The sequence below is a fragment of the Bubalus bubalis genome, chromosome 14 (assembly GCF_019923935.1).
Source record: "Bubalus bubalis isolate 160015118507 breed Murrah chromosome 14, NDDB_SH_1, whole genome shotgun sequence".
NCBI classification, from domain to species: Eukaryota; Metazoa; Chordata; class Mammalia; order Artiodactyla; family Bovidae; genus Bubalus; species Bubalus bubalis.
This window is the reverse complement of record NC_059170.1, coordinates 55,884,042-55,995,625: the sequence shown is the minus strand read 5'-3', so window position 1 is coordinate 55,995,625 and position 111,584 is coordinate 55,884,042. Positions and strand designations below refer to the sequence as shown.

Below are 111,584 nucleotides of genomic sequence, written 5' to 3'. Positions count from 1 at the left end.
CTGCCCCCAATCCCTCCCAGCATCAGAGTCTTTTCCAATGAATCAACTCTTTGCATGAGGTGGCCAAAGTACTGGAGTTTCAGCTTTAGCATCATTCCTTCCAAAGAAATCCCAGGGCTGATCTCCTTCATGAGCAAATGCAAATGTCACATGTAATAATTTTACAAAATTCGGTCTTCAGATATTACATGTAAAAGTAATTTTGATCTGGTCTGCTATGTAAGGAGTTTGAACATGATCACTCCTATCCTTACAATAAGAAGAAAAACTGAACAAACTTAAAGTCATCAATGCTTTTTAAATCCTTCAGAGATCTGAGGCCACAGGGCAAACCTATGTTCCCAAATTGGACAGACAGACAGGCATAGAGCATCACTGATTAGAGGACCAAGGTCTCAAAAGCAGAAACCACGGTAAGAGCAAGTACCTAAGCAGAAAAACTTAAAGCTATTATTGAAGAATTGCTAAAGTCTCACATGGATGAACTCAAAAGTTACAAACTCTAGAGGGAGCAGAGTCTTGGGGGGACCCCTGAACTTTTGTGAATTTTACTTCCACAAGCCCTACCAGATTCTCACAGTAAAGATTAGAAAAAAACTCCCCTATAATTGCAGCAGGGGAAGGGGAAAAGTAGACATTCAAAAAGACACCAGAACATTCTGCTCTTCTTAAGAAGGCCTGCCCTCAAGGGAAACTCTTTCACCTGAGCCTAACTTGCTGGGAAGTTATCAGAGCCTAAGAAACCCGGGTAAACAGATATACCTAACTTCTGTCCCCTCTAGCCTTATTATTCTTACCAAAGGAGGAGGGAAAATACTTGTAAAGGTCACTGCCCAGAGGCACAGTCTCACAAAAAAGAGTGATCATAGACCTATAGAATGCGTCCCCTCCCCACTACACCTCACCATCACATCAACAGGGCTCCTGTATAATAACAGTGGGTTACAACAGAAAGAATTGCACAATCTTAAATTTTATCTAAGAAGTCTGTAAGGAAACCCAGAGACAACAATGGAGACAAAAGCGAACACCAGAGGAAATTTTAACATGACACTTACAGCCGCAGCAAACAGCAAACATGGCCCAGCTCCTCACCAGAGACACAAGCCCAAACTAAAGGCCTGCTTACTGCAGTTCTTTTTTACCTAGTACATCATGTTCAGTGTTCAACAAAAAATTAAAAAGCATACTAAAGACAAAAATTGATGCTTTTGAACTGTGGTGTTGGAGAAGACTCTTGAGACTCCCTTAGACTGCAAGGAGATCAGTCCTGGGTGTTCACTGGAAGGACTGATGCTAAAGCTGAAACTCCAATACTTTGGCCACCTCATGCAAAGAGTTGACTCATTGGAAAAGACTGATGCTGGGAGGGATTGGGGACGGGAGGAGAAGGGGATGACAGAGGATGAGATGGCTGGATGGCATCACTGACTAGATGGACATGGGTGTGGGTGAACTCCGGGAGTGGGTGATGGACAGGGAGGCCTGGCATGCTGCAGTTCACGGTGTTGCAAAGAGTCGGATATGACTGAGCGACTGAACTGAACTGAACTGAAAGACAAAAAAAAAAAAAAAAAAAACCCCACAGTTTGTAAAGATAGAGAAGGCATCATAACCAAACTCAGACATAATAATATAAGAATGTGAATTTAAAGCAACTGCAATTAATATCCTATAGGCTTTAATGGAAGAAAATGACAAAATGCAGGAACAGAGGGGTAATATAAGCAGAGAGATGGAAACTCTTAAGAAAAAGTCAAAAGAAAACACTAGAAATCAAAAATCCTGTAACAGAAATGAAGAATGCCTATGATGGGCTTATCAGAAGACTGACCATGGCTGAGGAAAGACTCAGTGAACTTGAAGAAATATCATGAGAAACTTCCAAAACTGAAAAGCAAATAGAACAAGAAATTTAAAAATACAATATCCGAGAAATGTGAGATAGTTATAAAAAGCATAACAAATGTACAGTGAGAATACCTGGTAGGAGAGAAGGGGACAGAGGAATGTCTGAAGTAATAATGGCTAAAGATTTTCAAAAATTAATTACAGGCACAAACCACAGATATAGGAAACTCAGAGAACATGACTTGAGATAAATGCCCCAGAAATCTTCACTTAAGTATATCATGTGCAAAAGGCAGAAATTCAAAACCAAACAAAATTTTTTTGAAAGAAGCCAGAAGGGAAAAAATCTTACCTGTAGAGGAGCAAGGATAAGACATATATGAGACCTCTCTTCAGCAACCATACAATCAAGAAAGCTAAGAGTGAAAAACCACCAACCTGGAATTCTGTGTGTATGAAAATCATCCTTCAAAAGTGAAGGAGAAGTAGGCAGATGAAATCTGTTGCCAGTAGACCAGCTTTGCAAGAAATGTTAAAAGTTTATCAGAGAAAAGGAAAATTATATAGACCAGAAACTCCGATCTGCATAAGAAAAAAAGAGCATTAGACAATGTTGTTTTAGTCGCTAAGTTGCATCTCTTTGTGACCCTATGGACTGTAGCCCACCAGGCTCTTCTGTCCATGGAATTCCCCAGGCAAGAATACTGGAGTGGATTGCCCTTCCCTTATCCAGGGGATCTTCCCAACCTAGAGACTGAACCCATGTCTCCTGCACTGGCAGGCTGATTCTTTACCACTGACCACCTGGGAAGCCCCAAGAGAAAGAATACATGAAGATAAAGTCATTTATTTTTCTTATTCTTAATTAACAGACAATGGTTTCTTCAGAGTAACAATAGCTACATGTATTTGGTGATTATTTAATGGATAAATGAAATAAATGACAATAATATTTTAAGGGAAGGAATGAAGAATTGGGGATTCTCTGTTATAAGGTATTTTCCCTACCCATGACGTGGTATAGTATTCTTTGAAAGTGAACTTGGATTAGTAGTCAATGTATATTGCAAACTTTAGGGCACCCTCCCCCTTGCAAAAAAAAAGTTTTAAAAAAGAAGTATAATTGATATGCTAAGAGAAGAGAGGGCTTCCGTTGTGGCTCAGTTGGTAAAGAATTCGCCTGCAATGCAGGACACTTTGGTTCGATCCCTGGGTTGGGAAGATCCCCTGGAGAAGGGAAAGGCTACCCACTCCAGTATTTTGGCCTGAAGAATACCATGAACTGTCCATGGGGTTTTTCAGTTAAGTTCAGTTCAGTTCAGTCACTCAGTCGTGTCCAACTCTTTGTGACTCCATGAATCGCAGCACGCCAGGCCTCCCTGTCCATCACCAACTCCCAGAGTTCACTCAGACTTACGTCCATTGAGTCAGTGATGCCATCCAGCCATCTCATCCTCTGTCGTCCCCTTCTCCTCCTGCCCCCAATCATGAAGTCTCAAGTTGTGAAGTCAAGTGGGCCTTAGGAAGCATCACTACCAACAAAGCTAGTGGAGGTGATGGAATTCCAGTTGAGCTATTTCAGATCCTAAAAGATGATTCTGTGAAAGTGCTGCACTCAATATGCCAACAAATCTGGAAAACTCAGCAGTGGCCACAGGACTGGAAAAGGTCAGTTTTCATTCCAATCGCAAAGAAAGGTAATGCCAAAGAATGTTCAAACTACTACACAATTGCACTCATCTCACATGCTAGCAGAGTAATGCTTAAAATTCTGAAGCCAGGCTTCAACAGTACATGAACCGTGAACTTCCAGATGTTCAAGCTGGGTTTAGAAAAGGCAGAGGAACCAGAGACCAAATTGCCAACATCTGCTGGATCATCGAAAAAGCAAGAGAGTTCCAGAAAAACATCTACTTCTGCTTTATTGACTACGCCAAAGCCTTTGACTGTGTGGATCACAACAAACTGTGGAAAATTCTGAAAGAGATGGGAATACCAGACCACCTGACCTGCCTCTTGAGAAATCTGTATGCAGGTCAGGAAGCAACAGTTAGAATTGGACATGGAACAACAGACTGTTTCCAAATAGGGAAAGGAGTACATCAAGGCTGTATATTGTCATCCTGCTTATTTAACTTATATGCAGAGTACATCATGAGAAACGCTGGACTGGATGAAGCACAAGCTGGAATCAAGATTGCCGGGAGAAATATCAATAACCTCAGATATGCAGATGACACCACCCTTATGGCAGAAAGTGAAGAGGAACTAAAAAGCCTCTTGATGAAAGTGAAAGAGGAGAGGAAAAAGTTGGCTTAAAGCTCACATTCAGAAAACTAAGATCATGGCATCTGGTTCCGTCACTTCATGGCAAATAGATGGGGAAACAGTGGAAACCATCAGACTTTATTTTTTGGGGCTCCAGAATCACTGCAGATGGTGACTGCAGCTATGAAATTAAAAGACTTACTCCTTGGAAGGAAAGTTATGACCAACCTAGATAGCATATTCAAAAGCAGAGATATTACTTTGCCAACAAAGGTCCGTCTGGTCAAGGCTATGGTTTTTCCAGTGGTCATGTATGGATGTGAGAGTTGGACTGTGAAGAAAGCTGAACACAGAATTGTTGCTTTTGAACTGTGGTGTTGGAGAAGACTTGCGAGTCCCTTGGACTGCAAGGAGATCCAACCAGTCCATTCTAAAGGAGATCAGTCCTGGGTGTTCTTTGGGAGGACTGATGGTAAAGCTGAAACTCCAATACTTTGGCCACCTCATGCAAGGAGTTGACTCATTGGAAAAGACTCTGATGCTGGGAGGGATTGGGGGCAGGAGGAGAAGGGGACAACAGAGGATGAGATGGCTGGATGGCATCACCAACTCGATGCACATGAGTCTGGGTGAACCCCGGGAGTTGGTGATGGACAGGGAGGCCTGGCGTGCTGCAATTCATGGGGTCGCAAAGAGTCAGACATGACTGAGTGACTGAACTGAACTGAACTGATGCAGATGAGTTTTCTACCCTTATGGCAGAAAGTGAAGAACTACTAAAGAGCCTCTTGATAAAAGCGAAAGAGGAGAGTGAAAAAGTTGGCTCAAAACTCAACATTCAGAAAACTAAGATCATGGCATCTGGTCCCATCACTTCATGGGAAATAGATGGATAAACAATGGAAATTGAAAGACTTTATTTTGGGGACTCCAAAATGACTGCAGATGGTGACTGCAGCCATGAAATTAAAATGCTTGCTCCTTGGAAGAAAAGTTATGGCCAACCTAGCATATTAAAAAGCAGAGACATTACTTTGCCAACAAAGGTCTGTCTAGTCAAGGCTATGGTTTTTCTAGTAGTCATGTATGGATGTGAGAGTTGGACTATAAAGAAAGCTGAGCACCAAAGTATTGATGCTTTTGAACTGTGGTGTTGGAGAAGACTCTTGAGAGTCCCTTGGATAGCAAGGAGATCCAACCAATCCATCCTAAAGGAAATCAGTCCTGAATATTCATTGGAAGGACTGATGCTGAATCTGAAACTCCAATCCTTTGGCCACCTGATGGGAAGAGCTGACTCATTGGAAAAGACCCTGATGCTGGGGAAAAATTGAAGGTGGGAGAAGAAGGGGACAACAGAGGATGAGATGGTTGGATGGCATCACTGACTCTATGGACATGAGTTTGAGTAAGCTCCGGGAGTTGGTGAAGGACAGGGAAGCTTGGTGTGCTGCAGTCCATGGGATGGCAAAGAGTCAGACATGACTGTGCAACTGACCTGAACTGAAGAGAAGAGAGAAAATGGAGTAACTTAAATGCTGCATTAAAGCCAGAAAAGTCAGAATAGATTGAAAGATAACAGAAGAAACCAAGAACAAGGGCAATGAATAGAAAACAGTAAAAATGAGATAGATATTAATCCAATTACCAAGAATCAATTTAAACATCGTTGGTCTAAATACACCAGTTAAAAAACAAACTTTGAGAGTGAATAAAAAACAAGACTCACCTATATGCTGCATACAAGAAACCCACTTTGAATATAAAGACACATACACATGAAGTGTAAAAAGATGGACTGAACATATAATCAAAAAAAAGATGGCGTAGCTATATTAATTTCAGACAAAGACTCAAAGCAAGGAAAATTATCAGGGATAAAGGGCCATTATGAAATGATGAAGGAATCAATTCTCTAAGAAGATATACAATCTCTATTATATATGTACCTAAAGACAGCATCAAAATACATAAAGCCAAAAGCTGATAAAACTGTAAGGGGAAAAACATGAATCCACTAGTGTAGTTGGAGACTTCAAAATCCTTCTATCGGTGATTAACAGACCTAACAGGCCAAAAAATCATTAACATAGTTGACTTGAAGAGCATCAGTCAACTAGATCTAACTTCATATTCTATATATGACAGAATACACATTCTTCTTAGGCTCACATCTAAGCCATAAAACAGCTTAAAAAGTTTAAAACAACAGAAATCATACACAGTGTATTCTCATGCCACAATGGAACTAAACTAGAAATCAGTAACAAAGATACCTAGAAACTCTCAAAACACTTGGAGATTAAATACATTCTGTAAATACATGCCTAACAAAGTCTCAAGAAAAGTTTAAATATAAACTAAATGGAATAAAATATAGCATCAAAATTTGGGAATGAAATGAAAGCACTGGAAATGTGTAGCACTGAATGCATAAGTGGAAAAGATGATCAATCTAACGTCAGTAACTAAAGCTTTTTTGAAAATAAAACTGTAAAAAGAATGGCAAGTTAAACACAAAATAAGCAGAAGAAAATAATGGAATAAAAATGAGACCAGAAATCAGTGAAATTTAAACCAAGAAATCAATAGAGAAAATCGATGAAACCAAAGCTGGTTCTTTGAAACAATCAATAAAACTGATAAACCTCTAGTCATGTTAATTAAGAAGAGACACATATTACCAATATCAATACACTATGAACAAGTGGAACTTGAAATTAAAACACTATTAGCATCTACATTAATATCCCAAAATGAAATGCTTAGTTATAAATCTAGTAAAATATGTATAAGATCTGATGAAAGACAAAGAACTAAATAAATGGAGAGATACTCCATGTTCTTGTACAGGAGACTCAATATTGTGAAGACTGTCCCAACCTGATCTACAGATTCAAAGTAATTCCAATTAAAATCCCAAATTATTTTGTGGCTATTAACAAAGCAAAAGATCCAGAATAGCCAACACAGTATTGAGTGAGAACAGCTGGACGATGACAGCAACTTCAAGACTTACTATAAAACTACAGTAAAAACCAGTGTGGTACTGGTGAAAGAGTAGATAAATACATGAATGAAACAGAGTAGAAAGCCCAGAAATAGACCCAGAGAGTCCACTAGTCTTTGACAAAGAAGCAAAAGCAATTCCATGGAGAAAAGACAGTATTTTCAACAAATATGTTGGCACAATATCCAAATGCGAGAAAAAGATTCTAGACACAGACCTTACACCTTTCACAAAAACTAACTCAAGCCACAGACCAGGAATAAATCTTTACAAAACATATATCTGAAAAAGGACTGGTATGAAAATATCCAAAGAATTCTTAAAATGCAACAATAAGGAAACAGCCCAATTTTTTAAAGGGAAGAAAGATAATACATACCTCACCAAAGATGTACAGTTGGCAAATACTGAAAGGATGCTAAACATCTTATGTCATTGAAAGTGAAAGTGTTAGTAGCTCAGTTGTGTCCGACTCTTTGCAACCCCATAGACTGTAGCCCCCCAGGCGTCTCTGTCCATGGGATTTCCCAGGCATGAATACTGGAGTGGGTTGCTGTGCCCTTCCCCAGGGGATCTTCCAGACCCAGGGATTGAACCCGGGTCTCCTGCATTGCAAGCAGATTCTTTACCACTGAGAAGCCCATATGTCATTAGGGGATTGGAAATTCCAGCAAGATACCATCACATACTTATTAGAATGGCTACTAATTCAAAACAATACCACCACCAAATTCACCTGGGGAGTATGTGGAACAACAGGAATTCATTGCTGGTGGAACTGCCGAATGGTACTTTGGAAGACAGTTCAGCAATTTGTTGCAAAACTAAGCACACAGTCTTTGCTATTTACCCAGATGAACTGAAAAGTTACATCCACACAAAACTTGCACCTGAATGTTCGTAATAGTTTTACTCATAACTGCCAAAACTTGGAAGAAACCAGTCAAACTATGGATATCATATCCACATGACAGAATATTATTCAGTGGTATTAATAAAAAGAAATAAGCTAGTATCTAACCACAAAAAGACATGGAGGAACCTTAATTGCATATTGTCAAGTGAAAGAAACTAATCTGAAAAGACTACATACTGTATGCTTTGAGCTGTGTAACACTGGAAAAAGCAAAACTTTAAGGATAGTGAAAAAAAAAAAAATCAGTGGTTACCAGGGGTTAGATGGAAGGAGGAATGAATAGTAAGAGCACAGATGATGTTTAGGGCAATAAAACTATTCTGGATAATACTAATGGTGGATACCTCTGTCAAAACCTATCAAATGTATAACATAAAGAGGGAATCTTAATGTAAACTATGTCATCATTGTTCATTTGCTAAGTCATGTCCGGCTCTTTGCAATCCCATGGACTGTAGCACACCAGGCTTCTCTGTCCTCCATTATCTCCCAGAATTTGCTCAAGTTCATGTCCATCAAGTTGGTGATGGTATCTAACCATCTTATCCTCTGCTGCCCCCTCCTCCTTCTGCCTTCAATCTTTCCCAGCATCAGGGTCTTTTCCAGTGAGTCAGCTCTTCACATCAGGTGGCCAAAGTATTGGAGCTTCAGCATCAGTCCTTCCAATGAATATTCAGGGTAACTATAGACTTTAGTTAATAATAATAATGTGCCAATATTGGCTCATTGGTTGTAACAAAAAGTCTGATACTAAGGCAGGATGTTAATAATAAAATTGTGGAAGGGGCTATGTGGGAACTCTATTCTTTCCACTCAATTTTTCTGTAATCCTAAAGTTACTCTAAAAAATAAGTATTTTCTTAAAAAATGAAAAAACCTTTGAACTATATATGATTAATATGAATACACATATATTGTGTACATCATACAATCAAGATTCTAGTAAAAACTGCCTAACAATTTCATCTGACCCATAATGAACGGACTCTGTTGGAATTGGTTTTAATGAGATATCAGATTCAGATATTATGAGATATCAGATTTAATGAGATATCAGATATCAGATATTATGCTATCATTAGTTCAATGGAAGAAAGCTGACGTAACAGCCAGTTGCAGCATTTAAGTGTAACAGGAATCAAGTATATGAACCAATATTCAAATGTTTCCATGAAAGAAGGAAAGGTACCAAAACTGCTTTGGTATGAAGGGCAAAAAGTAGAAATAATTTTATATCCTTTTTGGTATCTTTTGACTTCCAGAGTTTGTCATTTTAAAAATTACTGAAGGAACATTATGTTCTCATTGTGAAGATACTAGTCATCACTCAATACCATAGGTGTTCTTCTTTTCTAGCCAAATAATTACAAAGATATGAAGTATAATACAAAAAAAAAAAAATACTGGCTCAGGAACTCTCACTGTTTATGTAGCAATTTTGTCCTTTAAATATATGGATCCATAGTCATGGGTAACATTTATTCCACATACATAAAGTATATATTGTAGTTAACTCAGCAAAAACCAAGGAAGAAATGTGTTGAATGTTCTTATGAATTAATTAAAACCAGCAAGGCTAGAGAGTTTATTAGCTTCTCTTGTAAAACATCAGTAGAGATGGAGAACATACCCTGTTGCTTAAAGTAACCTCTAGATAGTTTGAAAAGCAACAGACATTTATTTGGGCAACAGAGACAATATTCTATTAGGAAAACTAGAGGTTGGGTTTTCCTCTTTCTCAGAGGGGTCGTTCATCTCTCAGTAGAGTGTTGCCTCTGAGGAAGGATAATATTTTTTTCAGTAAAGAGTTTTGTCTAGATAGCTGGACAAATTCAAGTTTGGGATAAGACTCTAGAGTATTCTGTACCATTAAGCATGAGACATGAAGGCATATGTAAACAGATGCCTACAGGCAGGTGATAGGGGTGCTATGGAAACTGGCCATTACTCCTAGAATATCTGATTTTGAATAGCATTGCTTTCTGCTGGGCCTATCATCTGGCAGGTTAACCCCCAGAAACATACTCTAAGATACTCTGCTTCTAAAATCTCTAGAGAACTCAATAAACCTACACTTGAAGCCCTGATATGTCCCCTTGGCTTGGGTCACAAACCTAAAGGTAGTGCTGAAATCTCCACGCCATCACCTCAGGCTGAACTCACCATGTCTACGCTGTGCAAACCAATTTCTGCCTCTATAATTCTGCTGGTCTTCCAGCTATTGCCAATGTGGCGATCATCCTCTCTTCTTCCTGCCAAAGACAACTTTCCTTTGGTTAGTTACCAAAGCAGGTAAATTTCCTTCATAACACGTTTCCCATTCTTCTCTTCCCTTCAGCTCGCACAGTCTGAGACTCTCACGATCTCCTATGGAGTTTCTTTGCCTCCAGTTTCTGGTACATCCAATTCCTGAGCACCTATCTTTGTTAGCTTAATCATCCTAAGCATTGCCTGATAAAGGAGTAAGAATAAAAGTTAATACACATTTAATGCTTACTTACATGTGCTGGGCACACTCTGCATATTTTTAAGTTTTTGTCATGAATTCCCTGTGAAATAACTATGACTGTTCTTGTTTTGTAGGTGGGTAAGTTGGCGCTCAGAGAGGTTAACTAATTTAGCTAAGGTTGCATAGTTAGTATGTGGCAGTTAAAAATCACACCGTCTTAACTCCAGAGCCTAAGCATTTAGCCACAACCTTCCCCTATCTAGCTCTTGTACCTTCCTCCCCGACCTGCTCAAACATGGTCCTTTTAACACTTACAGAATGAAGTTCTTGACTTGGTATTTCTCATCTGCCACACACTTTATCAACTTTTTAAAAAAATGTTTTGACCTCACCTACTCTTTCACCTCTTCATCAAAATTGGTGCCCCCTAGTCACCTTATGTAATTTGTCTTTTATGCATAGATCACATCTCCCAAATTAGACGTCTTTGCCCACCTTTGCACAACAGAAGCACTAAGTGATTATGACTGATAACCAGTGTGTAAAAATGTACTGGAAATTCTCATTTGATCCTTGCTGAAACCCTCTAACCCAGGTATTGCTTTCATCAGCACTCTAGAGACGAAAAAAAATGAGCCCTCCAAAGCCAAGTGATTTGCTAAGGAGGCAATGCTCTCGCTAAGTGATTTGCTAAGGAGGCAATGCTCTCGACATTTTCTCTCTGTAAACATTTCGTGTGTGCCAGGCCAGGTACAAGCAAGAGGAGAGAGCGGGAGATAGGACCATGAAGAAGATACAGTCCCTTGTCTTAAGATGCTGACATTTTGATGGGAAGAAGCAGAAAACATTTACTCCCATCTCTGACGCAATTCCCAAAGTCTAAGGACCACGCACTCCTCTAGAAACAGTGGTTTCTACTGTGTTAAAGAATGTGACCTAGTCTTTCCTTCTCATTTTACAGACGATGATGATATTACTTCCCCAAGATAAGACAGAGGTAAAAGTGGACCAGACTTTTTAGTCCAATTATCTCAACACAAGATTGTAAAATAATCAACTAAAAGAAATAATCAGCCACATCTGTATACAGGCAACGCAGCCACCGGCAATCGGTGAGGGCAGGGGGAAAGTTTGCAATGGGTTCCGCGGTCTGAGCCTCAATGTAGGCTTGTCGGCATCAAGAGTTACCCTCCACCTCACAGGAAGAGAAAACGAGGCTCAGAATCGGATGACACAGTCAGTCCCGGAAAGTGTCAGGACACAAAAAGACACATCTACTTCCCGACGCTAAAACACTCAACCGGAGAAGCCTAGGTCTTCACCGACCGGAAGTTCTCCTGCCCCCCCAACCAAGAGGGCGCCGGTCACGTGAGCCAATCCGATTGCTAAACGCAGCGGTCACCTTCTCCCCGCCCCCTTGAGGTCGTTTCCGCCCAGAGCTCTGAAGTAGCCAATCAGTACAGGCGCGAGAAGGCGTGCGTCTGACATCAGAAGCAGGGGCGGAGAGGAGTTGGAATTTTGGCGGGTCCGGCTGTGCAGAGTAAAGGGGTGAGTGAGGAGCTGGGTAAGAAGCGGGTCTGCGAGTATTGAGGGGTAGGTTGAGGGGCCGCCGAAGGCGTCTGTGTGAGTTTAACGAGCTCCTAGGGCGGGAGGCGCGGAGCTCGGGGGCGCTTAGGTGGGTGAGACTGGAACTACGCGAAGGCGGAGGTGGCTTGGGCCGAGCGCTGGGCTGATGCGGGGCCGGGCGGGCGGGAGGGCCTTGTGTACCGAGCCGTGGACGGTTCCGGAGCTGGGAAAGGCGGGTCGTTCCGAGAGGTGCCAGGCGTTCGGCCGTCCAAGCTGTGTAAGGGTCCATTTTTTTCTCTTTAAAGGTAACCGTTTAAAACGTTTTCTAAATACATGCCGTTTGGACTCTCTCTTTTATAAATTTATGCTTTGCTAATAGGGCTGCAAGGCTCCCATCACATTTACTTTCGTGTTATCCAGTTTAAAGTGGGTGAAAAAGTGAAGGTGAAGTCGCTCAGTCGTGTCCGATTCTTTGCGACCCCATGGACTGTAGCCTACCAGGCTCCTCCGTCCATGGAATTGTCCAGGCAAGAACACTGGAGTGGGTTGCCGTTTCCTTCTTCAAGAGATCATCCCGAGCCAGGGATTGAACCCTGGTCTTCCGCATTGTAGGCGGGCGCTTTACCGTCTGAGCCACCAGGGAACAGATAACAAACAGGTACACCGTAGTGGAATTGGCGATAAAGTCGTGAAAGCCATGAGGTGAGAGGGTTCCAGGGGCCTGGTCAGATAGAGTGGTCTGGAAAGGATTAGAAAAACTGGTAGTTAAGCAGAGACTGAAAAATGAGAAGGAGATAGGGGAGAGCTTTCCAAAGAGGCCTGAAAGCACTTGCGTGTTCAAGAAGTTCAAAGCAGGCTAGCAGGATGAAGCATTATTGCGGGGTTGGGTTTGGGTGGAGTGGTTGTAGAAAAAAGGAGGAAGTGAAAGTAGATAGGAGAGCGAGTACGCTTTGTAAATTTTGTTCTAAGGGCAATGGAAAACTAATTCGAATTTTATTAAGGGAATACTGCGATCTGACTTATGTTCTTAAAAGATTGCAGATATTGCTGAGGAAAGAAAAGATTATTGTCGTGTTTACACAGAAGATAAATTTCAGAGGGACAGAGAGTCTAATACAGTATTCCAGGCAAAAGATTGATGGTGACTCGGACTAGGTTTTTGGATGAAACTGGGGAGAAGTAGAAGATTTTCGACTGAAAGAGTTGAAAACCAGAGTGACTGAGCAGGAGGTCTGTACTGGCACTCAGGGAACGGTGTTGTAATTAATCTTTCCCCAGTAGGGGGCTCTGAGGTATACACTGAGTTCCAGATACTGAACAAGGCTCAGTACCCAGATGCTCTCCTTAAGACATCAGTACTCTCATGATTTGCCCACCTGACTCCTTAGGTCAGAGTCTTCCCAGATGGCTCACTGGTAACAGAATCCTCCTGCCGGTGCTGGAGACGTGGGTTTGATCCCTGGGTGGGGAAGATCCCCTGGAGAAGGTCATGGCAACCCATTCCAGTATTCTTGCCTGGAGAATCCATGGATTGAGGAGCCTGGTGGGCTACAGTCCATGGGGTCACAAGAAGTCAGACACGACTGAGCAACTGAGCACAGCACAGAAGATTTTAGCAATATATTGAAGAAAGAACCCTTAGCATTTGTCAGATGGTCCTAGATGATGGGGCTGGGGGTAGGGTGGGAGGTGGGTTGGTTATAGAAATGACCAAGACAGTTTGCCCCTATCCAACCCTCAGGAACCTTACAGTCTTGCAGATTCCCCAGTTGACAGCACAGTGCCAGACACATGATGGATTGTGGGAATGTCTGGTGAATAAATGAAAAGAAAGCACAGTAATTAATCCTTGACATCGAACTTATCAAGATCATATATATTACAGAGCACTTATAAGTTAAACAATAGCCTAGAAAATTTACACTTTTTTCTTGTAGTTTTAAAAATAATCTTAAATGAAAAGAGGAAAGTGCACAGGATAATATAAAGTTATCCTACTTAGCTATGCCAGCTATTCCTCTGAGCATCATAATACCTGTTCAAAGTTTGTCTCATCCATATAATCTAGTATCACACAAAACAACTCTGTACCTCAACGAAGTTTGCATAACAGTAGCTTGCAGACAAGACACATCCATACAAGGGATTGCATCCATACAAGGAGGGAGAGAAAGTTGGTGGTGGGGTGAGAAATGGCCAGAGCCTGGATTAATTCTGAGCTTAAGCTCCTACAATTTGTAGGATGCTGGATTGGTTGGATATGTAATGTGAGAGAGAACAGTTGAGAGTGATTTCTTCCTCCGTTGATTCCGCACAGCCAAGGTTCTGCACTGCTGCCATCTCCTGGGCACCTGATACTCCTTCAGTTTTCCATCACCACTGTTCACTTGACAGCATGGATGGTGAGTCCTGGCAGTTTTCTCAATTTCCCTTTGTTTCATGAGAATTCAATCTTTGGTCCATGGGCTTGCTGTTACTTATCTCTCTCTCTGTCTCTTAGTCACTAAGTCATGTTCAGCTCTTTTTGCTGCCCCATGGACTGTAGCCTGCCAAGCTCCTCTTTCCATGGGATTTCTGAGGCAAGAATACTGGAGTGGGTTGCCATTTCCTTCTTTAGTTGTTACTTAAATCACTTATAAAATAGTGACAATAACTACCTTACCCTCAAGCATTGTCTGAGTAGTTCAATAGAAATCTCACTTCAGTCAGTGAATGTTATTGGTTTTAACCAGGTGCACTTTCTGTTCCTAACATTGGTTGTCGTTCATAATAATGATGGTTGGCATATACTTACTATGTGCCAGGCACTGCTCTAAGATCTTATGCATACAGTTGGCCTTCCATATCTGACGGTTGCCCATCTGCAGATTCAACCAACTGCTTGCATATAGAGAATATTTGAGGGGAAAAAAAATTCCAGAAAGTTCCAAAAAGCTAAACTTGAGTCTGCTAAGCTCTGGCAACCATTTACATTGCACTGGGTGTTATAAGTCTTCTAAAGGTTATTTAAAGTGTACAGGAGGATATGCATAGCTTGTATGCAAAAAATACATAAGCCATTTTATTAATATATCAGGGATTTGAGCATCTGTGGGTTTTGGTATCCATGTTACTTTAAAATATTTATATAAATTATTTCACACTGTATGTATTACTCCTCTCTTGCTTTCATTCAACATTGCATGTAAGACTGATCCAAATCAAAATACAGTTTAATTTTATTTTTCAATTGCTACATTTCCTTCCATTACAATCCATGGTAAGATTGAATCACATTTTAGTAATCCATTTTCCAGTAAAAGGCATATGGGTTAGTTCCAGTCTTTTCCCTCTATAAACTGTGCTGCAATTATGTTGTCTTGTTTTGTTTTGTTTGGCACATGTGTGAGCGTTTCTCTACCACCTCACCAGCATCTGAGACATCATCCAAGATTTTTTAACTAATCTTATGGATGATTTTAAAAGGTAGCTCCCTATTTTAATTGCATTTCCAGGATTACTAGTGAGATAGAGAACTGTTGGTTTATTTATTGGCCAGTTGGATTTCTTCCTTCTTGATTTACCTGTTTCTTTTATTTGCTCATTCCTACCTCCCCACAATTTGGGCATGATTCCTTTATAAAATCAGAGGCATTTAAAGCACAGGCATTAAGGATACATAATACAGTCCCTCACTGAAAAGACAGGGACTGAAATCTAGAGAAGTTAAGGGCCTGTTCAGGATCACATGATGAAACAGGTCAGCACAGGAGCCTGGGTTAGGAGACCTCTAGATCAGCAAACCAATACCCTTTCTACCACTCTATGCTGCTTGACCTCAGGAGGAAATGAGCCAGTGGCCAACTCAGGGTCTAGAATCTGATGAAAGAACCTAAAGCTTAAAGTCAGAGATTGCATAATGATTAATCTGAATTGCTTAATCAGCAATGACTCCAAGACTGCAGGGTGTAGCAAGAGAGAAGAGGCTACTTGGCTACCCAGGCTCCAAGTGAGATAACCGCATACCCAAAACAGAGCCAAGAAGCCCACCTCTCTCTCCCATTCCAAGCTGTTATAGAGAGCCCATCCTGGAAGAGGCCTGTGCCCACACCACTGGGAACCTTGGATGAGAAAGGCTGCCTAGTGGCTCCACACTCTTGACCTTGAATCCATCTTTTCATGAGAGAACCAGGGCTGATCCCTCTCTCACTATGTACTAATAAATATTTTGCACATATCCCTGCAAAATGAACAAAATTTACAAGTAGTATAAAAATTTGTCAGAGCTAGACTAAAACCACTTCAACAGTGTTGATTTCAGTATCAAAGGTGAACTCTGAAGTGAGGCTGCCTGGGTTTAAATTCCTGCTCTTGACAGTTTCACCTGTAACAAGTCACCAAACATCTGTCTTCTTGTCTATTTTGCTCTGAGGATAAAATCAGTTAATACAGTCATCCCTGGTATCCACAGGGCATATATTCCAGGACCCTGCATGGATACCAAAATCCAAATGCTCAAGTCCATGATGTATTAATAAAATGGCATATATTTTTTGCTTACAAGCTACACATATCATCCTGTACACTTTAATCTCTAGATGACTTATAATACCCAGTGCAATGTAAATGCTGTGTAAATAGTTGCCAGATATGTTAATGAATATGTATTTATGTTAAAGTATGGAGAATGGCCTTAAGTGATACATCAAAATTATGACAGTGATTACACTGGGACCTGGTGGCTACAGTAAGGAGTTGGGATAAGATTTGACATAATAAACTTCTAACGTAAAAGCCAAAAGCAAACATGATAAAAGGTTGTGTGTGTGTTAAGTTACTTCAGCCATGTCTGACTCTCTGTGACCCTATGGACTGTAGCCCACCAGGCTTCTCTGTCCGTGGGATTCTCCAGGCAAGAATGCTGGCATGGTTGCCCATTCCTTCTCTAATAAAAAGTTAATTATGGCTAATTCTGGTTGATGGGATATGAGTACATTTAATGTAATGCTTTGTAACTTTCTGTAGTTTTTAAAAATTGCTCAAACAATTAAAAAGTGGGGGAATGTATACATCTAGGAACTAAATGTATACTTAGCATGATTTTCAATTATTCCATTGTGGATTGAATTGCATATGCAGGAAGTCATCTGATTAGCTTAAGTAGTGTAGATAAAGAGATCTAGCCCAGTGGCTGGCCCACTGAGATAACTAAGTAGATACTGGCCCCTACTTTCTTAGCCTAGTGCCTTCCAAGAAGCACTTGGGGAGAAGAAAGGTAGAAACAAGAACAATAGTTACATGTACCAGGCAAAATGGTGAATCTGCAGTCATTTTAACTGCATTATGAATGTGGAATGTTTTAACTCTGCTTGTCAATGGCTGTTTTTCACAGATAGGCTTCCTTTCTTTCCTTTTTCTTCTTTTTCCCATAGGGGAGGAAGATGATTTGTCTCTGCTGACTGCATTGCTGGAGGAGAATGAGTCGGCCTTGGGTTGTAATTCAGAAGAGAGTCAGCCCTTGACCCAGGAAGATGGTGAACCTGACTCATTTGATGAGCTCTTTGATGCTGATGGTGATGGTGAATCTTACACAGAGGAGACTGATGAGGGAGAAGTGGAAAAGGCTGAAAACCAAAAGGAGAATTTGGCCACTCTCTTTGGAGACATGGGAGACTTAACAGATGAGGAAGAAGCTCCTACATCACAATCAACTAAAGAGAGGGTCGTCCCTGCTCCTGCTCCCAGTCAAGGGAAAACTAATCAGGAGTTGCAAGGTGCCCTAACCACTTGCTTTCTCTAATTTCTTTATGATAGACCAGATGAAGACTACCCATCTGACAGCTTTCTTCAAAATATCTGCTGAGTCAGGGGTAGAGATAAATGACTTTGCAAAAAAAAATTGTAGAAGTTAGTGGAGCAAGCATTTAAAGCCAGCATTTGAGGGCACAGCGGTCGGTCCCTGATATTAAGAGTCAGCCAGCTATAATTGAGCCTTTGCAAAATGGCTCTAACATTTCTCACACTTACTACAGAAAAATAATACTTTGGAATTTAGCAAAGGGAGCCAGGGACAAGACTACAAAGCCACCACATATTGTGTTTGAACAGAAGACCTTTTCTGAACAGATCCATCTAGGAGTGGCTTTTTCTTTCTTACTTTTTTTTTTTTTTTAGTGTTACAGATTTTTTTTTTTTCCTATTTTTATCATCTCACAAAAAGCAGCACGGCAGGTTTTTTAGTTCATTGTTTCAGGAGCATTGGCGCATGTAAGTGACTTGTCCCAGGTCACTCATCCTAATCTGTATGATTAGGATTCCAGGTGGATTTTGGCTACAGAATTTCTATTTTAATCCCAACAGGAGATTCAAATACTTATAAACATCAACTAGAAAAGATTTATACATATTAGTTAGTTTTATGAAGTTGTTGTTTAGTCACTATAGTGTCCAATTCTTTTGAGACCCCGTGGACTGAGTAGAGCCCACCAGGCTCCTATGTCCATGGGATTTCCCAAGCAGGAATACTGGAATAAGTTGCCATTTCCTTCTCTAGGGAGGAGTGCCATTTTCTTATTCCTGACATCTTCTCTGATATGTATTTTTTTAATTTACATATATATTTTTAATTGAAATATAGTTCATTTACAGTGTTATTAGTTTGAGGTGTATAGCATAATGATTTGGAGAAGGAAATGGCAACCCACTCTGGTGTTCTTGCCTGGACAATCCCAGGGACGGGGGAACCTGGTGGGCTTCCATCTATGGGGTCGCACAGTCGGACACAACTGAAGCGACTTAGCAGCAGCAGCAGCAGCAGCATAATGATTTGACATTTTTATAGATTATACTCCATTTAAAGTTATTACTGAATATTGGCTTATTCTCTGTGCTGTACATTATATCCTTGTATCTTATTTGTTTTATGTTTTAAATATGGAAAGATTCACAAATTTGTATGTCATCCTTGCTTAGGGGCCATAATCATTTCTTGACTCTTAAGAACTTGTCAACCATGGACATGTATCTAACTGTCAGTAGTACAAATTCATAATCAGCTTTGGTATTAGAGATTTGTTTACTGGACATACCATGTTTACTTCTCTAAGGGGAACTATTTAAGGTGCAAAAGTTAATTGTGAGTTCTCAGTATGTGATTCTGTTGTGGGTCTCAAGTTTGGGAGGTGATGGGTAGACATCAAAAATAATTTCAGCACTTTCATTATGTATGATATTTCACCTGGTCTGGTTTTTAAATCAGTATATTTTTTTCCCCTAGATGAATTAAGGAAGTTGCAAGAGCAAATGAAGTCCTTACAAGAACAGCTGAAACTAGCGACAATTAAACAGCCTGCAAGTCCAGCCCTTTCACATAAAACCCCAGGTAATCAAACTAATTCTAGGGATAGTATGCATTTCTATTACAAAGAAATCATAACATTACTTTTGCATCCAACTCCTGGTAAAACAGTTTTTGAACCCCTTTCTAAATTTTCTTTACTAATTTCTTTTAATCAAGTAGATAAGTCTCCACGTCCCCCTCTTAAGGAGAAGAAAGTTCAGAAAATTCAGGAGTCATCGTGCTTTTCTGCGGAACTTGACATCCCTACTCTACCAAAACCCAAGCGAGTGGCTCGGACACCAAAGGTCTCACCTACAGGTGTAGTACTCATGGCCCCTAGTTTCTCACTGCTTGGGCTCTGTTTACAATATATTTTGGTACTATTATGTATGGGGGTGTGTGTTGGTCTTCTTACCTGCCCATTGAGAAAAGTAAGTTTCCTGGAAATGGGAACCACGTTCTATATTTCATAATCTTTTCACATAATCTTTTCACATCTCAAAGTGCTTAGAAAATACTTGGGTAGAGAATAAGTATTTAAATGCTTAGTGGATTCAATTTTTCTTCGTTCTATAGTCCTGTAGTTGAATTATAGTGAAGTATAACCACTGGGTTGAGTTCTTTTGCTAGAAAGCTAGAGATTTAATCTTCAGGCTGTGAGACTGAGGCGCAGTGATCTCTTTAATAAAATGGTCAAGTTTTATTTGAAGCCAGAGGGTTCATTCTTATGAAAAGTCATCTTTGCCAGGAGGATAGAGTGGTACTCAAATAAAATCCTATTTCAGCACATAACGTGTATATGCACAAAATAAAATGCAAAGGATTTGTAAGCTCTGTATTGGTTTTGTTGTACTGTCTTTTTGCCCAAAGCAATTACTCTTTGGAAGATCTAAGAGAAAATGACCTGAAGATAACTTGGCTTAGAGTAAGCAGCATTTTATTGATCACACATGTTCAAAAAGGCCCTTTTGACTACCATTGGCTTATGACACAGCAATACAGAATGGCTGTAGGCTCTGTGTGTTCATATTTATTTGACAACAGATGATATATTCCATGCATCCAGTTATTATAGTGTTCATTCCCTTAGGACCTCTGATATTACTAAGGTATTTTATTAGGCAGTGTTCAAAGTTGGGTTTTGGGGCATTGAGATAAGGGCATGGTTTCTGGCGATTTAAAAAGTTCCAGGGTTACCCTGGCCTCTGCCTTGGGGTCAGTGATCCAAAGTCACTTTGAAAGTAAATACCAATCTTATTTGAGAGAGAGTTATACTTATTAAGGAGAATACCCAAACTTTCCGACCCTCAGGAACATTATCAAATGCTTGTAAAATATGAAAAGAACCATATCAGAATATCCTGCATCCCCTAACATTCCTGCCGCACCCCACCCCCCAATCCCCACTCCTGCTGCTGCTCCTAAGTCACTTCATTCGTGTCCGACTCTGTGTGACCCCATAAACGGCAGCCCACTAGGCTCCTCTGTCCCCGGGATTCTCCAGGCAAGAATACTGGAGTGGGTTGCCATTCCCTTTTCCAATGCGTGAAAGTGAAGTCGCTCAGTCGTGCCCAACTCTTAGCGACTCCATGGACTGCAGCCTACCAGACTCTTCAGTCAGTGGGATTTTCCAGGCAAGAGTACTGGAGTGGGTTGCCATTGCCTTCTCACACAAGTGAAATGAATTGAAACGAAACAAGAAAACAAAGGGAAGCTAACTTTGAACGTCTTTCAGGTAGAATGTGACCTGTGCACAAATCTCCACTAATTACTGATTTCAGAAAGAGGGCTGTTACTCCCTTATGAAACTTACCACAGTGCTCTGTATATGGTGAATATTCAAGAAATGGCATTGCACAGAGAAACAGTGTTTTAGAGTAGAACTGATGGAGTCACTAGCCACTTGTGACTAATTAGTTTACAAATTAAGGCATTAATTTCCTTAGACACACTGGTCAGTTTCAGGTGGTCAGTGTCCACCTGTGGCTGGTGGCCGCCACATGGACAGCAGTGGTATAAAACATTTCCATACACAGGAAGTTCTGGACTACACTGTAGAGGTTTGGGGGTAGTACAGAAATGATCCTGTGGGTTTCCGTTATTCTCTCAAGATTTGACATGTGTTGATTAAAAAAGAAACAATTCTAATAATGTTTAATTATCAGTGTGGTTTTTATATTTTCTAGAGCCCCAATGCTCACCTTTGAAGATGACAAGTGTACCCTCCCAACCACTCCGAACAACTCCTGGGAACAAGCCTGGTGGGGTGACTAGGGATCAGAGTGCAGGGACACCCAGGAGCTCTGGGGAGATGGCTCAGGAAGTCTCCGTGGAAGCCTTCTCCGGCCTGAGGCTCAGGTCAGTAATTGTGACAGCCCTCTCTTTCACTCTGCTCGTAGGCCCCACAAGATTCCTCTTCTTCCTAGGGACTGAGCCTTCCAGAATTAGTGTGTTTGTACCGCTGAGTCACATGAGACGTATAGCTCTTGTACTTGACCATACTAGGCCTTTGGCACTGAGTTTGACTCAGTGTATTTACATATGAATAAGGAAAGTTTTCTCTTGTTTGTGTAGAGAATAAAAGATATATGTTCTTTAAAATGAAATCAATAAATAATAAGTACTCTATTTAACCAGAAACTAGTAGGAACAATGGTAGAGACTATTCTTAAGTAGTATTCTCGTAAAGGAATATACAGTTTAACTAAGAGAGTAGTATCTTCTTATAATTAATGTTAATAGAAATAACTGTGCTCTTTTGTATTGTTATGTGGAGAAATTAAGATATTCAGGCAAAATACAAATGGGGAGTGGGAGAGAGGCTCAAAAGAGGATGTATATACACTTACAGCTGATTCACATTATACAGCAGAAACTAACACAACATTATAAAATAATTATCCTCCAATTTGAAAAAAATAAAAATAGAAATACATCCCAGGATCAGTTCAGAAAAACCTGGACTTATAAGTCTTCTGTGTCTACTGCTTTGCACCTTTGTTATTACTGCTCTTGAAGCCCTGGGCTTCGTGTCTCTACAACATCCTTACTCTGAAACCAGATTGCCTTTAGTACTGTCTGAGTAGCCAAGTGCAACCCCTCTAGAACACCTGAACCTTGTCAACCTAAACTAAAACTGCTAAGTTTTTAAATTATATGTTATTGACCAAGGGGAGAACAAGTGACTGCTGACATGCAGTAGAACTTTATTGTAGTAACTCCATACTCTTCAAAACTGGGGGGGGGGGGGGGCGGGATCAATATTTTAATTACATTTGAGACAGAATCTGAGGAATGGAATATAGTAAAAACTCACTGACGGAACTTCAGGCTTCTTTTTCAAGGTAAATGTGGCCCTTCTGAGATAATACTGCCTTTCCCAGTGGAAACACCCTAGAGATAATAAAGATGTTGCTGATGCGAGTATTGCTATACATTTGAACTGAATGGAAGTAGACGAAGTTGAAACTAGTCAGCCAAAGCTTCTGTGGGGCCTACAAATTTAGGGGGTTGCAGAGTTGTTTGAGTCTTTCTTATGATTGTTCTACCTGAACCTCAGAACCTGAAGATGCTCTGTAGGATTGTAGCTTCATAGTAACCTGTTAACTCAGAAATTAAACAAGGAAAGGATTTCTCCACTTATGTCAGTGTTTCCCTCCTGAATATTCTTTATTGTTGAGTTAGCCCTTAGAGTTTCTATTCTAGAAAACTTCTGAAAGAGTCAAAAAGCTTGTTTTCTCCTGACTGCTTTCTCTTGTCCTAGAATATGTTATATGATCCAACATTAAACAGATTTTAATATTCAACTAGAGAAAAACAATTTGCAAATTTTATGAGTTTTAACCAGTCATTAGAAACGAGAGTATATTAATTGAAGCTCGAGTCAGTTTTTTTTATTATGTGAAAATGTTGGCTTTTGAAAAATCTAATTAGAAATAGTAGAACTTATGAAATTCTCACAGAATTGATGGAATTGAAATATCTTAATTTACCTAAGCAATTCATGATTTTGTATATTATATTAGAATTCATAAGAACTTAAATAATTTGTGGTCTTTACTTTCTACATAAGTCCCAGTTCTATATCCGTGGAAAAGCAAACCTGATCTTTAAAATTATCTCCTTTTGGGGAGAAGGCCATGCTGTATAGCATGGGGATCTTAGTCCCCCAATAAGGGTGGAACTCGTGCCTCCTGCAGTGAAAGCACAAAGTTTTAACCACTGAACAACCAGGTAAGTTTTACCTACTGAAAAAATATGTGCTTTATACTAAGCCTCCCTGAGAACAGGTGCTTTAGAGATTTCTGTCCATAATATCTCTTCTAATGAATTTGCTACAGTGCCCGGTTATCTCTTAGAGTAATAATCTACAAATCGCTGGTGTCTTGACCCAGAAAGCCTCGAGTATCCTCCACAGAAATGAACAAGAAAATGATCGGCCGAAAACTTATCAGACTGTCTCAGCTCAAGGAAAAGATGGCAAGTGAGAAGCTGGAAGAAATAGACTGGGTGACGTTTGGGGTTATATTGAAGAAAATCACTCCACAGAGTTCTAACAGTGTAAGCTATTTTATTAATCAGCTGTTTCATCACAGATTGGCAGTGGAGACTCATGTTCTTGATTTGTTACCCAGAGCCTATCAGTGTTTCATTTTGTAGTCATTGCTAGTAAGTTCTTAAATTGCCACACCATCACCTGGTTGGTACCAAAGGGGGACATATGTAAGGAAGGCCCTACTTAAAGAAGGTCTGGTTGGATAGGTTTCTTGAGCTTTTTATTGTCCACATCATTCTTACTCATTTTACTTGTTGTTTGGTGATGCCTGTGGATGCCCTACGGCTCTGAATAATCCCCCTTGTGGAAGGGGAGTACATCCTCAAAGACCATTTGAAGAGCCTTACTAGATGTAAGATGTCAGTCACTGAAGTCCTGATATTGCTGACCTGTGCCAGTACAGGATGGTACATTTCATTTGAAAAATATTACAAGAGGTCTGATAAATTTTAAAATCACAGTTGACTGAGGAATAACAAAAATTATTCTGTGGCCAAGTCAGAAAAGCTGAATTCTAAGCCTCATTCTCCATTTATCAGGAGCCTTCTGGTATTACGTGGCCCTTACTCTTTCTTTAAGGACGTCCATTTCCTTATCTGTAAAATGAAGGAATTGTCTTTTGATTACCTGAAAGGCTGTCTCTAAAATACTGCAGATTATCTTGTTCAAAACTAATTTCATTCTCCAGTTTTGATCTTGGCCAACCTTAAATTTTTTTATGAGCTCTGACACTAGGAGTTGAGTTTCAGATTCTGAGTCCTGCTCTATATCTGGTCTGTTTCAGTAAATGTGAACAAGTCTGGTTTTCATTTGATTAAGTTCATAATTGCATCATCACTGGCTATAATGACATTGAAATAATAGGTGTGAAATTCATCTGAACTTCTCTAAGAATGGCGTTGTATAAATCCTGGGAAGAATAATTATAATACTGGAGTTTAGGCAATAATTCACTACAACCTGTAGCCATACCCACTCTGGGCTGCCTCTGTGAAAATAGCTTGATTCAGTATTGTGTGAATTGCTTTTTTAAAAAATCTATAAACATGGAAGTTGTTCATATTATATGTGGCTAGCATTTTGAGTTTCTTGATATGTGATAGTATTTCCAAAATTTTAGAGTTAAATACAACCAGTTTTCTTTAAATGATGCTGTTTTTCTTCTAAGCTAAAGAAAGATTTAGAAGCATTGAACTGAAACTTCCTTATTAATATTAACATAATGGTAAATAATATTTATTAAATATATATCAGTAAATTTTTTATTGAAGTATAGTTGATTTACAATGTTGTGTTTTAGGTGTACAGCAAAGTGATTGTTATACATATGTAGATATGTTTCATGTTCTTTTCCATTATGGTTTATTACAGGATATTGAATATAGTTCCCTATGCTTTACAGTACTAGTCTTTATCGTCTAAATATTTTATATAGTAGTTTGTGTCTGCTAATAACACATTTGAAGAAACAAAGTTAACAAGCTAACAAGAAAGCTATTTCTTTCTGAGGCTTGCCTTTCTTCACCTTCATTTCTAAAATGAGAAGAAGCATACCAAAGCCTGGAGAAAGGATTAATTTATAATTAACAGACATTCTGATGATAACCTATTCAGACTGGGTCATGCTTAGATATTTTCCACAGTAGAACACTTGAACTGTAAATGAAGACATTGTAACCCATTGTATAAGATTTATTAAAGATAAGCATAAATGATTTGCTCCAGGGGAAAACATTTAGCATCTGGCGACTGAATGATCTTCGTGACCTGACGCGATGTGTGTCACTGTTCTTGTTTGGAGAGGTTCACAAAGAACTCTGGAAGACTGAGCAGGGTTCTGTCATAGGGCTGCTCAATGCAAACCCCATGAAGCCCAAGGATGGTTCAGAGGAGGTAAGACTCTGTTTCCATGGGTTTGTTTGGGTTTTTTTTTTTTGTGGTCTTTATAACTTAACTGAGTTCTATCAAAAACCTTTATGCTGGTCTACCTCCAGGTAATAAGTCAAGCTTTTGTATTATTTTGACTCCATTTTACTGGCTTTTTGTTTGTCGTTCATTTCTTACCTGCCAGTAATCTGAATTTCAGACTACGCTAGAATATTTTATGAGAACTTATTTCATTATATTTTTTCAAATTCGTTCCAAGCTTCCTGGAATTTATTTTTCAGTTCTTGGGCTCAGGTTCCCTTCCATCTCCTATGAATATCCTTGATAGCATCAGGAAGGAAGGGTTTATAGTTGAGGAGGGTTTGTTCCGTTTGTTGGTACAATCATAGCTGCAACTTAGGAATTTTCATTTTTAAAGTGACTTTTCACTGTCTTAAGCAGCATTAGAATTTGGGTTTACTACCTACTGATTCTCTAGTAAACTGCAAACCTAGGTACAGTGTGAACACTAACAGTTTCTCCACAGGAGTCAACAAGAGCCTACTGCTTCTGTTATAGACACATTATATCCGGAGGAGTAAGAGACAAAGTTGTTGCATTCATTGCTTTCACAAGAGAATAGCAACAAATCTTCATTTATTGGTTTGGAAGGTGTTTGGCCACAAGTAACAGAAAAGCTGCGCTACAGTTCTTTGTAATGGTAGACACTGAAGTTTTTGTTTTTCTTGGATAGTAAAAAAATCCAGACATAGGCAGTGTCAGTTCAGTTCAGTGTAGTTGCTCAGTCATGTCCGACTCTGCAACCCTATGAATTGCAGCATACCAGGCCTCCCTGTCCATCACCAACTCCTGGAGTTCACCCAAACCCACGTCCATCGAGTTGTAATGCCCTAATGCCAGGGCTGGTGCCCATGAGTCTCTCAGATTTCCTCTTGGTCACAAGATGGCTTTGAAACCCTAGCCATCACATCTCCACTGAAGCCAGCAAGTCAGCCAGCCTCTTCACTCTGCTTTTATAGAAAAGCAGAAGCTTTCCTGGCTACCTTCCCTGCAGACTCCTACTTCAGTCTCATTGGCCAGAGTGGAGTTACATGACAATCACTAGCTGCAAAGAATGCTGGGAAAACAGGGAACCTGCTCTATCACTCGAGGCTGAGCATTAGGATTCTGATAGTAAAGACACAGGAGGAAACAGAGAACTAAATGTCTTCTCTCTCTCCCATTTCTACAACTGTTTTACAGAGCACTGGCTTCAAATCCCAGGGCACTGATGAAAAGGATAAAAAGCCTAACTCGTGCCAACCGTTATTATATCCATTCTTGCTGGTGAGGGGCCATACCTTTGTTTGCTTTTAATTCCCACTACCTCTTTTTCTACAGATGTGCTTATCTATTGATCATCCTCAAAAGATCTTAATTATGGGGGAAGCTCTTGACCTGGGAACCTGTAAAGCAAAGAAAAAGAATGGAGAACCATGTACACAGATTGTGAATTTGGTAGGTTTAAGCTTTGTTGGGGTGGTTTTTGCTAAAGAAAGAAACTAATAGGAATAAATTTTAGGCACTTTACCTGTAATGACCTATTTGGAACTGAGTTTCCTACATAATAGGAAGCTTCAAAGTGAGAAAGTAAAATGTGTGGTTAATAATGGCCAGTTTAAAAAGCTGAGGGCGGGGGAAGGATTTAACCTCTTAGGAAACTGATCTTTTATTACCAGCTGATTGGGAACTTTAAGAAAGACAGAATTTTAATTTGCCCTCAATTCTTTCTAGTGCTGAAGATCAAACACTAATGATGAAATACACTGCAACCTTATTTTAGCCAGTACATAACCGTATTCTACCTTTTATTAGGACTCTCTTTTTTGAAAAGTAAATAAACATAGTACTGAGATAGAATGCATATACCAGACAATTCAGTTTTGAAGTGCACAATCTAGTGATTTTTAATGTATTCACAGGGTTGTGAAATCATCTCCACCAGGTAATTTCAGAACATTTTCAGTCCCCTTCTAAAAACCCATACCCACTAACAGTAATTCTCCATTCCCCTTCTCCTCCAGTCCTGGCAACTACTCATCTACTTTCTGTCTATAGATTTGCCTATTCTAGACGTTTCATACAGTGGAATTGTATAATGTACAGCCTTTTGTATCTAGCTTCTTTGGACTTAGAATAATGTTTTTAAGATTCATCTGTGCTATGCTTATGCTACAAAGCCTTTTATCAGCACTTCATTCCTTTTGGTATTTGAATAACACTCCATTGTATGGATAGACTACACTCAGTTTATCCATTGGTTGATAGACACTTAGGTGGTTTCCATATCTGACTGTTATGGATAATGGTGCTGTCAACATGCATATACAGGTTTTTATGTGGATGTCCATTTCAGTTGCCTCAGCTATAAACCTGGAGCGGAATTGCTGGATCTGTATTTAGGTTTTTGAGGAACCACCAAACTGGTTTCCCAGGTGGCTTTTACAATCTCCCTAGCAGTATGTGAGGGTTCTAGTTTCTCTAACACTTTGTTACTGTCTGTCTTTGATTACAACCAACCAAGTGCATGTGAAGTAGTACTTGTTAGAGCTCTTTGAAAGGACTGGATAATAGGTTCTGGTTTCATCTCTTTTTATTTCTCTCATTGCTGTCTAACAGATGAACTAGTGAGCAGGAAACAGGGAGGAAGGAGACAGTTGGAAAGAGGTCTCAGGGGAAGTGCACCTGTCAGATCACAAGAGCTGGACCATTAAACCTCCATTGCCAGCATCTGTTAAGTTTCACCCAGTTCGGCAATACTTCATAGTTTCTCTTTGCTCCTTTCACTGTAAGGGTAACATTTGTCTGAGAGTCAACCAGAGAAACAGAAAGGAAATTGATTTTGTTTTATTTTGTAACTTCTGTTGAGGTAAAATTCACATTATGTACAGTTAACCATTTACGTCAGTAATATTTAGTGTATTCACTTTATTTTGCAACCGCCAGCTTCAGGTTTCAAAATCTTTTCATCACCCCATTAAAAAACACCCCCTAGCAATTAAGTAACCATTTCCCTGATGACCTGTAATCTGTTTTCTGTCTCTGTGGATATATGCCATAAAAGGAATCATACAACATGGGACCTTTGTGTCTGACTTATTTTATTTGGCATAACATTTTCAAGATTCATCCTAGAAACTGACTTTATTTCCACTGTAGAAGGAGGACAAAGGCAGTGAAAAGTACCACTTTTTCTTGTACCTGAATAGTGTGTTCAGAGTTTAGTCCCCTTAACTTTTTTTTCCTTAATTTCTAATGAGTATAGTTGGTTTATAATGTTGTGTTCGTTTCAGGTATACAACTGAAGGTATATAACAGGTATATAACTAAAGTGAATTAGTTATATATATACTTATACCTGCTCTTAGATTCCTTTCCCATATAGGCCATTACAGAGTACTGACTAGAGTTCCCTGTACTATAGAGTAGGTCCTTATTAGTTATGTATTTTATATAAAATAGTTTGTGTGTATGAATCCCAATCTTCCAATTTATCACCCCTACTCCACCCCATTACCTAGAGGATGAACTTCTAAGTTGCTTCTTAGCTGTGGATAGAGAATGATCTCAGAAGTTAGCCGAGAGGGTTTTGCCCACAGACTAGCTCTCTGTGAGGCTGGGAGAAAGGAGTTGTGTCCATTAACATTGTCCCCGGCCTGTTGCTCTAATGTTCATACAGCTGCTCTTTCTCTTCACAGAACGACTGTGAATACTGTCACTATCACATCCAGGCCCAGTACAAGAGGCTTAGCGCCAGGCGAGCTGACTTGCAGTCCACCTTCTCTGGAGGCCGCATTCCAAAGAAGTTTGCTCGCAAAGGCATCAGCCTCAAAGAACGGCTGTGTCAGGATGGTTTTTACTACGGAGGCGTTTCTTCAGCCTCATATGCAGCCTCAATGTAAGACATTCTCAGAGCTTCTTTGAGGGCTGGGGTCTTCATTTAAGAGTAAACCCAGGACTTCTCTGGTGGTTCAGTGGTTAGGACTCCATGCTTCCACTGCGGAGGGCGTGAGTTGCATCCCTGATTGGGGAAGTTCTGCATGCTGTGCTGTGTGGCCAAAAAGGAAAAAACAAAAAGTAAACCCAGTGGTTGTACATTTTTGTCCCAGTTCTAGAAGGTTTGTACAGGTTTTATCTTTTATAACAAGCTGCCTAAAACAATGTAGCAGAGGAGAAGAGACCCAAAACAAGGTTACTTCATTCCTGGGAAGAGAGGAAAACACTTAGAAGGAGGAGAAACTGAGTCGGGCTATCCTGGTCTTTTAACAGGGAGCCCACACTTCCTCTTTGGCTTCTAATGTGAATAGTCCAGCTTTGTCAGGACTGATTGGCCACTGAAAGTGTTCATCATAGTGTTGACATCCTTGAAGTCATTTCCATCGTGACTGTGAGTGTGAGTTTGTAGATCTCAGGCAACCCACAATGAATTTAGTGAATGAATATGCAGAGAAACCTCATAGGGGAGGGGGGTACTGCTGAAGCTGGCATTCCTGGGAAATCTCAGCCTCTCCCTAGAGTCCCTGAGTAGGTGACTGATCGCCTGTCACCTGACTATAAAATAAATTTGAGGCAGGGATTTGGCTCAAGGGAGCTACAGTTGGTCCAAGAATAAAACAGATTTTGTCCTCAATCCAAGAGACATTGCGCTAGAGGACTCTGACCTCCTGTCTATTTTGTAATATCAAGAACATTTTTAAGATTTAAAATAATGTCTGTATTTTAGCAAATTGCAAAATGCAATGCACATAACATTATTTTTTTTAAAACATATGTACAATTTAGCCAAAAGGAAACAATAAAAACCATATATAATCCCACCATCTACATAACTGTTAGTTTTGGTAAATATGGTTTGGGGGAGACATTTCCCATAAGTATAAATTTTTAAGAGTATAAAATAAGATCATAGTATGCCTATAATTTCCAATGTTCTTCTTTCCCATAAAAATAATGAATTTTTCTTTGTGGAATATTCACTTAACAGCATTATTTTTAGTGGCTTATTACATGGCTCTGATAATTTAAATAATTCCCTATGGATAAACATTTATAGTATTTCTAACTTTTACCAATACAAACCTTCCATTAATATCCTAAATTTTTGCATAGATCTTAACGTAAATCCTAGACTTCTTGATAAGTCCTAGTCTTGATCAAAGTGTTGGCATATTTTTATTACTTTTGCCAATTTACTTTTCCAGAATGGCCTTCAAGCAAGTTTGTAGGTTGCCTGTCTTAGGTCTGTGACATAATGCACACACCAGTTACGGGTAGGACCATGGTATTAACTACAGCCTACTTAAAAGGAGCTTTGAGAAACATTGACACTTTGTAACTACTACTTTTCTGCCTTCTTTACCTCATAGAGCGTTGACTTTCAGTGGTTTTCATTTTCCTTTTCAGTGCAGCTGCTGTTGCTCCTAAAAAGAAGATTCAAACCACTCTGAGTAACCTAGTGGTTAAGGGCACAGACTTGATTCTTCAGGAAACTCAACAAAAACTAGGTAACTTTGTTTCTTTGTTTCTTTCTCCATCTTAAATTTGTAGTCTTCAGGATTGAAAACAGTTCGTTCCTAACTCTAAATTATACTGAGTGACGTCACCCAAACTATGAGACCCAAGCTTCGTTGGCAGCATCTTAAGCATCAGCATATTGATATTAGCTGTGTCTTAGGTTTTTAAAACGTCTTAATGTATCTGGGTCTAACTCTTAGTGTCCGGCACTAGCATCAGTATTGTCAACTTCTTGTCTTTCACTAAAACAGGTCCAGGTCAGAGAATGCCACCTGTCCTTGGGGCTCTGTTTATAACAGCCGTCAAAGTCTAGCATGGACCCTTTCCCATAGTGCATAATCCAGAAATAGTGTGTGACATGACCCCTCAGATAATAGTATTTTAATCATTTTTCAAAGTAAGATATTTGTCTTACCTTTGCAGTCCTACTGGTCTGATATTAGAGGTTAAGGATTCTCTTTTCTCTTGATATTCCATCTACTTCATTTTACAAATGAAAAAATTATGAAAGCAGAGTTTAAAAAAGAATAAGACACATGACAGAAAATAGACTGAATTTTGAATCCTCTAAATCGGATGTATATTTCAGGAATACCCCAGAAGAGCTTGTCTTGTTCTGAGGAATTCAGGGAATTGATGGACTTGCCTACATCTGGAGCCAGAAACCTGAAACATCATTTAGCCAAAGCCAAGTCATCAGGTAGAGCCAGCCTGCACCTGCTCTAGTGTCCACACCTGAGACCCTGCCCCCTCTCAGAACTTCCTCAGCCTGTGGTGTGTGTTTTAGGGATCGTGGGGAGCCTGAAACCTGCTTTCCAGTCTATCTCAGCATCAGCCCTCTTGAAGCAACAGAAGCAGCATATGTTAGAGATGCGGAAAAAGAAGTCAGAAGAAATACAGAAACGGTAGGAGTCACAGGTTTAATATTCCCTGTTTAGATTGCTCATCTCGTGAATTCTGGGGCTGTCCTAATAGATTTCAGAAATGTGACTGGATTTGAGGTGGTTGGCCACCTTTTCAACTTTGAAAGTTTTTTAAGAATAATTTTAACATAACTTTTAAAGTTATAAAGCATTTAAAGGTAAGTATTTCTGACTGATGCTAGTGAATCCTTAGACCAGGTACTACAGGCTGTAGTAATTAATGTCACTGTAGAAAAGAGAAAGTAATGACATACAAAGACAGTTTTGTGAAAAAGGAAAGTAGACTGTGGCCAGTTTGCCACCTGTTTCTCAGTTTTGCCAGTTAGGTTTTTTTTGTTTGTTTGTTTGTTTGTTTTTAATTTTATTTTATTTTTAAACTTTACAATATTGTATTAGTTTTGCCATATATCGAAATGAATCCGCCACAGGTATACATGTGGCCAGTTAGGTTTTTTAATTACAGTCTGAGCCAGTGCATGGCTTCTGCATTTGTTCAGGTCAGTGATAAAATTGAGACACTGAGAATGGAGAGTCATTTGAGAGGCAAAATCAAGTGAAAATGGGTGTGGAAAATGAATCAAAGACTCTTGAACTGAAGTTATTTGAATGGTAGTAAAAGCTACTGTCTACAGGCATCCAGTGTACACTGACCACCATGCTGTACACTGTACACACGTCACATTGGTCCTTACCATAATCTGTGAAGTGTTATTATCCTTGTTTTGTGACTAATGTAACTTAAGACCAGAGAGCTAGTAGATGGTGGAGCCAAGTTTAAACTCACACCTACCTGTTCTACTCCAGTGTTGAACCATTGCTGTCCCAGACCTGGGCTCTTAATGTGGTTCCATGGAGGGGAAAAGTCTATTACAAGTCAGGAAGAGATGCTTTGGAAAAATAGGGGAACAGATTTGGCTTCAGGTGGGTTAGTTTGAGGTCCTGGTAGGCTATCTATAGCAGTATTCATCAGGGGCCTACAGATGACGTGAATGTATATGTATATACATGGACATATGTGGACCTTGTGGGGAGTGGAAAGTACCTGTCAGTTTAAAGGCGTTACGGTTTAAAGTTTTTCAAAGTTTTCCTGGCCAAACATAACTTATCTTTGGGCAGCATCTGGTAGGCCGTTTGCAGACTCAGCCTGGAACTTATAGGAGTGGGGATAATATGGTAGTGAAAAGAAGACTGGCTCAGGATTACCTGGTACTAGTCCTCAGCCTGTCACTTAATGGGCAGTGGGGTCTTGGGCCTCAGTTTCTTCATCTCTACAATGAGAGGTTTGGACAAGTGATTTCTGACCTTTGTTGTTTTTACATAGCCCTTGAAGCCACATATGAAGGAATAGGAGATTCAAGAAGGAGGAGGTATATTCTACAGCAAAAATTAACACAATATTGTAAAACAACTCTACTAGAAAAATAAAATATCATCTTAAAACTAAAAAAAAGCCCATATATAAAATAATCAGTGTGAATTATATTAATAGCACCCTTCTTCTACGACTTCCAAATGTATCGTATGTGTTACCTCATCCTAGTAGAATAAACAAAATACACAGATTCAGTGAGTTCCTGAAGCATCTCAGCTAACCAGAGGGCACAGCAAACCTTCAGAGCTGAAGATGCTCCATATACTGACCCCACTAGAAAGCCAATTGATAAAATTAGTACTCAGTTCTAAATTGGTGAAACAATTAGCATTTATTCAGTGAAAAATCAGTTAACTGAAGAATTAGTGAGGTTAGTTTTGTTTTTACTGTGCGCTAATCTGAATAACCAAGGATGGAAAATTATTTTACTGATGACTACTTATCAGCTGGTGGCCTGCCTGTGATCTCCCAGTCTGTGTGTTTTGTGCTTGTGTGCGTAGTTTGTGACTGCCTTTTTCTTTATAAAGCTTTTTGCAAAGCTCCAGTGAAATCAAGAGCCCAGCTGTGCCATCCTCTTCTCAGCAGCCCCCTTGTCGATCTCCACCAATGGGGGCTGAATTCCCCAAGGTGAAAGGAACCCCAACCACGCAGATGCCCAAGCTTGGAAGAGGCATCTCAGAAGGAGATGATGTCCTCTTTTTTGATGAGTCACCACCACCAAGACCAAAACTGAATGCCTTAGCAGAAGCCAAAAAGGTAACTGGCATCTGTTTTCTTCACCACTTGGATTTGTATTCTGTGAGACATAGCTGGTGCTTCAAACTTAATATACCCGTAACCAGAAAAGACAGTTACCTCATACCTATTTATTGATCATGATAATTAGAGTCAAAGGAATTTTAAATGATAATTGGTATCAACAATGCCATTAATTTAATTCAAGAAAACTAGCCACTGTCTCCACCTTGTTTCTTTTCAGGCTGCAGGAGATAACATGGAAGAAACAAACTTCTAAAATGTTTATGTAGTTCCTTTGTGGATCTAAAAGCTTATAGACTATCTGAAGTTAAAAAATAAACTGAGATTTGGTTTGCTAACTTAGAGACCTGTTTTCCCTTCTTTGAAGTTTTAATGATTATGTTAATAACGCTAAGTAAAATGAAGATTATTTTACTAATGTATGTTTGAGAACTGCCAGAATTCACTGGTTAATTCATTGGAAAGGGATACAGAGCTACAGATGCCTATCTTATTGTTTAGATTTTTATCTCCCTCTCTTTTCTGTTTTCCTAGTTAGCTGCTATAACCAAATTAAGGTCAAAAGGCCAGATTCTTACAAAAACAGACCCAAATAGCATTAAGAAGCTAAAGGAACCCCAGGATGTCCTGGAAGTGAAGGAACGTGTAGAAAAGAACAGCACATTTCCTCCTCAAGGTACTCCAAATGGGAAGCTGTCCAGTGGGAAAGAGACAGTACTTACAGAGGAAATGGTCCAAAACATAACCAGCCTGAAGGCTGAAAGACTGAAAGTGAAAGTTGCTCAGTCGTGTCCGACTGTTTGCACTCCCGTGGACTATATAGTCCATGAAATTCTCCAGGCCAGAATACTGGAGTGGGTAGCCTTTCCCTTCTTTAGGAGATCTTCCCAACCCAGGGATCAAACCCACGTCTCCCGCATTGCAGGCAGATTCTTTACCAGCTGAGCCACAAGGGAAGCCCAGTACTGGAGTGGGTAGCCTATTCCTTCAGCGGATCTTTCCAACCCAGGAATCGGATCGGGGTCTCCCGCATTGCAGGCAGGTTCTTTACCAACTGAGCTATCAGGGAAGCCCTCGACATCAAAAGTCATTATTTTTTTTCTACTTTTCCTCTATGGAGAGTACCTAAGTAGAATTTCTGCAGCTGGAACTGATTGTTTTTTATAATCTTGTTGAATTAAAATGAAATTATGTACAATTTAAAATCTTGAGATTACTCATTGAATCTTTGCACCTATATGTTAGTATAAAGATTTACTTTGTTTTAAAGGAGCAGGCCTTGTTTTAAATTGCCCTATTTTAATTTTTAAAGCTGAAGCTGACAATTATCACTTTAACCTCAATTTGTAGATAGGGGTTTTGTTGTTGTTACCTCTTTTCATAATTGGCCCTTATTTTAAGGTGAAAAAGAGATTCTAATTTAGTGATCAAACCTCCATCTCCTCCCTCCATTCTAGTTTGTACTTCTCAGTTCACTTCTTCTAAGAGCCTCCCTTTGTTGGTACTAGGGGAGGTAAATTCAGTTGAAGGGTCTTATGGCGGGGAACACAGAGCTGGGGGAAGCTGAGTTGGTGAGGCACACTGACTCTCTGCAGTTCCTCTGTGACAGCTCACACTTTTTCATTCTGCTCTAGCTGAGGATGAATTGGAGCCTGCCAAGAAAAAAAGGAGAGAGCAACTTGCCTACTTGGAATCTGAGGAATTTCAGACAATTCTAAAAGCAAAATCGAGGCACACAGGGATCTTAAAAGAGGTAAGAAAGAGCCCAGAAGGTCACAGGTAACAGAGCTATCCTCTGACTCGGGTGCTTTGTTATGGGACTCAGAATTTGTCCTGTAACCTCAGCTGAAACATTAATTGTATCTTGGTTTGTTTGAATTTATTTTTGAAGAACAGGAATATTGCTAATAGATTTTAGCTTTGCCTTTGTTGCTTTGAAGAGTATCATTCAGCATTATTTAAATTGACTTTGATATTAAAGTGATTCAGTCCATATTTTATAATAACTTTATATTGTATAAAAATATCAAGTTACTGTGTTGTACAAGATATCAAAGCACAGTTGTCCCTCCATAACCATAGGACTTGTCCGGTTGTACTTTAGGAACAGTCAGTGTATATTAAAACCATGCACAAGTGTCGTAGGGTTGTATATAAATAAAGCTGTTAGGTTCAAAAGTTATAATAGGTTTTCCATCAACATGGATGCCCTATAGAACGTTCAGAACAATCCTTTGATGTATGAGGTACTGTTCCGTGCACTGCAAAAGGTGTAGCATTTGCACTGCAAAAGGTGTAGCATTTGTGGTCCCTGTCAGCAGCAGGGGTAGTGGTCACTGAGATAACAAAAAAAGTATTACAGCAGATTTTTAAAATGTCCCTTATTTAGTGCCAGCATGCCAAATGATCTACCTTTCTTTTGGTTAATAAAGGACTAAGGAGACAATTAAATATTTTTCTACTGGACTCGGGACGAGAGGAGCTCAAGCAGACCCTGAAAGACTATAGAGCCAAGTTCCCTGGCACTTTATGCCTTGTTCAGCTGTGCTGACTTGAGCTGTGACCACATTTTGTCATGAATAGCTCTCTGCCCTCACACCTACACATTGTTCCAGACAAGCAGGGATTGCTCCTTCCAAGTGCTTGGTCTGGAGAATAGAATCAAACAGATGGGGTGCCATCACTGAGGAGGCATCCAGCACCTCCCATAAACTAGTCTGTGTTGGAACAATGGAAACATTTCCCTTCTGGGGCACACTTGAGCTCATGACACTGCTAATCACGTCAGTAGTTTTGTATTTAGTGTCTTACACATCACCAAATGCTTTCATGCCTTCTATTTGTCCATTAAGGGCTTATTTCTACTTACCATCTTTTGGGTTGCAGTTAACTGAGCCATATGTTCATACAGTTAGCTTGTTTCTTCAGGTCTGATTTGATTATTATTAAACAACTGCCTGAGTCTGTATCAGATTTGGTTCAAGGTCTTCTGGGTGTCATGTCACTCCAGGCCGAGGCTGAGGTGCAGGAACGCTATTTTGAGCCTCTGGTGAAAAAAGAACAAATGGAAGAAAAGATGAGAAACACCCGGGAAGTAAAATGTCGAGTCGTGACATGCAAGACGGTGAGTACAGGAGATGGCTGTCCCTATGGCCTATCTGTGGGCTCTGTGACCTTGCAAGGTGTGGAGACTCGGTGGGGTGTGGGGCCATGTTTTGTGACCGGAGTCCTGCCTGGGTTTAGGGTCATTTAATTAGGCAGGACCCCAGTGTTATCTCTCCTCCTCAAGTTTTTTTGGTTTGTTTTTGGCTGTGCTGGGTCTTCATTGCTGCGTGGGCTTTTCTGTAGTTGCAGCCATTGGGAGCACTGCTCTCTAGTTACAGTTTTCGCTTCACATTACAATGGCTTCTCGTTGCAGAACACAGGCCCTAGGGAGCACGGGATTCAGTAATTGCGGCTTGTGGGCTCTAGAGCACAGCCTCAATAGTTGTGGCGCATGGACTTAGTGGCTCTGTGGCATGTGGGATCTTTCTGGCCCAGGGATTGTACACGTCTCTTGCAGGTAGATTCTTTACCACTGAGCTACCAGGGAAGCCACCCTTCTCAAGTTTTAACATGTCCTCAACCCTTAGTTTCCAGTCCCTTGGGGCCTTAATTGAAAAACGTGACTTGGCATCAGATGTGATCAACCACTTTTGTTCCCTTCTCCTCAGGGCCTAACGTAAATGTCCCCTGGAAAAGTTCTTTCTGTACATGTTTCCTGGCATTACCATTCCTTTTGAGTATACCTGCATGACTAATCAGCATTGTGAGCATGTGTAAGAGGAAGAAGAGGCTTAGCTTACAACTGTCTCTGACTTTATTTTTAAAACCTTAGATTCTCCTTTATATTTGGTGGGGGCGGCACTGAACCAACTACTCCTTTGAGAAAGTACAGACCCTAGGGAGTCAGTAAAGCCTTTACCTTAGAGGACAGCTTTTCCTCTGACAAGATGGCCATATTAAGACAGAGCTGGTGTATTCCTTTCCTGTTGCTGCTTAACAAATGACCACCAACTAGGGGCACAGAACAGCACAGATATATTATCTCACAGTTCTATAGGTCAGAATTTTATGTGGGTTTTGTTGGGGTGAAATCCAGGTGTCAGTAGGGTGCATTCCTTTCTAGAGCTCTAGGGGAGAATCCGTGTCCTTGCCTTTTCCAGCTTCTAGAGCTTGCCTACATACCTTGACTCGTAGCCCCTTCCTCCATCATCAGAACCAGCAGTGGGAGGTGGGGTCCTCTCAGCGCATGGCTCCAACCTCCTTTCCTCTCTCCCACTCTTGAGGACTCTTGTGAATCCTTTGGGCCCACCTGGACAATCCAGAATAATTTCCCAATCTTAAAAACAACAGATTATCAACCTTCATTCCATCTGCAACCTGAATTCCCCTTTGCCAGTAACGTAACATACTTGTGAATTCCAAGGAATAGGGTGTGCATATCATGAGAGGATTATTTTGCCTAACACAATTGGCATACCACCATACTCTGCCCTCTTTGAGGCTGCCAAGGCCAAAAGTTGTTCATCTAGACTCAGTGTGATTACCAGAAATTACATAGCACTGTCCTGACTCTGTTTCAACCCTCACCTACCATTTCTTGTTCTCTTCAGTCCTTTTAAGGATCAAAATTAAATTACTTAAGATCTTTCTTGGTTTTACTGCTTACGAAATAGGAGTAGTAATAAGCTTATAATCCTTTTCAGAGGCCTTATAAGAGAAAGTGAAAAAGCAGCTCATCATCCTTCCTAAATAGGCCCCATGCCTATAACCTGTAGTCTTATAATCAGGGACTAGAGTGAATACAGGGTAGACCAACTAAAGCTACTAGAAATTTCCAGTCCTTTTTTTCTCCCTAGCTATTGTCTTGATGTCACAGAAGATTACTGTGAATTTTACACCTGAAGTTGGGGGCAAACATGAGAAAAAAATGGTATTAATAGGGGGAAAGTCAAGAAGTCACAAGGATCACTGCACCCGAAAGATGGTAACTCCACTAATCACTGCCTGCTAATGACAAGAGAATAGAAGTTCTGAGGAACAGGCCGCCTTCATGGCAGCTAGCTCCTCTCTCCTTCAGAGCTCTTGACCAGATCTTTGTGCTGGTTCTGTGCAGTGTGCCTACACCCACTTCAAGCCTCTGGAGACCTGCGTCAGCGAGCAGCATGACTACCACTGGCATGACGGTGTGAAGAGGTTTTTCAAGTGTCCCTGTGGAAACAGAACTATCTCCCTTGACAGACTCCCCCAGAAGCACTGCAGGTAAGAGAATTCCTGGGGTTCTTGGTCCCATAGGCTTCCTGAACCTTTTTGCAATTCCTGGGTGATGCTATTCCCTAGAAACTTTGGACAGTCCTTGACCCTGAGAGGGTCAGCCTTGTTCTGTGCCTCCTTACAGCTCCTGGAGGGAAGGGATCCTCCCCCTTTCACGACTGTACCCCAATACTAAATATATTGCCTGACACTAGGTTATCAGAAACGTTTGTTGACTAAATGGAGCCTGGGTGGTGTGGGTTGTATGATGTTGATTCTTTGGAATTTGAGGCAATTTTGCTATCACTTTTAGTCTTCCTGAGAATGTTTCACCAGCATATCCTCACTACTTTTTGTTGTTGTTCACTTATTTCATTTGGGTTGTTGTTTATTTCCTGGAGCCCAAACTTCACTCTCATGTCAAGTTTCTCCATAGCTGATTTGGAATGAGGGTGGGGGTGGAGGAACCCAAACCCCATGCTGGTTCATCCCCTTGTCAGAGCTGGTTTGTGCATTTTTTTTAAACAATTGAGATTAGAATTGTTTAAAGTACCTATTCATATATTGATACTTGACTTCTCTCCAGAATATTGTAACAGCAAGAGCTTGTATAAAACAGAGTATCAGAGAAGTGTGATCATTAAGGATAAGCAGTAAGTGCAACTCAAATGAAAGAATATGATGCTTTTCAGCCCCCAGGTGGCACTGTTACTTTGTTAAGAACTTGTGCTTTCTCTGGTCTCTCTCTTGTCAATTCTTGATCTAGAGCAGAAATGGGCAAACTTTTTCTGTAAAAGGCCAAATGGTAAATATATTAGGCTTTGCCAGCCCTGTGGTCTGTTTCACCACTACTCAAACATGTTGTTGTGCTAGTCATAGGTAATACTCACACAGACATGGCTGTGTTAAAAAAGAATTCATGAAAACTGTGGCAGGCTGGAGTTGGCCCATGTGTTATAATTGTCTGACAGTGAGTTGTGTGTAATATCATCATTGATCTGGTAGTAGGCTGTGAAAGTTCTCTCAGTAGATATTAAACAGGTCTGTAGCTGGGGAAGGTGATGGAGAGGCTCCCAGCTAAGTCCTTTGCAGCTGATGCTCAGAGTGGGGTCTAAGGAAGATGGGGAGAAAGGATGAGCCTGATGGGGTGGCCCTATGCCCAGGACCCTCTCAGATCCAAGGCTCCTGGGAGCCACAGTCCCATTACTTCACTGTATTTCATTTGTTTCTCTCTCCCCAGTGTAAAATTGCTAGAAAATAAGCTTTCCCCATAGTATCCCCCTGCTTTCTCAGGGTTGGACTCAACTACCATGTTAAACAATGAGAATGAATCTCTAGGCCCTTTGACTAAAGAGAGTGAAAAATCTCTTGACTAGGAAAAGATTTTCTTCCTGTTGTGTTGCTTTGGCCCCAAGTGTAACAGTGACCTTTCAGTGGAAAAGTCAAGATATCACTGTCTTCCCTGTTCTCACTATTGAAAACGGGAAAGCATTGTTCAAACCCAAAGGAAGAGTAATCCTCTCTTACCAGAACCGTTGAGTTCCAGAAAAGGAGAAAGGAACAAGCCATGGGCTTCTTGTCGCTATAGGCTGGCTTTCTCAATCTGAGGGTCATCCCAGTGATCTTCACTGGAAACCAAGCTCACTCTCCTTGCCTGTAGAGTGCATAGCTCTATGCAGCACTACCATTTGAAATTCCTTTTCTGAAGTATCTATCTGGCTTTTGACAGACTTCAAAACCCATTGCTTGATTACTGATGTGTGTATTTTCAGTAGCAGTAGAATGTAAACTGGAACATGAATCTCACCTTAGTGAGCTTCTGCTTAAATGAGGCGGCTCTCCCCAAAAGTGCAGGGAGCACTATTATCTTCATGTATGTGGACCTGTAACCTCATCACTGAGTCAATCTGATCTTTTCTGTTTCAGTAATTGTGGCCTCTTCAAATGGGAACGGGACGGAATGTTAAAGGTATGTCATCTGTAAGGTGATAGATTTTAGTGACCTATGCAAATACTGTTGACCCATTTCTTATTAAACTGTTTCTGTTTTTCTAGGAAAAGACAGGTCCAAAGATAGGAGGAGAAACCTTGTTACCAAGAGGAGAAGAACATGCCAAATTTCTGAATAGCCTTAAATAGCCCTGACTTCAAACAGGTACCCATAGCTTACATTGCCCCTTGTAGTTCTAGAAAAGCAGTTTTGGCTCTGAATTGCCCATGTTCCTGATTGACACAGCCGAATACTGTTAAGCCTACAACTTTGTGTTAGTTTAACATCAAATTTAACATGACCTTTAAGTGGAAAATCGAGATACCAAAAGGTAGATGAAAAGTTGTGTTTCTCTGTCTCTTGGGTTATAGAGTATACGACGTCACTTCTTAATCACAGTAAGGTTCTGGTATTTATGTGGACAACCAGAGGCAAAAGAATACATTTAGCTCAGGTAACTTGCCTAACTTCTGTGCTTCAGTTTCCTCATCAGTAAAATGAGGAAGGTTGGACTAAATGATCTTGAAATGTGCATTCAAAACTCTAAAGTTAATATAACATTTTGCCATTTAGAAAATTATGACCATCACCCTTGATATAGTCTCACTATATTAATATTAAAACCCAGGTTCCTTCTGTTGATTCTGCTGTTACCTCCATTTTGTTCTTGGAAGTCAAGTCACTGACCCATGTGGCATTTCAGTTCATATCTATATGGTTCTTTGTGCCCTTACATTATTGCAGAGCTCTGTAATGGAAATACCTAAAATTTCATCATCTTAAAGTATGGTTTTGTTTAAATATGGCTTAAAGAAACTGAAACCTCTAACCAAAACAACTGTAAAACTAGAGAAACCATGAAACCCAATTGGAAAACAGAAACATCTCACAAGAAGAATCCTGTGGAGTTTCCGATTTGCAGATATTGTTTATTAGACACACTAAGAATTTTAGATCTGGGATCACTGGGACCTGTGGTTACGCTCAAGTTGGGCCCTTCGGCTCACTGGTTCTGGGACTGTGGCTGAGGTGCCCGTGTTCAGTTTCCTCATCAGCAAAATGAAGGTGATGATGTCTTGGTGGCATGGACTCTTGTGAGATGGTGCATGTATGCAGGAGCACAGTAGGTGTGACTTTCATCATCAATGAGAGAAATGGAGCTTCCCATGTAAGAGCACAGAGACCTGAGATGTTATGGGCGCCTGGACAGAAGGGTGATGATGGAGGTGGACAGTGGTGGATGGCCTCAAAGGAACAGACAGATTGTGCTGGAGAGGGAGTCCAGGGTCATGCTCTGGGTTAGGTAACTAACTGCATGGATGTTGAGAGGAAACTCTGAAGGAATGGGAGGTAGATAGCCCAGACATTCAGATGTACCAGGCTCCCCACCCAGGGAAGATCAAGGTGGTGACAGGACCCAACTCTGGGGCAGTGTCAGTAATGCCTAACTCGGGAGCCGCGTTAGGCATTACTGACAGGGCAGCTTAGCCACCAGGGCAAGACCCATACAGTCTGAGGTTGGAGTGGGCTCATGGGAATGTGCACTGTGAAGTGAAATGAAAGTTGCTCAGTCATATCTGACTCTTTGTGACCCCATGGACTACAGTCCATGGAATTTTCCAGGCCAGAATACTGGAGTGGGTAGCCTTTCCCTTCTCCAGGGGATCTTCCCAACCTAGGGATCAAACCCAGGTCTCCCACATTGTGGGCAGATTCTTTACCAGCTGAGCCACAAGGGAAGCCCAAGAATACTGGAGTGGGTAGCCTACCCCTTCTCCAGCAGATCTTCCCGACCCAGGAATCAAACCGGATTCTTTACCAGCTGAGCTATGAGGGAAGTCCAGTGTGGACTGTAACCACGTTGTATACAAACATCCTCAGGCTTCTAAAGAAATAGCAGTTTTAAGAGCACCAAGGGCTAGAAGAATGCGGTCAGCATTCCAGATAAGGCAGTATGGGGTCTCATTGGATCAGCTCCATCTTGTCCTGCACCCAACTCAGAGGTGCCCATAACGTCTTAGGTCTTCGTGCTGAACCAGCTCGGGTTTTGGTGTCACCAGCAAGAATTAGGGTATATAACTCTGGCAGGGTCGCAAGCAGAAAAATAGATGGGGAGGTGAGTGTTACTCATCGAAGATCCTTTCCAGGTCAGTCTTCAAACACAGATAAAAATGTTGAGGATTGGCTTTCAGAGCAAAACAAAAGGTTGGGTGGCAGCACGTGGGGGTTTCAGTGAACCAAAAGGGGCCGAGTTCCTAATTATTTAAGCCAGGTCATGGGTACATGGAGACTGGTGCTTGTGTCTGTATTGTCATATATGTTGTAAGTTATCCTGATGAAAGGTAAAAACAAGTAACTCCAGTTTTTCTTCTCTGTGGTACCCACCCATTATCCCTGGGGCCAGTTATTGCTCCTTCCTCCAGTCTATTGCTGTATTTAGAGCGTTGCTATGGCAGAAAACTTATTGTAGTGGGTTTGTTTATCCACAATATATTATATGATATGATATAAATATCATATATTTATCCACAAATATACAAGCTGCTAGCATGTATATTTTAATGTGGTTCAATTTCAAGGTGCCAAGTCCAGTGCTACCCTACTGGTGTTCAGTAAATGTTGGGTGGATGGAGAGAGTTCAAAAATTGTGAATACAAGGAACTTAATAAATGTTTTCTGAATTGTTCAATGCTGTAAAAGTGCTGCACTCAATATGCCAACAAATCTGGAAAACTCAGCAGTGACCACAGGACTGGGAAAAGTCAGTTTTCGTTCCAGTCCCAAAGAAAGGCAACTCCAAAGTATGCTCAAACTACCGCACAATTGCACTCATCTCACACGCTAGCAAAGTAATGCTCAATATTCTGAAGCCAGGCTTTAACAGTACATGAACCATGAACTTCCAGATGTTCAAGCTGGATTTAAAAAAGGCAGAGGAACCAGAAATCAAATTGCCAACATCCGCTGGATCATTGAAAAAGAAAGAGAATTCCAGAAAAACATCTACTTTTGCTTTATTGACTATGCCAAACCCTTTGACTGTATGGATCACAGGAAACTGTGGGAAATTAAAGAGATGGGAATACTGGGCCACCTGACCTGCTTCCTGAGAAATCTGTGTGCAGGTCAAGAAGCAACACTCAGAACTGGATGTGGAACAACAGACTGGTTCCAAATAGGGAAAGGAGTACATCAAGGCTGTATATTGTCACCCTGCTTATTTAACTTATATGCAGAGTACATCATGTAAAATGCCGGGCTGGATGAAGCACAAGCTGAAATCAAGATTGCCAAGAGAAATATCAGTGGCCTCAGATACACAGATGATACCGCCCTTATGGCAGAAAGCAAAGAAGAACTAAAGAGCCTCTTGATCAAAGTGAAAGGGGAGAGTGAAAAAGTTGGCTTAAAGCTCAACATTCAGAAAACTAAAATCATGGCATCCAGTCCCATCACTTCATGGCAAATAGATGGGGAAACAATGGAAATAGTGACAGACTTTATTTTTGGTGGCTCCAAAATCACTGCAGATGGTGACTGCAGCCATGAAATTAACAAGACACTTGCTTCTTGGAAGAAAAGCTATGACCAACCTAGACAGTGTATTAAAAAGTAGAGACATTACAAAGGTCCATCTAGTCAAAGCTATGGTTTTTCCAGTAGTCATGTACAAATGTGAGAGTTGGACTATAAAGAAAGCTGAGTGCCGAAGAATTGATGCTTTTGAACTATGGTGTTGGAGAAGACTCTTGAGAGTCCCTTGGACAGCAAGGAGATCCAACCAGTTAATCCTAAAGGAAATCAGTCCTGAATATTCATTGGAAGGACTGATGCTGAAGCTGAAACTGCAATACTTTGGCCACCTGATGCAAAGAACCAACTCATTGGAAAAGACCCTAATGCTGGAAAAGATTGAAGGCAGGAGGAGAAGGGGACGACAGAGGATGAGATGGTTGGGTGGCTTCACCGACGCAGTGGACATGAGTTTGAGTAGGCTCTGGAAGTTGGTGATGGACAGGGAATCCTGGTGTGCTGCAGTCCATGGGATCACAAAGAGTCAGACTCTACTGAGCCACTGAACTGAACTGCTAGGTCAAACATGCGGGCTACTCCATTTAGGAGAGTCCGCTGCTTGGGCAGCCTGAGTTTGCAAACACCATTTGACCCAAGTGAATGCCACCTAACAATTGAGTCAGTTGATAGGATTATTATTTTGAAATTTAAACTCTAGCTAGAAATAATACATATTTCTCCCAGGATAGTATTATAGTAGGAACATAACTCTTAAAAGGACGTGGTTGTGGGAGATAGTTGATTCAGGTTTTCAAGAGCCAGGAATAAATTCCACATGCCTTAGATTCCATCAAAGTCTGCTCTGTGTGTAGAAGTTTCTGTGTCTAAGGCTTGTGTTCCCCTTAAGGTCACACACTTTTAGGAGTATTTCACTTTCCAGGAGGAATGTATTTTTGTTTTGTTTTGTTTTCTAAACAGAGAAAATGTTTAAATCTCAAAAATAATCAAAAGCACTTGAAATTCTTATATTTTTGATGGCTCATTTCAAGTAGATGTGTTTGTCCCATAAACTTAAAACAGCTGTGGGTCTGAAGTAGGTCACACCTGAGCAGCCACCTGGACACTGAGCTACAGGTTGCTCTTTGAAGACCCCTCCCTGTATAAGAAACATGTTCTTATTTGAGCCAAGGGTGTTGTGAGAGTTCAGATTCACTTCTGTATATGTTGTGCAGTAACATTCTTATAAAGGTAGATGGGTGAGCTGAATGTAGATGCCCCTGTTTTTAAAATTTTACTTTTAAATTTTGAATAATTAAAAATATAATCGAGTTACTTCTCATTTACTCTAGGTTTTGGGGGGTTTCCACTGGGGGATGCTGTTTGTGTGTGTTTTGTTAGAATATTCAGGGATAAGAGGGATAGGTGGGCCGGAGGGGGCACATACTCATTTACATTAAAAGTATGGTTCATCACAAGGCCCGTCTTTAATCCTCCTACCCTCTTTACCAATGTGTATTAATAGCAGTGTAGGGCTTCTTGTATAATCAGAACAGGGTAAGCACATGGTGGTCTAAGCACACAAAAATGGTCATGTCCTCCATGGTTGATCACAGTATTCTGACCTTCACAATAGACTTTTTTTTTCAATGCCTTTTTTGGGGAAGGGGGTTTATGTTGTTTGTTTGTTTTGAGCATGCTGCTCAGTTTGTAAGATCTTAGTGCTTTGACCAGGGATTGAATCCAAGCCACAACAATGAAAGCCCAGAATCCTAACAGTAGACCACAGAGAACTCCCTGTTCCATTTTTTGTTTAGAGGAAATAAGTGGATTTTTAAAGAAAATTATCTTTCTCTTGAGTTTTCTTAAACTACTTTCCCTTTCTGAACAACAGAAGGAAAACTGAACTAATTTACGTTGCAATGATCCAGAATAGCAAACAAGAAGCTTCTGAATGAGGAGTGTGGAATTGTCTCCAAAGAGAACTGAAAAACACTGAATTTCAGCTTTTAAAATTTTCCAGTTTTCAACTTTTAAAAACATTACAAATTGATGTATAGGAAAGTTGACAGAGAGCGATTGCATGAGTTGAGTTTTTGTGTTAAAGTTGATGATAGAAGTAAAGCTAGATGTTTATAAGAGACTGAATGTGTCTGACAACATTAACTTTTTAAATTCAGGAGTGTAAATCTGTTTGCCCGAGTTGTCACTGATAGCAGCCCATCTCAGCCTCTGCTCTTACAGGTAAAGCAGACACTTCGGATGCCGTATGGAGAGATTTGGAAACCGCCACTCACAAGAAGGATGATGGGCTCCAAAAATGAAATTCTGTATTTGTCAGTATTGAGGAAAGAAAGAAGCATTTTCTAAAGAAAAGAACAGGTACAAAAGGTGGAAGAAATCAGTGGGCACAGCTTGACAGTAGTTGGTGAAAAAGCTGTGGAAGTTTTGAAGATTAAAGAGAGCCAAGAATATCGCCACACAGCTGAACTCTGCAGATCAAATGGAGAAGAGACCTGCCATGTCCTACAGTCAGACCACATAGCCAATAAAATTGACTTGTGTTTTGGAGAAAAGCCAGACAGCGGTAATTGAGGCGGTGAAAACTCAAAGCATTTTCACTGAGAAAGAAAGACTAGAAATATATATACAGTGGGTTTTTATTATTCATAGTAATTGTTTCATGAAGTTACCAACTGAGCTAGCAGATACACAGTCACTGCTCCTAGAGGAAATACAGGTTAGGTTTCTGTGAGCCTCTAGTCACATTTTCTTCACTGGCTCAGTAAATAACTTTATATTATATATGTTTGTTTAAAGACACCTTATTTAATATATATTGTCGATTCATTAACATGGAACTCACAGTCGACAGCCCTGTGACTCCTGATCAAATGAAGCTGATCTCAGCACATGCATTTTCTCTGGATGATCCATGCATCCCATCCTTCTTACCCTCAGGGACAGTAGATCGCACTTCACCGCTCCACTTGGGAGCCATTTTCAACATCAAAAGCACCTCAAAAAAGCACAACAGTGTGACAAACGTGGCACGAAAAGGACATCTTTTTACAGTATCAGAGCTGAAATTAGCAATAATGTTGCTTTGGCCTCAGCTAGCAGCAACTCAAGTTTCTTGTTGGTCTGCACATGCGCCTTCCGTGGTGATCACAAAAACACCACAGGTACTGTTTTTGGAATTAGAAGTAAAATTTAGTTATTAGGTGATTTTGGAAAAACACAGAATCCACAAATAATGAGGAACAACTGTGTAATATTTCCCAAAACAGGGCCAGACCAGAATTGTTCTCATTTTGCAGATTAGAAAATTAAGTGATTTGAAACATAGATTGCAACTAACTCTGTGGTAATATTACTTGAGCAGAGACTTCACTATTGGTATTTTTTAAAGTCAACTTTATTAAGGGTTAAATTTCACACAGCAAAGAGCGCACATATTAAGTATATCATTTGGTAAATGTTGGCGAATTTATATACGCACATAACCACCACCAAAGGCAAGATAGAGGGCATTGCCATTACCCCAAAATGTTGCCTTTGCCACTTCCCAGTCAGGCCACATGCCCTGGTCACATCCATCACTGAGCTGTTTAGATCTGTGTTTCCTAGAGTTTCATATAAATGGAATCAAAACAGAACATACTCTTATGCCTCACATATTTTGAAATAAAGCCATGTTGTTGCCTGTGTCCATAGTTCATTTTTTATTGTTTAATATTTCATAGTATGCGTATGTCACTTATGTCATTTATTATGTTACTATATGTCATTATTCACCTATTGATAGATAGAAACAATTCAACCCAAAATATTGATAGATATTTTGGGTTGAATTGTTTCTAATTTGGGGCTGTTATGAATAAATAACAATATTCAGATACAAGTCTTTCTGTGGATATATTTTTGTTTCTCTTAGGTATCAGTAAATAGGAATGGGATTTCTGGAAAGTGTAAGTTTACCTCTGTAAGAAACCACTAAACTATTTTCCAAGTGGTACGATTTTACATGCCTATTAATGATGCATGAGAGTTCCATTTGCTCCACATCCTCACCAGTACTTGGTATTGTCAGCCTTTTCAATTTTAGCCATTCTGATGGGTGTATCTTATTGTGGTTTTAATTTGCATTTCCCTCATGACATTTTTTCCTGTGCATTTGGCCATTTGTATGTATCTTTTTGGTGATGTATCTGTTTACTTTCTTACTAGGTCAAGTTGAAAAAATTCTGTGTTCTAGATGCAAGTGCTTTTTGCAGATACATGTGTTACCTAGTTTTAGCTTTACTATAAGGTCTTCCCTCAAAGCTCAGTTGGTAAAGAATCCTCCTGCAATGCAGGAGACCCCGGTTCAATTCCTGGGTTGGGAAGATCTGCTGGAGAAGGGATAGGCTACCCACTCCAGTATTCTTGGGCAAGATCTGCTGGAGAAGGGATAGGCTACCCACTCCAGTATTCTTGGGCTTCCCTTGTGGCTCAGCTTGTAAAGAATCTGCCCGCAATGCGGGATACCTGAGTTCGATCCCTGGGTTGGGATGATCCCCTGGAGAAGCGAAAGGCTACTCATTCCAGTATTATGGCCTGGAAAATTCCATGGACTGTATAGTCCATGGGGTCACAGAGTCAGACACAACTGAGAGACTTTCACTTTCACTTTTCATTAGGTCTATGATCCATTTCAAATTAATTTCTGTTTAAGGTGTGAGTTAATGATTATGGGTCATTGTTTTCCAAATGAACATTCAATTGTTACAGTACCATTCAGTTAAGATGCTATAATTTTCTCATATTATTGTCACTTCTTTGTCAGAAAATCAGTTGACCATTAGGGTCTACTTCTGGACTTAGTTCTGTTAAATTAATCTGCATGTCATTCCTTACGCTAGTACCATTGTCTTAGTTACTGTAGCTATATAAGTGTAGGAATCAGGTAGTACCAGCTTGTTCTTTTTAAAATTTGTTTTGGCAATTCTAGGTCCTTTGCATTTTGATGTGAATTTGAATAAGCTTATCAATTTCTATCCCAAAAACCCTGCTGAAAATTTAAGATTGTGTATAATCTATAATTTTAAGATTTTTCATCTGTGAATATATGTCTTTTCATTTATCTGAGTCTTCTTTAATTTTCTCAGCAGTGTTTACTGGTTTCAATTTTCAACTATTTTTAAATAGTTTTATGGTGTCATAAATGGCGTTTTTTCCATTTTAAATTCCAGTTATTTTGTATACGTGCTAGTATACAGAAATGCGTATTTGTCTGTTGGCCTTGTATCCTGGGACCATGCGAAACTTGCATACTAATATACCAACTTTGTAAATAGATTCCTATTTGAAAAATCAAAATAATACGGAAAGTGGACAGAACTTTTTTTAAAGTGCCATACATTGTAAGATTACAGAGTATACCAAAGTTCCAGTTCAGTTTAGTTCAGTTGCTCAGTCGTGTCCGACTCTTTGCTACCCCATGAATCGCAGCACACCAGGCCTCCCTGTCCATCACCAACTCCTTGAGTTCACTCAGACTCACGTCCATCGAGTCAGTGATGCCATCCAGCCATCTCATCCTGTGTCGTCCCCTTCTCCTCCTGCCCCCAATCCCTCCAAGCATCAGAGTCTTTTCCAATGAGTCAACTCCTCATGAGGTGGCCAAAGTACTGGACTTTCAGCTTTAGCATCATTCCTTCCAAAGAAATCCCAGGGCTGATCTCCTTCAGAATGGACTGGTTGGATCTCCTTGCAGTCCAAGGGACTCTCAAGAGTCTTCTCCAACACCACAGTTCAAAAGCATCAATTCTTTGGCGCTCAGCTTTCTTCACAGTCCAACTCTCGCATCCATACATGACCACAGGAAAAACCATAGCCTTGACTAGACAGACCTTTGTTGGCAAAGTAATGTCTCTGCTTTTGAATATGCTATCTAGGTTGGTCATAACTTTTCTTCCAAGGAGTAAGCGTCTTTTAATTTCAAGGCTGCAGTCACCATCTGCAGTGGTTTTGGAGCCCCCCCCAAATAAAGTCTGACACTGTTTCCACTGTTTCCCCATCTATTTCCCATGAAGTGATGGGACTAGATTATTAATACGTAACCAGTTTGCTTTTGGACAGATCCCTTAACTCTTAAATTATGAAAATCTTGCCAAAGGATTAGAACATAATTGGTTGAAAAGAAATTAGAAATGAACTTTCCTAATGAAATCAAACTGATAAAAAGCACATGTCAAGTTTTTTGGTTTTTGTTTTGTAAATTTTTTAAATCATTCTGGGTCTCAAGAAAATTACCACCTCCTTCCAAAAATATAAATAAAGGCATAAGATAATAAGTTGCAAAATCTCCTTGGAGCACATGCACTCTAAAAAGAAGAAGATAATGAAGAAAATGACAACATACAAAATTGTGTGAAAAGACAATGGGTTTTTACCAGTTCATCTTTTGACAAGGTTTTTCAGTCTCTTTCCTGGAAACTCTGAAGGATTAGGAAATAGTAAGGAAAGAACAGAGAAGAGTTAGTTAAAAGAGTGTCCCAAGGGCCACCCTTTTGATAAGGCCAGTTGCTGAAAATATGGATTCTCTATTAGTGTATTTCCTATAAAATTCTCCTGCCCAGATTCCAGTCCTGTTTCCTTTGGCATCCTTCTCCTTGCCCAAGAAATGGCTGCAATTGGATTTGAGCGAAGAAATTCTAAAACCCTGAGATACAGTGGAGCCCTTGTTAAGGATGGGGGTAGAACTCAGAAATAGAATTTTTTCTGCCAGAGGTCTTTATCTCGAGTTAACGTGCCAAACGTAGTCACTGAAGAGGCCAGGACAGGCCATTTTGTTATTTTGATCTGGCCACTCACCTAGACTGTTGTTGGTATTTGACATCTATATGACTCCAGCATTCCCTCCTATGCATGCAACAGGGTTTTTGACCCAGGTGGCTGCAGGGTATGGCCTTGAGTCAGACCTCATCATCGGCTGCCATGCATCTAATTGCTGGCCCTCCTGCCAGAAGGCAATGGCTGAGTGATTGTCACCATATGAGCCAGTCTGTGGCTCCTCTTGTTCCCTGGCTGAGCTGAGAGAGCAGTGCTTTGCCTTTTCTCTGTAGTACATCTGGGCATGTGAAAACACACACCCTCGTAACTTGGGGTTACCAACTTAAAGGTCAGGGACTGAATTTGCTGGTATGGTGTCTGACTTTTGGTCAACCAAGAGGGCATTTTGTGTGGGTAGAGGATAGGCCCACCCAGCAGCCAGCAACCCTGGCTCAGGACCTGAGCTGGCTGTCAGCAGAGCTTGCACCTGCCCCATAACAACCTCATCTCTCAGGTAACCCACCTTTCCTGGGTAACCACGCTGAGGAGAGGCATTGTGGCTCCTGCATGCCTGTTAGCAAAAATTTCTGATCTGTGTGTGGGGCTGGGTACATAAGGGAGCCTCGCTATGGAGAGCACAGGGGGTCTACCTTGCCCATTTGCCAAGCCTCCCTGTCGGGCTGCTTTGCAGGGTGGAATAGGAAGTGGGTGGGATGCACATCTGAGTCTCCCCTGTAGCTCAGAGAGGACCATTTCTGACCTTTCCCCCTTTTCAAGCTGACTGATTTCTCCAATGTAAACCAGAGCCTGCAGAGGTGGAGGACAAACAGCAGAATTCCATTTTGGTCTGTTTAGCTTTTTCCAAAACTTAGAAATACTCATTCTTTCCAAATAATTTCAGTCTCAGATAATAAAAAACTAATGAAGTACTGAAACATCTGCAGTTTTTGTTTCTTGCCAGTTTTTTCTTCTGCTTTCACCTCCTAATTTGAAGTGCCTGGTACTTGCAGTGAGCACTGTGGGGAGCAGGGGGTTTCCTACAAAGCCTGTGTGGTGAAAACACGCCCAGAGGCAGGTGGGTGGCTGTTGGGAATATGTGGATTGAGTAGGTTGGGTTTCACTGATTTCCTTTTGGTTTGGTTTAGGTTGAGTTTACGTACACAGAGACATCTAAGACTTGCATAACATTAGAGCAGACATCTCAGCGATCCCCAAAAGAGCATAATCAAAATACTGTAAGCCTCAGCTGCCGATAGGCAAACACAGTTGTGTCATGTCTAAAACAATTTGGCACAGGTTTGACTTTTGTTGTGTTGGGTCTTCACTTGTGCCCCAAGCCTCTCTCTCCAAATGATCAATCGCAGGACTCCTAAGAAGAGAGTGGCTCCCCTCTTCCACCTGCCCAGGTAATACCATTTAGTGGTAGAGTTTGCCCAGTCCCCTTCCTACCTTCTCAAGGCTGGTTCAGCTCCTGCTTGGAGTTTGTGTGAGGAAATACAATGGTGACTATACATGAGGCAGTTTGGAATGTGCATAATTGCTTGATCACTAGAGTATTTTTAAGACTTTTATCCTAGTCTTTAAAAAAGTTACTTTGTATTCATTGCAAAGTGTCCAGATCTAACTAATGGCTCCACCTCAGCTGGCTTTTCCTCAAAAAAAAATGTTGCCGTATACTAGCCTGGAAACCGGCTTCCAAAGTAGGCTGGACTAACCAGCTAGGGACCCAAGGCAAGGGGGAAGCAGAAGACCCAGGGGAGGGGACTGGGAGATGGCCAGGAGTGGGTGCTTTTTCTTCATTTGAGAAGAAAGATGATCCTCTGATCCCACAGAGGTGCCCACTTAACATTGTTCTTGACTTTTCTGCATTCTTAGTGTGGAATCCCTGAAGACAGTTGGGAACAAGGCTGGAGGTAACCTAGTGCTTCGTCTGTGGCAGGAAGGCAGAGCCATTGGAACAAGAGAGGGCTGTTATGGGCTGAGTTGTTTCCCAGGAAAAGATACACCAAACCCCTGAGACCTGTGAATATTGACCTTATTTAGAAATACGGTCTTTACAGATGTAATTAAGTTATTGAGGTAGCAGAAAGTGAAAGTGAAGTCGCTGAGTCATGTCCAACTCTGCGACCGCATGGACTGTAGCCTACCAGGCTCCTCAGTCCATGGAATTTTCCAGGCAGAAGTACTGGAAATGGTTTGGCCCTTAATGACTGGTGTCCTTACAACAGGAGAAGAGACACAGACACAGGGAGGAGTGTGTGGAGACATGGGAAGTAAAGGCCACGTGATGGTGCAAGGAGTGACTGGAGCGATGCTGCCACAAGCCAGGGGACAGCTGAGCCCCCAGAAATTAGAAGAGGCAAGAGAGGACCTCCCCTGGAACCTTGGGAGGGAGTGTGGCCCTGCCAACACCTTGATTTCAGACTTCCAGCCTCCAGAACTGTGAGAGAATAAATGTTCATTGTTTTTAAGTCTCCCAGTTTCTGGCACGTTGTTACGAAAGCTCTAGCAAACTAATACTATGAAGAAAATGGAGATGATACTAAAACTGAACCTTATCTGCTGGCTACTTTTGGTTACAGCTGGCCTCACTGTAACCCTGGCTTTTGATTGATGCCATTAAGAAACCACCATTGAACCTTAAGACTTTTTAGAGATGTGAGAAGCACCTGGGCTCAGATAATGGTTTTTACCCAAACAGTTGCATTTACAGGTCCCTTTCAGTCACATAACTACTGAGACAGGCTGATAAAATAGTGAGACATGCTCCCAAGTCCAAGCTTCCTGATACCCAAGTCTGTGTGAGCCCCACTGTCATTTGGGAGGGACAAGTAGGTGGCACTCAGCATGAGATTCAAGAAGATAATACAGTGTTGACTCAGCGTTTTTATTCATAAGCTGTAAGCAGATACACGATCTTTCTCTCTACTGTGATTTCTCATCTTTCTGTGGACCAGGAGTCTCAGTGTGGGAGCGATGGTGAAGCAACAGGGAACCTCTAGGAGGGATACCAGGAGGCCCCACAGGCCTTTGCTCACCTCAGAAAATCATCTGCCAAGAAGTGCAAGCCTGGGTGTTTTCACCCATAAGAACAGAAGGCCCTAGGTGACTGAGGCCCTGTGAAGGGGCCTGTTTGTGTGCGGGAGAGGTGCCCGAATACCAGGGGTAAGCGGGTGTCTCAGGCTCCATCTTCTGTGTCCCTCAAACTGAGCTCAGATGTGGTGGCGGTTGTAGAGGTAGGATGGGTACAGGCCGTCATAATGCCATTGGCGCCACTGCTCGACAGCCTCCCGGCTTCTCTCTCCCTGTTCTGGGCACAAGAGATGAAGTCCTCACTTGAGGATGGAGGGCTCGGATCTGGGGGCACAGCCATCAAGTCCCCCAAAGTATCTACTCTGCCCCCATGACATGAACCATTGTGCCTATGTACATGGGTGACAGACAGAATGTCCCAGCTGGAAGGGCCTAAAAGGATGCCAAATCTAAAGCCTCCCTTTTACAGATCTGGCCTAGAGCTAGTTGCCAGGAGAGCAGAAACCAGGATCCTACATTCCGTTCAGTGCATGTTCCTGCTCAGCCAGCAAAGATGGGATAGCCGCGTGCAAAAACTGGCCCGGAGACTCACCAACTAAGACAGAATACAAAATAACAGCGGCAGAAAAATAGATTTTTCTGTCTTTGATGAGATGTGTTTCTGAATAGGGCTTCCGTTGTGGCTCAACTGATAAAGAATCCAAATAACGCATTTTTGAAGCTATAGAATTAGGCTCCTGGTGCCAGTTCAGGACTGCCTGTTAGCCACTGTTGTTCAGTTGGTAAGTTTTGTCTGACTCTTTGTGACTGCATGAACTTCCCTGTCTTTGTTAGCCACTGTTAGGTACCACTGAACCATGAGCAGACATCCCAAGGCCATCAGTGTTTAAAAAGCATCCTCAAAAAGTTAAACAGAATTACCATGTGGGAATAGATGAAAAGATGAAATGTGAGAAGATAGACTATAATGTCTAGATGTGTCTGTGTGTATTCAGCCATGAAAAGGAATGAGGTTTTAATATCTGCTATAACATGAATGAACCTTGAAACATGCTAGGTGAAACACACAAGACACAAAAAGACAGATATTGTGTGATTTGTCTTCTGTGAAGTATGTGGTATAGACAAATGTATATGGACAGAGAATATATTAGAGGTTTCCAGAGACTGTGGAGATAGGGGAATTAATGCATAATGGGTGCAAAGTTTGAGGTGATAAAAGTGTTTTGGAAATAAATAATGATGGTGGTTGTGAATGTACTAAACGCCACTGAATCGTACACTTAAAATAAGTGAAGGTGGCAAATTTTAATGTTCTGTATATTTTACCACACTTTTTTTTTAGTATCTGGGGAAAATGTTGGGAAGATAGAAAGTTAATAGATAATAGCAAGCTCTATGATGCATTTGGTCATCTTCGTTTACAAAAACATGGGCTTTGCTGGCAAACACCTGCGTTTAAATTCCTTACTACCTATCTCACCTTGGACATTCACATATTCTTTAAAGACTGGGTTTTTGAAACTGTAAACTGGAAATTGTAAGACCTGAGAACTGGCCATAAGGATTATGTGGTTCAGCACAGAGTCTGGCGGGACAGGTGCTCAGCCGATGGCAACAGCTGCTGTCACTGTTCCCCCAAGGCCTGTGTCCTGCAGCCTTTCCGTCTGTGGGCAGCGCCTGAGGCCTAAGCCTCAGTCTCCTCTGGCTTTGCTGGAGGACCTGGCATCCCTCAGGTGCCTCACCCCTCATCCTGATTCATTGTGGAAGGAAAACAGTGAACATTTTCCATCCAGGTGCTAGGGATTTCAACCTGAAACAATTAAAAATGCACAAAATAAAATGCTGTTATTAATATTATGAGTTAAAAAAAAAGCACTGAATTTTAGAGGCCACATTCTCATTTTTTAAATGCCTTGCCCCAAGCTGTCCACCAGGTTAAATCTGTAACAGAAATATTTGCCTCTGAGTTACAACAGTCTTAGCTTTTTCTGGGACAATTGATTTGCCAGGATCCTGCCTGCAAGACAGTGGGTGTGGCCTGCAGCCCTCTGGGACCTGGTGATTGTGTCCTTTCCACTAAGAGATGCCCTAAGGGCACCTCACCTCTCAAATGTACCAGAGCAAGCAAGTAAGGAGGTTGGTGGCTTCAGAAATGAAATCACACTTGCTCTAACTAAGGTCACCGTAACTGGGGTCTTAATGCCTACTCTCACCTGCATCAGAAACTTACTCGAAGCATTTCAATCTTGAAGTTTCAAGAAAGACCAAAAAAGTAATAAACACACATGTTGGCCTGCCTGGTCTGAACCCTGTACATGTTCTGTGGATTTTTGGCCATGAGTGACATGTGAAAGTAGTCAATAAATATGAAGTCGAATCCCCTCAGTGTGGGAGGCTGTGGTTCGAAGGTAGAGTGTCTGTCCACCCATGCCCACACCCAGAGGCCCTGTTGAAACCAGCATTCCCAAGGGGCGGCTGGAGCCATCTCCCAGGAGCAGAGGGTGGGGATAAGGTGTGCAGACTGCCTGGTGAGAGACACATAGGCAAAGGCCAAGGCTTTCCAAGCACACACTTGCAGCAACTGGATGGGTTTGCAAACCACATAAGAACTTGCAGGGGCCCAGTGCTATGAGTGAGGGGAGCTATCCTGAGGGCTGTAGATGTTCAGGTTGGAGCAGGGAGGGTACAGAACTGAGTTCATTTGTCGGGTTTGCTTCCACCAGTCACCAAACACTGATAATAGTGACTAGGGAAATGGAAGTCATAGGTTTTCTAGGATGGGAAGTTCTAGAGCCATGACGTTGATGTAAATCCAAACCACTTGAAAGTGAGTTTGAAATCCTCCCAGCCCAACTCTGGGAATGAAGGCACAAGTGTAGGTACTGAGACAGAACACACCCAAGTAGGAGGAGAAAATACTATCAACCAAAAACTCCCCAGCCCCACAGTCCCCAGCCAGTGGTACCCTACATGTTCTGACCTCTTCCATGCCTTCTCAGGTTCTATAGCTACTTTTGTGACTTTCTCCCTTTTTTTTTTTTTTTTTTTTTGAGACTCCCATAGATATGAATTGAAAGTAGAGATGCTCTTATCTGCCTCCTCTAATTAAAACTTGGGACATAAATAAAACTTAAAGGAAAAGTAGGGAGAAGGCAATGGCACCCCACTCCAGTGTTCTTGCCTGGAGAATCCCAGGGACGGAGAAGCCTGGTAGGCTGCCGTCTGTGGGGTCGCACAGAGTCGGACACAACTGAAGCGACGCAGCAGCAAAAGGAAAAGTATAGACAGATCACATGGTTTTCCCACAAACTTCCAATTCCCAAAAGTAACCGGCTGATGAGCTCTTACTGTGGTTTTGCTCCTCCACGAAGTTCTCAAACTCGTTCCTTTGTTCTTCATGATACTCTCTCTGCAGCTCGTCTGCCCGCAGCTTCTGCCTGTTCTCCACTGAGGGAAAGGTGAAAGTTGCCCCCAAGAATAGGGGCAGCCACATGCATTGAGGGGGACACCAGTCATTCTGCATAAGAAACTCAGGTGCAGATGAGGCTGTTTGTGAGGGGCTAAATGCGGGCCTTACTGCAGTGGTTCACCCCTGACATAGACTTTAAAACCTGAGGGACCTGGGAGAGCATCCCAGCCAACCACCTCGTTTTGTGTATTAAGACGACTGAGACCCCAAAAGGTGAAGCCGTTTGTATGCGTAGTCGCTCAGTAGTTTCCAACCCCATAGACTAGCCTGCCAGGTTCCTTTGTCCATGGGATTCTCCAGGCAAGAATACTGGAGTGGGTTGCCGTTTCCTTCTCCAGAACCATTTAGCTCCAGTCATAAAATGAGTGGTGTAGCCAAGCTTGCTGGTTCTCTTAGAAGCTAGGAATTCTTTCTCAGATGATAGAAATGAATTCCCTGAGGGAATAATCCAACTTGACACTAACGCTTGCATATCCACTCTGCAACTTTGAGCACCTGTCATGGCCAGAATATGTGCTAAGCACTGGGATTAAAAAAGCAAGTAAGAAAGATCCCATCTATCCCTCTGCCGAAGAAGTCTGTAATCCACTTAAGGAAAAAGATGGGAAAATAAATTGCACTCAACACTGTGGCTGCTGTGATAGAAATCACCACAGGGCCTGAAGATGGTGTAATCATCTTTACATTGACCTCTTCAGTGTGAGAACTGTGATTGTCTGGAGGAAATTTTTTCAACAGCACCTCAGTCTCCCCACTGTGACGTGAGGGAATTACTCCATACTTGTGTGAGGCATTCTGAGGGCCAACTCTCCCTCCCCACACATGGCCTTCCTGCCTATGGATCTTTCCAATGAAAGCCTCATCAAAAGAAGTATCTTGAAACTAAGAAAGCCACAAATTGGACGTCTGACTCAGCAGTGAATAAGACAAGATGCTAGATGCTGTTTTTATACCATGCACCATGTACCTAGAATACATCCCTCCTCAGGAATGTGCCTTTCCTCCGATTAGTTCCTTTCACCGTAAAGTAACCTGCATCTTTACCCAGAAGCTTAGAGATAGGAGATGCCTGTTTTCTGCTTCCAAGTTTGTTTATCAAAGTGTTGCCTTCCTTTACTGAACCTGAGACATAAGTGGGCATTGTTCTGCCCAGCGCCAGAGCTGACTGGGTGACAGCAGGTGAACTCAGGTGCATCCTCTGTGTTCACCAGGTTGTCCTGTATAATGCCTGAAACCCTGAGCTTCCAACCTGGGTGACAGACCTCTGGCTTAATCATGTGCCTCGTTCTGAATCCCCTTAAAGGATGGAAACTATTCGCCTCTAAATTCACGCCCATTCCCCACTGGGAGTCTGCCAGAAGGTTGCTTCTCTCATTTCCATCAAGAACGGTCCAAGCTCCATCAGTCTTTTCAGTGTTTCTTGACATTTGCTAACCTCTAAATCCCAAATTGTATGAGGCCTGGAGATATTCCCAGTGTGGATTGTACTTCTCCAATTAAAAAATTAATAAAAGCTAATTTTATCTCTAAGCATTTTCATCTCACTTCTTGCCCATCATTTGAAAACAGTCCTGTTATTTTCACTGAGCAAGTTACCTTGCTGAGTGTGCTGAGAGGCACAAAGAGTTTATTCAGACACACACAGAAGTGATGAATCAAGCCTTGGACTCAGTGACTGTCAGAGCTGAGTCCTTGGAAGAATCTAGTTCAAGGACAGAAAACTCAAATGCCTTCAAGGGTCGGCAGGTCATGGAAATGAGGGCCGTTGCCAGGTCATTACAGGCAGGCAAGTAGACACCAAGGCCTACTTTAGGCTGAGGAGACATTCTTCCAAGCTCAAAAGTCTCCTAACTGCATTGGAAGTAAAGACTTAAAAACACTGCTGGCTGAACACCGTTCTTTAAATAGGGGGCTTATAAAGAAGGAAACTTGGGCACAGTGAGAGGAAGTGGTCAAGGCCACTGAGCAGCAAAGCTGTCACCAAGCCCACATTTCCAGTTCCCTGTCCCATGTGCCTCTTCCTGCCTGCAGTGCTGCTCTCTTGGCTAAAAGGTACACCACAAATTATCCAGAAAGCACACACTGAGCTGCAGTGTCTGCACTCCACCAGAACATAGATTTCCCCCATAACTTTTTCTTTTTTTTGGCTGCTCCACATGCATGTGGAATCTTAGTTCCACAACTGTGGATTGACCTGTGCCCTCTGCAGTGAAAGTGCAAAGTCCTAACCACTGAACCACCAGGGAAGTTCTCCCTCTTAACATTTTTAACTTTCAGAGATTGAGGGGCAGTTCATCGACTTCAGTGCAGTCATGTGGCCCTGTCCCTCTTTGTTCCTTACCCTGACGGCATAGCCAATCAAGACTGACCTACAGTCAAAGAAACGTGGTGTAACTTCTGACTCAGAGGCACAGTTACTTTGACACCTGAGGAGCTGGGTTGAGCCCTCTGACCCTGGCCATCCCCATAGCCCAGCTGACTGTGGGAGAGAGAAGGAACAGGAAGGAGCAAGAGCAGAAGGCAGGCCACAGCGTCTTACCATTGACCTCGTCCTGGAATCTAGGGGACCGCTTGCTGCGCTTCTTGAGGAAATTCAAGGCATCTGATTCCTGCATGAAAACCTCTTCCACGTCTGAAACCCGAGGAGAGAGGCCGGTCACACCCGGCACAGGCTCACCAAGGCTGCGTCAGGAGCCAACCCATCCACCGCGCAGCCTCGGGTGGCCCCGGTACTCACCTTCCTGTGCCTCTTGTCCTGCCACCTGCCTCGGGCCCACCGACACAGCGGCCCCCTCCCATAGCACTATGGGACAAGAGCGCAGCATGAGGGCTGCAGCACCCCAAGGGAAGTCCTCAGCCCAAGACAGGCTGGGACGGTCTTTCCCAGGCCCTATGATTTGCCCTGGAGCCCTAGACACAAGTACCAGCTGCAGTCAGTCTCCCCAGGAAACTGTCAGACAAGCTGTTTTCTCTGTGCTGCATCGTGTTACACATGCACACACAAGTACAGCCTTCTTAACAACAGGCACCCTCTTTACCTGGGCCACCTAAGCCGCCTCACCTAACACCAGGTCCATCCTGGAACCTCCCCATACTCACTGGACAGGAGTGCAACGGCTGAGAGACAGATCAGAAACAGCTGTCTCCAGGCCATCTTTGGAAAGGCTGAGGCTCTGTCTGGGGACCAAAGAGAGGATTCTACAGACCCTGAGGCTGCTGGGTCCTCACTTCTGTGTCAGGCAGGCCAGGAGGGAGGGAGAGAGAGAGGCAGTAGTCAGGGATGCCACTGAGGGGGTGTGGGAGGGGTCCCGGCCGTGGCTTCCATTGGCTGCTCCTGCCGGAGCACTGGAGATGTTTTTGGCACCTTGCAAACCTCACAGAAGCAGAGCTTGTCATTGAGGCCCCAGCTGGGACAGTTCTGAAGTGGCCTTTCCAAGATCTGCACCCTAGGAGTTGCTGCTGGAACACCCAGCCTCCGAGTCAGGATTCCAAAGACCAAGGGCAAGTTTCAAAGGCCCCTGGCATCTGCTTCAGAGGAGGTGGGGACTCTAGTCCTGGAGGCTGAAGTATGCAGGAGGGAGGGAGGGAGGCTCAGTGAGGGGATTTGATTCAGCTGTCAGGCTAGGAGGGACCATAAAGGCTGGAAGACCCCCCTCATGGTGACGCTGTCACGGACATGTGGGCTGTTCTGATGGCCCCCAGCTTAACATGTCCCCAGCTGATGCTGACTTGTAAGAGAAGCACAGACCCTTCTCAAGACTTAAAAGAAGAGAGGCAGTCAGCCTTCTGCGGAGGAGTCGGGGAGCGCAATGTGGGTGGACTTCTCAAAGGCACACCCTGTGTAGGGGAGGAAGTACATTCCCAGAACTGGGAATGCTGATGGAATCCAAGCCCTCTGAGGCCATCAGCCTCCAGTCCCTTAGAAGCATTGTTCTTAACACTGTCATTTATTCTGAACTATCCAAAGAGTCACCTTTGGATATTGGTTAGAATTGTCCTAACGGTGACTATCACTAGACCCACCCACACGAAGCTCCCATTTCATTAGACATGTGTAGTAACATCCCACTTGGACCGTTGGCAGGAAAAGAATGTTAATCGCAAAAAAACAGCCAAGACAGAGCAAGCAAAATAAATGAATTGTTTTCTTTGTGGCTGGGAGCACACAGAGGGCTCCCCTTCAACACTGGCTGGCCTACTTAACCAGGCACAGGTGGGCTCTGCATGATCACTCCAAGAGGGGCAACGCCCATGAAAACATATCAGCAAATATTTATCTGTCAGGTAAAATGGTTGTCACTTGAAGGAGGGAAGGGCCACAAGACAGCGATGTTGATGGGACTCGTAGGTGAGAAAATGGGTGTGTGAAATACGTTTGTCATCCTTGATACCCTAGTTCTTCTTGCTGCTTTTTTAGTTCCATTCATGTCAACCATGAACATTTACCAAACACCTGCTCTAAGCCAGGCACCTGTGCTTCTCACACACTCACCAGCTTTTAGTAAATCTGCCCTACGTGTCCTAAGTACTTTCCACCCAAGATCAGATGCTGTGCATTCATTGGCCACGCAGAAGGACTTAGGGAGAAATCTCAAGCCCTAGGAAGTCCTCTCAGACCAGCCTGGGAGAAAAGGGCAGGAGGTCTAGAATTCACAGAATGGAGAATGGAGGCTTGGAGTGAGATGTAAGCTCAGTTCTGGAAGAGCAAGATTACATGTCCTACATACCTAGGCTGGTGGCCTGAGATTTCTGTCGGCTACAGTACTGTGCTCTACGGAATGGTCTAGTCACAGCTGGCCTCCAAGTGTTATCTCTCAGTTCCTCCGGAGCTTTCCCTCTAGAGCCATTGGCATCTATGCTTGCCATCTCTTTCATTTTCTACCTTCAGCTCCCCTGCCTCTGGGGCTGCCCACCATGCCTGGCTGTGCTGGTGAGGTGACCTCCTCGTGACATCATACCCCAGGAGTATAACAGGCCACCCACCTCAAGGCAAAAGCATGGTTCTTAGGGCAACTATAATTTTATGAATATGCTAAAACCTGTTGAGTTGTACACTTTACGTGGATGAATTGCATGGTATGTGATTAATATCTCAAAAAAACTGTTAGAAAAAAATTATGTATAAGAACTTCCCTGGTGGTCCAGTGGTTGAGAATCTGCTTTTCGGTGCAGGGGACGCCAGTTCAATACCTGATGGGGGAACCAAGATCTCACATGCCGTGGGGCAACCAAGCCTGCACGCTGCAACTACTGAACCCATACACTGCAACTGAAGAAGCCCCCGCACGCCTCCGGGAAGACCTGGCCCAGACAGAAAAAGACATGTTACCCAATATGAAAGCAGCTTCAGGACTTCATATTTAGGGATCATGGGGTGGGGATGGGTGGAGAGAGTCAGGAAGACTAGAAAAGCCGTGATGACTAAGATGAGGCTTGAAAGACTTCCAGAGCCCACTTAGATGGAAGGTACTGACAAAGGGCCCAGAGAAGTAAAGCCCTTTTGAGAAACTTCAGTCAGCGAGTAATAGGAGAGCAGGAGAGCACATGGAACAGCTAGGGGCAGCCAGGGCCTAGGTCAAGGTGGAAGAGGTCTGGCCTCCGTCCTTGAGAGACTAGCTTGACACCTATAAGCACATGTCTCAGGGCCAGTCGCCTAATTCATTCCCAGCATGGCCTTGGGCAAGTCATTTTACCTCTCTGTGCCTGATTCCCTCCTCTGGCACATAGATTGATGTGAGAGTTGGCAATAATGCATCCACAGTTCTTAGGACAGTGCCTGGCACACACAGATTATATATGTGTTTGTTCTCATGACTCAATAATGGACCATTGAATGATTTTGAACAGGGAAGGGGCACGAGGATTTTGTTTAGGAAAATCACACCCATGATATGGAGGGTGAGAGGGATTAAAGTGGAGAGACTTAGAGAAGGCTGTTGTAGTAGTCCAGGTGAGCGCTGATGTCAGCAAGTGGCAGAAGGTTCAGGAATGGAGAGGACAGATATTTTAAGAGATCAAAGGAATAGAATCTAAGACTGGACGACTGATTAGCTCAGGAAGTGACAGATTGGGAGGTGTGCTTTTCAGGTGGCTTGTGAGTTTTTAGTTTGACTAACTGGGTAGTAGAATGTTAAGATCATTCGGTAAGATGGAGAAAACAGAAAAGGAAAGTTTGAAGAATGTGTTATTGGACAAATCAAGTCCAGTGATTTGTGGATCCAAACCAGGTCTTCTGATGCTGAATCCAGTGTTCTTCCCATTTCCTCCAAAATCATAATTTTATGAATAAAGGTTTAATATATTCTAAGTCAATTTTAGAACACTTTCGTCACCCTCTAAAAGAAATTCCATACCCATTAGCAGTCAATCCCCATTTATTTTCTCCATCCCCTCTAGGTCAACCACTAATCTGCTTTCTGACTCTATGGATTTGCCTCTTCGGGATATTTCCTCTAAAAGGAATCATACCCTACATGGCCTTTTCTGTCTGACTTCTTTCACTTCAAATACTATGTTCAAGGCTCATTTAGGTTGTAACATGCATTAGTACTTCATTCCTTCTTACTGCTGAATCCTTAATCCTGTTGTACAGATATACCACATTTTATTTATCCACTTATCAGTTGATGGACATTTGAGTTATTTCTCCCTTTTGGCTGTTACAAGTAATGCTGCTGTGAACATTCTTGTGCACGTTTTTGTGTGGGGATGTTTTCATTTCTGTTGGGTGGATACCTCGATGTAGAATTCATAAAGTAGCTCCATGTTTAACTTCTGAGAAACTCACTTTTAGCTAAAATGTTCATTTACTTGTCTATCTCCTTCAGTGCTGTGAGGTCTTCTGGAGAAGTTTCTACCTTGTTCATACCTGAGATAGTCTCTGGCTCCAAATTGATGCTTCATAAATGTCTCAATAAACATTCATCAGTAAAATACTCTGGGGTGAAGGCCTTAAAAGGAAACATTTCTGAGCTCATTTCAATGGGCTATTCATAAGAAGGTACCAGTTTTAACTTTGACAAGGGCGCTGACTCCACATGTCACTGATCCACCAAGGAATGAGGGCATCATTCATATAAGTGGAAATGATCCTCAGGGAGTGGGTCCATGAGGATAAGGTCACTAGATGCCATGGTCCAACTGTAAGTGTTACCCTGAACTGAAGATATAAAAGTCTATACCGAATGCTAAGAATATATTATGTTCTTTCACTGCACATCATTTTCAGTGGACTGATTATGCCCCTGAGCAACCCCCTCCATGTGGCAAAAGTGGGTTAAGGATTGTACCACAAAGGGGACTCATGACCCTTGGGACCAAAAGATCTCAGAGCTCAGCCCCTTTAGGAGCCCCACAGAGTATTTAAATGGACACCTTTCCTGCTACCCACTCAGTGAGAAGGAAACACCATAGATGTGAAAGTGAAGGCTTTTTGTTGGGTATGAGAGTGACCATTTGGGGAAAAAAAAGATGTTTCAGCTCATTTGAAGTCCCTCTGGATCTGACTATGTTGACACATGTGGGTTTGGAAAATGAGGACTTTGTGAGTCAGGACATTTGTATAACATTTCAGGCTTCTTATTTTCCTGTGAAAGACATTCAGTTCTCTAAGCCCCTAGCCAGAGTGACATAGATTTTTCTTATAGTGCTTTCCCTCATGTGCCATAGAAATATTATCAGTCACTCTGAAAAAAGTGTCTAGACTTAATTTCTCTTGGTGAAATTAAGTCTTCAGAATGTGTCTCTATTCGGAGCAGTCAGCGTCACTAGGCTCATGGTGTATTCCCAGTGTGAGGAACAACTTCCCTGAGGCTATAGAGGAAATTATAAATCCATCTCTGTGTCTTACTTTCCCCACACACCATACAAGGAAGCTGGGAATCATTTATCTTCCACCGTCACCACCGGCATACATGATACATGAGCTGAGAAAAGCTTTGAAAGGGCATGAGGTATTCTACAGCTCCGTGGAGTACTGCCATGAATATCTGAGTTGATATTCAGCAGCAAACACAGTTATGGCTAAACCAAGTTACTAAAATATCCAAATACTTCCTTATCAATTCTTCAGTAGCCACTTTCCTCAGCCATCTACCACTCTCTGTTGCCTCAGGTACCCCAGGCTTTCTCCCTGGACCCCTGCTTTCTATAATCCATTATCCAAAAGGCTGATGCTTGGCCCCAGAGGGAACCCTGTTCCGTTCCCACTGCTGGCCTTGATTCTGATTGGTCAGTGTCTCTCCTGTGCCAGCTAAACATATTTAATATCCCTCCGAATTCAGAAATTTCTCGTTACTCAGGAATCCTCTGAAATTACCTTATACTTTTTTCCACCTCTCCTCCTGCCACCTCTCTTGTGTTTTGCATAAGAGAGTACTATCTATCCTTGTTGTTCAGTTGCTAAGTCATGTCCAACTCTTTGTGACCCCATGGACTGTAGCACACCAGGCTTCCCTGTCCTTTACTATCTCCCGGAGTTTGCTCAGACACATGTCCATTGAATCGGTGATGCTTTCTAACCATCTCATCCTCTGCTGCCCTCTTCTCCTTTTGTCTTCAGTCTTTCCCAGCATCAGGGTCTTTTCCAGTGAGTCAACTCTTCACATCAGGTGGCCGAAGTATGGGAGCTTCAACTTAAGCATCAATCCTTCCAGTGAATTTTCAGGACTGATTTCCTTTAGGATTGACTGGTTTGATCTCCTTGCAGTCCAAGGGACTCTCAAGAGTCTTCTCCAGAACCACAATTTAAAGACATCAATTCTTCAGCGCTCAGCCTTCTTTATGATCCAACTCTCATATCCATACATGACTCCTGGAAAAACCGTAGCTTTGACAATATGGACCTTAGTCAATAAAGTGATGTCTTTGTTTTTCAATATGCTGTCTAGGTTTGTCATAGCTTTCTTTCCAAAGAGCAAGCATCTTTAATTTCATGGCTGTAGTCACCATCTGCAGTGATTTTGGAGCCCAAGAAAATCCATCACTGCTTCCCACCAAAAATCTCATATTCACTACAAAGACTCATGTGCATGGAGATTTAAAGTATCTCTGTTTAAAGAGGTGCAAATCTGGAAACAGTCTAAATAAAACAACAGGACATACATCGTGGTGTATGTATGAGAAGAGTATATACCTATTGAAAATGTTATGAAATGGGAGAACATAGTGATAGCATAGTTGTTGACAAGAAGCCACACATTGTAGGAAGCCAGAGGCGCTGCCAGTAATTTATTTCACCACAACAGATCTCCTAGTTTGCTGCTCTCCATCACTCACTTAAAATAAGTTAGTGATATAAGGGAAGGGTGAGACGGCCCCATTTTTCTAGAAGAAGATCAATCACTTTGAATGGGTAGATCTTCACCGATATGAAAAGGAGTCACTTTGGCAGGTCTTGTGGGAGGGCCGGGGGAGAGCGGGGAGAGGAAGTGGTGGAGGGGTATTTCAGGTCAGTGAGGAGGGGTCTTGGGCAGATCCCGACCCAGCATCCCTTGGGCTTCTTCTCCATGGAACCAGAAAGATCTGATCGCTAAGATTGCTGAGACTTGTCATAGCTTAGACAGACCCCAGACAGAGTCACCCAGGTCTCATCTCTCCCGGGAGAAACAGAGTGAAGGACCTTTGCTCTACCACCCATGGCAGCAACTAGAGCAGAGCATGGAGCTTCACCTCCAGAGGGCGCTGTGTCAGCGAGCATCTCTGCTACTCTTACTACTACTACTGCTACTAAGTCACTTCAGTCGTGTCCGACTCTTGTCAGGCTTGCCTTTTGACCCATGAGACTGAACTACTGCCCACATTCAGGCTTTGGGAGTGGCCTCTTCCTGCCTGGGTTAGTGGTGAACCACACCCTAACCTTCACTGCTCAGAAGTTGACCCGTCAGGGATTTTAAAGGGTAACTTGAAGCCCCTGTCCTGAAGATGACCCCTGAAGGTGAGAAGCTCACCTCCAAGGGTTTTTGGCTCTACGTGATGACAACAGCTTAGCGATTACTACCACTTTAGGGACTGAAGACTTACCTCCACCTCCTGACTTGCACCCAACTGCCCAAGGCCAGATTCCAGCACAGACCCTGATCTCACCAGGTCATAGTCCCAAGACTAACCTCCAACATGGAACCAGGGCAGGTTGTACTACTGACCACATGACCTGTGATGTACAGAAGGAGAGAGACTGAACTTCTGGACTCCCCTCTGAACTTCTGGACTCCTTCTCAGGCAAAAAAAATAAAAAACTGTAGCAATGCTTCTATATCCAGCTCTGCTCTGTCTATGAGCTGCTCTTCAGCCACCCCAATTCCTGGCTGGCTGTCCTCCAAAATCCTCCCAGCCTGTGATTATTCCAGTGTGTCAAGCACTGAAGAATTGATGCTTTTGAACTGTAGTGTTGGAGAAGACTCTTGAGAGTCCCTTGGACTGCAAGGAGATCCAACCAGTCTATCCTAAAGGAAGTCAGTCCTGACTATTCATTGGAAGGACTGATGCTGAAGCCAAAGCTCCAATACTTTGGCCACCTGAAGAAATGACTCACTGGAAAAGACCCTGATGCTGGGAAAGATTGAAGGCAGGAGAAGAGGGGGACGACAGAGGGATGAGATGGTTAGAAGGCATCACCAATTCGATAGACATGAGTTTGAGCAAGCTCCAGGAGATGGTGATGGACAGGGAAGCCTGGCATGCTGCAGTCCATGGGGTCACAAAGAGTCAGACACGACTGAGCAACTGAACTGACTGAACACTTTGTGGAGATTAGCAGATGCTTGCTCTTTGTGCCATGCTGTATCAGGCCTCTTTGGTAGCCAAGGAGTGTCTGGAAGGCGGGGCCTAGCACACCTTTGCCGGGACAGAAGTATTATTGATAAACTGGGCCTATGCTGGTGTCTGGAAACTTGTCCATTTCTCTGAACAAAGGTGCTCTCTCTGGAAATGAAATACAGAGCTGCTTTCTGGTTTCAGGATTGGCTCTCTGGGGTAACGGAAAGGAAAGGATGCACTGGCAAGGCCCACGGAAGAGTATATAAATGAGGTCTGTGGGATAAGAAGTGTGGGCCAAGCTGGCTGGGGTCCCTGACCATCCAGGAATCCTGTGAATATATGACACATATTCTGAGTTCTCCACAGTATGGACAGCACAGCAAGGCAGAGAAACTAAGTCACCTCAGGAAACCTGGTTCAAGGCTGAGCCGTGTTAAAGGAAAACAGGCCTACAGGCCCCCATCTTGCCCAGCTTGTAGGGACGGCTTTGCAGGCAAGCCTGTGGGGGTGGGAGTGGGGACTCTGCTAGGCGATGTCCTACACAGCAGGACTGGGGGACCAAAAGGACTGGAAAATGGCAGGCACGATCCCTGACCCTCTTCCTCTTACAAGATGCCAAAATGCATCTCATTGGAGGGAGAGAGCATCATCCTGTTCACTTCCAGTGACAGCCCAGCACTGAGGATAAAGTAGGGTGTTGGTTTCCCAAAGTCAGAGCTTTAGTCCCTCAGTCCTGTCCGACGCTTTGCAACCCCATGGACTGTAGCTCTCCAGGTTCCTCTGTTTATAGAATTCTCCAGGCAAGAATACTGGAGAGGCTAACCATTCTAACCATTCCCTTCTCCAGAGGATCTCTCCCACCCAGGGATCAAAACTGGGTCTCCCACATTGCAGGCAGATTCTTTATTGTCTGAGCCACCAGAGAAGCCCCAAAGTTTGGACACCCTGTACTACAGGATGCTCTAAGATGAAAGTCTTCCAGGGTCAAATAAATTTGGGAAGTACTATGTAGACTCTGGTGGCACTAGGGGTAAAGAACCTACCTGCCAATGCAGGAGACATAAGAGATACAGGTCCAATCCCTGGGTCGAGAAGATCCCCTGGAAAAGGGTATGGCTACCTGTGCCAGTATTCTTGCCTAGAGAATCCCATGGACAGAGGAGCCTGATGGGCTATAGTTCATAGGGTCACAAAGAGTCAAGACACAACTGAAGCGACTTAGCATGCACACATGCACGTAGACTCTATCCTCATCTTTCACACCATATTCACGAAACACAGGAGTATACTAAAGATTCTGACGAGTCCTGCAGCTGGAAAGTCTGTTTTAGTTTAGCATTCCCCAGATTTAATTGACCATGCCATCTTTATTCATGGAGCACCCTTTAACATTCCATGGCCTATTTGGGGAAGATCTGACATGGTTATTTAATAACAAGAGAATCTATAGGTAGACTGTCATTTGTCAAGAATCTAATTCCAAAGTAATGTAGTAAGTATTACATAATAATTATAAGGTACTGCACTCAAATAATAATACAGTCCAAAAAAGGTGATACAAATGAATACAAATAATTTATTTACAAAATGGACTTACAGACTTCTAAAACAAACTTATGGTTACCAAAGGGGAAAGGTCAGGGGGATGGATAATTTAGGATTAAGAATAAATTAGGAATAATTTGGGATTAACATATATACACTACTGCATATAAAATAACAAGGACCTAGTGTATAACATAGGTAACTCTACTCAATATTCTATGATAACCTAAATGGGAAAAGAATCTGAAAAAGAGTGGATATGTGTGTAACTGAACCACTTTGCCACACAGCTGAAACTGACACAATATTGTAAGTCAGCTTTCGGGATCTAGTTTCCCAACCAGGGATCAAACCCATGCCTCCTGCAGTTGAAGCACAGAGTCCTAACTCCTACACCACCAGGGAATTCCCCAGAAGCAGGTTTTGGTTTTGTTTTGTTTTGTTTTTTTAATGACAATCAACTGTGAGCACCAAAGGCATTGGTACAGATCAAATTGTCTAGAAAAGAGAGCAGTCAGTGTAGGCAGAGAAGCTTCTAAGAAAGCCCTGGTGTAAAGGAAGATGTGGTATTTTGAAGGATGAACACAGAGATGCCTTCAACAGAGACCAGGGGAGGAACTCCAAACTGGGGTTATTGGTCTTAACAAAACAAGGAGAAAAGCAGAAAGAAAAGCAGCCCCCTGAGAGCTAGGCCAGAAGGATGCTAATCTTCGAAGCTCTCATACTTCTGGAAATCGCTGGGGACTGAGACATGCAGAGATGGGCTGTTGTGTGGCATAAAAGACGTGGGGACAGAACTTTCTAAGCATAGACAGCGGGAAAGTGAGAAGGGAGCTTGTGTATGATTGATTGTCTATTATGTCCCAGGACCTGCATTGCCACACTTAATTCTCAATATTACCCAAGGCAGGGGTGTGAGAATTATCACCAGTTGAGGGATGAGAGAGTTGTTGGGGGCCCCTTTTTCTTACTGGGGTCCTGGAAAAATTAAAGACTAGAACAGAGTGGGAGGTGAAGTTTAAATGTCACCTTTATGACTCAAAACCTAGAGTGTGAGGAACCAGCAGTGTGTAGAGTTCCAGTTGTTCTACACCTATTCGACATCTGATGGTGGTAGTGTTTTTAATTTAGCCAGTCAAATGGGCTTTAATGAAATCCTACTACATTGTAGTTTTAGTTTGCATTTCCCTGATAACTAATGATATTAAGCACTTATTCATGTTCTTATTGGCTATCCTTTGTAAAGTTTCTGTTTAAGTCTTTCACCCATTTTTTATTGGTTTCTCTTCTTCTTACAGATTTTCTATATTCTCAAATACTATTATGTCAGATTTAAATTTTTAAAATACTTTGTCATTAAATATTATCTCCAGATCTGTGGCTTCTCTGCTCATTTTCATAATTGTGTGTTTCAATGAGCAGTAGTTTTTAATTTTAATAAAGTAAGACTAGTGGTTTTCTCCATGTTTTCTGCTCTGTGTTCCAAGAGCTCTTTACCTACTTCATGGTTTCAAAGATCTCTATTTTCTTATACAAGGATTATGTTTATATCTATGATCCATCTTGAATTTTTAAGTTTTAGTTGCTTTATTTTTATTTATTTTATTGAAGTATAGTTGATTTACAGTCTTTCAGATGTATAACATACTGATTCAGTTATATGTATATGTATTTTTTTTCAGATTCTTTTCCATTATAAGCTATTATAAGATATTGAAATAGTTGCCTGTGCTATACAGTAGGTCCTTGTTGTTTATCTATTTTATATATAGTAGTGTGTATCTGATAATCCCAAATTCCCAATTTATCCCCTCCTCCTTTCTGGCGGGCTACAATCCACGGGGTCGCAAAAGAGTCAGACGTGACTGAGTGACTTAACAACAACCTTTCCTCTTTGGTAACCATAAGTTTGTTTTTGAAGTTTGTGAGTCTATTTCTATTTTGTAAATAAGTTTATTTGTGTAATTTTTTTTAGATTTCACATGCAAGTGATATCATATGATTTTTATCTTTGTCTGACTTATTTTAATGTGTAGTATGAGATAGAAGACAACATTCTTTTCCTTACGAACATCTAATTGTTCCAGCACCATTTGATGAAAATATTTTCTTTCCCCATAGGATTGCTTTGATGCTTTTGTCAAAACTCAGTTAACCATATACCTGTGGGGTTATTCTGTCCCATTGATCTGTTTGTTTCCCCTTGTGTCAGTTATGGCACCACAGTGCCTGGATTTCTGGAGCTTTTACAGAGTCTTAAATTTACATAGTGCAAGTTCTCCAACTTTGGTCTTCCATCTGCTATTCTAGGTTCTTCTGAATTTCTGTATACATTATAGAAACACTTGAGGGAGATTAATTTGGGATTAATTTGGAGATTAATTTGCAATTTTAACAATATGAGCTCTTCCAGTCAATGGGCATGACCTCTCTCTCCATTTATTTTAATCTTCTTTAATTTGTCTCAGCAATGTTTTTTATGTTTTCAGTGTAGAGGCCATACACATCTGTTGTAGATTTATCCCCAAACATTTTATGTTTTTTTTTTAACTTTTTAAAAAAATCATGTTTTGCCCCATTGGGTCTTTGTTATTGCATGTGGGGTTTCTTTCATTGCAGTGCATGGGCTTCTTTTTTAGGAAACTTGTTTGAAGCTTGTTGAGAAGCTTGTTTTCTTTTGTGAAAGAAGCTTGTTAAATTTTGTGAAGTGCTTTTACTACATCTGTTGAGATAATCATATGATTTTTCTTTTATTCTGTTATTGTGATGAATTATATTGACTTTCAAATGTTAAACCAATCTTGTGTTCATGGGGGTAAATCCTAGTTAGTTATACTGAATTATCCTTATTGTTTATTGCCAGATACAAAATACAAAATCATATTTTGTTTAGGATTTTTGCATCTATGTTCAAGGTATTTGTCTGTACTTTGCTTCTAATATCTTTTACTGGTTTTACTATCAAGGTAATGCTGGTCTCCTAAAATGAATTAGAAAATATTCTCTCTGCTCCTCTATTTTCTCAAAGAGTGTGCATAAGATTCATATTGTTTCTTCCTTAAATGGGTGATAAATTCACCAGTGGAATCATTTGAGCTTGGTATTTTCTCTGAGCCTGGAGTTTTGTGAGAAGATTAAAATGACAGTTTCCATGTTGTTAACAGATATAGGGCTATTCAGATTTCCTATTTATGCTTATGTCAGCTTTGGAAATTTGTATCTTTCAAAGAATTTTTCTGTTACATCTAAGCTGTCAAATTTATTGACAAAAAACTGTACATAATTTCTTATTATTAACCTTTCTGTTTTTCTGTGACAAGTTTTGATGTCTCTTATTTCATTCCTAATATTGGAAATTTGACTTTTCTTTTATCTTCATCGGACTTGCTAAGTGTTTCTTGACTTTGGTAATTCTTTCGAAGAACCAACTTTTGTTTTCATTGATTTTTTCCTCTATAGTTTGTCTATTTTGTATTTAACTGATTTCCACTACTATTTCTTTTTTTTAATGTTTTTGTTTAATTTTTCTTCTTTTTCCTAGATTCTTTTAAGAAGGAAGCTTAAATCACTGATCTAAGCTTAATTCTTATTTTTTTTCTTCTTTCTTCTTTTCTGATATAAGCACATAAAATCATAGATTTCCCTCTCAGCACTGCTTGAATTGCATACTACAGATTTTGATATGTTGTGTTTTTTGTCATTCATTTCTAAATGTTTTCTAATTTCCCCTGTGATTTCTTTAACCTGTGCATTGCTTGACAGTGTGTTATTTAATTTTCAAGTCATTGGGGATTTTCCAGGTTATCTCCTGAAACATTTTATGGTCAGAGAATATACTTCACGTGATTTCACTTCTTTGAAATTGATTGACACTTGTTTTATGACCAGCATATGGTGTATCTTGATAAAAGTTGGGTTCACATGCAAAGAAAAAGTGATTTTGGCAGTTGTTGAGTGTAATGTTCTATAAATGTCAGTTAGCCTCTGAAAGAACTTGAAAAAGCTGTGATTCTCCTCACACATTTTAAGAAGTTTTCTACAGTTTTGTTATAAATTTAAATAATTACAAATAATTTTAGAGAGGTATAGTTATAAACATTTCTTAGTCATTAACATTTTTAAGTAAAGTTGCTACATTGCTCTCTTTTAAACATATTCAAGAGACTCTAAATACAATAGTGATTTTATAGCCACTGTCTTTCATTTAAAAAAATACATGAATATTCTTCTCTTCTTGTTGTTCACTCAGTTGTGTCCAACTCTTTGCGACCCCATGGACTACAGCACACCAAGCTTCTCTGTCCTTTACCATCTCCTGGAGTTTGCTCAAACTCATATCCATTGAGTTGATGATGCCATCCAGCCATCTTATCCTCAATCTTCCCCTTCTCCTGCCTTCAGTCTTTCCCAGCATCAGGGTCTTTTCCAGTGAGTCAGTTCTTCACATCGGGTGGCCAAAGTATTGGAGCTTCAGCTTTAGCATCAGTCCTTCCAATGAATATTCAGGGTTTATTTCCAATGAATATTCAGGGTTGTATATTCTTCTCTAACAACTAGAAATTTGACAGTTTCCTTTTGCCTTTTGAATTCTTATTTCCAGTCCACTGGGATGAAATAGCATGTGCTAAGGCCCTAGGGCCTTTTCATTCACTTCCTCGCAAAATATTTTCCTAATGCTGTAAGTATATCTTTAAGCTTGTAAGTCTTTCATTTATCACTCTCTCATACCTTTCTGCTGGTATATTTTTTTTCTGAAACCATAGTCCGTAGTGTTAATTTCTTTGTCTGGATTGAGTTGTTATTACAGTTAATATTAGTACTTAACCGATCAAATTACATAATTGTTATCTTTAAATGGTAAACAAATGGTCATTTATTGATGTTAATCAGTAAATATTTCCTCATGAATTCAGCATAGTTCTTTGCAGATTATATATATATCTGTGTGTGGGGGGGTGATTCTTTTTGCTAGATTGAGACAGGATTCAGTAATATTCCTCTTACTTTTTCATTTTTATAGACAGAAAAGCTGATGAAGCTTTTCCCCATTAGTAAATAGATGAGGCAAAGAGGTTTTTTTTTTTATTTAAATAATATCACTCTTTGAAATTCTTCGAATGTTTTCTGAATTATATGCCAAAAATCACATAGGTGATTTATCACTGAATATTGTTTGTAAGGACCTATCAGGTGACAGATCTATTACATCTTCTTTCAATTTTCATGAAACCAAAGATTTGGAAACCACCAGAATCAGAAAAGGATTTGTTATATCATTAAAGTCATTTGCTTCCCCAGCTTCTGGAAAATAGAAGAAGGATTTTTATCAAAACTTCTAAAATTATTTATTACTAAGCATTTTCTGGTAAAATATTTTAACAAAAATTTCATCACAAGTATGCTTTACATGTATATGTGTATACATATATAAATATGCCTATGTTCAGTTCAGTTCAGTTGCTCAGATGTGTCTGACTCTTTGCAACCCCCCTGGACTGCAGCACACCAGGCTTCCCTGTCCATCACCAACTCCCGGAGCCGGCTCAAACTCACGTCCATCGAATCGGTGATGCCATCCAGCCATCTCATCTTCTGTTGTCCCCTTTTCCTCCTGCATATGTATATCACATGTATAATAATTTTTGCCTTACATATGTGTTTTTATCAAATACTGGAGCTGCATATTCTGCTCATTACTTTAGGGGAAAGCCTGACACCTCACTAAATTGCAAAGTGCGTTGTATCCCCTCATCATAAAGTCAGACTAGCCCACACAGACTTTCTGACATCAAAAGTGTGACTTTATTTTCCAGATTAAATAAATCTGCTAATACACTTCCTTTCTAGAACAAACATCTTACTTCAGAGTTCTGCTTCTAGATGAGACACAGAGACTCGCCATGAGTTTATCTCTGCAGGGAAATCATACCTGTTCCTACACCTTCTCTCTCTGACAGTCTGTTTGCTTTATTCTCACCAGACTTTACTCAGGAGCAGATATCCCAGGAATTTTTTTTTACCCCCTGGAACAATGAACCTCAATCAGATTCAGAAAGGTTGTGGGAGCAAGTGCTGATCTCTTGTGAAAAAGTGAGCAGGGGAAAAGGGAACCCACATCTCCATATGGCAATGTTCTTAGGCCAAGAAGTTTTAGGAAAGAAAAGTGAAAGTGAAGTTGCTCAGTCATGTCCGACTCTTTGCGACCCCATGGACTGTAGCCTATCAGGTTCCTCCGTCCATGGGATTTTCCAGGCAAGAGTGCTAGAGTGGATTGCCATTTCCTTCTCCAGGGGATCTTCCCAACCCCGGAATGAACCCGGGTCTACCGCATTGCAGGCAGACGCTTTACCGTCTGAGCCACCAGGGAAGCCCGTAGGTCAAGCAGTTTTAGGAAAGAAGACATGTGCAAACAGAGGAGCTAGATCTTGATCCTTTAAAACTCTCTGTGGCCCATACACCTAGGAAGACCTCAGGAATCTCCATCTGAAGTTCTCCTAGCTCAGGAATGAGGAGAGAGAGAGAGAAGAGAAGGGAGTCTGAGACACCTGAGACAGGCACAAATATAGAAATCAGTGATGTAAAGAGAAACCAGCAAAAGAGGTTGGTAAGGAGTCACTGATCAGTTAAAAGATTTGAAAGAGGAAGATGGGTTGATGGTAGAAGGAACTACATACATTTGGTCAACCACATACATCTGGCAGAAGGAACCATGAACATCTGGCTCTCAGCAGAATCTATAAAGGTTTGGAAAGCCCTTCTTTTGGAGAGTTCCAGCATGCTTTGCTGAAACCTCTCAGGTAAATTTGGCAGAGGGCAGTGGGAGTCCCCCTAAGGGACCAGGCATCACCTGGGCTCCTCCTTCCTCATCCATCACTTCCATGTCTGCTTTTTACCATCTGCTTTTGTCCATTTTTCTCTGAATGAATATGCTCTGATAGATGCTGTCATTTCAAACCCTCTGACACTGGTTTTCCTGCCACTCATCTCATTCTTCTCTCTTATTTATCCTGCTAACTATTGTCAGATTCATCTTTTCACAATGCAAATCTGATCATATTGTACCACTACCCAGAACCCTGCAGGGATGCACAGCACTGTGTTGGTGACTGCCACCCTCTTCTTTGTCAAGAGTCAAGATTTTTGTCCAGTTCTTCATCAGCCATTGGCTTCCAGAATCCCTGGACTCCATCTCTAGCTCCAGTCAAGCCAATCAAGTAATCATCTTGCTATTCCTTGACGTAAGAAAGGGCATAAGAGCTTGAAGGATGAGAGCAAGCCTATTGGAATGGGGGAGATTTTAGGATTCTTAGTTTTTAAAAAGAAACACAAAGAAGGGATCCTGAAAAGGAGACACATAAAAGAGATACAGTTCTTTTCCGCCTCTGGATGTTGCCAAATGAGGATGCAATGCCCAAGGCCACTGCAGCCATGTTTTAAGCATGAGGAGAGTGAGCAACATGATGAGGATAGAACAGTAAACAGGTGAAAATAACTGAGCCTTTGATGACACTATATTGTGCCCTTTCTCTGGGCTTCCAGTTGTGTGAGTTAATGCATTTTGTTTATTGGTTAAACCTCCAGAGGTGACTTTTTCTGTCACTTGCCACCAAAAACATCTTGAGTGACTCACACTGAATAGTGCATAAATTTCAAATTATTTTGCATAGTGTAAGAGGATTTTCATCATCTGTCCCTGTTTACCTCTCCAACCCTTCTCCCTTTGTCTGGCGTGTCATACCCGTGCCATGCTGCTCAGATTCTCCGTTTCTTCACATTCTCTCTCTGGTGAACAAGCTTCTCCTTGTTCACCTGGCAAAGACTTTCTAATTCTTCAAGATAATTCTCAAGCTCCCCTTCTTTTCAATGCCTCCCTTTCCAGGTAGGAGAGACCTTCTATTCCTCATGTCCCCTCCTCTCTTTCTCTCACCTTTGCCTGCTTTTCCTCATGTCAGTTTCAGGACCAGTCTCGCCCCATGCATTTAGATTTTTACATGGTTTCCCTCCCTCCTCAGCTGCCTTCTCTAGTTAGCGCTGAGCTCCTTGAGAGCAAAGACCACGTCTTATTCAGTTCTTTTGCTCACAGGAGTTCATGACAGTGCCTGGCACATCATAGTCACTTAATAAATACCTGTTGAAAGTGATTTATGTGAGGGAACCTGGATGAAAGCTGAGAGAAGCAGGAACAGTGTCCAGGCATATCTGAGAGGATAGAGACTGGAATGGTGGTGTGCGGTGTGAGTGTGTGTGCACGCACACATACTGGCTGCTGTCTGGATTTCTCTGTTGAGGGAACATGAAAAGGTATCTGTGTGAACAGTGCAAGTGTTAACAAGTGGGCTTGTGTGAGTGAAGTCTTCTGTGTAAGGGGCTATGAAAGGGAGTTTGTCTGTGTGACTGAGCAGTCTGAGACTCTTTGCAGTAAAATTCTGAGAGTTGAGTCAGAAGTGTAGAAGGAACATATGTAAATTTTCCAGATCACTCAAAATTTTGGTCAGGCTCAGATCTTTTCCTCCAGCTGTCTTTGCCATCTGTTAAGTCCTAGTTTCCAACCCTCTAATTTTTTCATTTCCACTCATCCTGACCAAATTTTCCACATCCCTTTCAAGGAACCTGAATTTAATAGGGAAAAATATTCTAATAGCAAGCAGATTGTCACTTATTATAGGTGTAACCCCAGTGCTTAAAAAAATGTAAGAGGATATGAGGAGTGAATGGGACCCATCTTGAGGACCTCCAACCATTGGATGATTTAAGATCAGGTGATTTAAGATGATGATTTAAGATTGTGGGTGCTTTTGCTTTTGTCTTGGAGGAAGATGCTTGGTCCCATCAGAGCAACAAGGGACCAACACAGATTAGGGACCCAAGGGATCACCCTCACTGAAGCTGGTCTGGGGAACCCCTCTTCCAATTGAGGGGTAGTTTTCTTTGTTTTTATGGGTAACATGGACCTCATTTTCAGAACTTCTTTACCAAGTGAAGTCTGAATAAGAGCAGAAAAGAAGCATACCCAGCACTCCTATTTATTCTTCAAGACCACCCCATGAAGTCCAATCTTACAAATAAAGAAACTGGGGTCTAGAGATGTTAAGTGACTGTCACGGTGGGGAACAACAGAGCTGGGATTTCACCTCCAGCCTGTCAGAGGGAGGACCACAAAGGGAATCTCTGAGGAGAGCTGGGGACCATTTTGCTTTTAGCTTTGTTTCTTCGGCTCTCACATTAGTGTGGGAAATGCCCACAGACCAGGAAATGTAGGTTTAAGACCAGGAGGAGATGCTCCAAGGTACCTGGAGGAGAAAGCTGTGTTTCCTCAGAGGTGAGCCAGTGGCCAGACCACAGGGCCCAGTCACAAAGCCCCTGGAATCAGTGCTGAGCTGTTTTCAGGAACAAACCTGGTTCAGTAACAGATGCTTGGATATTTGTTAGATGAACTAGTACACAAAAGGAACAGAGATAAGGTGGGAAATGTTTCCCGATTGACTAATTGCAGTTCACTCAAAAATACACCAGAGAAATAACAAATTCTGCTGTCTGGTTTTCCTGCTGAAGTCCCCAGTTTCAAGGTAGACCTGAATTTAAATTGGGTGTCCTTAAGGAGAAACAGACAAAAATGGTGACGCTAGATTTAGATAAACATACGCTTAGCAGAATGACCAAAAAAAAAACCAAAAAACCTTCACTCTTCTTACTGTTTTTTTTTCTTATTAAAGGTTCAACTAGAATTTTTAAAAATAAGGACTATGTCTCCTTGCTGCCCTCCACTGGTGGAGAAACACAATCCTAATTAAATTTCCCATCTACACCACTTGAAATCCAAATCAAAAGTTATCTAAAAATTTCCTGGACCTTGAAAGAGGTTAGGTTTCATTCATAAATGCTGAATGTTTTCAACTGCCATGCCAAATATGAAATGGCAGAGAAAGTTACCCTGGTCTTCTTGCTTTAGAGAAAAAGACCTGGAAAGATCCAGTCTGTTTTTTTAAGGAGCGTTGTTGGCCTAGAGAGGCCATGGAAGGAATCCTGTGTCAGAATGTGAGTTTCCACCCTTATTTTACACCCTAATGCCATTCTTAGGCCCTTCACTAACTGCACCTCTAATATTCATTGTTCCAGGTTTGAAAAGAAATCTCACACAACACAAAATTAGGAGGTGATGGGTTTTGTGTTTGAGAGCATTAATCCCTGCTTGGGTAAAAAGCTAACTGGTTGAAAGAAACTGAACTAACCCACTTCTTTATGCATCACTTTTATTAGTTGCAACCCCAAGTTTTCCTTAAAACAGTAATATTTCACTTCTTCTACTTTATATCCATTGAAGGCATCCCACCGTACTGCAGAATTACCCATGTGCAGTTAAGTACTGCATCTGTGCACTTGGATTTTGTTAACATGGATAGAAACGATTAGATCATCTCATTGAGAAAAGATTTTCCTCTGACATCTTGTTCCACCTTGATTTTCTTGACAAGAGTTTGAGCGAAGGGCTATTTCTAAGGTTGATTCTTTCTCCTTTCACAACGCACCCTTGAAATGTCCAAACATTCTGCAAATAATACCAAACACAATGAGTTTCTGAGAACTTGGATTTACCTATTTACCATAAGACAAAGATTTCTGGCATCTACAAATGGTTAAATATGGGGGAAAAAACAGCCCTCTACAGTAGTCATAAATTAGTAAATAAAAACCACATTCTGAGACTCCAATTAATTTACTTGCCAGCATCTAAAATTATGTTTCATAAGCCAGGACAGTGGGACAGTGAGTGCCCACTCTGTCAGTTTTTCTTTCCTTGGTGCTTGTGTTGATTACAGGTGTTGGAAATGGCTGTTATGTTTGGTCACAATACAGTTTAGTACCCAAGCTCCTGCTGTTGTTGGTGATATTTGCCTGCCCAATTCTGGGTGATCTCCTCCTGAAAATGATGTCCTAGGCTATTGGATTGGTTTTTTCTTCTTTGTTCCTAATAAGACAATTCAGACTTTTTTGCTTATTTTTTAGCAAACAGCTAGGTATGATGGGAAGAACAATTTTAGAATTGGGCCTCTGAAATCCCTGTCACATGCATAACTGAAGCCTATCTCTTGAACTTTCCCTTTTCTCATTAAGAGCGTGGAACTATCTCAACTGCTCCATTGAGTTTTGGTGAAGAAAAGGGATAGGAATGTGTTTTGTGCCTGCAAAGAACTCTATAGCAGAAGGTAGTATTGTTCTTCTAAGTAAAGTCGATAAACTATAGCTGAGAGAGTCATGAAAAGAAATACAGGAACTTACTGATTTAGTACAACTCTGACAGACCTCAAACAGAATATATACATTTTTTTTCCTGCCTTAAAATTCTGTATGCTGGATGAAAGCCCCAACTGGCAAAATACGTTGCCTTTGTAGGACATTTAAGTGCTGGACAATGGAAGAAGGCAAGACCCTCCAGAAGGTGCAAATATCAGGCCAGAGCATCTTCAGATACAGGGATACATTCAGAGATTCTAGAAAGTAAAGGAGTTAAGATGGAGAATCTTGAGCTGGAAAGTTGTTTCAGAAGATAACACCTTGCCATTGGTGTGTGAGGCTCTTCAAAGTACTGAGCGGCCCTGAGTTGTTATTACACTCAGTCTACTTGGGGGTCATGTCACCCCAAAATAGATGATGCATTTATGATTATGTAGAAAATTCTGAAAGAGATGGGAATACCAAACCACCTGACCTGCCTCTTGAGAAACCTATATGCAGGTCAGGAAGCAACAGTTAGAACTGGACATGGAACAACAGACTGGTTCCAAACAGGAAAAGGAGTACGTCAAGGCTGTATATTGTCACCCTGCTTATTTAACTTACATGCAGAGTACATCATGAGAAACGCTGGGCTGGAAGAAGCACAAGCTGGAATCAAGATTGCCAGGAGAAATATCAGTAACCTCAGATATGCAGATGACATGACCCTTATGGCAGAAAGTGAAGAGGAACTAAAAAGCCTCTTGATGAAAGTGAAAGGAGAGTGAAAAAGTTGACTTAAAGCTCAACATTCGGAAAACGAAGATCATGGCATCTGGTCCCATCACTTCATGGGAAATAGATGGGGAAACAGTGTCAGACTTTATTTTTGGGGGCTCCAAAATCACTGCAGATAGTGATTGCAGCCATGAAATTAAAAGACAGTTACTCCTTGGAAGGATAGTTATGACCAACCTAGATAGCATATTCAAAAGCAGAGACATTACTTTGCCAACAAAGGTCCGTCTAGTCAAGACTATGGTTTTTCCAGTGGTTATATATGGATGTGAGAGTTGGACTATGAAGAAAGCTGAGTGCCGAAGAATTGATGCTTTTGAACTGTGGTGTTGGAGAAGACTCTTGAGAGTCCCTTGGACTTCAAGGAGATCCAACTAGTCCATCCAAAAGGAGATCAGTCCTGGGTGTTCATTGGAAGGACTGATGCTAAAGCTGAAACTCCAATACTTTGGCCACCTCATGCGAGGAGTTGACTCATTGGAAAAGACCCTGATGCTGGGAGGGATTGGGGGCAGGAGGAGAAGGGGAAGACAGAGGATGAGATGGCTGGATGGCTCAATGGACATGAGTTTGAGTGAACTCCAGGAATTGGTGATGGACAGGGAGGCCTGGCGTGCTGCAGTTCATGGGGTCACAAAGAGTCGGACACGACTGAGCGACTGAACTGAACTGAACTGAACTGCAGGCACGTTTACCAAATAGGATCAGCTTCTTGGTTCAGGGCCTAAAATATAATCATCTACAATGCAAATAAGTTTGTTTATTTGCCTTGACTGCTAACTTGTTATTGATCAGCAACAGCATGGAATGTTCACTAGTTAAAAATAAATAATCTATAGTGAGGTGTATTAATTAGGCAGGCATATGAAATACTCTCTTACACTGCTATGAGAACCATCAGTGATCTCCCATCTCTGCTACATGCAGGCTTTCCTTAAACTCCCAATGCAAACTGAGCCAAACAAACACTTGCTTGAGAATTGCTTTCTGAGAGTCTTACTGGAATTCCACATACATACATACTCTCTTCTTCACAAATAAAGGAGGCTTAATGATCGACAGCCCAAACCTTTAACATCTGTGCATTCGGAAGGTCACTTTGTCCTCCATTTCCTGACCTGTGATTGTGCTATTTCCTCTCATACCTATCTGTTTTGAAACATGATGGCCTGCATACAACAGGATAGCCCTTAGACTTACAGAATCCAGGTCCCCCACACTAGGGAAACAAGTAGTAGAAACAAGCCCCACTGTCATTCCAGGACGTCTCAGCGATGTTTCTGAAACAAGCTGTAAACCCAAGCACTTTATATTTTCAAACTGAATCAGGTAGGAGAAGTATTAAACATCTGAAGAAAAGAAAAAAACGAGATCTTTACCTTGTCATTTCATACAGACATACCTTCAGCTGGCATTTTTCAGTCCATAGATTTTACAGAATACCTCTTCCATTTCCTTTCCAACATTTTCCTGATTGGTGCCCTTCAGATCAATGTAGTGACAGTTGGCATCAGCAAAATGGCATGAAATTGTCTGTGGAAAGTGAATGACTCATGTTAGAAAGAAAAAAAAAAACACCTTGTTAACACCATCAGTCAAGCAATGAGGCATCTTTCAGAAAGTTCTGTCCGTGAGCATTTGATTTCTAGACTGAATGCTATTCCCATGTGTCTTAAATCAGTCCCTCGATGACTCAGCTGCTTTTTTCTTCCAGCTAAAGGCTGATTGAGAAATTGTAAGATTTTTAACTGTGTAATTTATTATCCAAAGATATATACGGGGCAGGGAACAGAATTATGTAAGGAAGAAGTCTAACTTTTTAGCATTTGATTTTTCTAATGAGTGAATATTTCCAAGTGCTACTAAGGAATGTATTGCAGGGTTTCTCATCAACTCAGTTACAGAAGTTAGTGGAGTTTGTAATGAGTTGGTATTTCAATGGCCACAGATGATGGAGCAAGAAAAACGGAAAAGACCTTGCAAGGGAAAATAATACGCAGACACCCTTCTCTAGTCCAAAGCACAGTTCCAGTCTGATAGCATTCACATAAAATACTCATCTTGTTTCCTTTTGAAGGTAAGATGGAAGTTATTTGGCTCTCCCCAGTCTCGAAGAACTTATCAAGAGATCTAACTTGCAAGGTGATAGTTCAAACTCAACTTCCTTGTCACAAGTTAGTTGTCTTAGGGTAACTGCACCCATCAGAAGATCTTCCTACTTCCTACAAATTTCTAGGCAGTTGAGTCATGAACTTTATTTCCTATGGAAACCCTAGTGCTATACTAAGCCATTTTGTAGCCTGAGGCAAAAGAGAAGAAATGTACACTCCTACCTGTACACTTTTATGTATTTTTTAATAGTTAGCATTTTCCAAAACATTAAAGCAGTTAAAAATATTGAAAAATTACAAAGTTAATATATTAAAACACACTATTTCCAGCATAGTGCCTGTACCCCCCCCCATTTGTACTGTTCTGAGTGTCATGGTAGTGGAGGGTCTGATCTTGTTTCACTTGAGATTGTGCTCAGTGTGGAATTTTTTGTTTTCTGCATTGAGTCTTAGTTGTAGCATGTGGGATCTTCATTGCAGCGCACAGCCTCTCTAGTTGTAGCACAAGAGCTTAGTTGTTCTTAGGCATGTCGGATCTTAGTTCCCCAACTAGGGACTGAACCAACCAACTTCCCCCAAATTGCAAGGTAAATTTGTAACCACTGGATCACCAGGTAAGTGCCTCATCATGGACTTTTTGGCATTAATGTTTCTTTATTTTAAATAAGACATTAAAATATTATTTAATTGGATCACTGAGTCTCTTTTAGCCTCCAAGAGAACTGCCTTCTTGCCTCATGCTCATCTCAGTCCTGTTGAGCCTGGTGGATGTCTGAATGAATGGAGGATGAAATCTGACAACTAACCCTCAGCCACAGGGAGACAAGAGGGTTATTGTGATAAACTGGAAGCCTTCACTCAGCCCCAAAGAAGACACTAATATTTAGTATCAACAGCCTTGTCATCCTAGGGAAATGTGAGCCCAGCATATCATCAGATCTGCTAAATTTTAGAGAAGCAAGAAATCTGGGCTCTTATGAGAAATTCTGTCAGTTTTTAATGTAAGCACTGATCTCATAAAGCTGAAAACATTCTGAGGCTAAGGAGTGAAAAATATGGCCATATCTGATTTCTGGGTGGCCAATTCACACCTTCCTTTCCAATCAATAATATTTTAACCAATAGCAATAATATTACAGACGTTCCCCTTATATGAGCTGTATACATTCCAAATGTTATTATTTGGTATGTATGTCTGCCTTTGTCTTTTCCTCTGAAAACATGCTGTCAGTTGCTAAGTAACTATGCTGTCTGTCTGGAGAAATTCCATGAATGTTCACTAGTGATGGCATCCTAAGGTCATCTGGCTTCTTACTGCTGTCAGCAACAAAGCACGAGGGAGACAAATATATTTCCTAGTAAATACACCAGACTAAAGGGCAGTTCAATTAAAAGTTACAAATCCTTTAACTTTTCATGTATCGGGATACTTTTCTTCCTCATGCATTCATCTTCAAACAGTGCTGTGATGTGAATGTGTACCTTCCGGAATCCTTGACTTTTGTTCCAACCAGATCCATGGATGAGCAAAGGGTGAAAGAAGACGGTGTCTCCCTTCTCCATCACCAAGTGCACCCGGGCGTTGTTTTTGTCATAGTCCTGGATCCCATGAAACATGATGCTGATTCCTCTCTAAAATCACGAGAGAAGCCAAGTCCGTAAGTGAAGAAGCCAAAAATTAAAACTTTTATCAATGATTCATCAGGGAAAACAAAGCTTCTCTAAGTTCTTCCAAGAGAAAGAGACAAATAAATTAGATTTTTAAAAAATTATTTATACCAAAGCTTCTCAGTTGACTGGTTTTAGAAAGCCATGAGTTGTTAAAATCAGAGATACTTTAGACTGGATGAAGAATTTGGAATTGCCACCCACTGTTCATTACTGAATGATAACTGAAGACCCAGATCAGCTTTGCATTTTGTGGGAATGCAGGAGATCATCTTTCCTGGTAAACCCATGCTCATTCTTTCCCAGCATGCTCTTCTCCTCACCTGGAACTTGCATCAGTCACTCCTCTATTACTCAGAAGTATCTCTTGAGAAGCTAACTCAGAGAGAGGCTCATCTCCCCAAATAGGAGAGAGAAAGTACTCAGTATTTCTGAGCTCAAAACCCACTCATGTTACATCCAGAGTAAAGAAAGAAAGTAAATTAAAATGTTACATTTTAAAATTATTTCAACCCCTGTTTTTCAAAGTTACTGCACACAAAGAAAAAAAAAAAACCCACAACTTTTTTTCAAACTATCTTCAAAGTTAATTACTGCATTAGCTAATGGTTATATTTTTTATGGAAAAAACCTAAAATGAGAAGCCTGCAAGCCTTTATGGGTCTTGGGCAGTATCCCACTTCCTTTCCTAAGACTATCCCAAACCCAAATTCCTTTGGGGGAATGACTACTTCCCGACTGTACTGTGGTGAGTCTTTGCGTCCTGCCCAGAGTGGATATTTGAGCAAGATAACTCCATCTAATCTCCCATTGCAGCACTTAGCAGTAAGCCTCAGTGCAGGAATTCTAACTAATTCTGACTAATTTAAGCACAGAAGTCCTGAAACACACACACACACACACACGCACACACACTCATATATATATTATATATATATATATATATTTTTTTTTTTTGGCTGAGCGGCTTGTCAGATCTTAGTCCCTAACCAGAGACTGAACCTGCACATTTCACAGTGAAAGCTTGGATTCCTAAGCACTAGACTACCAGGGAAGTCCCAATATTCTTAGCATCCTGCAGAACCATGTGCATTCTGTCTGCCTTAACAAAAGGTGCTCTTCCATCCTTACCATGATTATGGGATTTTGAGACCTTATTTCCTTACATCTAAAACACTAATTAAGAGTCTACTCCCTTGTTTCTCTGCCTCTGGACTCCTACACCTGCAATACATATACTGTGCCAGACCACAAGGTTATTGTCCTTGAAAAAATGATTTGATCTCCTCAATCATGGGCCCCAAAGCATTGACCAGCTAAATTGATAAACCATGGAACAGCCTCATAATGGAATGCTGCTCAGTCCTCTCCAGAGCCTCTCTCTGCTGGTCTTTCCAGGTGGAAGCAGATAATCCCTCTTCTTCACTGAGAGACCAACCAGTCAGTGTGTAAGACTCACTTGGCACACGCATCTGGTGTTACCGTGTTTGTGTCTTACCTCTGTAGTTAGGCTTTATAATCTCAGATCTTTTATAGCATCACCAAAGTCCACCACTTTGGTTGGCCTTCAAGCACTTGTTGAAAGAATGGAGGTGATCATTTTATCTTACATCCTGGAATTTTCCCTAATCCTCGTTTTACATCCCAGAACAATGTTTCTCTAAGAAAGGAAATGTCATCTTACTGGTAAAGCTCCTTATGTGTATGTGTGTGCTGAGTCACTTCAGTCATATCTGACTCTTTGCCTATAGATTGTAGTCTGCTAAGCTCCTCCAGAGAAGGCAGTGGCAACCCACTCCAGTACTCTTGCCTGGAAAATCCCATGGACAGAGGAGCTGGTGGGCTGCTGTCTATGGGGTCGCATAGAGTCAGACACGATTGAGCGACTTCACTTTCACTTTTCACTTTTCATGCATTGGAGAAGGAAATGGCAACCCACTCCAGATTCTTGCCTGGAGAATCCCAGGGAGGGCGGAGCCTGGTGGGCTGCCGTCTATGGGGTCGCACAGAGTCGGACACGACTGAAGCGCCTTAGCAGCAGCAGCAGCAGCAGCAAGCTCCTCTGTCCATGGGATTCTCCAGGCAAGAATATGAGTACTGATATGAAATCAAAACAATCAAATCTGATCAAAACTCAGCCATCTAGCAAACTTACCTCCCACTGGGGATAATCATGGGGTTGCAAGGGGCCTTTGTGTGTCCCTGGCAGCACAGCCAGACAGCCATTGTTCCGGTCAATGTGCTCCATGGCTGTCCAGGCACAAACGATGCTATTGCTGGGCCTGAAGGGGAAATAGTGCAGATCCTGGTGCAAAGGAGGACGGGATGTCTTCTTGCCTGAAACAGAATTTGCTGTTAAATAAACTCAAGTCTCAGAATTCTTCTCTGCTTAAAAAACCAGAACAATGACCTATCCTTGCAAAAATCAAACAGATGAGACAATGCTGAAGAAAACCAGCCTCTAGAGATAAGCACCAAATTAGAAGACTGAATCAGCACAATGACTCAATCCTCTAATTCTTTCTGGATTTCTGGTAGCTGAGGACTACTTACACTGTTTTCTAGCAATCTGTACATACGTCATCATCTCCGTTGTGCTTTATACCTTCCTAACTCTGGTTTGGGCATAGAGCTTAGTATACCCAAAACAGGTTGACTAATTAAAGAGAGTGGTCAAATCTGAGATCCTATGACAGCCTTCTAAGTGACTGATATAAAAAAATGATTCATTAATTAACTAAATAAATAAATAGAAGGACTCTCAAAAGGTTTCCCCCACCAAACTAGAACCATTTGCTGTACAATCACTGTGAAGAACCAGAGATACTACACCCACATTCACATTCTCCCCTAGAATTGCCTTCTGAACGTGGTTTCCCCAGGCCAGGCGATCTCTTCACCCAGGACACCAAGGGAGGGAAAGGCCTGCTGATGTTAGGCTACAGGCTTAGCACATAAACCTCTCTTGGAGACGACAGAGACAAATTAGAACTGTATCAAAGATCTCTAATGGCTGATTTCCTACCACTGATACAGCTGAATTTCTCAGTGTGGCCCAAGAGCCATCTGCATTAGCATCTCTGAGTATGGTTAATAAAATGCAGATTCCTAGGTTCTATTTTCTGAATCAGTCTGTCTAGGAGGGAGGGCTTAGAAGCTAGATTTTATCAAGCACAGGGAATTTTAAGAATAGCTATGGTATGTGATATATAAGTTCAGTTTTAAATTTGTTAGTAATAATACTTTCTTCAGATCAAGAAGGCAAAGTCCACACTCTCATACATGGGTAAGAGTGGGTAACAAAGCTTAGCAATGTTGAATATCAAGAGCCTAAGGGGTAGAGTGACAGTCGTGTTTTATTAAACTATATCTTCTAGAAGCCACTTGTCTATAGTCCCAGCAATAATCTTACAGTTAACATCAACATCACTATTATACTTCAGTGTTGTTATGATGTAAGCTATATTATGACTTAAAGTATGTACATTTATTTATGCAAAGTTTAGCAGTTGTGCCTTTGCCATTTGTTAGGACATCAACCTTACATACTTTAATTAAACATTTTCTTTTTTTGTTTGCTTATATTATTTTGTTTTTGCTTTCCTTTTACAATTAAGAACTCTTACCAGAATCTGGAGGTTTATTTATCAGCATTGTACGCATGGCCATAATATTGGGTCCAGTGAAGCACTCTACATATTTCAGAATCTAAGGGAAAAGGAGGAAAAAAGTTCATGGGAAGTCAGATGCATAAGCATGCAGCACAAAGTACATCTATCTATACTAGAATCCATTTGGAAGTCATTTAAATCAATCAATATTTCACAACCTTGCAAATAAACCATGGAAAGGTCAGCAACTGGAAATCATTGGAAATTTACAACACACTGAATTAAACAGGTTTTTTGGAACTAGCTAGAAACATAAGTGCTTCTTCTACAAGAGACTTGCATTTCTGTGAAACACCACATGCGAAAGGCAGTAATACCCTTCTTTGCACTAAACTGTTGGCAGTTGCCCCATGAGAAGGCAGCTTCCTTTTCCTTCACAGAGACTCTTGTAAGAGGGACCCGGAAAGTTCCCAACAGGTTTGCGGCTGTCATGAATCACCATGAGGGAAGGAGAACAGGCACTCAGAGGGTGCTTCACAATCAACGTGGTCATTAATTCAACAACTCTTTCCTGAGTCTCTGAACCAGGCAGAGTGACAGCAATTGGGGACACAACAGTGAACAAAATAACCAGGTTGCTGCCTTCATTGAGTTTATACACTGGGGGGGAGAAAGATGTTAAACATGTAATAACATGGGCTGCTGAGGTTGAAGCCCAGCTATGAGGAATAAGCTGCAGTGGGAGCATCAGACCCCCTAGAAAGGACTCTACATTGCATGCCTCCACCTGCTAGGGGCTTTCTGTCTACATTATCTTGGTGAAGCCTCACAAGAATCCCTGAAAATTAATGCCTTTACCCACTAATAAATCCTTTGAAATGAAAATCCCCAAGAATAAGATGCCCAAGTTGGCAGAGCCAGTTAAATGAAAAAGATGATATTCAAACTCTAATTCTGCCTGACTCCAAAGCGGGGGGGTGCGGGGGGGGACACATTTTACAGCTTTCTCCCTATCTGATCTCTTGTATATAAGGAATATAGGAAATTTGAGTATGAGACACTTGAAATGTTACAAAATTCCCAAGAGTCAGGTCTAGATGCCTGTTTTTTTAAATAAGGCATTTGTTTTGTCATTTGAGGCATGGGCCAAAGAACTAAATAGACATTTCTCCAAAGAAGACATACAGATGGCTAACAAACACATGAAAAGATGCTCAACATCACTCATTATCAGAGAAATGCAAATCAAAACCACTATGAGGTACCATTTCACGCCAGTCAGAATGACTGCGATCCAAAAGTCTACAAGCAATAAATGCTGGAGAGGATGTGGAGAAAAGGGAACCCTCTTATACTGTTGGTGGGAATGCAAACTAGTACAGCCACTATGGAGAACGGTGTGGAGATTCCTTAAAAAACTGGAAATAGAACTGCCTTATGATCCAGCAATCCCACTGCTGGGCATACACACTGAGGAAACCAAAAGGGAAAGAGACACGTGTACCCCAATGTTCATTGCAGCACTGTTTATAATAGCCAGGACATGGAAGCAACCTAGATGTCCATCAGCAGATGAATGGATAAGAAAGCTGTGGTACATGTACACAATGGAGTATTATTCAGCATTAAAAAGAATACATTTGAATCAGTTCTAATGAGGTGGATGAAACTGGAGCCTATTATACAGAGTGAAGTAAGCCAGAAAGAAAAACACCGATACAGTATACTAACACATATATATGGAATTTAGAAAGATGGTAACAATAACCCTGTGTACGAGACAGCAAAAGAGACACTGATGTATAGAACAGTCTTATGGACTCCGTTGGAGAGGGAGAGGGTGGGAAGATTTGGGAGAATGGCATTGAAACATGTATAATATCATGTATGAAATGAGTTGCCAGTCCAGGTTTGATGCACGATACTGGATGCTTGGGGCTGGTGCACTGGGACAACCCAGAGGGATGGTATGGGGAGGGAGGAGGGAGGAGGGTTCAGGAAGGGGAACACATGTATACCTGTGGTGGATTCATTTCAATATTTGGCAAAACTAATACAATATTGTAAAGTTTAAAAATAAAATTAAAAAAATTAAAAATGACAAAAAACTGCTATTTTCTTTTTTTTTTTAATTTTGATTGGGGTATAGTTGATTTATAATGTTGTGTTAGTTTCAGGTGTACAGAAAATGAATCTGTTATACCCACTTTTTTAAAGATTCTTTTCCCATAAAAGTCATTACAAAGTATTGAGTAGAGTTCCCTGTGCTATACAGTAGTCATTATTAGTTGTCTATTTTATAAGCAGTTTGTATATGTGTCAATCCCAATCTTCTAATCTACTCTTCCTAGATTGTTATTTGCTAAACCATCATCATTCAGAAGCCATCCTCAGCTTTTCTGTCCTGCTATGCAGAACTGCCTAAATACATTAAGTCTTTATTCTCCCTAAGTCTTATCTGAGCCTTATCCTGATTAGTAATATTCTTGAAATCTGGTGCTGGTTCATCTTTCCAATACAGATTAAAATAAATACCTAACTATTAGAAGAATGTCTACCTCCTACAAATCATTGGATGAACCACCAGACACATGGTTCACAAGTTACAGTGGTAGGAACATCCCATTAGAGCTTCATCTACCACACATTGCCTGTGATTTCCTGCTTTTTATCCTGGTCCACTCACATAGCCTCTATTTCCATAACAGCACTTGAGGTTGGGAAAAATGTATGGCTTGGAGGGGTCACTTCCCCTTCCATTGCCAACACAAGGGGCCAGACCTCCCAGGTGGCTCAGCTGTGCAGTCTGTCTTCATGAATCGGACTTTCTAACAGCACTTGGGGTTATAAGTTCTAGTAAGTACTTTGTGCAAAATGTCCTTTAAAACCATATAAACAAATGGCTATTTATTATTTACAGTCATAAACCATAGTACATATATACAATGGAATACTATGCAATAGATTATGAAATAAAGTAGATCCATAGATACCAATAGGGAGATACATCTCATATGTATGTACTACCAGTGGAAAAAACAAAGTGACAAGCAGGATGTTCCCTGTTATAAAAAAAAAAAGGTGGGGTTATATAAATATGATTATATGTGAAACAATTCTAGGTGAATACACGAAACTGAACAGTGAGTGGTGCTGGGGGTCAGAGAATCTGCTTTTCATTTCCTATCCTTCCATGGTATTTGGATATTTTTTCAAATATGAACTATTCTTAAAGAATAATTTTTTTTAAAAAACTAGTTTGAAAACAAACTGACATGTCTACTGACCAGACTCATAAAACAAATTGAAAAATCTACGATGTACAATAAGTAAATCTCAACACTTTGATCCCTGTGGACATGGCTGTATGGAGTATGAGAAAGTCTTTCTACTCTACCACAGAATTCCTGCTTGTCTTCAAAAACAGTAAAATTATGAGCAGGATTTTTCAGTCTTGGAACTACTGGCATTTTTGGGTGCAGAATATCCTGTATTCTGTACAGGATAGCATCCCTTGAACCAGCAGCACCATCCAGACCTCTACCCATTAGAAGTCATCATCCCTCCTGCCTGCCAACCAAAGATGTCTCCAGACAGTGCTGGAGTGCCTCTGATTGGGAATCACTGCTCTAGGGCTCCAGTATGAAGAGGAAAGATAACATAAAAAATAAGAAAAAATAGAAGATTTCAGAGGCAGGAATGCAGATGGGCTATTAGCTTAAAGAGAAAGAAAGCACAGGAAGGTCTTGAACCTCAGGGAGGGTGCAATATCTGAAGAGTTCCTCATCTTCTTGAAAATCCTGGACCTTGGAAATCAATTTCTCACTTGGCTCATATTCTGATTTTGCGATGGTGACATCTCCCATCACTGACAATCCCAGTAGTTTCACCTCCTTTCTGCAGATTCTTTGAAACTCATTCCTAGAAAATTTATTGGTAAATGATGTCAGTACCACAGGCACTAAGCACCTGCCTGGCCTTCCACTTGTTCTGTGGAAAGACTCGAAGACTTAGGAGTGGTTTCTCTGCACTAAGTGGTCCTCAAGCCCCAGGTCAAATAGTTCTGATGACAGGAAGAAGAAAATGGCCAACTCAGAAGTGCCCGCCTCCTAACTGTGGAGTTGAAATTTGCTACCAGAATTCGAATAGTCCTTAGCTTAGTGGACCAGTGGGGAAATATTTGTGATTTGGTTTCATCAGAACAATATAGCAAACATTTCCCTAGTATCACCATGCACCAGGTCCTGTTCAAAGAACTCTGTCTCTACTTTACCTGTTTCGTCCTAAAAACCATTCTAGGACATAAGTACTGTTATTTTCCCCATTCTGCAGAAATAGAAACAGGCATGGAAAGGTTAAGGAAATTGCCCTATACCTACAACATTAACTAAAGAGATTGAGATTAAAGCCAGACACTCTGGCTCAAACCCAGGTTCTAACAAGCCACTTCCTAACAAACCTGATCCCTGAAAAATATCTGAACACACACAAGGTAATCCTACCCATAGTCCCATTGCACACACAGAATACACATTACTGTTATATAATAAAGTGTTACTTAACACCTAAAGCATTGAATATCAGAAACCAAATTTTTAATGACCAGAAATCCATTTTCTTCATAGAATTTTCTCTGTTCTGGGCTTAGAACGTTATTCTCCCGAGGATACCTAAAGGAGGGAAAAAATCTCAAATAAATCCAGTTTAAAAATCATAAGCTAACATTATGTATCAAGAACTTGAGAAATGTTTGTACTCTTCCACCAAGCATTTCTAAGACTGTAAGGAAATAATCTGAGGGTTTTTTTTTTTTAAGTTTTAAATCTGAAACAGGGGGCAATCCTAAAATGGTGGAGAAATAGGATGGGGAGACCACTTTCTCCCCCACAAATTCATCAAAAGAACATTTGAACGCTGAGTAAATTCCATAAAACAACTTCTGAATGCTGGCAGAGGACATCAGGCACTCATAAAAGTAGCCCATTGTCTTTAAAAGGAGATAGGAAAAAATATAAAAGATAAAAAGAGAGACAAGAGAGGATGGAGATGGACAGAGATTCATCCCGGGAAAGGAGTCTTTAAAAAAAGAGAAGTTTCCAAACACCAGGAAACACTCTCAGTGGCGAGTCTGTGGTGAGCCTTGGAATCTCAGAGGGCAACATAACCCGGAGGAAAAATAAATAAATAATTAAACCCCACAGATTACTTGCCCAAGGGTAATTACCAGCGGAGAAGCAGTGCAGATGCCCGCATCCGCCACTAGCAAGTGGGGGCTAGGCAGGGAGTCGCCGGCTGCATTGCTTAGAGTAAGGACCAGGCCTGAATGCCCCAAGGAAAATCTGAAGACACTAACTTGAGATAGCAAACCAGACTCTGGGATAGCTATCCTGCGAAAAGCCCTAACCTAAGACACCGCCAGGCCCACTCACAGAACAAAGGACTGAGCAAAGCTAGCTGGCTGTGGGCCAGCAAATCCCCTGGCAGAGACAGGCAGGCGAGGGCAGTCAGAGCCAAAAGGGGGCAATTGCGGCCCCAGAGAGGTGTCATCTACCAAACTGCAAGCAGGCTTCATTACTAACCAAGACTTCTTGGGATTCTGGATGGTTGACATCCGCCAGGAGGGTCACAGCCAGAGATCAGCTCCCCAGAAGAGACACACTGCACACCTGAGAAGGCACGCCAGTTGTACACCCAGAAAACCAAGCGGCAGGGACGCGGGAGGCGATAAGTTGCAGCAACCGTGCTTGCCAAGCACCTGGTCACCTGAGCTGCTTGGACCTGGGAAGGGCACAAAATGCAGGCCCAACAGAGTCTGTGCCTTTGTGGAGTACCCAAGTACCTGAACCTGAGCAGCTTAGACCTCGGAAGTGCATACAACCCAGGGCCGGCCTCATACAGTTCTCAGCATAGCAACCTAGAGGCCTAAGCAGTGTAGACAGGGAAAGCACATACGCCGTGATTGGGGGCAAACCCAGTGTGGCCAAGACACTGCGAGCACATGCCACTGTTATTTGTTTGCAGTGTTGCTCCCTCCCCACAGCACGACTGAACAAGTGAGCCTAAAAAAGTGTCCACCACCACCCCCTTGTGCTCAGTTCAGTTCGGTTCAGTTGCTCAGTCATATCCGACTCTTTGCGACCCCATGAATTGCCGCACGCCAGGCCTCCCTGTCCATCACAAACTCCCGGAGTTCACCCAGACTCACATCTATTGAGTCAGTGATGCCATCCAGCCATCTCATCCTGTGTCGTCCCCTTCTCCTCCTGCCCCCAATCCCTCTCAGCATCAGAGTCTTTACCAATGAGTCAATTCTTCGCATGAGGTGGCCAAAGAACTGGAGTTTCAGCTTTAGCATCATTCCTTCCAAAGAAATCCCAGGGCTGATCTCCTTCAGAATGGACTGGTTGGATCTCCTTGAAATCCAAGGGACTCTCAAGAGTCTTAGGGCAGAAATTAGACACTGGAGACCAGCAAACAGAAGAAGCTAAAACAAACAGAGGGAATGGCCTTGGAAATGACAGGTGCATTAGATTAAAACCCTGTAGTTAGCACCGACTACTGGGTGTTCTTTGAAAGGAAATGATGCTAAAGCTGAAACTCCAGTACTTTGGCCACCTCATGTGAAGAGTTGACTCACATGAGTTTGGGTGAACTCCGGGAGTTGGTGATGGACAGGGAGGCCTGACGTGCTGTGGTTAATGGGGTTGCAAAGATTCAGACACAACTGAGCGACTGAACTGGACTGAACTGAACTGACATAGGAAGGGGCCTATAGATCTTGAGAAGTATAAGCTGGATCAAGGAACTTATGAAAATGAACTGACCCCACACTGTCCACAACAATACCAGAGAAAGTCCTAGATATATTTTTACTATTATCATTTTTTAAATTAAAATTTTTTAAGTCCTCTATTACTCCTTTAATTTTCATTTTTATAACCTACTATTACTTTGCAAAAAAAAAAAAAGACCCTATCTTTTAAAGCAAACTTTATATATATATATATATATATATATATAAAATAATTTTTGTGACTTTGTTTTTTTCTTTAATATTGTATTTTTGAGAAGCCAACCTCTACTCTAGATTTTTAATCCTTGCTTTTTGGTATTTGGTATCAATTTTGTACCTTTAGGAACCCAATATTCAGTACCCATTTTTACTTGGGATCGAGATCACTGGCTTGACTGCTCTCTCCCCCTTTGGACTCTCCTTTTTCTCCACATGGTCACCTCTATCTCCTCCGTCCCCCTTCTCTTCTCTACCTACTCTGTGAATCTCTTTGTGTGTTCTGGATGGTGGAGAACACTTAGGGAACTGATTACTGGCTGGATCTGTCTCTCTCCTTTTGATCCCCCCTTTATCCTCCTGGCCACCTGTCTCTTTCCTCTCTCTTCTCTTCTCTGTATAACTCCGTGAACATCTCTGAGTGCTCCAGGCTGTGGAGCACACATAAGGAAGTGATTACTGGCTAGCTTGCTCTCGCCCCTTTTGATTCCCCCTCTTCTCCTCCTGGTCACCTCTATCTCCCTCCTCCCTCTTCTCTTCCCCATGTAACTCTGTGTACCTCTCTGGGTGTCCCTCACTGTGAACTTTTTATCATTAACCTAGATGTTTTATCATTGGTGCTGTATAAATGGAGGAGTCTTGAGGCTACTGTAAGAAAAAGACTGAAAACCAGAGGCAGGTGGCTTAAGTCAAATCCTGAGAACACCAGAGAACTCCTGACTCCAGGGAGCATTAATTGATAGGAACTCATCAAACGCCTCCATACCTACACTGAAACCAAGCACCGCCCAAGGACCAACAAGTTCCAGAGCAAGGTATACCACACAAATTCTCCAGCAAAACAGGAACATAGCCCTGAGCTTCAATATACCAGATGCCTAAAGTCACACCAAACCCATTGACATCTCATAACACATTACTGGACACTGCATTGCACTCCAGAGAGAAGAAATCCAGCCCCACCCACTAGAACACTGACACAAACTTCCCTAACCAGGAAACCTTGATAAGTCACCCTTCCAACCCCACCCACAATGAGGAAACTCCACAATAAAGAGAACTACACAAACTGCCAGAATACATAAAGGCCAACCAAACTCAGCAATATAAACAAGATGAAGAGACAGAGGAATACCCAGCAGGTAAAGGAACAGGATAAATGCCCACCAAACCAAACAAAAGAGGAAGAGATAGGGAATCTACCTGATAAAGAATTCCAAATAATGATACTGAAAATGATCCAAAATCTTGAAAACAATACAGAGTTACAGATAAATAGCCTGGAGACAGGGATAGAGAAAATGCAAGAAAGGTTTAACAAGGACCTAGAAGAAATGAAAAAGAGTCAATATATAATGAATAATGCAATAAATGAGATCAAAAACACTTTGGAGGGAACCAACAGTAGAATAACGGAGGCAGAAGATAGGATAAGTGAGGTACAAGATAGAATGGTAGAAATAAATGAAACAGAGAGGAAAAAAGAAAACCGAATTAAAAGAAATGAGGACAATCTCAGAACCTCTGGGACAATGTTGAACTCTCCAACATTCGAATCATAGGAGTCCCAGAAGAAGAAGACAAAAAGAAAGGCCATGAGAAAATACTTGAGGAGATAATAGTTGAAAACTTCCCTTAAATGGGGAAGGAAATAAACACCCAAGTCCAAGAAACCCAGAGAGTCCCAAACAGGATAAAGCCAAGGTGAAATACCCCTAGACACATATTAATCAAAGATCAAACACAAAGAACAAATATTAAAAGCAGCAAGGGAAAAACAACAAATAACACACAAGGGGATTTGCATAAGGATAACAGCTCATCTTTCAATAGAAACTTTTCAAGCCAGGAGGGAATGGCAGGACATACTTAAAGTGATGAAAGAAAATAACCTACAGCCCAGATTACTGTACCCAGCAAGGATCTCATTCAAATATGAAGGAGAAATCAAAAGCTTTACAGACAAGCAAAAGCCGAGAGAATTCAGCACCACCAAACCAGCTCTCCAACAAATGCTAAAGGATCTTCTCTAGACAGGAAACACAGAAAGGGTGTATAAACTCGAACCCAAAACAATAAAGTAAATGGCAACAGGATCTTACTTATCAATAATTACCTTAAACGTAAATGGGTTGAATGCCCCCAACCAAAAGACAAAGACTGGCTGAATGGATACAAAAACAAGAGTTGTCTACAAGAGACCACCTCAAAACAAGGGACACATACAGACTGAAAGTGAAGGGCTGGAAAAAGATATTTCACACAAATGGAGACCAAAAGAAAGCAGAAGTAGCAATACTCATATCAGATAAAATAGACTTTACAACAAAGGCTGTGAAAAGAGACAAAGAAGGACACTACATAATGATCAAAGGATCAATCCAAGAAGAAGATATAAAAATTATAAATATATATGAACCCAACATAGGAACACCGCAATATGTAAGACAAATTCTAACAAGTATGAAAGGGGAAATTAACAATAACACAATAATAGTGGGAGACTTTAATACCCCACTCACACCTATGGATAGATCAACTAAACAGAAAATTAACAAGGAAACACAAACTTTAAATGATACAATAGACCAATTAGACCTAATTGATGTCTATAGGACATTTCACCCCAAAACACTGAATTTCACCTTTTTCTCAAGCGCACACGGAACCTTCTCCAGGATAGATCACATCCTGGGCCATAAATCGAGCCTTGGTAAATTTAAAAAAATTGAAATCATTCCAAGCATCTTTTCTGACCACAATGCAGTAAGATTAGATCTCAGTTACAGGAGAAAAACTATTAAAAATTCCAACATATGGAGGCTGAACAACATGCTGCTGAATAACCAACAAATCACAGGAAAAATCAAAAAAGAAATCAAAATATGCATAGAAATGAAGGAAAATGAAAACACAACAACCCAAAACCTGTGGGACACTGTAAAAGCAGTACTAAGGGGAAGGTTTGTAGCAATAGAGGCATACCGCAAGAAACAAGAAAAAAGTCAAATAAATAACCTAACGCTACACCTAAAGCAACTAGAAAAGGAAGAAGTGAAGAACCCCAGGGTTAGTAGAAGGAAAGAAATCTTAAAAATTAGGGCAGAAATAAATGCAAAAGAAACAAAAGGGACCATAGCAAAAAATCAACAAAGCCAAAAGCTGGTTCTGTGAGAAGATAAGTAAAATTGACAAACCATTAGCCAGACTCATCAAGAAACAAAGGGAGAAAAATCAAATCAATAAAATTAGAAATGAAAATGGAGAGATCATAACAGACAACCCAGGAACACAAAGGATCATAAGAGACTACTATCAGTAACTATATGCCAATAAAATGGACAACTTGGAAGAAATGGACAAATTCTGAGAAAAGTACAACTTTCCAAAACTGAACCAGGAAGGAATAGAAAATCTTAACAGACCCATCACGAGCATGGAAATTGAAACTCTAATCAGAAATCTTCCAGCAAACAAAAGCGCAGGACCAGACGGCTTCACAGCTGAATTCTACCAAAAATTTAGAGAAGCGCTAACACCTATCCTACTCAAACTCTTCCAGAAATTTGCAGAGGAAGGTAAACTTCCAAACTCATTCTATGAGGCCACCATCACCCTAATACCAAAACCTGACAAAGATGCCACAAAAAAAGAAAACTACCGGCCAATATCACTGATGAACATAGATGCAAAAATGCTTAACAAAATTCTAGCAAACAGAATCCAACAACACATTAAAAAGATCATACATCATGACCAAGTGGGCTTTATCCCAGGGATGCAAGGATTCTTCAATATCCACAAATCAATCAATGTAATACACCACATTAACAAATTGAAAAATAAAAACCATATGATTATCTCAATAGATGCAGAGAAAGCCTTTGACAAAATTCGACATCCATTTATGATAAAAACCCTCCAGAAAGCAAGAATAGAAGGAACATACCTCAACATAATCAAAGCTATATATGACAAACCCACAGCAAACATTATCCTCAATGGTGAAAAATTGAAAGCATTTCCCCTAAAGTCAGGAACAAGACAAGGGTGTCCACTCTCACCACTAGTATTCAACAAAGTTTTGAAAGTTTTGGCCACAGCAATCAGAACAGAAAAAGAAATAAAAGGAATCCAAATTGGAAAAGAAGAAGAAAAACTCGCACTGTTTGCAGATGACAGGATCCTCTACATAGAAAACCCTAAAGACTCCACCAGAAAATTACGAAAGCTAATCAATGAATATAGTAAAGTTGCAGGATATAAAATCAACACACAGGCATCCCTTGCATTCCTATACACTAATAATGAGAAAATAGAAAGAGAAATTAAGGAAACAATCCCATTCACCATTGCAACGAAAAGAATAAAATACTTAGGAATGTATCTACCTAAAGAAACTAAAGACCTATATATAGAAAACTATAAAACACTTGGCGAAAGAAATCAAAGAGGACACTAATAGATGGAGAAATATACTGTGTTCATGAATCGGAAGAATCAATAGAGTGAAAATGAATATACTACCCAAAGCAATTTATAGATTCAATGCAATCCCTATCAAGCTACCAACGGTATTTTTCACAGAGCTAGAACAAATAATTTCACAATTTGTATGGAAATACAAAAAACCTCCAATAGCCAAAGCAATCTTGAGAAAGAAGAATGGAACTGGAGGAAATAACCTGCCTGACTTCAGGCTCTACTACAAAGCCACAGTAATCAAGACAGTATGGTACTGGCACAAAGACAGAAATATAGGTCAATGGAACAAAATAGAAAGCCCAGAGATAAATCCATGCACCTATGGACACCTTATCTTTGACAAAGGAGGCAAGAATATACAATGGATTAAAGACAATCTCTTTAACAAGTGGTGCTGGAAAAACTGGTCAACCACTTGTAAAAGAATGAAACTAGAACACTTTATAACACCATACACCAAAAATAAACTCAAAATGGATTAAAGATCTAAACATAAGACCAGAAACTATAAAAGTCCTAGAGGAGAACATAGGCAAAACACTCTCCAACATAAATCACAGCAGGATTCTCTATGACCCACCTCCCAGAATATTGGAAATAAAAGCAAAAATAAACAAATGGGACCTAATTAAAATTAAATGCTTCTGCACAACAAAGGAAACTATAAGGAAGGTGAAAAGAGAGTCTTCAGAATGGGAGAAAATAATAGCAAATGAAGCAACTGACAAAGAATTTATTTCAAAAATATACAAGCAACTCCTGCAGCTCAATTCCAGAAAAATAAACAACCCAATCAAAAAATGGGCCGAAGAACTAAACAGACATTTCTCTAGAGAAGACATACAGATGGCTAACAAACACATGAAAAGATGCTCAATATCACTCATTATCAGAGAAATGCAAATCAAAACCACAATGAGGTACCATTTCACACCAGTCAGAATGGCTGCTACCCAGAAGTCTACAAGCTATAAATGCTGGAGAGGGTGTGGAGAAAAGGGAACCCTCTTACACTGTTGGTGGGAATGCAAACTAGTACAGCCACTATGGAGAACAGTGTGGAGATTCCTTAAAAAACTGGAAATAGAACTGCCATACGACGCAGAAATCCCACTGCTGGGCATACACACCGAGGAAACCAGAATTGAAAGAGACACGTGTACCCCAATGTTCATCGCATCACTGTTTATAATAGCCAGGACATGGAAGCAACCTAGGTGTCCATCAGCAGATGAATGGATAAGAAAGCTGTGGTACATGTACACAATGGGGTATTACTTGGTCATTAAAAAGAATACATTTGAATCAGTTCTAATGAGGTGGATGAAACTGGAGTCTATTATACAGAGTGAAGTAAGCCAGAAAGAAAAACACCAATACAGTATACTAACACATATATATGGAATTTAGAAAGATGGTAACGATAACCCTGTATGCGAGACAGCAAAAGAGACACAAATGTATAGAACAGTCTTTTTGGACTCTGTGGGAGAGGGCAAGGGTGGGATGATTTGGAAGAATGGCTTTGAAACATGTATATTATCATATGTGAAACAAATCGCCAGTTCAGGTTCGATGCATGATACAAGATGCTCGGGGCTGGTGCACTGGGATGATCCAGAGGGATGGGATGGGGAGGGAGGTGGGAACAGGGTTCAGGATGGGGAACACATGTACACCCGTGGTGGATTCATTCAATGTATGGCAAAACCAATACAATATTGTAAAGTAATTAGCCTCCAATTAAAATAAATTTATATTTAAAAAGAATTAAAAAATGAAAAAATCTAAAACAGTAATTACTGTCATTAAGAAATTGCTAAGTCACTTCAGTCGTGTCCGACTCTGTGTGACCCCATAGACGGCAGCCCACCAGGCTCCCCCGTCCCTGGGATCCTCCAGGCAAGAACACTGGAGTGGGTTGCCATTTCCTTCTCCAATGCAGGAAAATGAAAAGAGAAAGTGAAGTCGCTCAGTCGTGTCCGACTCCCAGCGACCTCATGGACCGCAGCCCACCAGGCTCCTCCATCCATGGTATTTTCCAGGCAAGTGTACTGGAGTGGGCTGCCATTGCCTTCTCCGTCACTAAGAAATAGAACAATGATTAACTGATTGTAGCATATCCATTCAATGTGATATGACAACATTAAAAATGAAGAACATACTTATTAAATTAAGGACATTGCTTATTAAATTAAGATTTGATGACAGTGATGTAAAACCAAGACACTATTTATTCCCCCCCCTCAAAAAAAAATTATAAAGAAATACAGGAAAAATATTTAACAGTGGTTTCCTTAATAGAATGGCATTATGGATGATTTTTTTTTTATTCCTCCTATTTCTCTGATTTTAAATTTTGTTCTGTAATGAATACATATGGCTTATCAAATGAAACAAATTTAATACAATTTGTGTTTTTAATTGTCTGGTTCATGCATTCACAGAAGAAATCAAAGTAACAAAAATCTAAATAAGTGTATAGCACACACACAAACTCAAATCACCCTGTCCCTTCCTGTGGTTTGGAATTGCGACTCTATGAGAATAGACCATGCAGATCAATGTCCTCCTCTTCAAAGATGACTTCAAGATAAACCAATGATGCTAGCTCAGACATCAGAGAGACCAAACAACAGGAAAATTTAAATGAGATTTACCATGCCTGAATTTTACAAAATAAGCTTACGCACTTTCAGACATTTTCACTTTTTAAAATTTAGAATACATATAGGAAAAGTCTTTGTCTTCAAAAATTTCCAATTAGAAAAAGTCCTGGATTGGAGGACTTATACAATAAATTCTCATCATGCAACCTGTGTTTTATATCCTAGGTACCATGGTCGGGGGGCGGGGGAAACCTTTATATACATTGTATGGTTAAGAATTAAAATTATTTCCAGAAGAGACATTCAATTTACTGGCAATTCAGTCCAAAATACTAAAAGGTTTGGTCATTAAAAAAAAAAAAAAGCGTAAAACATAATGATTCTATGAAATGCTCTAGGCAATGGCACCCTACTCCAGTACTCTTGCCTGGAAAATCCCATGGATGGAGGAGCCTGGTAGGCTGCAGTCCATGGGGTCGCGAAGAGTCAGACATGACTGAGCGACTTCACTTTCACTTTTCACTTTCATGCACTGGAGAAGGAAATGGCACCCCACTTCAGTGTTCTTGCCTGGAGAATCCCAGGGACAGAGGAGCCTGGTGGGCTGCCATCTATGGGGTCGCACAGAGTTGGACACGACTGAAGCGACTTAGCAGCAGTATAATTTTGGGAGTAGGGAGCCTGGCCACTCAGCATGCCAGATCTTAGTTTAGTAACCAGGGATTGAATCCGTGCAGTGGACGCAGGGGACCCCTAAACATTGGACAGCCCTAGAATTCCCTAATTTGAAATTTAGGGGAGAGCTAGAATTTTTTTTTTTAATTCATTGAGCCTGGGGATGAGTATACTTGAAACCAACACCACCATCAAAGACAGTTTCCTTCCATAGTTCTTCATCTCATTATTGTGTGTGTGTGTGTGTGTGCATGTGTGTGTGTTAAGAACACAACGTAAAATCTACCTTCTCAGCAAATGTTAAGTATAGGATGAAGCATTGTTACTCCCATTGTTAATCCCAGGTTTACCTTGCATGACTTAAACTTTGTACCAATGGACCCACCTCTCCAATTATCCATCTCCTGGTAACCATCATTCTCTGTGCTTCTATGGGGTTGCCTCTTTTTTTTTCTTTTTTGAGGTTGACTCTTTTAGATTCCACATACAAAGAGTATCATGTAGTATTTGTCCTTCTGTGATTAGCTTATTTCATTTAGCGTAATACTCTCAGGGTATAGCCACATTGTCACAAATGGCAGGATTTTCTTTTTTATTAAAGCTGAACAGCATTTCATTGTATTAATATGTATATACCCTGTCTTCTTTAGCCAATATCCATCAGTGGAAACTTAGTTTATTTCTACATCTTGGCTATTATCATAATGCTGGAAGTGAACATGGAGGTGTAGGTATTTCTTCAAGATCCTGATTTCAATTCGTTTAGATAAATACCTATAACTGGGACTGCTGGATCATATGGTAGTTCTATTTTTAATTTTTTGAGGTACCTTTATAGTGTTTTCCATAGTGGCTGTAAAAACTAGAAATTCTTTCCCTAAGATCTCTTTTCTTGTTTTTAAATTTATTTATTTTTTAATTGAAGGATAAATGCTTTTCAGAATGGTGTTGTTTTCTGCTAAACATCAGCATGAATCAGCCATAGGTACAGATATGTCCCCTTGTACTTGGTTTCTTCTTATTGCTGAATCCTTCATTCTGTTGTACAGATATACCATGTTTATTTATCCATTCACTGGTTGATGGACATTTGAGTTGTTTTTACCTTTTGGCTATTATAAATAATACTGCTATGAACATTCTTGTGCACGCTTTTGTGTGGGCATGTTTTCATTTCTATTGGGTGGATACCTAGATGTAGATTTTGGGGATCATATGGTAAATCCATGTTTAACTTCTGAGGAACTTTCACTTTATAGCTAAAGTGTTCACTTACATGTCTGTCTCCTTCAGTTCTATGAGGTCTCTTGGAGGAGAAGTTTCCACCTTGTTCATCCCCGAGATGGTCTCTGCCACCAAACTGATGCTTCGTAAGTGTCTCAATAAAATTACTCTAGCATAATAAAAGGAAACAACTCTGAGCTCATTTCAGTGGACTGTTCATAAGAAGGCACCCACACAGAGATCTGAAATTTCCAAGTTTATGTATCTCTGGGTTCAGGGTCTTTCTCAAGCAGCAGACATGAATTCTGTGGTATGTTTGTGGTTGTCTTAGAGGGCACCCAAGATGGCCTTAATGTTCCCCTCAGTTTTAATGAACTTTAGACAAACTTCTTTTGGATTATAAGCCCCTGACATCCCTTTTTAAAAGAACATTTAATTTAGAAAACATGCACTTTTAATTCTTACCCTTCACCTTTGAAATGTATGCATATCTTCTACCCTCTTCCCAGACACTCAAGCCAGGAAGACTTTCTTCAGGGCCAGGGAATCATGTTTTTAAAATGAAAACCCCAAAGGAAATGGCGTTTTCACCCCTGTGGGAGGGTAAGTGCCTGACGTTAGTGGGCACTTAATTCCAATTGTGACAGCCAATTAGCAAACACAGGTGGCCTACAATTCCCCGTATGCGTGCGTGTGTGCTAGGTCACTTCAGTTGTGTCCGAGACTCTTTGCAACCCTATGGACTGTAGACCACCAGGCTCCTCTGTCATGGGATTCTATAGGCAAGAGTACTGCAGTGGGTTGCTATGTCCTCCTCCAGGGGATCTTCCTGATCCAGGGATCAAACCCCCATCCCTTTTCTCCTGCATTGGCAGGCGAGTTCTTTACCACTAGTACCACATGGAAAGCCCACAGTTCTCTATAACCCAGCTCTAAAAACCTCTCCAGGTCTACCATATGATCCAGCAATCCCATTACTGAGTATTTATCCAAAGAAAATAAAATCCCTAATTTGAAAAGATACACGTACCCCAATATTCATGGAAGCATAATTTATAATAGCCAAGATATGGAAACAGCCTAAGTGCCCATCAACAGATAAATGGATGAACAAGAGGTGGCATGCATACAGAATGGACTGTTACTTAGCCATAAAAAGAATGAAACTTTGTCATTTGTAACAATGTGGGCAGACCTGGAGGATATTATGCTAATTGAAATAAGTCAGGCAGAGAAAGACAAGTATTGGATACTTTCACTGAATGTGGAATCTGAAAAATGAAACAAATGGACAAATACAACAAAACAGAAACAGACTCACAGATACAGAGAACAAATTAGTGGTTTCCAGAGGGAGAGGTATAGGGGAGGAACAAGACAGGGGAAGAGATTAAGAGGTACAGACTATTAGATATAAATAAATACATGACAAGGCTGTAATGTAGAATGTAAGAAATAGTCAGTGTTTTATAATAAACATGTATGGAGTATATATTCGGAGAAGGCAATGGCACCCCACTCTAGTACTCTTGCCTGGAAAATCCCATGGGTGGAGGAGCCTGGTAGGCTGCAGTCCATGGGGTCGTGAAGAGTCAGACATGACTGAGCGACTTCACTTTCACTTTTCACTTTCATGCATTGGAGAAGGAAATGGCAACCCACTCCAGTGTTCTTGCCTGGAGAATCCCACGGACGGGGGAGCCTGTTGGGCTGCCGTCTATGTGCTCGCGCAGAGTCAGACACAACTGAAGCAACTTAGCAGCAGCAGAAGTATATTAATTAATATAATATTCAAAGTCAACTATACTTCAGTTGGAGGAAAAAAAATCTTTGGCCCTTTGTTTCAGTGGGGTTGAGTTCAGTCTATCTCCTCTTCTGCAGTAATCTTGAATAAACTGTTCCTTGCTTTGTCTGGTGCAGTTTTAACTTTGACAAGAACACTGCCTCAACATATCACTTGATCCACCAGAGAATGAAGGCATAACTCATCTAAGTGGAAATGATCCTCAGGGATTGGGTCTGTGCAGGTGAGATCACTAGATGTCCAACTGTAAGTGCTATCCTGAACTGAATAGAGAAGAGCCCAATGTTGATACCTCATACTAAGAATGTATTATGTTTTTTGATTTCACATCATTTTCAGTGGACTAATTATGCTCCTGAGCACCCCCTCCATGAGGCGAAAGTGAATTAAGGATTGTACCAAAAAGGGGTTTCATGACCCTTGGAACCAGGAAATCCTCAGAGCTCAGCCCCTTCAGAATCCCCACAGAGCATATAAATGGACACCTTTCCTGCCACCTTCTCAGTGAGAAGGAAACACCATAGATGTGAAAGTGAAGGCTTATTTGTTGGGCAAGAGAGTGACCATTTGCCAAAAAAGAAAAATAAAAATTCAACGCATTTGAAAACCTCTAGATCTGTGTTGAACTTCTTTACCAAGTGAAGTCTGAATAGTCTTCTAAACAAACATTAAGAGCAGGAAAGAACCATACCCAGGACTCCTATTTATTCTTCAAGACCACTCCATGAACCCCATCTTGCAAATAAAGAAACTAGGGTTTGGAGATGATAAGTGACACAGTGGGGAAGTAATGGAGCTGGGATTTCACCTCCAGCCTGGAAGAGGGAGAGACCCTTAAGGAGAGACTCTGAGGACAACTGGGGCCTGGTTTGCTTTTGGTTTTGTTTCTTTGGCTCTCACATTGGTCTGGGAAATGCCCAAGACCAGGAAATATAGATTCAAGACCAGGAGGAGATGCTCCAAGTTACCCAGAGGAGAAAGCTATGCTTCCCCAGAGGTGACCCAGTGACCAGACCACAGGGTCCAGTCACAAAGTCCCTGGAATCAATGCTGAGCTGTGTGCAAGAAAATGAAATTGAAAGTGTTAGTCTCTCACTCATGTCCAACTCTCTGCAACTCCATGTACTGTAGCCCACCAGGCTCCTCTATCCATGGAATTCTCCAGGCAAGAATACTGGAGTGGGTAGCCATTCCTTTCTCCAGGTAATCTTCCTCACCCAGGGATTGAGCCCAGGTCTCCTGCATTGCAGGCAGATTCTTTATTGTCTGAGCCACCAAAAATGATTAGTCTAACTCCCTACTTGGGACTGACTTGAACAGCCACGAAGTTAAGTCAGGAGTGTGTTATACATAGGTAGGTGGGGCTCCATTAAGCTGCCCCTTTCTAAGTCTTTCCAAGAGAGGAGACACCTAAAAATACCTAAATGATGTTAAATATGGTCTTTTCATGCATTATTCCAATGACACAGTAGCAAGAACTGAAGAGCCTGACACAGTTCATTTCAGTTCAGTTGCTCAGTCGTGTCTGACCCTTTGGGACCCCATGGACTGCAAGCCAAGCCTCTGTGTCCATCATCAACTCGCGGCTTACTCAAACTCATGTCCATTGAGTCAGTGATGCCATCCAACCATCTCATCCTCTGTCGTCTCCTTCTCCTCCTGCCTTCAATCTTTGCCAGCATCAGGGTCTTTTCCAATGAGTGAGTTCTTTGCATCAGGTGGCCAAAGTATTGAAGTTTCAGCTTCAGAAGCAGTCCTTCCAATGAATATTCAGGACTAATTTTCTTTAGGATGGATTGGTTGGATCTCCTTGCTGTCCAAGGGACTCTCAAGAGTCTTCAACACCACAGTTCAAAAGCATCAGTTTTTGGCACTCAGCTTTCTTTATAGTCCAGCTGTGACACCCATACATGACCACTGGAAAAACCAAAGCTTTGACTAGACGGAACTTTGTTGGCAAAGTAATGTCTCTACTTTTTGGTATGCTGTCTAGGCTTACTGAGCATGGCCCCACCCATCAGAACAAGACCCAGTTTCCCCCTCTGTCAGTCTATCCCTCAGGAAGCTTCCATAAGCCTCTTATACTTCTCCCCATCAGAGGGAAGACAGAATGAAAACCACAATCACAGAAAACCAACCTAACTGATCACATGGACGACAGCCTTGTCTAACTCAATGAAACTATGACCCATGCCATGCAGGGCCACCCAAGAAGGATGGGTCATGGTGGAAAGTTCTGACAAAACGTGGTCCACTGGAGAATGGCAAACCACCTCAGTATTCTTGCCTTGAGAACCCCGTGAACAGTATGAAAAGGCAAAAAGAAAGGACACTGAAAGATGGACTCCCCAAGTCGGTAGGTGCCCAATATGCTACTGGAGATCAGTGAAGAAATAACTTCAGTAAGAATGAAGAGATGGAGCCAAAGAAAAAACGACACCCAGTTGTGGGTGAGACTGGTGATGGAAATAAAGTCCGATATTGTAAAAACCAATATTGCATCAGTACAGTTCATTCATTCAGTCGTGTCTGACTCTTTGCAACCCCATGAACCACAACACACGAGGCCTCCCTGTCCATCACCAACTCCTGGAGTTCACTCAAACCCATATCCATTGAGTCGGTGATGCCATCCAACCATCTCATCCTCTGTCGTCCCCTTCTCCTCTCACCTTCTATCTTTCCCAGCATCAGGGTCTTTTCAAATGAGTCAGCTCTTCACATCAGGTGGCCAAAGTACTGGAGTTTCAGCTTCAGCATCAGTCCTTCCAGTGAATATTCAGGACTGATTTCTTTACGAAGGACTGGTTGGATCTCCAGAACTGGAATGTTAGGTCCATGAATCAAGGCAAATTGGAAGTGGTCAAACAGAAGGTGGCAAGAGTGAACATTGACATTTTAGGAATCAGCGAACTAAAATGGTTTCAGAGAACTAAAAAGGACTGGAATGAGTGAATTTAACTCAGATGACCATTATATCTACTGCTGTGGGCAGCAATCCCTTAGAAGAAATAGAGTAGCCATCATAGTCAGCAAAATGCAGTAGTTGGATGCAGTTTCGAACGCCAGAATGATCTATGTTCGTTTCCAAGGCAAACCATTCACTATCACAGTAATCCAAGTCTATTCCCCAACCAGTAATGCTGAAGAAGTTGAAGTTGAACGGTTCTATGAAGACCTTCTAGAACTAACACCCAAAAAAGAAGTCCTTTTCATTATAGGAGACAGGAATGCAAAAGTAGGAAGTCAAGAAATACCTGGAGTAGCAGGCAAATTTGGCCTTGGAGTAGAAAAGGAAGCAGGGCAAAGGCTCATAGAGTTTTGCCAAGAGAAAGCACTGGTCATAGCAAACACCCTCTTCCAACAACACAAGAGAAGACTCTACACATGGACATCACCAGATGGTCAATACTGAAATCAGATTGATTATACTGTTTGCAGCTGAAGATGGAGAATCTCTATATGGTCAGCAAAAACGAGACAGGAGCTGACTGTGGCTCATATCATGTACTTCTTGCCAAATTCAGACTTAA

General features: G+C 41.2%; 3 protein-coding genes across 14 annotated transcripts; 1 reads left to right on the top strand and 2 right to left on the bottom strand.

Moving 5' to 3' along the window:
* The first annotated feature begins 11,887 nt into the window (after positions 1-11,887).
* MCM10 (minichromosome maintenance 10 replication initiation factor) lies at positions 11,888-64,855 on the top strand. Of its 9 annotated transcripts, none has more exons than XM_025264383.3 (21): positions 11,888-12,042; positions 14,378-14,462; positions 17,472-17,813; positions 19,316-19,420; positions 19,556-19,696; positions 21,565-21,736; positions 23,773-23,938; positions 25,659-25,826; positions 27,201-27,317; positions 29,558-29,757; positions 31,263-31,363; positions 31,963-32,073; positions 32,161-32,278; positions 34,196-34,424; positions 34,962-35,103; positions 36,062-36,180; positions 37,438-37,551; positions 39,586-39,731; positions 41,649-41,691; positions 41,778-41,877; positions 47,467-49,126. In XM_025264383.3, exons 2-20 carry the CDS (start codon positions 14,456-14,458, stop codon positions 41,859-41,861), a joined length of 2,625 nt encoding a protein of 874 aa, XP_025120168.3. In that variant the 5' UTR covers positions 11,888-12,042; positions 14,378-14,455; the 3' UTR covers positions 41,862-41,877; positions 47,467-49,126. The 9 variants fall into 9 exon arrangements, with proteins under 9 accessions (XP_025120168.3, XP_025120169.3, XP_025120170.3 ...); XM_025264384.3 differs by having other exon boundaries at positions 12,023-12,087; XM_025264385.3 differs by lacking the exon at positions 11,888-12,042 and adding an exon at positions 12,056-12,169.
* UCMA (upper zone of growth plate and cartilage matrix associated) lies at positions 54,956-61,697 on the bottom strand. The gene is made up of 5 exons (XM_006066036.4): positions 61,643-61,697; positions 61,281-61,346; positions 61,083-61,175; positions 58,423-58,521; positions 54,956-55,348 (listed from the first exon to the last, which is right to left on the bottom strand). The coding sequence occupies exons 1-5, from the start codon at positions 61,695-61,697 to the stop codon at positions 55,251-55,253; spliced, it is 411 nt and encodes a 136-aa protein (XP_006066098.2). The 3' UTR covers positions 54,956-55,250.
* A 15,744-nt stretch (positions 64,856-80,599) lies between the features above and the next one.
* On the bottom strand, positions 80,600-96,494 carry LOC102397569 (phytanoyl-CoA dioxygenase, peroxisomal-like). Of its 4 annotated transcripts, none has more exons than XM_044928135.2 (6): positions 96,451-96,494; positions 90,261-90,342; positions 88,790-88,971; positions 86,449-86,598; positions 84,258-84,388; positions 80,600-81,389 (listed from the first exon to the last, which is right to left on the bottom strand). In XM_044928135.2, the coding sequence occupies exons 1-5, from the start codon at positions 96,484-96,486 to the stop codon at positions 84,260-84,262; spliced, it is 579 nt and encodes a 192-aa protein (XP_044784070.2). In that variant the 5' UTR covers positions 96,487-96,494; the 3' UTR covers positions 80,600-81,389; positions 84,258-84,259. The 4 variants fall into 4 exon arrangements, with proteins under 4 accessions (XP_044784070.2, XP_025120173.2, XP_044784071.2 ...); XM_025264388.3 differs by lacking the exon at positions 96,451-96,494 and adding an exon at positions 93,998-94,176; XM_044928136.2 differs by lacking the exon at positions 96,451-96,494 and having other exon boundaries at positions 90,261-90,378.
* Between the last annotated feature and the right edge of the window lie 15,090 nt (positions 96,495-111,584).

What these genes read in the sequence shown, in the direction of transcription:
- MCM10 (XM_025264381.3), top strand. Translation starts at nt 12,227, where the DNA reads ATGCGGGGCCGGGCGGGCGGGAGGGCCTTGTGTACCGAGCCGTGGACG. An exon ending in TTCTCCGGCCTGAGGCTCAG is followed by an intron (nt 21,737 to 23,772) that starts GTCAGTAATTGT and finishes GTCTTGACCCAG; the next exon opens with AAAGCCTCGAGTATCCTCCA. An exon ending in CTCCCCCAGAAGCACTGCAG is followed by an intron (nt 39,732 to 41,648) that starts GTAAGAGAATTC and finishes TTTCTGTTTCAG; the next exon opens with TAATTGTGGCCTCTTCAAAT.
- LOC102397569 (XM_025264388.3), bottom strand. Translation starts at nt 94,111, where the DNA reads ATGGGAGATGTCACCATCGCAAAATCAGAATATGAGCCAAGTGAGAAA. An exon ending in GATATTGCACCCTCCCTGAG is followed by an intron (nt 90,343 to 93,997) that starts GTTCAAGACCTT and finishes CTTTTCCCTTAG; the next exon opens with ATTCTGAAATATGTAGAGTG. An exon ending in AAATAAACCTCCAGATTCTG is followed by an intron (nt 88,972 to 90,260) that starts GTAAGAGTTCTT and finishes ATTCTGTTTCAG; the next exon opens with GCAAGAAGACATCCCGTCCT.
- UCMA (XM_006066036.4), bottom strand. Translation starts at nt 61,697, where the DNA reads ATGGCCTGGAGACAGCTGTTTCTGATCTGTCTCTCAGCCGTTGCACTC. An exon ending in AGGACAAGAGGCACAGGAAG is followed by an intron (nt 61,176 to 61,280) that starts GTGAGTACCGGG and finishes CTCGGGTTTCAG; the next exon opens with ACGTGGAAGAGGTTTTCATG. An exon ending in ATTCCAGGACGAGGTCAATG is followed by an intron (nt 58,522 to 61,082) that starts GTAAGACGCTGT and finishes CCTTTCCCTCAG; the next exon opens with TGGAGAACAGGCAGAAGCTG.